Source organism: Mixophyes fleayi, chromosome 3 (genome assembly GCF_038048845.1).
Source record: "Mixophyes fleayi isolate aMixFle1 chromosome 3, aMixFle1.hap1, whole genome shotgun sequence".
Classification (NCBI taxonomy): Eukaryota; Metazoa; Chordata; class Amphibia; order Anura; family Limnodynastidae; genus Mixophyes; species Mixophyes fleayi.
In genome coordinates this window covers 347,942,643-348,045,598 of record NC_134404.1, presented here as the reverse complement: position 1 = coordinate 348,045,598, position 102,956 = coordinate 347,942,643, and the positions used below count along the sequence as shown (strand labels likewise).

General features: G+C 45.0%; 3 protein-coding genes across 7 annotated transcripts; 2 read left to right on the top strand and 1 right to left on the bottom strand.

The window, feature by feature from the left end:
* The first annotated feature begins 845 nt into the window (after positions 1-845).
* On the top strand, positions 846-43,833 carry LOC142145047 (solute carrier family 22 member 7-like). The gene is made up of 10 exons (XM_075204511.1): positions 846-1,308; positions 2,746-2,849; positions 4,225-4,379; positions 5,620-5,788; positions 9,076-9,199; positions 11,290-11,393; positions 23,619-23,833; positions 25,349-25,451; positions 41,752-41,958; positions 43,475-43,833. The coding sequence occupies exons 1-10, from the start codon at positions 931-933 to the stop codon at positions 43,638-43,640; spliced, it is 1,725 nt and encodes a 574-aa protein (XP_075060612.1). The 5' UTR covers positions 846-930; the 3' UTR covers positions 43,641-43,833.
* An 8,135-nt stretch (positions 43,834-51,968) lies between these two features.
* Positions 51,969-67,201, top strand: SLC22A7 (solute carrier family 22 member 7). Of its 2 annotated transcripts, none has more exons than XM_075204513.1 (10): positions 51,969-53,093; positions 59,833-59,936; positions 60,833-60,987; positions 61,835-62,003; positions 62,331-62,454; positions 63,398-63,507; positions 64,345-64,559; positions 64,771-64,879; positions 66,024-66,230; positions 67,045-67,201. In XM_075204513.1, the coding sequence occupies exons 1-10, from the start codon at positions 52,668-52,670 to the stop codon at positions 67,112-67,114; spliced, it is 1,689 nt and encodes a 562-aa protein (XP_075060614.1). In that variant the 5' UTR covers positions 51,969-52,667; the 3' UTR covers positions 67,115-67,201. The 2 variants fall into 2 exon arrangements, with proteins under 2 accessions (XP_075060614.1, XP_075060613.1); XM_075204512.1 differs by having other exon boundaries at positions 67,042-67,201.
* A 7,275-nt stretch (positions 67,202-74,476) lies between these two features.
* On the bottom strand, positions 74,477-95,625 carry CRIP3 (cysteine rich protein 3). Of its 4 annotated transcripts, XM_075204507.1 has the most exons (9): positions 95,506-95,618; positions 90,162-90,256; positions 84,924-84,981; positions 81,742-81,876; positions 81,589-81,660; positions 81,426-81,520; positions 80,368-80,425; positions 75,279-75,373; positions 74,477-74,887 (listed from the first exon to the last, which is right to left on the bottom strand). In XM_075204507.1, exons 1-8 carry the CDS (start codon positions 95,546-95,548, stop codon positions 75,297-75,299), a joined length of 633 nt encoding a protein of 210 aa, XP_075060608.1. In that variant the 5' UTR covers positions 95,549-95,618; the 3' UTR covers positions 74,477-74,887; positions 75,279-75,296. The 4 variants fall into 4 exon arrangements, with proteins under 4 accessions (XP_075060608.1, XP_075060607.1, XP_075060610.1 ...); XM_075204506.1 differs by having other exon boundaries at positions 81,589-81,876; positions 95,506-95,625; XM_075204509.1 differs by lacking the exons at positions 90,162-90,256; positions 95,506-95,618 and adding an exon at positions 86,789-86,996.
* Positions 95,626-102,956: the final 7,331 nt, after the last annotated feature.

The following is a 102,956-nucleotide window of genomic DNA, read 5'->3' as shown; positions in this document are numbered from 1 at the left end:
TGATCTACTGTGTTATTATCCACAGACATCCTTCTTATATCTCCTGATTTCCCCTCTAATTCTTTGTTTCTATATCGTATCCCTGGCCAGACCTCTGAAGCCTGGTGCCTCTCTCCTGTGCTCATCATGTCTTATATCCCTTTGTTCTAAAAGAGGGACAGTGAGTCCTGGTTATACGACACAGATACCTTCAATCAGTGGTCTACCGATAGGTATGGGGAACTGGTGGGCTCAGGGACGTAGGGCCCTGTGGCCACATCAAAATGGGGACACCAGCTGCCGAGCTCAGCCTACATTCATAAATTTGAGCAGAGGGTCTCCGGTCTATACTTCACCCATAGGCTACAAACTCAGCAATAATGTTCTAACCTGTAGACTGAGGGGCCAGTCATTATATTACTGTTTATTTAGTGAAAGGGGTGGAACAAAAGCGTCTGGAGGGTGGATTTTCCCACCTTTTCTAGTTTGCAGATGCAGCTATTGAGAAAATAAATTAAATTGGAGCATGAAATCACCTCGGCTCATTTGTTCAGAACTGAGGCATTTTGTTGTGCAAATCCAGTGAGGGCATCTATCTTCTTATTCCTGATCTATGGACACTTATTGGAGACTGAGTGACCTTCAAGTGTCAGTAAATGTGGGACAGCGATGGCTAATAAGGTCCCACTGAGTGGAAGCAGTTGATCAGATTGGTCATGTTGTGGTCTCTCTCTGTGTAGCTTCTCAATGAACAATGTGCTACGTGATTAGATTAAAGTCTCATGATATGTGAACAGGATCCTGATTTCCTGCAGGAAATTAATTGCGACCAATGTGCAGAAATTAGTGACTTTATTTGGAAAGAGGATTCTGGACGCACTCAGACACACAACATCCTGACATTTATATAGACTGCGGGTCGTGGTCACACACACACAAGTCTTCTGCAGAATGAAGTTTGAGGATGTCCTCTCAGAAGTTGGTGTTTTTGGCACATTCCAGGTGTTGTCGTTAGTGATCCTCTGCTTCCCGAGAGTCATCCTCCCTCTCCACTTCCTATTACATATCTTCATCTCAGCTGTTCCACCCCATCACTGTGCAATTCCCACCCTGGAGAACCCAGGAAACATGAGTCAAGAAGACCTTCTTCTCATCAACATTCCCCGAGAACCAGATGGGACCTTCAGTTCCTGTACGATGTATTCTCAGCCACAGCCTCACCTGCTCCTGAACAGGTCCCAGGAGATGGTCAATGTGTCCTGGGTGCAGAGATGTGATCATGGCTGGACGTACGATGTCTCCACGTTCTCCTCCACCACCGTCACACAGGTAGGACCTCCACTAGCTATACTTAGTGGTTAGTAAATTGTAGATAATGTGTTAATGCAGAAACAAATATCAACTCCTCTTCCAGTGCTGAGGGATTTCTATAATACACCCCCCATTGGTTAGTAGTAGTACTCCACTGTGAGTCACATGTTGGGGCAGTAGTTGGATATCATACTCCATGCGATCTGCAGGTGTCTGGGGCAGTAATCCAGCAGGTAAGAGGCACAAATCATCAGGCAACTTAGTATCTTGTAGAAGCCTCGGAGAGGAGCCGGGAACTGATATGTTTCAAATGTTTCTTCATTTAAGACATTTTCACCTTCAGATAACTTGAATCTATTGGTTTGTACATCATGTCATCCTGCAACTTTTACTGAATGCAGTAAATGGAATCACACGATTCACTTCCTAAAAATCTTCTTATTAACGTACTTGAAGTCTTGGTCTTGTAAATGATTCATTATTCCCAATGAAATGTTAATATTTCTGGTATTTTACCAATGTTAACAAATGTTAGAGAATTAATTATTCATTTACAGAACATCATTATTTTTTAATTAATATTCGCACTCAGCACATGCATAAATCGATATAGAACATCCATGATATTCTCTATATGGCTGAACACACTTTAAATGTATACATTTCTAAACCGACTTTCATGATGGAAACAAACACCTTGTGTAATAACTTAATGATTTTAAAATTCACCCTAGTCTGTGTGTGTCTTTCTGTGAGTATGTGGGTGTGATTAGAGTGTAAGCTCCAATGGGGCAGGGACTGATGTGAAGGATAATATATTCTCTGTACAGTGCTACGGATTTGGTGGAGCTATATAAATAAATGATGAGGACAATTTAATTTAGGGTAATTTATTGAGTTTTATTTCTAAAGCAGTTGGGGTGAGAGTGGTGTAGGTGCCTGCACTCTGCCATATTTTCTGACCTGTCTGAAACTGATCAGACCTGCGAAAAATTCAGCCGATCATCAAGGAGCAAAGGTCAACTGTGGAAAGTCAGACATTGTGGTGTAAGATGATTAATAGACATTGTTAAGATTCATAGGGGAGCTCTGGGAAGAGATAAAAGGATTATGGGGTAGAAAAGTCAAACAATGGTACTTATGGTGAGATCTGCAAATAGCCTTCCTACCGCATAGAAACTGGGTAAAGTTTTACAGGCGATACTGTCTGGGTGGACCTTGGAGCACTACAATTCCCATCATGTCCTGATTACTGAATGTATTACAGCCCGGAGGATAAGACTGGATGATACTGACAGAAGGAATCTTATTGTGCATTTCATCTTTACTGAAAAACAGGAAGAATCCTGGGGATAAATCATCACCACCAATACGTGCTCAGTACTCCTTCCACCAGCCAGTTATACTGTGTATATGTTATTGGGCTGTCAGCTCTCACGCCTCTGTCTGTTGCAGTGGGATCTGGTGTGTGACAGGAAGTGGTTAAACCAGGCCGCTGCCACCTTCTTCTACATGGGTCTCACAACTGGATCCCTGATCTGTGGATTCCTGGCAGACAGGTGAGATCAAACACACATGTTGTATGACGCACGTGTTGTATGACGCACGTGTTGTATGACGCACGTGTTGTATGACGCACGTGTTGTATGACGCACGTGTTGTATGACGCACGTGTTGTATGACGCGCATGTTGTATAACGCACGTGTTGTATGACGCACATGTTGTATGACGCACGTGTTGTATGACATCATACTGTAGTTCCCTACTCTCCCCGAATGTCCCAGAGACGCCCAAACTCCCAGCGGACGGGGTCATAATTATGCAAATTTTGGCATCAAGCTCCTTCCTCCTCACCTGTAAATCCTCCACACAGCAATATGAATAGTAGTCACCTATGCTTAATAACCCATACTTAGAGATTGGCCCGTGACATCACAACATCTACACACCTGTCCTGTGACATCACAACATCTATCATCATCATCATCATCATCACCATTTATTTATATAGCGCCACTGATTCTGCAGCGCTGTACAGAGAACTCATTCACATCAGTCCCTGCCCTATTGGAGCTTACAGTCTAAATTCCCTAACATACACACACACACAGAGACAGAGAGACAGAAAGACAGAAAGACAGACACAGACTAGGGTCAATCTGTTAGCAGCCAATTAACTTACTAGTATGTTTGTGGAGTGTGGGAGGAAACCAGAGCACCTGGAGGAAACCCACGCAAACAAGGGGAGAACATACAAACTCCACACAGATAAGGCCATGGTCGGGAATTGAACTCATGACCCCAGCGCTGTGAGGCAGAAGTGCTAACCACTAAGACACCGTGCTGCCCTGTATCTACACACCCGTCCTGTGATATCACGCCATCTACACACCTGCCCCGTGATATCACGTGATTATGACTGTTCTGAGCATTACTGTAAATAAAACAATTCCGTACACAGATGTGGCGGTAGAGGAGCGCTATATAAATAACGGTTAATAAGATGGCCGCAGACCTTGTCATCAAACTGCATTAACCCCTTGTTTCCTCCTACACAGTTATTTGCTGGAAATGGTTTTATGTGAAGAAACTTTAGATTTTAGGATAATGTCAACATTAATATATTATTGTCCTAATTATCCTGATTAGTGTCTAATGAAGACATCAGATTATAATCGCAGTATATAATGCGCAGAGGTCTGCGGGCAGTTACATAATGACATTAAACAGCTGGGACGGTACCAGTGACACTATGCGCACTACCATATACGCCTGTGGCCGTGGGCACCATTGTCTTATGCACGTATAGGTTATATGATGGACGATTGTACATTCCTATATGTAATCTATAGGTTATATGAGTGATGTAAGTACATGTCTATATGTAACTCTGTGACATTATATGATGGACGATTGCGTCTCTCACCCCCCAGGTTTGGGCGCAGGAGGATTTTGCTGATTTCGTTCATAGTGAGCACAGTGTTCGGTGTGATGTCAGCGTTCGCCGTTTCCTACACTATGTTCTGTATTTCCAGATTGCTCTGTGGTATCGGACTAATGGGGATGACGCTCATTTCTATCACCTTAGGTGCAGCCAGTTTTTTAAAATCAGGTTATGTGTGTAGTATGTGCTCTCATATGTGGTATGTACTTGGGATGAGTATTGTGGATGAGTACTTGGGATGAGTACTGGGTGGTGAGTATTTGGGGTTGAATATTTGGAGGGTGAGTAGCTGGGTGGTGAGTATCTGGTTGGAGAGTATTTGGGGGTGAAAATTTGGATGTGAGTACTGGGTATTGAGTATTTAGTGGTGAGAATTTGTGGATGAGTATTTGGGGAAGAGTATTTGCAGGAGAGTTTTTTCAGGTGAGTATTTAGGGGTGTGTATTTGGGGATGAGTACTTTGGGATTAGTACTGGGGGTGAGCATTTGTAGATGAGTACTTGGGATGAGTATTGTGGATGAGTATTTGGGGGTGAGTACTTGGGATGAGTACTTGGGATGAGTATTTGAGGATGAGTACTTTGGGATGAGTACCGGGGGGGGGGGGGGGGTGTGAACATTTGGGGATGAGTATTTGTGGGTTAGTAGTCATGGAGTAGTACTTGGGTCCAGTATTGGGGACGAGTACTTGGCATGAGTGAGATATTATAATCCTTCCTGAGTTCATGGTATTGTGATTCATGTCATAGACTCCATTCTCATCAGATTCCAGTTATATATTCCATTTAGATACATATTGATATATTCTACAGACCATCTCAGACACCAGGAACAATCCCAATATCGGATCACTAGAGAACACAGCATAGACTGTTGTTACGGAATGTTACCTGCAATGTACAATTATATTTCTGTACCAGTTTTGGTTGAATTCTACAACTTCAACCAGATTTCTTGGCTTTTACAGCAGAATTTTTGTACTAACAATTTCAACCAATGTAATAATAATATTCAAACCCAATAGTCCCACATGTCATAAGCACCGTACCGGTGCCCCTCACATGACTCAGGACATAAACTAAATGGGAGAACAATGGGAAATGTTTATTTAATGAAGGTTGATTCTTTATGGGACGTTTTTCCTCTAATTCATATTTCCAGTCTGACCAAGTGGACACAGATTGGATTTCCGGATGGCAGGTCCCCGGAACGTTTGGGTAAGGGAATTAGACATAGATTATTAGTGTTCATAAAGGACCTTTGGAGTCTGGACCTGGGCAGAGATAGGTTGAGAAGCTTTAACGTTGTGTTGGTTGTTGGTGTGCGAGGTTTCTGGTTGTCCTACGTTGGTGAAGTAACTTTGATTTTATCTATTTCTCTGCAGTATTAGAGTGGACGGACGTGGCCCATCGCACATTCTGTGGTACAATCAGTAGTCTCTCGTGGACTGCTGGTTACATGATTCTGGCCTTGCTGGCCTACCTGCTAAGGGACTGGCATTGGCTTCTATTGGCCACCACCTCACCCTGTCTGCTCGCTATTGCCACCTGGTGGTGAGTATATGTAACTACTAGGTAGATAAGGTAAATGAATGCAGATTCCAGAGATAGAAACAAACTCTTACTGATACACATTCTGCATTTTATACAGTCTCGTCATTCAGACAACGCTCCGACATTTAGACACGATTCTCTTACTGTTCATTTGTTTGACTCAAGTCCGATAAATGCCTATATACATCATCTAATTAGTAATTTAAGAAAACTGTAACTGAATAAGATTAGTTCATAAATATAGTTCTGAGGGACCAAAGAAATCATCATCATCATCATTTATTTATATAGCGCCACTGATTCTGCAGCGCTGTACAGAGAACTCATTCACATCAGTCCCTGCCCCATTGGAGGTTACAGTCTTAAAAACCCTAACATAGACACACACTCACAGACAGAGACTAGGGTCAATTTTTTTGATAGCAGCCAATTAACCTACCAGTATGTTTTTGGAGTGTGGGAGGAAACTGGAGCAACCGGAGGAAACCCACGCAAACACAGGGAGAACATACAAACTCCACACAGATAAGGCCATGGTTGGGAATTGAACTCATGACCCCTGTGCTGTAAGCAGAAGTGCTAACCACTAGGCCACTGTGCTGCCCTATAATGAGGGGTACTTGTAGGACATGTGCCACAGTAGTTGTTGTATTGCCCTCAGTCAGTAGATGTCAGATCCCCTCTGTCGGTAGATGTTGGATCCCCTCCGTCAGTAGATGTTGTATTACCCTCTGTCAGTAGATGTCGGATCCCCTCTGTCAGTAGATGTCGGATCCCCTCTGTCAGTAGATGTAGGATCCCCTCCGTCAGTAGATGTCGCATCCCCTCTGTCAGTTGATGTCGGATCCCCTCTGTCGGTAGATGTGGGATCCTCTCTGTCGGTAGATGTGGGATCCCCTCTGTCAGTAGATGTCGGATCCCCTCTGTCAGTAGATGTCAGATCCCCTCTGTCAGTAGATGTTGGATCCCATCCATCAGTAGATGTCGTATTACCCTCTGTCAGTAGATGTCGTATTACCCTCTGTCAGTAGATGTCGTATTACCATCTGTCAGTAGATGTCGGATCCCCTCTGTCAGTAGATGTCAGATCCCCTCTGTCAGTAGATGTTGGATCCCATCCATCAGTAGATGTCGTATTACCCTCTGTCAGTAGATGTCGTATTACCATCTGTCAGTAGATGTAGGATCCCCTCTGTCAGTAGATGTTGGATCCCATCCGTCAGTAGATGTCGTATTACCCTCTGTCAGTAGATGTCGTATTACCCTCTGTCAGTAGATGTAGGATCCCCTCTGTCAGTAGATGTTGGATCCCATCCGTCAGTAGATTTCATATTACCCTCTGTCAGTAGATGTCGTATTACCCTCTGTCAGTAGATGTTGCATTATCCTCTGTCAGTAGATGCCGGATCCCCTCTGTCAGTAGATGTTGGATCCCCTCTGTCAGTAGATGTCAGATCCCCTCTGTCAGTAGATGTTGGATCCCATCCATCAGTAGATGTCGTATTACCCTCTGTCAGTAGATGTCGTATTACCATCTGTCAGTAGATGTAGGATCCCCTCTGTCAGTAGATGTTGGATCCCATCCGTCAGTAGATGTCGTATTACCCTCTGTCAGTAGATGTCGTATTACCCTCTGTCAGTAGATGTAGGATCCCCTCTGTCAGTAGATGTTGGATCCCATCCGTCAGTAGATTTCATATTACCCTCTGTCAGTAGATGTCGTATTACCCTCTGTCAGTAGATGTTGCATTATCCTCTGTCAGTAGATGCCGGATCCCCTCTGTCAGTAGATGTTGGATCCCCTCCGTCAGTAGATGTCGGATCCCCTCCGTCAGTAGATGTCGTATTACCCTCTGTCAGTAGATACCAGATCCCCTCTGTCAGTAGATGTTGGATCCTCTCCGTCAGTAGATGTCGGATCCCCTCCGTCAGTATTTGTCGGATCCCCTCTGTCGGTAGATATTGTATTACCCTCTGTCAGTAGATGTTGTATTACCCTCTGTCAGTAGATGTTGTATTACCCTCTGTCAGTAGATGTCGGATCCCCTCCGTCAGTAGATGTCGGATCCCCTCCGTCAGTAGATGTTGCATTACCCTCTGTCAGTAGATGTTGTATTACCCTCTGTCAGTAGATGTTGTATTACCCTCTGTCAGTAGATGTCGGATCCCCTCTGTCAGTTGATGTTGGATCCCCTCTGTCAGTAGATGTCGTATTACCCTCTGTCAGTAGATGTTGTATTACCCTCTGTCAGTAGATGTTGGATCCCCTCTGTCAGTAGATGTCGTATTACCCTCTGTCAGTAGATGTTGGATCCCCTCTGTCAGTAGATGTCGTATCCCCTCTGTCAGTAGATGTTGGATCCCCTCTGTCAGTAGATGTCGTATTACCCTCTGTCAGTAGATGTTATAATACCCTCTGTCAGTAGATGCCGGATCTCTTCTGTCACTCGGGGGAGTGAGGTGTGGGTGATTCGGGAGAGTGAGGTGTGGGTGATTCGGGAGAGTGAGGTGTGGGTGATTTGGGAGAGTGAGGTGTGGGTGATTTGGGGGAGTGAGGTGTGGGTGATTCGGGAGAGTGAGGTGTGGGTGATTCGGGAGAGTGAGGTGTGGGTGATTCGGGAGAGTGAGGTGTGGGTGATTCGGGAGAGTGAGGTGTGGGTGATTCGGGAGAGTGAGGTGTGGGTGATTCGGGAGAGTGAGGTGTGGGTGATTCGGGAGAGTGAGGAGTGGGTGATTTGGGGGAGTGAGGTGTGGGTGATTCGGGAGAGTGAGGAGTGGGTGATTTGGGAGAGTGAGGTGTGGGTGATTCGGGAGAGTGAGGTGTGGGTGATTCGGGAGAGTGAGGTGTGGGTGATTTGGGGGAGTGAGGTGTGGGTGATTCGGGAGAGTAAGGAGTGGGTGATTCGGGAGAGTGAGGAGTGGGTGATTCGGGAGAGTGAGGTGTGGGTGATTCGGGAGAGTGAGGAGTGGGTGATTTGGGAGAGTGACGTCTGGTGGATTCGGGAGAGTGAAGTGTGAGTGATTCTGGAGAGTGAGGTGTGGGTGAATTGGGAGAGTGACGTGTGGGTGACTCGGAAGAGTGATGTCTGGTGGATTTGGGAGAGGAAAGTGTGGGTGATTCGGGAGAGTGACATCTGATGGATTCGGGAGAGTGACATGTGGATCCAGAAAACATCTGCCATGAATTGTGCAGTTCACATCTGTTTCTACTCATCCATACAGACAGACATCCAGGAGAAACACAGATATCAAAAATAAAAACAGAATTAATAATGGAATGTTCACAGGTGGGTTCCCGAGTCTGCTCGCTGGCTCCTCACCAAGCAAGATTCCACTGAAGCTCACAAGTACCTGTCGAGGTGTGCAGAAATGAACGGGATGCCAGGTTTCAGCCATAAGATATCCCCAGAGGTAATACAGCCATGTAGAAATGTAAATGTCCGAGGGGGCTATGGTCAAAAGTAGGGATGTACTGAGATAGAGGGTGCGGGTGGGAGAAGGAAGTAACTGTGAGGATGAGCAGAAGAGTCCTTAAGTGCAATCTATGGTAATAAAAGTGACAAACCTCCATTATTATACTATAAGATAGAAGTGAGATTCCTGTCGGAAATACAACTTGAGAATAGTTTCGGGAATAATCAAATACAAGCGGATCTCAAGATCCGTCTCCATTTACATCTGGGTGTAAGTACGCTCTGCCCAAACGTTACTCGCCATACGTAGACCGCAGGATAGATACATACCGTATGTATGTGCAATATTACGTCACATCACAACACACATAAAACTTTTATTTGATGAAAATATAAAATAACAACTGTTATCAGTATAATCATTTATATATTTATTTTCAAATACAGCATAATTTTCTTTTTATTTATATTTTTTTAGATTAATTACATAAAGCAGGTTTCAATGAATACTGTACAGATACAGTATATCTTAGCTGCATACACATGTTCTGTGATCACATACATGTAGATTTAATACAAGGACTATGCTGTGTCAGTCATCACTATCAGCCGGCACTTACACTGCCCGGTGACTGGTGCCAGCAGGGCCGTAACTAGGACTGTGCGTTAGGGGCGACTGCCCAGGGCGCAATGCTGAAGGGGGGGGGCGTAGTTTAAGAATATTTTAGGTTAATTTGGTTACAATTGAGGGCTAGTGGGCGGCAGTTTTGCTTCTTGCCTCAGGCACTACAATTTTAAAGTTACGGTTCTGGGTGTCAGTAATACGTCTGGGGTAAAGGAAGAAGTGTACTTATGAGAAAGCCAATACTTGAATTGGCCACATCAGCGTCAGCACACCCTAACCCTAACCCTAACCCTAACCCTAACCCTCACCACTTCGGCCAGGGTTCCCTAACCCTAACCGCAACCCTGGATCCCCCGGGCCCGGGGGCTTCCGACGTGGAAGTACAAACCGGCAGCTTGGCAGCGGGTGGAAAACGACAGCTTTTCCCTAACCCTAACCCTAACCCTAACCCTAACCCTAACCCCAAACCCTAACCCTAACCCTAACCCCAAACCCTAACCCTAACCCTAACCCTAACCCTAACCCTAACCCTAACCCCAAACCCTAACCCTAACCCTAACCCTAACCCTAACCCTAACCCCAAACCCTAACCCTAACCCTCACCACTTCGGCCAGGGTTCCCTAACCCTAACCCTAACCCTAACCCTAACCCTAACCCTAACCCTAACCCTAACCCCAAACCCTAACCCTAACCCTAACCCTAACCCTAACCCTAACCCTAACCCTAACCCTAACCCTAACCCCAAACCCTAACCCTAACCCTAACCCCAAACCCTAACCCTAACCCTAACCCTAACCCTAACCCTAACCCTAACCCCAAACCCTAACCCTAACCCTCACCACTTCGGCCAGGGTTCCCTAACCCTAACCCTAACCCTAACCTAACCCTAACCCTAACCCTAACCCTAATCCATAAGCCCAGGTGGACCTTCATGGACCCCTGGCTGGGGGCACCTCCGCAGACCCCGGACCCTAACTAACTGACTAACCCTCACTCTGCACGGCCCATGTTAGTCGGCCCCTTCTCTCCCCTGTTCCGTCCTTCAGGTCGTTGGCAGTCGTGTTATTTGCAATCATTGGCGTAAGGTCAGTTTCTGGGCATTAGCAAAGCTATTTCACGCCGCCAGATACGTCACACAAGCAGACGTACAATTAAACATGAATAATGCCCGTTGTCTCTGAGTATTGGAACTTACAAACCTGATGAAAGAACAAACCCAGAACCCGATGCAAACTGCTCCTGAAATTCCCCCTTAAGTAACTTTTTGCATTAACTGGACTAAATTAATGCATTGAAGTGTTTGATCTTCAAAACACGAATTAATTAATTCAGCCCAAGTAAGTGCTGAATGGACAGAGTCATAGTGAAAGGTCTGAAGTGAGATTGGACATGTTACAGTAAATGACTGTATAGAAACGTTGATGGTCGATAATGAGACATTGACTCTGTGACTCTCTCTCAGGTTCTGCAGAAGACGGTCTACGTGGAATGCAGGAAATACAATTTCTGGGATCTAGTCAGGACCCCAAAGCTCAGAACAAACACCCTGTATCTTGGCGTCATGTGGTAAGAAACATTTCCCCTGGTCCATCAGAGAACCTCATGGGCCCCATGGGCCCCTGGTCCATTGTACAACCAGGTATTACTCACTTTTCATTTTGTGATTTGTCATCTTACTTGGAAGATTGATTGTTTGTGTCCCAAACAGGACGTTCGTAGGTGGAATAAATCCGGGTAATGTAAGGTAATGAGACCCCAAGTTCAATAATTAATAAAACGGTGTATATATAATATGTATCAATGACAGGTGGTACGAATGGTCATCACAGAGCCGGCACACCGTACACAGGTCCAGGCTGGTTGGACAGTCTTACATTTAGTCTTTGATACTGCAGGTCAGTCCAATGATGAGGTGTGAGGTGTGAGGTGTGAGGCTCCTATTCATACCGCAACATTATATAAACATTACATGATACACAAATGCAGCAAGGTTCTAAATTATTTATACAACAAACACATAAACATTGCACAATAGCTGCATAAAGCTAGATTCCTGGTTATTTATATAACAAAACCAATAATCATTACATACTAGAACTATGTGCATAAAGCTAGATTCCTGGTTATTTAACCTGACCCTGAATATTAAGGGAAGAGTATGTTTCCCGGCTATGTGTACATCATACTTGGCAACCTTTCCTCGTTGGCTTCAGGGAGATCCCGGGGGAAGGTGGGCGTGCGGGGATGGGGCTCATTAAGCCCCACCCCCCATCACTTATCTATTGCGGAGGCAAGAATCGGGGGTCTCTCAGAAATGCGGGAGTCTCCAGGACATTCCGGGAGAGTAGGAAACTATGCGTTAAAGAAAAGCAGTTAATGAATCTCTAGAGACTGAAGTGTCTTTTACGTTTCTGTCTCCATTACTGAAGTCATGTTGTCTTACCTGTCAGTCTTTGATTAAATCTTGGTCTTCATGAAAATGGCCACCTCCATAGGCATCAATACATGGAGATAGGACACAATTTCTGAACTGTGTCATCATGCCACAGATGGCGAAGCCAACCACGTCTTGTACTAGCTCAGCATCAGGGAGAATGCCGGACTCTGCAGGGAGTGAGGGAGATCACCCCTAGTTCAGGGCTTCTTGGCAAGTATGAAGTACGACCTTGGCATGGGGTGAGCAGTGGTTGGAGTGAAGGATGGAAGAGTATTTCAATGGGCTCAGGGGGTATTTCTTGCTGTCTATTGTAATTACTCGGGGTATGACGATCGTTATGTTAATAAGGGTTCCAGAGTAGATATTAAATAATAGTCATTATCACTGCCAAGTTCTCCTCTTTCTCAAAGTCACTGAGGACTCTGGCTTAAGCCATGGTAGAAATATTGGCCGGATTGGCTCAGTTTTATCATACATAGACTTAAGCTTAATTAGGAACCACAGCTGTTTATATCTTTCATTTACTCAGGAGTTTTCAGTATTTCAGTAGTTACTTGTAGTAACACTTTCCTAAACAATTCCGTCCTCTTCAGTTAGACCGTGTGCCTCAGATTATAATATCCCCTTCTTAGTCTAGCGTTTAACATCAGTTAAATATATCATAGTTCTTGTCAGTCTTCATTTTCTATAAGCAACTCCCTGACATTCAGGGATAGTTGGCATGTATGACGTACATGAGCATTACACAATAGAACAACGGATGGTTCCTTTATCCGGTATATAACGTCTATTTAATTAATTACTAACACTCAGTGGTATTGCAGAAACAAATGATGTTTTCTTATTAAACTGAGGGCCTGATTCATCAAAGTGCGTATCTGACGTACGGCTAGAGCCGGGGGATACGTCCGTGGACGTGAAGGACACTCACTACAGCTCACAATGTTGGGGAGTGAATGGGCGGGGAAGGCGCGTTTTACACAGTAGGGATTTGTCAATCTCAAGTGCAAATCCAGCTCTGAGCATCTCAAAGTGACTTATTTCTCTTGCTCCAGCTACAGGTCTGGTCTAAGTCCTGATCAGTGATGACGGCTGTGTATACAGCTAGGACCTGTGTGTACAGCTAGGACATGTGTGTACAGCTAGGACATGTGTGTACAGCTAGGACATGTGTATACAGCTAGGACATGTGTGTACAGCTAGGACATGTGTATACAGCTAGGACATGTGTGTACAGCTAGGACATGTGTGTACAGCTAGGACATGTGTGTACAGCTAGGACATGTGTATACAGCTAGGACATGTGTATACAGCTACCACATGTGTGTACAGCTAGGACATGTGTGTACAGCTAGGACATGTGTATACAGCTAGGACATGTGTATACAGCTAGGACATGTGTATACAGCTAGGACATGTGTGTACAGCTAGGACATGTGTATACAGCTAGGACATGTGTGTACAGCTAGGACATGTGTATACAGCTAGGACATGTGTGTACAGCTAGGACATGTGTATACAGCTAGGACATGTGTATACAGCTAGGACATGTGTGGACAGCTAGGACATGTGTATACAGCTAGGACATGTGTGTACAGCTAGGACATGTGTGGACAGCTAGGACATGTGTGTACAGCTAGGACATGTGTATACAGCTAGGACATGTGTGTACAGCTAGGACATGTGTGGACAGCTAGGACATGTGTGTACAGCTAGGACATGTGTGGACAGCTAGGACATGTGTGGACAGCTAGGACATGTGTATACAGCTAGGACATGTGTGTACAGCTAGGACATGTGTATACAGCTAGGACATGTGTGTACAGCTAGGACATGTGTATACAGCTAGGACATGTGTATACAGCTAGGACATGTGGGTACAGCTAGGACATGTGGGTACAGCTAGGACATGTGTATACAGCTAGGACATGTGTGTACAGCTAGGACATGTGTATACAGCTAGGACATGTGTGTACAGCTAGGACATGTGGGTACAGCTAGGACATGTGTATACAGCTAGGACATGTGTGTACAGCTAGGACATGTGTATACAGCTAGGACATGTGTGTACAGCTAGGACATGTGTGTACAGCTAGGACATGTGTATACAGCTAGGACATGTGTGTACAGCTAGGACATGTGTATACAGCTAGGACATGTGTGTACAGCTAGGACATGTGTGTACAGCTAGGACATGTGGGTACAGCTAGGACATGTGTATACAGCTAGGACATGTGTGTACAGCTAGGACATGTGTGTACAGCTAGGACATGTGGGTACAGCTAGGACATGTGGGTACAGCTAGGACATGTGTGTACAGCTAGGACATGTGTGGACAGCTAGGACATGTGTGTACAGCTAGGACATGTGTGTACAGCTAGGACATGTGTATACAGCTAGGACATGTGGGTACAGCTAGGACATGTGTGTACAGCTAGGACATGTGTGTACAGCTAGGACATGTGTATACAGCTAGGACATGTGTGTACAGCTAGGACATGTGTGGACAGCTAGGACATGTGTATACAGCTAGGACATGTGTGGACAGCTAGGACATGTGTGGACAGCTAGGACATGTGTGTACAGCTAGGACATGTGTGTACAGCTAGGACATGTGTGTACAGCTAGGACATGTGTATACAGCTAGGACATGTGTGTACAGCTAGGACATGTGGGTACAGCTAGGACATGTGTGTACAGCTAGGACATGTGTATATAGCTAGGACATGTGTGGACAGCTAGGACATGTGTATACAGCTAGGACATGTGTGGACAGCTAGGACATGTGTGGACAGCTAGGACATGTGTATACAGCTAGGACATGTGTGGACAGCTAGGACATGTGTATACAGCTAGGACATGTGTGTACAGCTAGGACATGTGTGTACAGCTAGGACATGTGTATACAGCTAGGACATGTGTCTGTAATCAGGAGCAGCTGTAACAATGTATCTTATGCTCAGTAGACATTAATAACATCCTAATAAATGTATTTCATGAGTAAAATAAAATTTCAGAAAAAAACACTTTTTTATTATATTTTACTGTCTGATCATTAATGCCTTTATTATTGACAGGCGGTATTAATTAAATAAACATATATATATATATAAAACACTTTATTTTTTTCTGTGCGTTTTTAGTTGAATTCATATTCCAGATCGGTGTTAGACGTGTCCTGCAGTATCTTGTGCAGCACATCAGACCTAGACCCACCCTCAGTACCACACGTGTCCTCAGATCCGTGCCTTGATGGAGTCAGGAGTGCGCAGTTTAATACCACACGCAGGTTGCACTCAGTTTGCTGCCTTAATGAATCGGGCCCATTATCTGGACCCAATATTCACTACAGTTGGTTCCGTTTATCACTGGTTGAGTCAAGAACAATAATCAGGGCCGCAAGCTAAATATCATAAAGTCTTACCTCATGTTGTAAGAGAAGAGATACCCACAATGCACCCTGCTATTCACTATTAATAATAGTTTCAATGACTGAATTATTATCTTTATGAGTTTGTTGATATATTTAGGGACTCACAATCTCAGCATTTGAACGATGTGTTTTGTGCATTGTGATTTGTGATATCACAAAAATATAACATTGATCAATGGAGATTGCCAGAGTGCATTGTGGGTATGTGTTTTCTTACTTTCGCTGGATGCCAGATTAGACTGATTATCTCATTATCTCATTCAGAATAACTAATCACTATATTAAATCAGTGGTAAGTGGAGTAACTCACAGATATCTATAATTAGTCCAAATAACTCATGACTCACAGTCACCAATTAGCGCAATAACACAGGGGCCACCGGAATAATCACTAATTATACTATGAGTTCTCTGACTACAGAACATGTATCAGCTTAATGCAACACATACTAAACTAACTCAGATAATCTAGTTATCTATCACTGATTATCACCTTATTGATTTTACTACATATCTGATTCACAACTTAATAGACTAAAGAATGATCAGATCAGGACCAGAACTAAACTGTAAATTACATCATTAAAGGACACCGGTCACTTCCCAAATATCTCTGCTGTCTAATCACATCTCTGAACAATATCATGGGTCAAAAATAATTGTATTTAATCACTGAATGAAGATTATTTGACTGAGCATTTGATTACCAAACTCATTACAGTGTGAAAAATGGAAACGTTCAGTTAATGAGCCACAATAAAGCTGAGTACCCCTAAATCTTGGGGACCCCACAAATATGAATCATATAATTATGAGGTTCTGTTATATCGCTCTTTTCATCATTATCTGGAATATAATCTCCAACTAACAGACAAGGGGGAAGGCGGAGCATAAAATGTAACCTGAGAAAGGAAATGTCACTCGTAAGTGTCTGTGTTCAGAGATGTGTCCACATGACAACAGTCACACCCCTCAGACACACCCCTCAGTCACGCCCCTCAGACACGCCCCCTCAGACACGCCCCCTCAGTCACACCCCCTCAGTCACGCCCCTCAGTCACACCCCTCAGTCACGCCCCTCAGACACGCCCCTCAGCCACACCCCCTCAGCCACGCCCCTCAGACACGCCCCTCAGACACGCCCCTCAGTCACACCCCTCAGTCACACCCCTCAGACACACCCATCAGTCACACCCCTCAGACACACCCCTCAGTCACGCCCCTCAGTCACGCCCCTCAGACACGCCCCTCAGTCACACCCCTCAGACATGCCCCTCAGTCACACCCCTCAGACACGCCCCTCAGTCACACCCCCTCAGTCACGCCCATCAGTTACACCACTCAGGTACACCCCTTAGACACACCACATCAGACACCCCCCCTTAAACACACCCCCTCAGACACACCCCTCAGTCACGCCCCTCAGTCACACCCCTCAGACACGCCCCCTCAGTCACACCCCCTCAGTCACGCCCCTCAGTTACACCCCTCAGTCACGCCCCTCAGACACGCCCCTCAGTCACACCCCCTCAGTCACGCCCCTCAGACACGCCCCTCAGTCACACCCCTCAGTCACACCCCCTCAGACACGCCCCTCAGTCACACCCATCAGTCACACCCCTCAGACACACCCCTCAGTCACGCCCCTCAGACACGCCCCTCAGACACGCCCCTCAGTCACACCCCTCAGACATGCCCCTCAGTCACACCCCTCAGACACGCCCCTCAGTCACACCCCCTCAGTCACGCCCATCAGTTACACCACTCAGGTACACCCCTTAGACACACCACATCAGACACCCCCCCTTAAACACACCCCCTCAGACACACCCCTCAGACACGCCCCTCAGTCACACCCCTCAGACACACCACATCAGACACCCCCCCTTAAACACACCCACTCAGAAACACCCCTCAGTCACACCCCCTCAGAAACACCCCTCAGTCACACCCCTCAGACACACCCCCTCAGACACACCACATCAGACACACCCCCTCAGTCACACCCCCTCAGTCACACCACTCAGACACACCCCCTCAGACACACCACATCAGACACACCACATCAGACACACCCCCTCAGTCACACCCCTCAGTCACACCACTCAGACACACATCATGAGACAAACCCTCAGACACGCCCCTCAGACACCCTTCATTCACACCCCTCAGCCATACCCCTAAGCCACCCCATTAGGCACACACCCCTCAGACACGCCCCTCAGTCACACCCCTCAGACACACCCCCTCATACACACCCCTCAGACACACCACATCAGACACCCCCCCTTAAACACACCCCCTCAGAAACACCCCTCAGTCACACCCCCTCAGACACACCCCTCAGTCACACCCCTCAGACACACCACATCAGACACACCCCTCAGTCACACCCTTCAGACACCCCCCTCAGACACACCCTTCAGACACACCCCTCAGACACCCCCTCAGACACACCCTTCAGACACACCCCTCAGTCACACCCCTCAGACACACATCATGAGACACACCCCTCAGACACGCCCCTCAGACACCCTTCATTCACACCCCTCAGCCATACCCCTAAGCCACCCCATTAGGCACACACCCCTCAGACACGCCCCTCAGTCACACCCCTCAGACACACCCCCTCATACACACCCCTCAGACACACCACATCAGACACCCCCCCTTAAACACACCCCCTCAGAAACACCCCTCAGTCACACCCCCTCAGACACACCCCTCAGACACACCACATCAGACACACCCCTCAGTCACGCCCCTCAGACACGCCCCTCAGTCACACCCCTCAGACATGCCCCTCAGTCACACCCCTCAGACACGCCCCTCAGTCACACCCCCTCAGTCACGCCCATCAGTTACACCACTCAGGTACACCCCTTAGACACACCACATCAGACACCCCCCCTTAAACACACCCCCTCAGACACACCCCTCAGTCACGCCCCTCAGTCACACCCCTCAGACACGCCCCCTCAGTCACACCCCCTCAGTCACGCCCCTCAGTTACACCCCTCAGTCACGCCCCTCAGACACGCCCCTCAGTCACACCCCCTCAGTCACGCCCCTCAGACACGCCCCTCAGTCACACCCCTCAGTCACACCCCCTCAGACACGCCCCTCAGTCACACCCATCAGTCACACCCCTCAGACACACCCCTCAGTCACGCCCCTCAGACACGCCCCTCAGACACGCCCCTCAGTCACACCCCTCAGACATGCCCCTCAGTCACACCCCTCAGACACGCCCCTCAGTCACACCCCCTCAGTCACGCCCATCAGTTACACCACTCAGGTACACCCCTTAGACACACCACATCAGACACCCCCCCTTAAACACACCCCCTCAGACACACCCCTCAGACACGCCCCTCAGTCACACCCCTCAGACACACCACATCAGACACCCCCCCTTAAACACACCCACTCAGAAACACCCCTCAGTCACACCCCCTCAGAAACACCCCTCAGTCACACCCCTCAGACACACCCCCTCAGACACACCACATCAGACACACCCCCTCAGTCACACCCCCTCAGTCACACCACTCAGACACACCCCCTCAGACACACCACATCAGACACACCACATCAGACACACCCCCTCAGTCACACCCCTCAGTCACACCACTCAGACACACATCATGAGACAAACCCTCAGACACGCCCCTCAGACACCCTTCATTCACACCCCTCAGCCATACCCCTAAGCCACCCCATTAGGCACACACCCCTCAGACACGCCCCTCAGTCACACCCCTCAGACACACCCCCTCATACACACCCCTCAGACACACCACATCAGACACCCCCCCTTAAACACACCCCCTCAGAAACACCCCTCAGTCACACCCCCTCAGACACACCCCTCAGTCACACCCCTCAGACACACCACATCAGACACACCCCTCAGTCACACCCTTCAGACACCCCCCTCAGACACACCCTTCAGACACACCCCTCAGACACCCCCTCAGACACACCCTTCAGACACACCCCTCAGTCACACCCCTCAGACACACATCATGAGACACACCCCTCAGACACGCCCCTCAGACACCCTTCATTCACACCCCTCAGCCATACCCCTAAGCCACCCCATTAGGCACACACCCCTCAGACACGCCCCTCAGTCACACCCCTCAGACACACCCCCTCATACACACCCCTCAGACACACCACATCAGACACCCCCCCTTAAACACACCCCCTCAGAAACACCCCTCAGTCACACCCCCTCAGACACACCCCTCAGACACACCACATCAGACACACCCCTCAGACACACCCCTCAGACACACCCTTCAGACACCCCCCTCAGACACACCCTTCAGACACACCCCTCAGTCACACCCCTCAGACACACATCATGAGACACACCCCTCAGACACGCCCCTCAGACACCCTTCATTCACACCCCTCAGCCATACCCCTAAGCCACCCCATTAGGCACACACCCCTCAGACACGCCCCTCAGTCACACCCCTCAGACACACCCCCTCATACACACCCCTCAGACACACCACATCAGACACCCCCCCTTAAACACACCCCCTCAGAAACACCCCTCAGTCACACCCCCTCAGACACACCACATCAGACACACCACTCAGACACACCCCTCAGACACACCCTTCAGACACACCCCTCAGACACACCCTTCAGACACACCCCTCAGTCACACCCCTCAGACACACATCATGAGACACACCCCTCAGACACGCCCCTCAGACACCCTTCATTCACACCCCTCAGCCATACCCCCTCAGAAACACCCCATTAGGCACACACCCCTCAGACACACCCCTCAGTCACACCCTTCAGACACACCCCTCAGTCACACCCCTCAGTCACACATCATGAGACACACCCCTCAGACACCCTTCATTCACACCCCTCAGCCATACCCCTAAGCCACCCCATTAGGCACACACCCCTCAGACACGCCCCTCAGTCACACCCCTCAGACACACCCCCTCAGACACACCCCTCAGACACACCACATCAGACACACCCCTCAGACACACCCCTCAGTCATGTCCCTCAGACACGCCCCATCAGTTACACCCCTCAGTCACACCCCTCAGACACCCCCCTCAGTCACACCCCTCAGACACACATCATGAGACACACCCCTCAGTCACACCCCTCAGTCACACCCCTCAGACACCCCCCTCAGACACACCCTTCAGACACACCCCTCAGTCACACCCCTCAGACACACATCATGAGACACACCCCTCAGACACCCCCCTCAGACACACCCTTCAGACACACCCCTCAGTCACACCCCTCAGACACACATCATGAGACACACCCCTCAGACACGCCCCTCAGACACCCTTCATTCACACCCCTCAGCCATACCCCTAAGCCACCCCATTAGGCACACACCCCCTCAGACAAGCCCCTCAGTCACGTCCCTCAGACACAACCCATCAGTCACCCCCCCTTAAACACACCCCCTCAGACACACCCCTCAGACACACCCCTCAGACACACCCCTCAGTCACACCCTTCAGACACACCCCTCAGTCACACCCCTCAGGCACGCCCCTCAGTCACGTCCCTCAGGCACGCCCCTCAGACACACCCCCTCATACACACCCCTCAGACACACCACATCAGACACCCCCCCTTAAACACACCCCCCCTTAAACACACCCCCTCAGAAACACCCCTCAGACACACCCCTCAGACACACCCCTCAGACACCCCCCCTTAGACACACCCTTCAGACACACCCCTCAGTCACACCCCCTCAGACACACACCCCTCAGACACACCCCTCAGACACACACCCTCAGACACACCCTCAGTCACACCCCTCAGACACACCCCCTGAGACATGCCCCCTCAGACACGCCCCTCAGACACCCCCCCTCAGACACGCTTCTCAGACACACCACATCAGACACACACTCCTCAGACACGCCCCTCAGTCACACCCCTCAGTCACACCCCTCAGTCACACCCCTCAGACACACATCATGAGACACACCCCTCAGACACGCCCCTCAGACACCCTTCATTCACACCCCTCAGCCATACCCCTAAGCCACCCCATTAGGCACACACCCCCTCAGACAAGCCCCTCAGTCACGTCCCTCAGACACAACCCATCAGTCACACCCCTCAGACACACCACATCAGACACCCCCCCTTAAACACACCCCCTCAGACACACCCCTCAGACACACCCCTCAGACACACCCCTCAGTCACACCCTTCAGACACACCCCTCAGTCACACCCCTCAGGCACGCCCCTCAGTCACGTCCCTCAGGCACGCCCCTCAGACACACCCCCTCATACACACCCCTCAGACACACCACATCAGACACCCCCCCTTAAACACACCCCCCCTTAAACACACCCCCTCAGAAACACCCCTCAGACACACCCCTCAGACACACCCCTCAGACACCCCCCCTTAGACACACCCTTCAGACACACCCCTCAGTCACACCCCCTCAGACACACACCCCTCAGACACACCCCTCAGACACACACCCTCAGACACACCCTCAGTCACACCCCTCAGACACACCCCCTCAGACACACCCCTCAGACACGCCCCTCAGACACCCCCCCTCAGACACGCTTCTCAGACACACCACATCAGACACACACTCCTCAGACACGCCCCTCAGTCACACCCCTCAGTCACACCCCTCAGACACACACCCTCAGACACACACCCTCAGACGCACACCCTCAGACACACACCCTCAGACGCAATCCTCAGTCACACCCCTCAGTCACTTAAAACGTTTTTGTACTTGTTCACAAGTCAGAATTTAATTTTTATTGAAGCAGGAATTAAACATGAATGACCTAGGTAACAGAGCAGGAACAACTTCCCGACATGTGTACAAAAAAACTGCATCTATGGCCCAGCAAGTACTAACGTCTCAATTACCGCTTGCAAATAATTCACAAACCTAGAATTACAGGCAAAATCAGAGAAGAAAGAAGCCAGCGCTCGATTAATCCCATATTACACATGGTACCAGCTGCAGGGCAATAGAAATGCCCTATATGTATACAAAACAAAAAGACAGTTGTTGTCAGTGCATGTCCTTAACATTGCTTATGTGAGTGCATGTAGCAAAATGATAACGTGAGGTATTGGTTCATATTCTGATCAAAACTTTTAAGCCTGTATCCCAGTGTCATGGGCATCTCATTGTATGCAGGTCCTGCACTAACCTATATTCTTCAAATACCATTATAATGCAGGTAAAATCAGATGCACTCATCTTCCAGGTATAGGGGTTTACATCTAGCAAGGGCTGGCTTGTGACCCACACCCAAAAAGGCCTTCTATACACCTGATAGACAACATGAGGCATAAGGAGAACAAATAAGCACACGCGCACTAGTTCGGGTGTCACGGAGCAATGTCAAGAAATGTCTTTTGTTCTGTATATTTCCCAGCCCCTCCCCCAGCTTTTATTATGGTAGAAAGTTAGCAGCTAGATAACTACCTCCCTGGGGCCTCCACCTTCATCTCACGGCCACCCCTTCACCTGCACCAGGGGGCACTTGTGTAATGTGACTGCAGAGTCCACAGCTACCTCCAACAACCGGCTTCCTGCCAGACAATGAGACTGCGGTAGCACCAGACACACTTCCTAAAGGGTGGGCCTTCCAACTGACACACCCAACCAACATCCTGGTTACCAGATGGACCATATACATCCAACTCATAAACTACACCTTGTATAATGGACATAGCTCACTTCCACGTAGCAGCCTCACTCCAGGCTCTGTCCATCTGCTGTGTGTTATTGTCCATCCTCACATGTATGTCTAGTATAGCGGAATGTCCCATGGACTGGACTTCATGTGACTCTCGGGACAACTATGTGTGTTCCCTCTTCTGAGGTGTGTTTGATATGTTGCTTTTTCTGTAGGTTCGGTGTCGCCTTCAGTTATTATGGAATCAGCTTCCACGTCACTGGCTTCAGCCTCAGTCCATTCCTCACCCATTTTATATTTGGAGTCATAGAGATCCCAGCCAAAGTTGGGGTATATCTCCTGCTGGATCGCATTGGACGTAAACAGTGCCAAGGAGGGTCCCTGATTATCACTGCTGCCTGCATAGGCCTCACCTGCCTCATCCCTCCAGGTAATATCACTATTATCACCTGCCTCATCCCTCCAGGTAATATCACTATTATCACCTGCCTCGTCCCTCCAGGTAACCTCACTATTATCACCTGCCTCATCCCTCCAGGCAACCTCACTATTATCACCTGCCTCATCCCTCCAGGTAACCTCACTATTATCACCTGCCTCATCCCTCCAGGTAATATCACTATTATCACCTGCCTCGTCCCTCCAGGTAACCTCACTATTATCACCTGCCTCATCCCTCCAGGTAATATCACTATTATCACCTGCCTCATCCCTCCAGGTAACCTCACTATTATCACCTGCCTCATCCCTCCAGGTAACCTCACTATTATCACCTGCCTCATCCCTCCAGGTAACCTCACTATTATCACCTGCCTCATCCCTCCAGGTAATATCACTATTATCACCTGCCTCGTCCCTCCAGGTAATATCACTATTATCACCTGCCTCATCCCTCCAGGTAATATCACTATTATCACCTGCCTCATCCCTCCAGGTAATATCATTATTATCACCTGCCTCATCCCTCCAGGTAATATCACTATTATCACCTGCCTCATCCCTCCAGGTAACCTCACTATTATCACCTGCCTCATCCCTCCAGGTAACCTCACTATTATCACCTGCCTCATCCCTCCAGGTAACCTCACTATTATCACCTGCCTCATCCCTCCAGGTAATATCACTATTATCACCTGCCTCATCCCTCCAGGTAATATCACTATTATCACCTGCCTCATCCCTACATGTAATATAACTCTCATTCTATACATTGTAGCCCCATGTCCAGCCCCTCCTACACCCTGCCCCCTATAGAGCTTGATGTTCAGCCTCTCCTACATCCTATGCACATTGGGGTAGGGCATGTCCTAGATCAACTTTAAATGTCAGTGTAAACATACAGCAAGGATTTGTATTCAAGTATTTGTGCTCCAAATGAAAAACAGCCATTATCTTTCTTCTTTGCAAAATAATAAACTAATTTGCACCCGTCACATAGTTTTGTCCAGGGGAAAATTTACTCATTTTTTTGTCTTACTTTCCTGAATCAGGCCCAATGTGTATAAAGGAAATAAATGAATCACCTAGTAATTAAAACTATTGTTGTTTTATGCTGTAGGATACACATAGGAAACTGTGATGTGTAGCTGGATGCCCCATTACTTCTGTCTCCCTAGCCCTGGGCTACGCAGCCTTTCCATCTATGTATGGACATAGCAGGCCTCAGATCTGGTAGTTTTGTTACCTTGGGGTAATTATATAAGATGGGAGGTAAATGGTGGTAATTTAACCCCATAAGGTATAAAAAATACCACCACTCCAGTTTATAACTGAAACATGACGATATTGTTAGAGAAAATTGAGGATTTTAAGACAGTTTAACTCCACGTTCTGCTTCATCCACTGTTAGAGTGCCCCTTTAACGTATATGAGTAAAATTATTTAATTTGTGAATATTTATGGAATAATTGACTATTTACCTGACTTCTGCTGTAATCTGGATTAGGACATTGGCGCTCTCTAGTGGCCATCCTAGGGAAAGGTTTCTCAGAAGCTGCGTTTACCACTGCGTTCCTCTTCACGGCCGAGCTGTACCCCACCGTACTCAGGTAAACGACACAGGGGTCACTTACTTTGGAGATTTGTTATACTAGGTTACTTAGATGTAAATATATGCAGTGTTTGAATTCTTACCCCACACCAGATTGCCACTCAGGTTTTATTTACTAGTCATTTTAAACAGGATTTAATACTCTCAGCTACACCGGTAGGACTGCAGGAATCAGAGAGCGGAATGTTTCATACAATATCTTAGGTTCAGCCCTTGGGGCCCCTTTATCTAGATGTAATCGTTTATTTGTGTTTAGCTATGTGGCTGCCGTTTCATGGGTGAAGGCTTATGAGAGTAGCCCTGGAAGGGTGCCGGGTAATATTTGGGTTGGCCTGCCATGTAATACTTAGGTCGGGTGAATCGGTCCTGGAATTTATCAGTTGCTGAAGTGCTGCTTTAACCCTTGTGAATGTCATTCTAAACATAGTGCAGTTTGTACAGTGCCAAGATTAAACCTCACTAAAAACATCTGTGACTGGATCACTTATAAATAACTTATGTTATAAATATATTTAAAGGAAATAGTGCAGGGTGCTTATTTATATAATTACAAACGTACTTATTTTTTATATAGTGTGCATGTTGGTTATTTAGATATCTTTATTTCTGAGACCAGGGGAAGAAATTTGTTTGTTTTAATTTTGCTAGCGGAAATGTCAGGCGCCGTCCCGCTGTCTCCTCGGGACGGCCGGCTGCGTCATTTCCCCGCGCCTCTGGTTGCCAGGCAACCAGACACGGAAGTTCCGGCCAACTCACGCGGCCTTCTGCGCATGTAGTCTCGGCGGCAGCTGAGACCAGCGCTGCCGCCCACAGTCTCCCATTGGTCCCTCTAATTATAAAAGGCACTTCCTGAGCACTCACCTGTGCCAGAGTATCAGGTCTTCCTGCCTCCAGAGTTCCTGTGTTTCTGATCCAAGCATTTGTTCCTGACCTTTCCTTGTGTGCCTGTGACCTTCTGACCCGGACCGTTTGACCACCCCTTTTGGATTTCCCTTTTGTACCGCGCTACCAGATTGTTATCGACCCGGCTTGTCTCACTATTCCTCCGGATACCCCTGTGTACTTCTACTACCAGAACGTTACCGACCCGGCCTGTCCGACACCCCCACTGTATCTCGCTGTTGACTCGTGGAAGGACCGCGACCTGCGTGTCCCTGCAGCGGAGTCCATACCGCCTTGTGGCGGTCCCTGGTGAATACCAGGGGCACGTTAGACTGCGCACCTTCTTCCGAGTTGCGCCAACAATAGCAGGTACGCAATATAGTGTGACAGGAAATGCATTATATATCTGATACAATAAGCCTTTGTTGAGGAAGTCTTTTGTGTATCTTGGAGTAGGGAAATAACTTGTTTGGGGTTTTGTGACTTTCTTTGGGAATGTGTATTCTGTAGCTGAAAAAAGGACACATGTTAATCTCATGTTAATTAAACCTTTTGATGTGTGAGGGTCCAGCACCTGAAGGTACAGGAAGGTTTAATTAAGACTTGCTACTAGATTTCTTGCGTATAAAAACAAGATGCAGGAAATCACAGCAAGTTTTAGGATATCACAGATAAGTGTAAATATTGTTAGCTTGTATTCAATGTAAAACCATGTTTGGGTAAACAAATTGCATCCTGATTCTAAAATTAGCTCAGACCTCAGGGGGCTGGCTTACCCTGTGAGGCTGTGTCCAAATCTGTATAAAAAACACTGTCTTGTATTGAAAATTGTTCTTCTTGCTTCATCTGACCTGCTCCCCGGTACCTTCAAACAGGATGAGCAAATAAACATCATTTGCTTCAAAGACCTGCTTGGAAACTTCTCTCTGTGACCTACAGATTAGACCCAAAATCTAGACCATCCCGGCTGTTTCTGAGGTTTGGACTCAGCATCCAGTACCACTGCTCTGCCCCATAGCCAGCAGATCTGGCCGGTGTGATAGGCCAGGGGGGGATCCATCCACAGCAACCCTGATCCATAGGAAGGGGTCAGGGGTACCAGTCCAGGTACACCAGCAATGGGGTGCACTTGCAGCATCAGTAACCCAGAAGAAACCCGGTACTGGATGCCAGTAAGGAGTCCAGTGGTGGCAGCATTTGTATGTCCCTCTTACTGCGGTTAGAGGGTGCATTCAGGATAATGAAAGGGAACGGTGGCAAAGTAAGCCCAACAGCAACAACAGACAGGGTGGCATAGGCGGTCCATCCTGTCACAGATTTCTGGTGGCAAGCGGTGGGATAACCGCAGGCAGCTTTTTGTGCACCGTTCAGGAGCCGAGTTATTCAGGAGAGGAATAACTGCAGCCAGGAGAAAGCACAAAATTTCTGATTACACCAATGTGTCCAGGGTGAACCCCGAGACTCTGTGCAGTGCCAATGACATTGATATCAGCCATTTGCCAAACAGGGCGGAGATGAGGTAGGTGCTGAGAGAATAGTACCGACAGCATGATACCCAGCTGGAGGAAACTGATGGCTCCAGTGGCCAAGGCGGCGGCCCAGTTGACAACCGGTAACAAGGTGAACCAGACCCCCAGACAGCAGCAATCTCTACACAACAGGCTATAACCGCACAACCAGCCCCTATGTCCTATGATGAGCACAGGGCAGCCAGACTAAAGATCCAGCTGATGGCCTTAGGAAACAATGCGCCTGCAGCTGAGTGGGCAAAGGTCATCGAGGCATGGCGCCAAAAGGGAAGGGCACCAGCCATGGAGCGTAGTGGGGAGGTACCCCCTAGGGGTTCAGGACTGTTATCTCTACCTTGCCCTAAATTTTTTTTTAGAACTCAAAGTTAATTGAATTTACATGGGTGACAGCAAACAATCCAGAAGATAGCAGGAAGGAGAAACAAGCACTGTCACAAAGCATATCAGTAATTGCTATACATAACAAAACAAAATACATGAATGAAAAATTATATTGGCACATCCATATTATCCATATTATTAGAAAGGTAGCGGGAAGGTGGGAGGGAGGGGCTGGAGGAGGTGGGGGTCATCTGCCATAGTAAGACAAGGTCAAAAGGAATCTCAGATATCAGGGAGCATAGCTTAGCCTACAGGGATATTATAAACAGAAGTATTCGGTATGGACTAGGCCATTTATGGGAGGGCGAGTGTTGGGGGTATTATTGGTGCAACCAAGGGGCCCAGATTTGGTAGAACTTGTCATCTTTATCTTGCAGGTGAAGGGTGATTTTTTTCCATGCTAGCAATAAACCAGACATATGTTTTTAGAGAGGAGACGCGGGGGGGAGGCGGGGGGGGGGGGGGGGGGGGGGGCGCTGCGCTTTTCCAGGATTTGGCTATCAGGCACCTGGCGGCCGCCAGAATGTGCGCAGTTTTGCAGATTGGACATCAGCATTTTGTATAGGGCAACAGAGGAGAAAGGACCAAGGGTCTTTCCGAAAGGGGTATTGGAGAAGAGAGGAAAGGAGGGTAGTCACCCTATCGCAGAAGGAGGAAATAACAGGGCGGGCAAGTCCACCAGATATGGAAGAGGGTGCCTCTATGACCACATTCCCGCCAGCAAGCAGGGGAGGCAGTTGGGTACATTTTAGCCAGTCTATCAGGCGTAAGATACCACCTGTAAAGTATCTTATATGCGTTATCCTTAATTAATGTAGAGATGGAACTAGAGGCTACATTCGCTCTGATGGTCTCCCAGCAGTCCTCCTCCGGGGGGAAACCCAGGTCCCTCCCCCACTCTCGTTCATGGACACTTCGAGGGACCACTATTCTATCGAGAATTAGACTATATATTGAAGAGATCATGCCTCTTCGAAGAGGTGAGGAAAGGCAGAGGGTCTCAAATGGTGAGATCAGTGAAGGTGAAGCGCGCGACAGGAGAGAGAAGACAAAGTGCCTAATCTGTAGGTATTGATAAAATGGCGGATTTAGACTGGGGTATTTGGAGCGGTTAGCGTCATAAGTCATAGGTCTTCCTTGGTCCAAAAGGTCACCAACAAATCGGATGCCCGAGGCGATCCATGTTAGAGAGAAGGACCGAAGCCCAGCGGGTGAGAAGGCAGGGTTGTGCCATAGGGGCATAATGTTCAGAGAATTTGGAGGGACGGAGAAATGGCTTTTGCAGGTCTCCCAGTTCCGAGCTGCAAATAGTAGAGTAGGAAATCGCTTAATCAGAGCAAGTCTAGTTTGTTTAGGAAGACCCCAAACACCTGAGAGGGCTGGCAGAGAGAGGTAGGCCGCTTCTATATCCACCCACGCGGAGGCCGGTGGAGCAAAGGAGGTAACCACAGAACTGAGATGGGCCGCCCAGTAATAGGCCTTCAGGTCAGGGAATCCCCTACCTCCAGAATTTGTGGGTTTCTTGAGCTGAGCTAAACGGACTCTGGGAGACCTGCCTATCAGGGATAAAACCCACCTGATCGTAGTGAATTAGGGAGGGGAGTACCGAATTGAGTCTGTTGGCGAGAATCTTAGTGTAGATCTTTACATCATTATTGAGAAGAGATATCGGGCGATAGCTAGCACAGAGGCTCCTTTAAGGATGGAATTAAAAAGGGTGCACAGGCGGGGGACCAACTGGACCGCAAACCTCTTATAGTATGCCGCCGAGAACCCGTCCGGCCCAGGTGCCTTACCAGCCTTCTGCGCCTTTACTACCTGTTCAACCTCGTCTGAAGTAATACATTCACTAAGATGAGTGGCAGCCTGACAGGACTGTTTAGGGAGGTGTGCGTTAGATAAAAACTCCTCTATGCATTCTTTTCGCTTCTGGTGGGCAGCCGCGTTAGAAGGTTGTGGGAGGTTGTATAATTTTAGATAATACTCTTGATAGCGGAGCGAATCTTTTTTTGATCATATACTAGCACTCTAACAGCCAAGAGATTACGAGCTGAAATTTTGGTACGAAGCCGGGTGGCCAAGAGTTTGTCGGCCTTGTCTACCTTTTCGTAGTACCGTTGATTTAACCACTTTAGTTTATTGGCCACTCTGTGTGAGAGTAAAAGGTTAAGCTCGCCCCGTACTTTAATTATCTGTTGGAGAACGATAGGGTCAGGGTTGGCCTTATGCTGTCCTTCTAGCTGTTGTAGGGAAGTGGTAAGTTGGACCGTTTTAGCAAGTCTCTCCTTCCTAGCACTGGATGCCAGGGCCAGAAGATGGCCCCCAATGACCGCCTTGTGGGCATTCCAAAGGGTCGTGAGTGAGATGTCTGGGGAGTCATTAGTTTCAAAATATTCAGATAAGATGGAGTTAAGATGGGTCACCATGTTGCTATCATGAAGTAGAGATTCATGATCCACCACGTAAAGGAGGAAGGGCGCAGAGCTATCGAGGAACGATCGGAGGTAATCGGGGCAAATTACTTAGGCGTCTAAAGAATTTATGCTGGTCCTGGTTAGGGGCATAAATATTGACCAGCGTGCAGGGTAGATTATTCAAGCTGCCTATCAGGATGAGAAATCTGCCCTCCTTGTCGCTATGTGTGTCCTGTAGTTCAAAATTGAGGTGGCGTGCAAAAAGAATAGCCACCCGCGTCTCTTCTGAGTATAGTCACATGCATGGAAAGTGAGAGGAAATCGTTTGGACCTTAGTTCTGGGTGCAGATGTTTAACAAAATGGGTTTCCTGTAGGAATACTAGATCCCCTTTAAGAGCCTGTAGGGATGTATAGAGTTTGCCTCGTTTTTGGGGAGAGTTAAGTCCTTTCACATTAAAGGATACAAGACGGAGGGTCATGAGAAAGTTAGGGGCGGTAGGATAAGTGAGAGAGACAGGAGCTGAGTGGCGAGAAGGTTACAGTCTGAGGTGATAGGATAACGTGACGACCCGGGGAAAATAGGTATGGCCGAAATGGAGGGGATGGAAAAGGGTGGAGGAGGAAGGGTCGGGTGTGGTGCAATACACCCGCCCATGAAGCTGGTGGGGAAAAAGGAGCGATACCTTCGGTATCTGGGGACCAGCTGAGAGCAGGAAGCTCTATGGGGGACGCAACTGGCTAACATAAACCAGGCGACGCGAAAAGGGACGCTGACAGGGGGAGGGGGGGAGACGTGACAAGTCTCTAGTGAGCTCAGGGGGGAGAAGGGAGCAAGTCAAAAGCAAGTCAGTTCAAAACGAAAAGGAAAAAAAACCACAATAGCAAACAGGCAAAATGAGAAACACAGCCACAAGATCTCAAACAGAGGGAGAGCGCAATGGCAAGATAATAACATAAAAAGTAATACTGAGAAACAAAAATTATAATAAAAGTATAAATATATAAAAGTATAAATCAAACAGGCCTGCATGTAGGTATATAAAGGAGAACAGGGAGGCCCGTACAAACGACACACAAGGGAGGCTTCATTTTTGTTAAACAACCTGTAGTGGATAAAAAGAGAGAAACAGCCTAACCAAAGCGTCTAAACAATGAAACAGGAAGACTGATTGGTGGCGAGACCAAGAGCGGGTCTGTTGCATGTCCTCTGTGTCCACCTGTGGGAGTGACCAGTGGATTGTAGAAGTCTGCATGCACTCGCTCCTAGATAGATAGATCTACCCTCGCAGTTGAAGACATGAACAGTTCCGAGTTTAAGAGGAAGGCCTGTGGGAAGTGGAAGAGCGTGCAACCGTGGACCATTCACTTCTAGGAGCCCAGTGAGGCCGCGGAGTAGCCGAGGAAGTCTCTGTGGCCGATGTTTGCGAGGCACCAGGGGTGGACTCCGGTGCAATGCCCAGATGCTGGAGGAGGGCTTGAGCTTTGGGAAGAGATCTTGCAGAGACCTGATGCTCCTGATGCCAAACAAAAAGGCGGAAGGGAAAGCCCCATCTGTATCGTATGTTGCGAGCCCTTAGAATCTGCGTCACAGGGGCTAACTCCCGTCGCCTGGCTAGAGTGAGCGGTGAAAGATCCTGGAAAATCTGCGAGGTGTGGCCTTCATACGTGAGTGTAGACAGTTTTCTGGCACCCCTCAGGACCATCTCCTTAGTAGTGAAGAAATGGAGGCGCAGAATAACATCCCTGGGTTGGTTTTGGTCGGGCGATCTGGGCTTTAGTGCCCTATGAGCTCTGTCCAAAAGCAGCTGATCCTCCAGGACTTCAGGGGCAAGCTGAGAGAAAAGCCTCTTAAGGTATTGGTCAAGCTGCGGAGGCTCGACTGACTCAGGTATGCCCTTGATACGTATATTGTTCCGTCTTCCCCGGTTATCCATACCTTCCTGTTGCTCTTGAATTGAGGACAGGTCGTTGCGGATATGCCGGATGTCTTCCTCCATTCCATTCTGGGAGGTCATGACCGTCTCTAGTTTCCTCTCTACCTCGTCAGTACGCTCCCCAATAGAGGTTACTTCTGCTCTCAGTGAGTGGAGGGCGGCTTGTACCTCCGCGTGGACAGAAGACTTGAGTTCCTTCATTTCTTTAATTAGAGTCATGAAATCCAGTCTAGTGATAGGAGCAGTGTCATCCTCATCAAAGTCAGAGTCCGTGGAGGTATGTGGAGAGTCGCCTCTTTCAGATCGGGAGGTAGGTGTCTTCTGCTTTGTGAAGTACTGAGGAAGGCCTTTGGAGTGGGTCTTTTTGCCCTTAGGCATGGTGCAGGAGGATATGGTTAGGAGAGAAAAGGTTTGCTGGACAGCCGCCCCGGATTAGAGTATGAGAGTAAAATGCAAACGAGCCCACTTAGTTGAGGAGACTCACAGACAAATTGAGCAGAACATCAAAGTAAAAGAGATTCCTCCCCCTGTCAGCATGTAGTCGGTGGTTAGATCATTTAGAGCCTGCAGGGGCGGTGGGCCCGCTGCTCCTTATAAAAGGTAAAAAGTGCAGCCCCAGTGAAATCGATGCAGTAATATAGTGAGGAGAGTTGACACTGAGGGGAGATGAAATTTTGCACAAAAACCAAGATTTAAGTCTAGGTTGCAGTACCTAATTTCGGCCACAGGAGGGCAGTGTCCCGTTAGTTGTATAGGGATGCTGGAACTGAATGCCGTGTAATGTATTAGGCAGCTGTTAGACGCCGACTAAGGCAGGAGGAAGGACCCAGCCTCTTACCAGAGTTCCAGACGCTGCTGACCAGAGAAGATGACTGCAGAGATCGGGAGCAGCGAACGGGGATCTGCCAGGTAAGATCCACTGTATGTGCCAGCCGGAGCTCAGCGGGTAGTTGGTAGGGGAATTGTCCCGGCGGGTCTCATTGCGGTGGGCGTTGGAGGATATGCAGGTCACTGGTCAGGGCTCTGATGGAGCCAGAGGAGGCAACTCTCCGCACGTTGACTCCGTGTGCAGCTGAGCCATGGCAGATGACGGGCAGGAGACAGTCCGGACCACAGCCTGCAGTATGGTGGGCAATCACCGCGGGATTCTCTGTCGGTGGACCCTGGTGCCATTGCTGCCGCCGTCAGTCCACAGATCTGGTGAGGAGGATGCCGGCTTGGATCCGGGGGGGAGGGGGGCACTTTGTGTACAGGGCCTGTGGGTGGCTGAGCCGGGGCAGACAGTGGGAGTGCCTGGGTAGGCCTCGGGCTCCGTGGGGACTTGGATGATCTCTGAGTGGCTCAGATGGAGTCAACAGGTGCCTCAAACGTTGCCCAATCCAATAGTGGCAGGGCTACCACTTATTAGCGGGGAGAGCCCCAGTAATTGGTAAACTACCCCCCGAAAAACTCGGAGCTGTGCCAGATCACATCTGCCTAGTATGGTCACCAGGTCACGCCCCCCATGCCCTAAATTTGAGGACTGTGTTGGGTATATTGATGGGCACCTGCAGGTATTTGAAAGGACTTACAGTGTCACTCACCGGACGGTTAGTGCCTCTGGTCTGGTACGTGGCTCTCTCTCATTCCTGCCGGCGCCTGTCCTAAGCCGCGGGCGTCCACCATCTTGACTGGATTGCGCATGTGCAGGACTCTTGAACTTAAAACCTTGCTTTTAATCCTATTGGTGAATCAATCACCACTCACTATTTAAGGCATCTGTGTCCTTAGTATCGTTGCCTGTTCTTGGTTCTCATTCCCTTGAGACTCCTAGGTGTTTCCTGTGTTCTGCTCGTGTGATCGGTTTTGCTGTGGACAAGTCCTCTCTGCTCATCCGTGGTAAACTTGCCCGCTACAGACTACCCGCTATTCCGCCATCTACCTGCACCTGAACAAGTCTTCCCATCACTGCAGTGGTACAACTTGCTATGCGCAGACCACTGACGCTCCCGCTACCTACCTGCACCTGGACAAGTCTTCCCATCACCGCAGTGGTACAACTTGCTATCTGCAGACCACTGACGCTCCCGCTCCTACCTGCACCTAGACAAGTCTTCCCATCACAGAGTGGTACAACTTGCTATCCGCAGACCACTGACTCTCCCCGCTACCCACCTGCACTGGCACGAGTCTTCACTGCACATCAGTTGTTATACCTATCTCCGCATTATAGTTGCAAGTCACTGACTCTCCTGCTGCATAGCTGCAAGTCGCTGACTCTCCATTGACATTCCTTATCCTAAGTTGTTGTACTGTTTCAACCATTCACCATACTGCCTATAGGATTGTTGTGATAAACTCCACCCCTCTGGTAAGCATAATCACACCTGGTGAATCCTGGGTAGAAACTCCTAGTGCCCGTGACATACAGTCTACACGCTGTATCCAGAGAGGAATGGGTTCAGCATTTGGTGCCCACACTGTAAGGATGTGCAGTGGAGGCCTACCGTGGGGTGCTCACAGAGGACTGTGTGGAATATGATATAGTGAAAAGGGCACTCCTTAAACGGTATACTCTTACCCCAGAGACCTATCGTCTAAAGTCCCGGAACCTACAGACCACCCATGAGGAGTTTGCCAACCTGCTGTGGGAGTCTGCCAGGAAGTGGGTGCGCGGAGCAGGTGCCCAGACCGTGGATGAGGTAATATACTTGATGTGCCAAGAACAGTTTCACCAACGGTGTGCACCGGAGGTGACAGAATGGGTGCTAGACAGGAAGCCAGGCACCCTGGAAGCAGCCACCCAGCTGCAGGATCAATATGTGGCAGTGAGGCCAGACTGGCAGAAGCGCCAGGTTAACAGCCAACCCCTAAGGACTGTACAATCAGGGGGACACCCCTCTTCTACTCACCTTCAAAAGCAAGTACCTAACCCTTCGGGTACCATTTGCCAGACACCGCTCCGTCCTCTCCCTGGGAGTAATCAGAGACCACAGGAGCCCAGGCTGGAGAAAAAGTGCTACAGCTGCGGGAAAATCGGTCATTTAAGGATGGACTGTACCACAGCCCCAGCACCCCAGACTCGTGCCCCTAATCCGAGTCCTGGGGCCCGGCTAACTTGCTTAACTGACGAAGGTGAGCCAGTAGAGACTGTTTCTACCCCTGCCAGCCCAATGGATTGTGGCGTGTCTGAAGTTGACTCAGCAGAGAGAGTCATTTGTTTGTCAAAAAGACCCCCAAAAACATGTGGAGGAACCTGCAGCCAGTCCAAGTGGGACCCCTGCAGAGTAAAGGACTTAGAGACTCAGGGGCGTGAATTACTGTTGTGAGACCCCATCTTATTGAACCTGCAGCAGTATCACAGGGTCGCACTGCCAAAGTTACTGTGGCAGATGGACTGGAGAAGAAAGTGCCAGTTGCAGAGGTGTATCTGGACTGGGGACATGGCCAGGAGTTGCGAGATGTTGCCGTTATGGATGACCTCCCAACTGATGTGATCTTGGGCAACGATGTTGGGGGTGGAATTGTGACCACATATCTCAACTCTAATACCTGCAGCCCAGCTGCTAAACTACAGTCTTCAGGATCTACACCTGCACAACCCAGCCCAGAGGAAAAGACCACAGCTGCTATTTCTTCAGGAAACAGCAAGCTCTTTGCCTCTGGAAAGAATACGTCCCCTAGCAATGCAGAGGCTGCTGTCTCCTCCTAACCTGATATTGTGGGGTTCCCGGTTATGTTCCTCTCCCTAGCAGTATGCCAGCTCTGGCAGTGAGTATAGCAGACCACAGTGACCTCCTGTTGACTGACTCCACTTTGACTGACCCTAGTCACCCCAACATAGACCCCCCTGCAGCGTATCCTGACTGACGATATGGAGACAACCCGGTTTTGTGTAGACTACCGCTGGTTGCACGAGGTGACCGTGTCTGATGCCTATCCCCTGCCCCGAATTGCCGCTGTGTTAGATGTGTTAGCTGGATCAAAGTATATTTCCACCTTTGACTTGAGCAATGGATATTGGCAGATATCGCTGACCCCTGAGTCGGCATTTATCACCCCATTTGGCCTGTTCTAGTTTAAGTCCATGTCATTTGGGATGCAGAATGCACCAGCTACCTTCCAGCGTGTGGTTGATTACCTGCTGGAAGGGTGTAAAGGATTTGCTTAGACGTACTTGGATGACATTGCAGTTTTTAGTAAATCCTAGGAGGATCATCTGAACATGTAGGGCAAGTGTTGGAGAAAATTCAGTAGGTGGGTCTGACCATCAGAGCAGACAAATGGGGATGTCAGTGGGTGCCTGGGGGTGCCTGGGTCATCATGTGGGGGAGGTAGGGTTAAGCTAGAGCTAAAGTAGAGGCAATCCGATACTGGCCCCGGCCCACAACCCAAAGACTTCAACCTTATTTGTATGGGCGACATTTTACTGTGGTGACTGATCATAGTCCTTTAAAGTGGCTACAACACACCTCAGGGGAAAATGGCAGATATGACTTTCACATAATTCACAAGCAAGGAAAGGCTCACAGCAATGCGGATGGACTGTCTCGGCAGGAAGAGCCGGATCCTCTGGGTCACCCCTGGTAACCCAAAGAACTGTGGGACCAGGAACCAAATCGTTGGGACATGGCACGCTGGTTGCAGCATGGACAAGGGGGTAGGGGGGGGGAGTGTGACTGGATCACTTATAAATAATTTATGGTATAAATTTATTTAAAGGAAATAGCGCAGGACGCTTATTTATATAATTGCAAATGTACTTATTTTTGATATTGTGTGTATGTTGGTAAAGGAGATATCTTTATTTCTGAGACCAGGGGAAGAAATTTGTTTGTTTTAACTTTGCTAGAGGAAATGCATTATATATCTGGTACAATAAGCCATTGTTGAGGAAGTCTTTTGTGTGTCTTGGAGTAGGGAAATGACTTCAAGTTTTTGGATATCACAGATAAGTGTAAATATTGTTAGCTTTGCATTGCATGTAAATCCATGTTTTGGTAAACAAATTGCATCCTGATTCTAAAAATAGCTCAGACCTCAGGGGGCTGGCTTACCCTGTGAGGCTGTGTACAAATCTGTATAAAAAGCCCTGTCTTGTATTGAAAATTGTTCTTCTTGCTTCCTCTGATCTGCTGCCCGGTACCTTCAACCAGGGTGAGCAAATAAACATCATTTGCTTCAAAGACCTGCTTGGAAACTTCTCTATCCCTGTGACCTACATATTAGACCCAAAATATAATACGTTCCCGGCTGTTTCTGAGGTTTGGACCCAGCATCCAGTATCACCTCTCTGCCCGCTACCCAGCAACTCTGGTCAGTGTGATAGGCCAGGGTGGGGATCCATCCACAGCAACACTGATCCATAGGAAGAGGTCAGGGGTACCAGCCCAGGTACACCAGTAATGGGGTACACTACCAGCTTCAGTTACCCAGAAGAAACCCGGTAATGGATGCCAGTAAGGATTCCAGTGGTGGCAGCATTTGTAAGCCCCTCCCACTGTGGTGAGAGTCAGGGCCGTATTTACCGCTAGGCAACCTAGGCACCTGCCTAGGGCCTAGCGGCTCTCAGGGGGCACAGATGGGGGGGACAAGGGAGAAGAAAAAAAAAAATTTCGTCCCCTCCCCCGATTCACTGCAACCCCGCGAGGGGGGGTTTTCCGCGAATCGGAGGAGGGGCTGGTGTTAGAACTAGGGGTAGAGGCAGTGGTGGCTATATACCTGTAGTGTATGGCATCAGGGTCATGTGATCGCAGCGGTCACATGGTACACAGTGAAAGCGGGCTGCTGGAAATCTACAGTGGTCGGTGCAGGAGCTCCCTCATTTCTTCTGTTCCTGTCATCATGTGCAAAAAGGTAAGAAGGGTACTTGGAAGCTGCAGGGGGGGGGGCATATGTGATGAAACCTGCAGGGGGGGCATATGTAATGAAACCTGCAAGGGGGGCATATGTGATGGAAACTGCAGGGCAAAGGTTGGCATGTGTGATGGAAGGTACAGGAGGGGCATGTGTGATGGAAGCTGCAGGGCACAGGGGGCATGTGTGATGGAAGCTGCAGGGGGGGCATGTGTGATGGAAGCTGCAGGGCATAGGGGGGGAATGTGTGGCTAAAGGTGCTGGGCAGAGGGGACATGTGAGGTAGAAGTCTGTTTCCCACACGGCCCCTCCTCAGCCAACAATACCCTTACAACACTCACTATCTTTTCTTTGATATTCCCCATGACACGTGCTCATTATCTATTCCCTCACATGACCCGCTGCCTCAATCCTGACACCTCTTACCTCAAAATGAAAAGAGGCACCCTTTATATTAATATAATATGTGTGTGTGAGGGGCCATTGTATGAATATTATGTGTGTGTGGGGGGCCATTGTATGTATATTATGTGTATGTGAAGCCAGTGTATGTATATTATGTGTGTGTATGAGGGGCTGTTTGTGGGAGGGAAATAGGTTTATTTTTTAAATATTAACACTATTAATTTAATGTTGGAGCTGGTTGGAGGGAAATAGGTCTATTTATTAAATGTGTATGCTATTAATTTAATGTTTTGGTTGGAGGGAGGTCTACTTATAAAATGTGGGTGCTATACTTTAACACTGGGGCTGGTTGTAGTTTACTAAATTTCGTGTACCCATTTTTTTTCCAAATAGGGCCTCCAACATTCCAGGATCCAGACAAGCAGAAGCTGATCTAAAGACACCAGCAGCCACAAACCGTGAAAGTGACGAGAACAGGTAGGAGAGAGCAGGACAGTCTGCCAACTATCCTGAATCTGGTGGGATTTATATTATGAGGAGGTCTGACTTGTTTAAATGTTGCACTATGGGATTCATGCAGAAGACTGACATATTAACATAATTATTGCATTCCAGCACTTTTTCATGTTTCTGTAGGTAGAGGGCTGCAGTCAGTAACTGTAGTGGCGGACGGTCTGTGACGTGGTAGTGATAGGAGACTGCTGTTTTTTTATTACTGGGCTTGCTAACCATGAACTGCAGTTTTTTAACATGTTAATTATGATTAATACCTAAGTTTAGTTAAAGAAAAAGTACAATTTGTGTGAATTGAAAGGTAAGCGGTGGTGGAAGTCGGGTGTATATTGTAGTCGGCCATACCGCTACTTCTCATACTGCCTTCATTGTAAAATAATAAAATTCCATTCACTTGTTTACATTCCCATTACATTATTCATACCGCCACTTCTAAACTTCCACTTCAACCACTGAGCTTAATATTCATCGCATGGAGTGTATGACCAGTATAATTCTAAATTCTGGTAGATCCTTTGACAAAATATGGGGTCCATGGACATTATTCTTTAACTGCTGGGACCACAGTGTGATGCAGTGTAATGATAAAGGAGAGCACAGTGTGATGAGAGGGACAGTAATGAGGGACCAAAGTGTGATGCAGTGTAACGATAAAGGGACCACAGTAATGAGGGGCACAGTGTGATGAGAGGGACAGTAATGAGGGACCACAGTGTGATGCAGTGTAATGATAAAGGAGGGCACAGTGTGATGAGAGGGACAGTAATGAGGGGCCACAGTGTGATGCAGTGTAATGATAAAGGAGGGCACAGTGTGATGAGAGGGACAGTAATGAGGGGCCACAGTGTGATGCAGTGTAATGATAAAGGAGGGCACAGTGTGATGAGAGGGACAGTAATGAGGGACCACAGTGTGATGTGGTCCCACCCGCTCCTTGCGCTCGGCCAATGATCGCCGCCTCTCCTCCACTCTGATCACCTCTTCCCATTCCAGAATCCAGGACTTTTCCCGTGCAGCCCCCCTTCTCTGGAACGACCTCCCTCGCTCCATCCGCCTCTCTCCTACTCTGTGCTCCTTCAAACGTGCACTGAAAACTCACCTCTTTCTCAAAGCCTACCACCCGTCCACTTAACCCCCATCTCCTCCACTCATTCTCCCCTCTCTCCCATTCCCTCAACCGGCTCCTCTTGTGCCTGGTCTGTTTACCCTCCCTTAGGATGTAAGCTCGCTTGAGCAGGGCCCTCTCCCCTCCTGTCTCCTTACCCGTTCTTCTGCTCCGTGTCTATTGCATCTGCCTGGAGTTTCTGAAGTATTGGTACTTTTGTTTATTGTTCTGTACTGTTATACCCTGTATAGTCTACTGTTTGTACTATGTGCGGCGCTGCGGAAACCTTGTGGCGCCTAACAAATAAATGATAATAATAATAGTAATGTAGTGTAATGATAAAGGAGGGCACAGTGTGATGAGAGGGACAGTATTGAGGGACCACAGTGTGATGCAGTGTAATGATAAAGGAGAGCACAGTGTGATGAGAGGGACAGTATTGAGGGACCACAGTGTGATGCAGTGTAATGATAAAGGAGGACACAGTATGATGAGAGGGACAGTAATGAGGGACCACAGTGTGATGCAGTGTAATGATAAAGGAGGGCACAGTGTGATGAGAGGACAGTATTGAGGGACCACAGTGTGATGCAGTGTAATGATAAAGGAGGGCACAGTGTGATGAGAGGGACAGTATTGAGGGACCACAGTGTGATGCAGTGTAATGATAAAGGGACCACAGTAATGAGGGGCACAGTGTGATGAGAGGGACAGTAATGAGGGGCCACAGTGTGATGCAGTGTAATGATAAAGGAGGGCACTGTGTGATGAGAGGGACAGTAATGAGGGGCCGCATGGTGATGCAGGAGGAGCAGCGTGATGTGCGGCGGTACAAAGTTTACCCTTCTACTTAACTATAGGGGTATATGCTATGCTACAAAAAATATAAGGCTATGGATTGTTTCATGTGTTTTTGTGTGGGGGGCTGGGGGGGGGGTGTGTGGGAGGCTGGGGGGGGTGTCTGGGGGGGGGGGGTGTGAGGGGCCCAAACCAATATCTTGCTTAGGGCACCATGAGGTCTAAATCTGGCTCTGGTGAGAGGGTGCATTTGGGATAACGAAAGGGAACGGTGGCACAGTAAGCCCAGCCGTTTCCCAGCAACAACAAACAGGGTGGCACAGGAGGTCCATCCTGTCATAACACCCTTATTACACAGTACAGAATATATTATAGATATAATTAGATATTAGTTGCAAACACAATTGGTAATGAACGGTGACATGAAACTCATAGTAATATAACAGCTGAGTGTGGAAATACATTGCTCTGTCTGGATATATCACTATCTTCTCTCTGCAGACAGACCGGGATGGGGTTCTGCTCCTTCATGACACGTCTGGGCAGTTCGGTGTCACCTCTGGTGATTCTGCTGGACGATTTCTGGGTGTTTCTGCCCCCTGTGGTGTTTAGCTGCATGTCCCTGGTATCCGGAACTGCTGCCTTCTTCCTAACGGAGACGTGTTGTATCCAGTTACCTGAGACCATCCAGGAAGTAGAACTGTGCAGGTAAAATTTTACCAGACCAACGTCTTATAGATAATTAATAATAAACCTGGATTAATAGGTGAATCTGTCCAGTCTTTTGCCATCTGTATATCGCTGCTTAGGTGGGCAGAGCTTCTCTGGTTTATATCACTAATGTTCAGAAGACCGTATTGTCCTGCAGTCTCCTAGGTAACAGTGATGCTCTGCAAAGATTGTTGGATTCACAGTTGAGGTCTTGGCCAGTGATGGATATTTCATTGGATATAAATTAGATTATGTGCTTTGCTATATTATAGTTAGGATAAAAATGAACTACACATAGATTCCCACTACATACAGTGGCCGGATTTGGAGTTGGAGGCAAGTCCAGTTGTGCCACGTAAAAATACGTAGGTTGCCTCCACTTGTACTTGGAGAGGTGGGTCAGGGTCATTCACTGGTAAGTAGAGACACAAGTCAATCACACCCCTCAGTCATGTGTTTGATTTTGACTTACAGATAACTTTGCGGTTCCCTTAGGCCTGTTGCAAGTTTCCTAGCTGATGATGATGATGATGGTTACAACTTTGTGCCAGAGCGTATATCTATAGTCTAGGGGTCTGATTCATCAAGACACCTATTCTTAGTGCAACGTGTACTTAGTATAATATAAATGTATATAGGCTTTGCCTTCTCCTGAATTCATCAAGATACGAGCGCTCTTGATGGGGTCTAGGTCCGCTCTGCTCTACTGCACAAGATGCTACAAGATACGTCCAATACATATGTGGATTATAAATTCGACAAAGAGCACACAGAAAAAATAATATTGAATTAATGTCACATGGTAATAAAATAGTCATTAATGATGAAACAGTTGCACAAAAGAATAAGGGGGGTGTTTCCTTTTTTCTTCTTCATGAAATACATTTATTAGGATTTTCTTAATATCTACTGAGCATAAAATACATTGTTACAGTTGCTCCTGATTACAGACACATGTTATAGCTGCAGACGAGCCTGTCATCACTGCTGATCAGGACTTAGACTGGCCCTGTAGCCAGAGCAAGAGATACGGCAGGAAAACAAGTAACTCTGAGATGGCCGGAACTGATTTGGACACTGCTCCGCGCGCCTGAGTTTGGCACGCCCCTACTGTAAATTTACTACGAAAAACCTGACCCGTTCTCCCCAGAAATCATAGGCTGTAGTCAGTGTCCTTTGCCTTCGAAGATGGAGCAAACAGGGCTGCGATCACGGCCATGTCCCACGGTTCTGGGAACGTGCAGGATGAGTTTGCATACAGTACTCTCAAAATTGGTTGATACGTACATAGTACAGGTACAGCAACAAGTGTATAGATGCATTTTGCATGCACTATGTGCACTTTTAATTATTAGGTTAATTAATAGACAGTGCGATGAACCAACTCCCTGGGATAGGATCAGGCTGATAGCATCTTGTAGAAGAAAGGACCTCGTATCATTCTATCTCGGCACTGTATGCCTGCTATATATTACACTGTTTCTGTCATTTGTTTCCTTCCCTTTGTCTGCAGAAACCAGAATTTCACAACTGCCACAGACGGAGACATCTCTAGGTATGTAAATGGTCACCAGAGAATCTCTGTCTCTGAGAACATAGTCCAACAATCCAGGGACACCAACTCCGGTCCTGGCCAAACTGGGGAATCTACTTCTCCAGACAGCTTAAATGTATCGTAAGGAGGACGAGCAGCTCTCACCAGATCTTCAACCACCGACCAAAGTCCAACCAACCTGATTAGAGTCGATTCTCCAGACATGACCAGCCATAGGCTACTCCTGTCCTGTTCATACTCTCCCTATGATGGAGGTCAAAGATTTAGATTGTGTTTGAGTCAATGAAGAATGTTTAATAATAAAGGTCTGTAATGTGTCCAGCTCACACTGTTATTACTATCTGACAGATTACTACTGACATTGACCATCATGGTTCGTTATGAATAAAGAGACGGTTCTCAATTTGAATTCTCATTAGTCCTTTGTGAGCATCTTATCCTCAGTATATTATTAAGTACAGATAATCTGAATATACAAATATTTTGCTGAATCCTCTAAGAAGCCAATTCTACACCAGAAAAATGACTCGTTAGGCCACCCGTCCTCGGCTATCAAGCTGTCTTGTCCACCCATTGTACGTTTACAGCTAGTAGCTAATCCGAGAGAGGGGGAAGAGTGAGTAAACCCAACTGGAATACATAATACATGATGTAACTTCCTGGGACAACGTTCTCCACATGGGGCCTCATTTACCATTAGAGTAAGTCCAGCTAGAGGGGCTTATTTGGAGGTGGATGTATATGCGCCTTTGGGGTCTGTAGGAAAAAATGCAACCAAGAAAGAAGCTGTAGGAAATGTCATTTGCATTCTTGTGTTCACTGGTGTAAGGTCCATTTCTGAGCATGTGCAGAGCGATTTCACGCAGAATACAGCACACAATGAGACTCCACCCCCTTATGTACAGAAATATAATAATATAAGTGATAGCAAGGTATATAGATCATATCCCCACTGGAGTGTTTATACCAGCGGACCTGGTGGCATTACTTTGTATGTCCCGAGACTAACACCTTTCCTCTCTCATCTTATACAGAGGACATGGTCCTCCATGTGCTGCCCAATCAGCTGACGCATTTCGCCCAATCAAGATATAAAGGCTTAAGGGAGGGAACTTTATCTCCCAATTAATTAGTCAATTGTTAAATTGAATGAAAGATTTCTAAACTTAATTCTGTATAATCATGGAACTATAACACCCAGATTTGTGACTTAGTACAAACTAATTCCCACATTGTCTTTTACAGCCAATACAAACAATTAAAACTAAGGTTTCCTATCATCATATATATATATATATTTTCCATCCGGTTAATTGACTCCCCTTTTCTGAGCGGAGTTGTACAATTTTATTGCTGTGCTTATACTGTCATTGTGGTGTATATTTGTCAGTGCTATGCATCACAGTTTAGTTTGGTATCTGCTCCGGAGTCTATAGCGGAGGTGATTTCACCTTCCGTGAACAGGAAGTGATGCGGATGGTTGCTACGGGCGGAAGTATGGATACGGAGCTCGTGCCCATACCTGTTGTCACGTGATTTCCGGTGAGACGGCTACTGATGGTTTATGAATGCCAATGTGGACTATAAAAGGATGAAGTGTCCACCTATGAACTTATATCCTTTTGATAAAGTCTCGGCTGAGACGAAACGCGTTAAGGAGGTTCGGAAGGAGGTCCTGTATTTTGGTGGAAGCGGAGGCAAGGAGGTTCCTGTGTGCCAGCTCCAGAGAGTCATTCTGAGGGGACCCCTGCAAGCGCTTTTCTATACAGATAAGCCTGTTTTATTGTACCCGATGTACGGGCATTTTATTGCTTTTTATGGATTTAGGCTGTAATTAAAACGGATTTTATCCTTTAATAAGCCTGTTTCTCTTTGAGTTCAGCTTTGCAGCTTATGTATAAACAGCTATTTTAATCGTGTGGAAATCCACCCTTGAGAGGCTAATCACTGCTTCACTTTATAAATTGGCTGTATCCATTACACATGTATTATTATTATTTATGTATTCAATTGCCACTCATTATTGGAAAGGTGGAGTCTATTGAAATTAGGTGTTGATACATTTGAGGGAATTAACCTCTGGCAAACGATTCACCATATTTCATCAACCCAAGAGTGTCTGGATGGGACTCATGCCTTGATGTTATTACACTATGTTTGGCGCTTCTTTTTTTGTGTTTTTTACTTAGGTGTTAAATCTGCAATCTGATGTTGTAGCGGAGCTGCCTGCTGTATGTGATATACTAATTGTTAATCACGCTGTTACGTGATACTTTTGATTGTTCACCAAGCGACTGTTTGTCTTTTCACTTTTCTATATATATATATATATATAGAGAGAGAGAGAGAGAGAGAGAGAGAGAGCGAGCGAGAAGTAACAACATAAACCAGATATATTCATCCTTATTAGGATTATTGCTTCAGTCAATGCAACAAACACTCAGAAACAGTGTAAAATACATAAACAGAAAATAATTAACAAAGTAAAGAAAAAATAAATATATCAATAATTCAAAATACCACTCAGAGACCTCGTATATAATTTCATATGTAATTTTATGTAACAATATCAGAAAATAATGCAGATAGCCGGTGGTGCAGTAATCCACAGAGGGATTTATAGTAATCCACAGAGGGATTTATAGTAATCCACAGAGGGATTTATAGTAATCCACTTCGGCTCTCTCCTGGTCCTCAGAGGCTGCAGCTGCTGATAGTCCCAGCGACTCCACCTCTTCAACCTCTAAGCTTTATACAGGAAGGAGGAAACAGATTATTCTGATATGTTTGTCTTCCCCCCATTCACTAAACACCCACTGCAGGCAATCAGCCTCCATGATATAGTAATACATGCACTGAACCTCTATTATGAAGCAGAGTAGGTGCTGAGCCTCCATTGCATTATTCTGTAGATGCTGAGCTTCTCCACTGTATCTGCTCCTTGGCTCATCTTGGTAAGGCTGCAGTTTCAGCAATGGCCACGCGGAGAATCTCCCCCCAAATGGCGGTTCATCCTCCCCTGTCTCTACACTCCCAGAACAGGTGAACGCTGGGTTACATTATTGATGGTCATCTCTAGCTTAACGACAAGGAGCATGACACAATAGTGGTAACCCAGGACTCTCACCAGACATTCATGGGACTTGTAGCTGAGAGGAGAGCTGGATACCAGCTAGTAGGAGCAGTGCGGAACTAAGCTTTGCCCAGCAGAAGATTCCAGTGTATAAATTGCTGGGGAGCGACAGCGGATATCGGGAATCAGCTGGGAAACTAAAGGCAAGGTCAAGTGTCAGTACAAGATGTCAGGAAGAGAGAACCACCGAATCAGGAGCAAGAACTCAACCATCTGAACCTGATAGTGTGCCGAAGTCATCTTAAATCGGAGGGGTACTCAATGGGATCAAACCCACCGCAAGAAGGGGAGAACAGAGGGGTAACACTGACCATACCCAGGTACAGAAACATTATCAGTGATGGGTTGTCAGTAAGGTCAGACTTGGACAGATGAGTCGGTACCAGCACCAGTAACCGGGCCTCAGCCTCTACTTTCAAAGGGACGCGCTCAACCGTGTCATGGAAAACGCATTTCTACCAATATAACCTGTATTCAAGGCATTATCTAATATTCCGCAGTTCTCTTCTTCATCTTTCATTTTTATTATCTGTTTATTATTATTACAATATGCGTTATAAATATTTATAACTGCAAAAGTGACATGAAGATTGTCCCATGTTCCCTCTTTCTGATGGCTAATTAAAGATATAAAGGACATAATGGATCAAAATGGAACAAAAACAGGCTCTTATTCCTATTTTTTGTCCAAATGCTGGAAATAATATAATGCAGAGTGTTGCCAAAATAGGAAATAGTGCATCTACAGATGTGCAGCTGGACGTGGCAACAGTTGTACCAAACGAATGTGCTGCATGTGCATGGTTGTCACTGCTGGTAATGTGTCTGAATGCAGAGTACGCTCGCTATACGCAGTGAGCCCTAACCTGACCCTCAACTCTATTCCATGCCACCATCTGCGCTTCATTCCCCCCACTGTATGCCCACCTCTACCTCCCACCATAACCTGACCCTCAACTCTATTCCATGCCACCATCTGCGCTTCATTCCCCCCACTGTATGCCCACCTCTACCTCCCACCATAACCTGACCCTCAACTCTATTCCATGCCACCATCTGCGCTTCATTCCCCCCACTGTGTGCCCACCTCTACCTCCCACCATAACCTGACCCTCAACTCTATTCCATGCCACCATCTGCGCTTCATTCCCCCCACTGTATGCCCACCTCTACCTCCCACCATAACCTGATCCCTCAACACTATTCCCCCCACTGTGTGCCCACCTCTACCTCCCACCATAACCTGACCCTCAACTCTATTCCATGCCACCATCTGCGCTTCATTCCCCCCACTGTATGCCCACCTCTACCTCCCACCATAACCTGACCCTCAACTCTATTCCATGCCACCATCTGCGCTTCATTCCCCCCACTGTGTGCCCACCTCTACCTCCCACCATAACCTGATCCCTCAACACTATTCCCCCCACACCATCTCCGCTCCTAGTACATACCCACATCTCTAGCTCATGCTGTAATCTCACCTCTAAACCCTATTTCCTCCTAACTTCTCCTACTGCATGCCCATCTCTATCTCAACCCACAACATACCCATGGCCCTATTCCCTCCCACCTTCTCCATTCGTACTGCGTGTCCCCTTCTACTTCACCACATAACCTGCCCCCTCAACTCAGTTTCCATTTCACCCCCTTTAATCTGTCTGTTTCCACTTGCACATTTCCATCCTCCTTTAAACACACTCTTACCTTGCCAACCCTAAGGAAGCCGCCATCATTTCCTGCGGCCTCCTCTCCATCTACCGCCTATTGCTCTCCTCCCCTTTCCAGCCAAACTACGTGAAAACCGCCGGTCTCACTTTTCCTCCTCTCAGGACCTTCCCTACCCTTAGTTTTCATGTCCACAATAATTTTGTTTACCTTTTCTTTCCTTGTTTTATGTATGTCCCGGTTTTACCCACTTTCTGGCACTGCTAAGTATTTTGGCACCTTAGAACTCAACAAGAATAATAATAAAACTCTATACAGTATTTGTAGGTTACATAACACAATTCCGTGTAGACACTGGATGTGTTTGTCCTAGAGATTCTAATAAAAACTTAATCCGCAGATGTACTTAATAGGACAAGATGTTCCTCAGTTAGTTAATGTAACTGGTTACCTAACCCTTGTATCCGTGTATGATTGTGTGTGAGTGTTTGTATGTTTATATGTATGTATGTATGTATGTATGTATGTATGTATGTGTAAGTCTGTGTGTGTGAGTCTGTATGTGAATGTGTGTATATATGGCAGTCTTTGTATATATGTGTGAGTCTGTGTGTGTGTCTGTGTGTGTGTATATGTGGCAATCTGTATATATGTGTGAGTCTGTGTGTGTGTTTGTATGTGTATGTGTGTATATATGGCAGTCTTTGTATATATGTGTGAGTCTGTGTGTGTGTGTGTGTGTCTGTGTGTGATTGTGTATATGTGGCAATCTGTATATATGTGCGAGTCTGTATGTGTGTTTGTATGTGTATGTGTGTTTATGTGGCAGTCTTTGTATATCTGTGTGTGTGAGTCCATGCAACCTATTAGGTTTGATTTAAATAAAAACCTCTATAATATAGCAAATTTCTTGTGCATAAAATGGAATAAAATATCCCCATAAAATTGGGCACCTATCAACTTCAGAGGTAAATCCACAGTCAGCCAATGAGAAGCAGCTCGCTGGTGTCAGAGTGTCTCTGTATCTCAGCCCTCAGTGTGCGCGGACTCGAGGCTGTGCGATAGGGGCGACCAAGTTATAGCTCTGTGCGGACTGCGTTGTCTCTCCCCCGTGAGTCTTCGTTTACCTGTGTGAGTGTGAGTCTGTGTATCTGTGTGTATATATGTCAGTCTTTGTATATCTGTGTCAGCCTGCATGTGCGGGTCTGTGTGTATCTGTTACTGTATGCGGACTACGTTGGTGCCCCCAGTCTCTCCAGGTATAAGGAGAGAAGTGTCAGCTCAGCATACCACTGTAAGCATTACACATTCACCTATTTTATACTAAGTAAAGGAGTATACGGCCAACCCAACAAGAGGCCCTGTGTGGGAGCAAGCATACTTGTGTGTGATAGGGAAATTAGATTGTAAGCTCCACGGGTCAGGGACTAATATGAATAAACATTCTGTGATTGTACAGCACTGTGTAATATGTTGGCGCTATATAAAGTGTAGTGCAGAGTTTATGTACTGATGCACTGACATGAGAACGTGTCTAAGAAGCTGCATCAGTCACACATGATAATACAACGATACAGAAATAAAACTGCGTAACGTGTGTTTCCTGTCATCTATCCAGCAGCTGACAGGCAGCCAGAGAGACGCTTTATATGGAACCATTCAATGTTTCCAGAGCCTTGTGTCCTGTACAGAATTATAACCCAAACAGCAGGAGCCCCCATAGGTGTGGGGTGTGTAAAGTCACAAGACATTCTGGATACCCCTCGTCACCCAGGTGCTTCAGGGGACAGTTTCTTATCAATGCTCTGGCAGTAGGTGTGGGAGGGGGTAATTCATGTTTTATCATTCCCAATGCCCCAGCTACATATAACTTTATAATAGTTACTTCTATCCTATCACATTGTTCTTTCTCATTACTGTGTAAACATCTGCATTGTAATCTTTATTCTGATTACACCTAGTTCACAGTGCAGCCTGTGGATAATCCTGTACTGAGACAGTTTGTCAGACTACGCACAGAGCTGGGTACACTGACCCACACCCACATGTAATATTGCCAGTCGGCAGAACACACCATTGCTGGTTCCTCGAGCAGAATTTGGGGCAGAACCAGGGAGTGGTGATGGTTATAAAAGAACAGTTATTGTGCAACTACAGATACTGCTGCGATACGTGGTGAGATTTGGTAGCATCTGCTCAAGGGAAGGGTTAAATCGTCCAGTAACCTTTTACTGTATAGGGTGAAGTGAAGAAGAGCCCTGCTGAGGGGAGGGTTGGAAACTTTAGCCCAGGGAACGAGATTCGGCTCAGCAGTTTATTAGGATTTTAAAGAAAGAAAATGCAGGTGGCCCAGTGACCCAGCCCAAGGAAGGCCACTATGGGACCGGCCCGGGGAGCAGATGCCCCCTTGCCCCCAGCCAGCGCCTGCCCTATTGTGGGGTAAAGCAGCGCATTTCACCTTCTGATAGGTCTGAAGGGACTGAAAAACTGAGAGAGAAAACGAAAGAAATAATGAGGTGCACTGAAGCTCGCTAAGATGTCACCAATTCAGAGAGTGGGTTCAGAAATAACTTAAAATATAACTTTTATTTAGTCCACTAAAACAGCGAGATATATAAAATATCAAAAGTTAAAACCAATGTATAATTAAAACTAACTGGATGCATGCCTAGCTATATATAATAAAGGAGAACCGTGGATGGATAACCACTATAATAAGCCTCCTTCAATTGTATATAGAGTAGTGGAGAAAAATCCTGATACAGAACCAGATAGCCTTTCTATCTGGATAATCATAAACCACCAAACTAAATGATGTGTGGCTATTGTTGTTAATCAAGTGGAGGAACAGCACCCGGCTCAATCAAATTATGGGGGGTGTATTGCTGACTACCTCAACACTGCTCCACTAACTCTGGGCTTAATTGAGCAAATTCACAAGTCCATGGAAGAGACCTCCATTCAAAATTAAAGCAATAGGCAAAAAGCATCCAGTGAAACACAGACGCGCGTTTCGCTGGATATGCTTAGTCGTGGTCTGAAGGGACTGCAATAAATTATATATTTAGGGGCACTATTATTAATTCAGATAATCACGGGGGCACAATTATTAATTTAGATCAGCCCCCCCCCCCCCCCCTCCTAAAATCAGGCTTAGGAAATCTGTGTTGCTCCATCAAACTGTTACACTTACAATGTGACCACAAGCCTATAATTAGAGCTCCGTTACTTCCATAACACCCAGATGCTGAGCTCTCCTCTGTTTATCTGTTTCTTTTACTGCCTGTGTTCTTATTCTGCAGACGGAAAGTGCTTTAAGTCCTATTGGCAGAGAAGCGCTATATATATAAAATTATATAAATACTGGGTGCAATGTGGACAGGACAGATACAGGGACTCTCAGTCTCCACCCCTGATAATTGATTAAGCAGCTGGAGACCTGGAAATTATATTAAAGTTATGAAATTATTTAACTGTCCTGTATCAGTGAACTGTTTGACCTTGTAACCTAGACTAGGGTATACATGTTCCTTGTATTAGGCTGAATACAATGCCCAGAGCTCTCCGAGTGTGACTCCTGTCAAATGACTGTGTACACAGAGAGAGCACTGGCTCTAATTGATTTTCCCACTGATTATGGAGGATCTATAAAGGATAAATGGGAGCTAGATCTGCAGGGCTCCCTCACTGGGTGAGACACAAGTCTTCTAGACTGGACGGACCCCGGAAGTTATTTGCAATAAGCAGCTTATACAACATCCCAGTACAAAGCTGTGAAAGAAAGTATTAATTGCAGTTTCAGACACTGAACCTTGAGGACCGCTGCTGGTTCTGGAGGGTCTCAGGGACAACATCGTGTGGACCACTGCTGGTTCTGAGGGGTCTCAGGGACAACATCGTGTGGACCACTGCTGGTTCTGAGGGGTCTCAGGGACAACATCGTGTGGACCATTGCTGGTTCTGGAGGGTCTCAGGGACAGCACCGTGTGGACCATCGCTGGTTCTGGAGGTTCTCAGGGTCAGCACCTTGTGAACCATTGCTGGTTCTGGGGGGTCTCATGGACAGCACCGTGTGGACCATTGCTGGTTCTGGAGGGTCTTAGGGACAGCACATTGTGGACCATTGCCAGTTCTGAAGGTTCTCAGGGACAGCACCTTGTGGACCATTGCTGGTTCTGAAGGTTCTCAGGGACAGCACCGTGTGGACCATTGCTGGTTCTGGAGGTTCTCAGGGACAGCACCTTGTGGATCATTGCTGGTTCAGGAAGAGTGGAAGGAGAAAATCTGGACTGCTCATTGCTGCAATAACACTAGGCTTCCATTGATGTAAATTTAATCCTACATCAAACAATGGATTTACTACCTCTTCCCCTCAATTCTGTCTCTGCTCCAAAAAAAATTAATTTTGATGATTTGCTCCTTGAGGCCGGTGGGTTTGGAAAATTTCAAGTCCTCATATTATTGATTCTGTGCATCCCCCGACTCATCGTCCCTCTCCACTTCCTACAGCATATCTTCATCTCAGCTGTTCCACCCCATCACTGTGCAATTCCCACCCTGGAGAACCCAGGGAACCTGAGCCAAGAAGACATTCTTCTCATTCACATTCCCCGAGAACCAGATGGGACCTTCAGTTCCTGTACGATGTATTCTCAGCCACAGCCTCACCTGCTCCTGAACAGGTCCCAGGAGATGGTCAATGTGTCCTTGGTACAGAGATGTGATCATGGTTGGGAGTACGATGTCTCCACGTTCTCCTCCACCACCGTCACACAGGTAGGACCTCACTGTCTGTCTGTATTACAACATACATACATCTTACAATCAGAGCACATATATAATGCCTATATAAGTCTAATGTTTAAATTAGGGTGTAAATAACTTGAAGAACATTAATCTGTGAATGTGAGAGAACTATTTATATTAATCTTTACGTTTAAATTATTAATTGACCTACAGTATAAAAGATGAGCCATCTATATTCTATGTGTAATTACTACCTTCTTATATGTTTATGAGACCTGTGACAGATGTGTATTGTTACAATTAAAAACTTAAATAAAGTTATTTAAAAGATTTGCTATCTGAGAATTGTGCTGCAGTAGGTTGGGACTGACGGAGTGTCCAGGGACTCCGATATTTTGGGATTGGACTATCCAGTGACTAATCTAAAAAGGGATTGGGTTCTTCATGGATTAAGATATGTGAGAATACAGGGACCAGTGAAGGGAACATTTCATATAGACGGCACAATTAGCCTCCATAAGGGAGCTGGATTGAACACTTTTAGTCCCAGAAGACAGGAAGCCACGTTTCTATTATGAAACTAGCAGAATACCCGGCGTTGCCCGGGATTTAAAGAATTTTAAGACACAACTGTGTTACAAAGTGTTTCTCTGAGTTTGAAGAGACGAGTTACTGGATGAAGCGGCATTAAACCATTGCCAATATTTAAGAAATGATCAGCAAACTGACCGTCCATTGTGTTGCCATGCAGAGAAACTCTCATATTTGTGGTTAGTCGCAAAGTGCGAACATGCCTGCAAAGATGTGATGATTTAAGGCATGCATTAATTTCATCCGCCATTGTTTCTTTTGGAATGACCGGCAATGTTTGTCGAAAATCTCCAGCCAATACAACAGTGACTCCACCCATTAGTAAATCCTTGCCTCTTAAAAATTGAAGTGTTTGATTGAGGGCCTGTAAAGCATTTTTGTGTGACATGGTGCATTCATCCCATACAATGACCTGACATTGCTGCAGAATCTGAGCTTTTTCTGTTCGTTTAGTGATATTGCAGACGTGAGTTTCACTTCGGGCCAGATTAAGCGGTAACTTGAAAGCTGAATGTGCTGTTCTTCCACCAGGGAGCAAAGTTGCAGCAATTGCAGAAGAGGCCACAGCAATAGCTATCTTGGAATGTACTCGAATTTTAGCAAGTAACAACTTGATGAGAAACGTCTTACCTGTTCCTCCGGGTGCATCCAGAAAAAATATATTTCCCCTTTTTTTTGGAACTTCTTCCAAGACATTGTTCCAGACATTCCAGAGTTATGGTCGTTTTCGATGATTTTTAGGTGTTACCCCCCTCGCCACCCCCACCCTTAGGAGTGCTAGGGGTGTCTTGCCCCCACAATATTTGTTGTCAGACTGTAAGTCATATGTGTACCATGTTTGGTGTAAATTGCTCCAGACATTCCAGAGTTATGGTCGTTTTTGATGATTTTTAGGTGTTACCCCCCTCGCCACCCCCACCCTTAGGAGTGCTAGGGGTGTGTTGCCCCCACAATATTTGTTGTCAGACTGTAAGTCATATGTGTACCAGGTTTGGTGTAAATTGTTCCAGACATTCCAGAGTTATGGTCGTTTTCGATGATTTTTAGGTGTTACCCCCCTCGCCACCCCCACCCTTAGGAGTGCTAGGGGTGTGTTGCCCCCACAATATTTGTTGTCAGACTGTAAGTCATATGTGTACCAGGTTTGTTGTAAATTGTTCCAGACATTCCAGAGTTATGGTCGTTTTCGATGATTTTTAGGTGTTACCCCCCTCGCCACCCCCACCCTTAGGAGTGCTAGGGGTGTCTTGCCCCCACAATATTTGTTGTCAGACTGTAAGTCATATGTGTACCAGGTTTGGTGTAAATTGTTCCAGACATTCCAGAGTTATGGTCATTTTCGATGATTTTTAGGTGTTACCCCCCTCGCCACCCCCACCCTTAGGAGTGCTAGGGGTGTGTTGCCCCCACAATATTTGTTGTCAGACTGTAAGTCATATGTGTACCAGGTTTGGTGTAAATTGTTCCAGACATTCCAGAGTTATGGTCGTTTTCGATGATTTTTAGGTGTTACCCCCCTCGCCACCTCCACCCCGTAATGAATTTCAATTTTACATTTTTTTAGCTGCCTCCGTCATGTTTTAATACACTCGTATGCAAAATGTCATGATCTTCGCTTGAAAAATGTGGATTTGTATAGAAAGACAGACAGAAGGACAGAAGGACAAATTTTCTCTTTTACATATTAGATTAACCTCTTAATGTAAAATTCTTCACTGAGGTGAATTCCACAGTTAAATAAAGGTAAAAAAAACAAATAATATAAATACTAATCTCAAATGTACAAAAATCTAAGCTATTAGTCTTAAACCAAACAGATACCTCTGACATTATCCACAGTCACATTAACAGCTCTCCCTGTCACTTCACCTCCTTTACTGTTGGCAGCTGTCTAATTTCTGGGAAGGGATTTTTAAGATGTTTCCCTGACATTGTCCTTAGTTTTCATGCAGTATAGTATAACGTCTCTTGTTCTCATGCAGATTGTTGTTGTGGGGTATACAAATTCTACTGAGAATAATTCCTGGTATAATGTTTCTTCTATGGACAGTATGTAAAACTCTAAAAGTGAACTCACTGGAGATAATTTACAAAGTCCACAAGAGCAGTCCTGCCGCAGAAATGCACCGTGTACCTCAAGTAATGCCGAAGCAGAGGAGATGGGGAAGAGATGGATGAAGGGTAGGAGATGGGGCAGAGGAGTGTTGAGGAGATGGAGAGAGGGAAGAAGGGGAGATGCGAGGAGAGGGGTAGAAATGAGTGTTGGAGATGGATGGAGGGAAGGTGATGGGGCAGAGGAGAGGAGTTGTGAATAGAGGGAAGGAGATGTAGAACAGGAGTGAAGATGGGGCACAAGGAATTAGGGAGGAGGAGATGGGGGAAGAAGAGGGATAGAGATGGGAGGAGAGAGGAACACATAGGGGAGAGTGGAGGAGATAGGGGGTGATAAGGGCATAGGTGTCAGGCCGTAGGTCGTTTGAGGAATGTAACAGAGCAAAACACTAACCGGTATTAGCACTACTGAACTAGTGGGTGCGGAGTCTAACGTACCCCAGGTGTTCGCCAGGGACCCCCGCAAGGAGGTTTGGACTTCGCTGCACAGGGTACGCAGGTCGCGGTCCTATTAGCCAGTTGCCGGTATAGTGTAGAAGGGTCAGACGGTCCGGGTCACACCAATCGGGAATATACGGTACCAAGGGAAATCCAGATGACAGATGATAGAAGAAAATCCTTTAATGAACTGATGGTAATAGTTGGCAAACCCGATGAAACACTGTGTAGCTTTGAGGCCAGTGGGGAGTGGCCAGTTGATAATGGCTTCTACTTTTTTGGGGTCCATTTGAAGACCGGTGCCGGAAACTAAATAACCCAGAAAAGGAACTTGGGAACATTCAAAAAGACATTTCTCCAGTTTACAATATAAAGAATATCTTCTGAGACGAGAGAGGACTGTCTTAACATGAAGACGGTAAGAGAATATATCAGATGAGAATATTAAAATATCGTCCAGGTAGACAATCACGAATTGATACAGAAGATCCCTGAAGATCTCGTTGACAAAATCTTGAAAGATGGCCGGGGCATTACACAACCCAAAAGGCATCACTAGATACTCGTAGTGCCCGTCACGGGTGTTGAATGCCGTTTTCCACTCGTCGCCTTTCCGAATGCGTATCAAGTTGTAAGCCCCTCTGAGATCCAATTTGGAGAAGATCTTAGCACCCCGGATACGATCGAACAACTCAGTAAGGGGCAGAGGGTAGCGGTTCTTGATGGTAATAGCATTTAGGCGGCGGTAGTCTATGCAGGGTCTTAATAAACCATCTTTTTTCTTTACAAAAAAGAATCCGGCTCCTGCGGGAGAGGTAGACTTCCTGATGAATCCTCTTTGAAGGTTATCAGAGATGTACACATACATAGCATTCGTTTCTGGAAGAGACAGTGGATAGACTCTACCCTTAGGAATAGTTTTGCCGGGCACCAGCTCGATGGGACAATCCCACGCACGATGTGGAGGAAGACTCTCCGCGGCAGTTTTGCTGAAGACGTCAAGGAAATCTAAGTTTGGCTCCGGAAGCTTGACCTGGGAGTCAAGAGAGAGACAAGGTAGGCGGATGGGTGGAAGTACCTTTGAGAGACACTGGTTGAAACACGAAGCACCCCAGGAAGATACCTGGGCATGAAGCCAATCAAATTGCGGTGAATGCATCCTGAGCCAGGGTAACCCTAAGATGATAGAGTTGACAGACTGCGGAATGACCAGGAACCTAATCCACTCATGGTGAAAAACCACTACCTGCAACCGAACTAGAGAGGTGATATAGGTGATGGAACCGTTGCTGACATGGTTACCATTAACTGCAGTAAGAACCAATGGTTGCGGCAATGGAGAACAGGGTATGCGAAGCTTGGACACCAGATTGGCGGAGATGAAGTTCCCTGCGGATCCAGAATCCACGAAGGCGGAACATTCCAGAGAGGCATCCAAAGACCTGAGGGTGACTGGCATCAGGAAGTTGGTATCTTTAGGAGGACAGGGAGAATGGAGACTGGATCCTAGGACAACCTCCCTTTTATTGCCTAGGAGGTGGAGTTTCCCGGCCTCCTTGGACAAGAAGACAAAAGGTGACCGGATTCTCCACAATACAGACACAAACGGTTCCTAATGCGACGTTCCCTTTCATCCCGGGACAAGCGAGAGCGTCCAATTTGCATCGGCTCTTCAGCTGGAGGAAATGGAGATTGAAAGCGGGGAGCCAGACGAACAGAACGGCGATCCTGGTTCCTTTCAGCGGAACGCTCTTGATGGCGGATGTCCACTTTGATACTAAGAGAAACCAGGTCGTCGAGCTTGGTAGGAAGATCTCGGGAGGCAATAGCGTCCTTAATAGGATCGGACAAACCTTGCCAATAGGTAGCCGTTAGAGCCTCATCATTCCATCCTAATTCTGAGGCAAAGGTACGGAACTGAACAGTGTATTGACCCGCTCTAAGGGAACCTTGACGAAGAGCTAGCAGACTTGATGCGGCAGAGGACACATGGCCGGGCTCGTCAAATACCTTTCGGAAGTTCTCGATAAAGGTGTCCGAATTGTAGAGACCCATCGTTTTGCTCCCAAAGCGGGGAGGCCCAGGCCAGGGCTTGTCCAGTAAGGAGGGAAATAATGTAGGCTACTTTAGCTCTCTCGGATGAGAAATTTTCCGGTGCTAGTTCAAACTGGATGGAGCACTGGTTAAGAAATCCGCGGCATCCCTTGGGATTACCGTCATACTTCTCAGGTGTGGGGATCCGTAGAGTCCTGGAAGTAGCGACAATTCCGCTGGGAGAAGCAGAAGCGGGAGCAGGAGCCGGAGCAGGAGCAGCCGCCTGAGGGATGTTCAGGGAGTCCAGACGGGAAATCACCCCTTGTATACACTGTAGGAGTTGCGCCTGGTTGGATTCTTGCTGTTCCACCCGCAGTCCTAAATGGAGGAGGTCTCGAGCCGAGGGTTCTCCGGTACCGTCAGTCATGGCCAGAGTAAACTGTCAGGCCGTAGGCCGTTTGAGGAATGTAACAGAGCAAAACACTAACCGGTATTGGCACTACTGAACTAGTAGGTGCGGAGTCTAACGTACCCCTGGTGTTCGCCAGGGACCCCCGCAAGGAGGTTTGGACTTCGCTGCACAGGGTACGCAGGTCGCGGTCATATTAGCCAGTTGCCGGTATAGTGTAGAAGGGTCAGACGGTCCGGGTCACACCAATCGGGAATATACAGTACCAATGGAAATCCAAAGGAATAGTCGCCAAGCCGGGGTCGCAGTACAATATGGGTCACTCAGATAATGGAATAGTCGCCAAGCCGAAGTCACAACAGGAAAGCAGGAACTGTAGAACACACAGGGAAACAGGAGCAAGGGAACCAGGAACACAGGCTAGTGGACCTGTTACTCTGGCACCCTAATGGCGCCAGAGTCAGGTTTAAATAATGGTCAGAAGGACCTGATTGGCGGCCACAGGAAAGTGGCAATTGGAGGAGGCAGCGGAGTCCCGCTGCCTAGCAACGGGACGGAGGAGAGGGCGCATGCGTTCGGCAGCACAGGGAAAACCCGGAAGGACTCCGGAGCAGCCAGCGGGAGGTCAGACATCCGTTCCCCGTCTGACAGGAGATCAGCGGGAACGGCGTCTGACAATAGGTAAGGAGAGGAGATGGTCCTGAATGTGAAAAGGAATTGTGGCCCTGAGTGTGGAAAGCAGGTGTGGCCATGAATGTGGAGGGTAGGCGTGGCCATGAATGTGGAGAGCAGGCGTGGCCATGAATGTGGAGAGCAGGCATGACCATGAATGTGGAGGGTAGGCGTGGCCCTGAGTGTGGAGGGTAGGTGTGGCCCTGAGTGTGGAGGGTAGGCGTGGCCCTGAGTGTGGAGAGCAGGCGTGGCCCTGAGTGTGGAGCAGACGTGACCCTGATTGTGGAGGGTAGGCGTGGCCCTGAGTGTGGAGCAGACGTGACCCTGATTGTGGAGGGTAGGCGTGGCCCTGAGTGTGGAGAGCAGGCGTGGCCCTGAGTGTGGAGAGTAGGCGTGGCCCTGAGTGTGGAGAGCAGGCGTGGCCCTGAGTGTGGTTTGATGCTTTGTAAATAACCCTGATTGATTTCTTACATGAGAAACACTACTGCGCTCTCCCTATACTCTGTGTTACAGTGGGATCTGGTGTGCGACAAGAAATGGCTGAATCAAGCACTGGTCAGTTTCTTCTATGGTGGAGTCACAGTGGGCGCTGTCGTCATTGGATATCTGTCTGACAGGTGAGTCTGAGTGCACTAAACAAGTGGATGGACAGCTGAGTATGAGTGCATGTTGGATAGATGAGTGTGAGTGCAGGTTAGTATGGATGGACAGGTGAGTGTGAGTGCAGGTTGGATAGATGAGTGTGAGTGCAGGTTGGTATGGATGGACAGGTGAGTGTGAGTGCAGGTTGGATAGATGAGTGTGAGTGCAGGTTGGTATGGATGGACAGGTGAGTGTGAGTGCAGGTTGGATAGATGAGTGTGAGTGCAGGTTGGTATGGATGGACAGGTGAGTGTGAGTGCATGCTGGTGTATATGGACTGTATGCATTGTGTCACATTTTCCAGCTTCCTGGTGGAGGCTCTAGCACTGTCTCAGATAAACTCACAGGAGCTGGTTTCTCACTTCTGTAGCTGATGAATAAACATATGTAACACTTATAGGGCCTGGGTCATTAAGGAAAGTAAAGCATAAAAAAGGAGTAACTTTGCACCTTGGCAAAACCATGTTGCATTGGAGGGGGAGGTAAATGTAAAATGTGGGGACAGATTTATAGTTGGGGTAGGACATGTCCTAGATCAACTTTATATTTCAGTATAAAAATAAAACTATCAGGTATTTGTGTGCTACATGGAAAACAGCCAGTATTTATCTTATGTACAAAATAATAAACTGATTTGCACCCCTTGTATTGTAGCATGGTTTGTGCCAGAGAACACTTAATGACACCAGAGTAGCGTGCCCATAGTGCCATGTGCCCATAGTGTGCAGGGAATTGACAACTGTGCCTAATAATAAATTTGCTCTGATAATAATTCTGATTATTTTAATCTATTGTAACGAGATGCAATGTTTCTGTGTGCTGTGTATATAGGATATAGAAATAATACAAAGTTTATTTTTATGTCCTTCAGATTCGGCCGCAGATTGATGTTGCTTCTCTCTTTAATCATGTGCCTGGTGTTTGGGACACTGTCAGCGGGTTCAGTAACATACCCAATGTTAGCAGCGTGCCTGACACTCTCTGGATTCTCTCTCTCTGGGCTCACTGTCACCGTCGTGGCCCTATGTAAGTGGTACTGAGCATGGCCACACTTAGCATGAGGGTGATTAAGGGAAACAAAACTGGGGGGTAAGGGGTTGAGGAACAAGACTGGGGGGTAAGGGGTTGAGGAACAAGACTGAAGGTCGTAAGGGGTTAAGGATCAAGACTGAAGGGGGTAAGGGGTTGAGGAACAAAACTGAGGGGGGTAAGGGTTTGAGGAACAAGACTGAAGGCAGTAAGGGGTTAAGGAACAAGACTGAAGGGGTAAGGGGTTGAGGAACAAAACTGAGGGGCATAAGGGTTTGAGGAACAAGACTGAAGGCGGTAAGGGGTTGAGGAACAAGACTGAAGGGGGTAAGGGGTTAAGGAACAAGACTGAAGGGGGTAAGGTGTTGAGCAACAAGACTGAAGGCGGTAAGGGGTTGAGGAACAAGACTGAAGGTGGTAAGGGGTTGAGGAACAAGAATGAAGGGCTAAGGGGTTAAGGAACAAGACTAAGGGGGTAAGGGCTTAAGGAACAAGACTGGGGGGGTAAGGGGTTGAGGAACAAGACTGAAGGAGTATGGTGTTAAAGAACAATACTGAGGGGGCAAGGGGTTGAGGAACAAGACTGTGGGGGGTAAGGGGTTGAGGAACAAGACTGTGGGGGGTAAGGGGTTGAGGAACAAGACTGTGGGGGGTAAGGGGTTGAAGAACAAGACTGGGGGGTAAGGGGTTAAGGAACAAGACTGAGGGGGTAAGGGTTTGAGGAACAATACTGGGGGGGTAAGGGGTTAAGGAACAAGACTGAGGGGGGTAAGGGGTTGAGGAACATGACTTGTGGCGTATATAGCGAGCGATATAAATAACAGGTCCTCTTTCTTCTCCTCAGGTGTAGAGTGGGTGGATACACAACACCGCACTGATGCTGGGATCATTACCAGTGTCACCTGGAGCATAGGGTGTGCTGTCCTGGCCCTTCTGGCTTATCTGCTAAGAGACTGGCGCTGGTTAGTGGTGATTATCACCACTCCGTGTGTCCTGGGGATAATCAGCATCTGGTAAGAGATGGTAAAGGGACTTTATCAGCAGATTACACATATCATTCCCCTGGCCGGTGGCTCTCTGCAGCTGATCTCTATGAATCGTTCTATAACCTCAGATCACACAGAGCATCAGCAACCACTGAGCAGGTTACAGTCAGTATCCGATCTCTGCATGGTGCAATGGTCTGCAGGTCTCTCTACTTAGTGTGATACACTGTGGTTTTATTCTGTGGCTCTTCAGTCTCTATACTTAGTCCGATGCTTTGCAGGTCTTTATACTTAGTCTGATGCTCTGCAGATCTCTATAATAACTGCAATTGATGCCTTTTGTCTCCTCACCAGGTGGCTTCCAGAATCGGCCAGGTGGCTGTTGACAAAGGGTATGGCTGAGAAAGCAGAAGCTGAGATGATGCGATGTGCTGCAATGAATGGACAGAGACTGGATATATTCAGCAAAAACAGTGAGGTGAGATAGTCTGCTGTAACCGTGATGCGATGGCTTCCGCCAGGAGATCTCCATAGAGCGGGCTGGGGGCTCATTATACTGAGGTCAGAGTGGGTGCTACAATACCACATTACTTGGTGGTATGAGTGTATATATATATATATATATATATATATATATGTGCGTGTGTGTGTGTATATATATATATATATATGTGTGTGTGTGTGTGTGTGAATGTGACCCTGCGGAAGGATGGATACCGATGACAGTGCAGGTGGTGACACATGGATGTTAGAGGGATAGAAGGAGGTATTATAGACTGACCTCAGTGGGATGATGAACACAGATGAACAAACAGTATCTTCAATAATCCCACTGACTGCACTACCATCCAATGTGCTTCCGGGATACTCCGCTCCACTATGCTTTATGGAATTTCACTGGTTGTCGCCAGCAAGTTGTCACTGACTTCTACTGGCTCTGCTTGGCCAAACCAGTCACTCTGCTGACTGTGAGTGGTGTCTGCACTCCAACATGGTGCCCTCAGGTGTAGGATAGTATCACTGCTACCACCAGGATCCTTCACCAGCACCTGGAAGAGGTTTCACATCTGGGGTAATGTGCAGATGATGCAGCACCTCTTTGCTGGTTACTCCTGCATTCATTTAGCACTGGCACCTTTAAGTCTGCACTGGAAGATCTTGTCCCTGGAGATGCTTATAGCAGGGCAAGAACCCAAAAGACTCCTGTGGCACCGCCTGATAAGAAAACAGGTGGTGTAGCAGATATCATTCCCAGTCCCCATTACCACCGCCCTCTCCAAACTGCGCATTTCATTCACATACAACACCATTGCTTCAACTGCTTTTATTGAGACCACACATATCTGTAGAACAGGAGTGCTTTTTATGGACATATTACCTGTTTATTGAGCCTGATGTTCCTTGTACTGTCTCCATCACAGCACATCCGGAGACTGGCAGAAGTCGGATCATCGTCAGCAAAGTACTCCTACATTGACCTGTTCCGTACTCCACGTCTGCGGAGGATTTCCCTGTGTGTGGGGCTAGTGTGGTGAGGAGCACTGTGTCTGGGATACTCTTATTGTACCCCCATTGTGTCACCATGAGGATATTGTACCCCAATATGTCACCCTGAGGATACTGTGCCCCGATTGTGTCATCCTGAGGATATTGTACCCCCAATGTGTCACCCTAAGGATATTGTACCCCATTGTGTCACCCTGAGGATATTGTACCCCCATTGTCTCACCCTCAGAATATTGTACCTCCATTCTCTCACCCTCAGGCTATTGTACCACCATTGTGTCACCCTGAGGATATTGTAACCCCATTGCGTCACCCTCGGGATATTGTATCCCCATTGTCTCACCTTTGGGATATTGTACCCCCATTGTCACCCTCAGGATATTGTACCACCATCATGTCACCCTGAGGATATTGTAACCTCATTGTGTCACCCTGAGGATATTGTATCCTGATTGCCTCACCCTCGGGATACTGTACCACCATTGTCTCACCTTGAGGATATTGTACCACCATTGTGTCACCCTTAGGATATTGTACCCCTATTTTGTCACCCTGAGGATATTGTAACCTCATTGTCTCACCCTCTGGATATTGTACCCATTGTCTCACCTTGAGGATATTGTACCCCCATTGCATCACCCTCGGGATATTGTACCTCCATTGTGTCACCCTCAGGATATTGTACAACCATCATGTCACCCTGAGGATATTGTAACCTCATTGTCTCACCCTCGGGATATTGTACCACCATTGTCTCACCCTGAGGATATTGTACCCCCATTGTGGCACCCTCGGGATATTGTACCACCATTGTGTCACCATGATTATAAATACCATCTTTGTGTCAATGTGTGGAATACAGGTTTGGTGTGGCGTTTTCCTATTACGGAATTATCCTGAATGTTACAGGATTTGGTCTCAACATTTTCCTCACACATTTCCTGTACGCACTGGTTGAATTTCCTGCTAAAATGAGCACCTACTTCCTAGTGAGCCACTTGGGACGTCGCCGATCCCAGGTCCTCACTCTGCTGATGACTGGAGTGTGTATCGGACTTAATTTAGTCATCCCAGCATGTGAGTATTAGACACTGCTATAACTTCGTATAGAATCAGAGACAGTTCAGTCCTCATTTGTATTATTACACAAGAAACACATTTTCATACTATGCATTGGTACAAAATAAGCATTTGCATGTCTGATTTTATGAACTCACTATTATGCGAGAGCACTGGGTTGTTATTCGGCTTTTGGGGCCCTGTAGTTACAATTATGTTTGTTCCACAGCGCTGGGTGCCCTTCGTACAGCTGTCGCAGTCACTGGAAAAGGTTTTGCAGAGGCTTCTTTTACAGTACTCATTCTGTACACAGCAGAGCTGTATCCAACTGTGATCAGGTATAGTTCATATCGTAGATACAGAAGCTTGTGTGGAACGTTGGAAGGCAGGAGGAGAATGTTGGGTTCCCCAGGAATAAGGACACTAGGTGAAGGTTGTGTGTGTATTAGGAGCAGGAAATAAGGGAGCTAGGCACGTCATTAAGGGAGTGGGGTTCTACATGGTTGATGAGGTTGAAAAAAGACACCAATCCATCAAGTTCAACCTATTTTGGATCTTCTGCAATCCTGCACTTATATTTGATGTGATGTGGGTATAAGAAGGGAGGGTGGAAGGTCAGTTGTCCTGAGGGGTGCTAGTACCATGGGGAACAATGATGGGGAATACCAAGAGCATCGGATAGGTGCATGGTACTAGGTGATGTGAATTGGAGAGGAAGGGTGGAGGTTGTCATCCAGAAGGGTGGCTAGCAGTATGATGAACAAGGATGGACAGTACAAGGAAGAGAGATGCTAGGAGCATCTGGTATGTACAGGTAGGGTGTTAGGCGATGTGGGTATGAAAGGGAAGAGTCACTTGTGAATCAGGCAGGAGGGTAGCTAGGCCAATCTGGGGCAATGATAAAGGGAAAAATGAGAAAGCTGGGTATGTAGAGTAGGGTGTTAGATGATGTGGGTAAAGCGCTACGGAATATGTTGGCGCTATATAAATAAATGATGATGATGTGGGTACAAGAGGGAAGAGTCGCAGCTGAGTCAGCTGGGTACAAGAAAGCAGAATGAATGGATTATAAGACATGTAGGGTATAGGGTACAAGGTGCTGTGGCTATGACAGGGAAAGATGGCTAGTACCATGAAAAACAAGGATGAAAGGGAAAAGGAAGGAGAATGTTTGGAGCATTGAGTATGTAGCGGTAGGGTGCTAGGTGATGTGGGTACGACGGGAGGGTGGCAGGTGATTCAAGAGGGTTGTTAATTCCATCAGAAACGATCATGGACGGTACAAGGAAGGAGAATGCTTGGAGCATCAGGTATGTAGGGGTAGGGTGCTAGGTGATGTGGGTATAAGGGACGGTAGCTGATTCCATGACTAGCTCTGTGTATAAATGTGCACTAGAGTGAACTGCTCGTTTATAAATGATCCTTGTTTATCCTGTGACCTCTCCCTGAATAATACGTGTCAATGTTCTCTCTCCTTCTCAGACAGAGCAGTAGTGGCTACACATCCTTTGTGGGACGAATTGGGGTCACTGTGGTCCCCTTGATCATGTTCCTGGATAATGTCTGGAATCTGCTGCCGGAAGTGATATTCTGCTGCACGGCTGTGGTCTGTAGTCTGATAGCCTACCTTCTCCCAGAGACTAAGAACGTCCATTTACCAGAGACCATCAATGACATAGAACATGGCAGGTGAGCAATAGAATAGGCATGTGGAGATCATGGGGATACCATCTGTCTGTTTTAGGGGCTCCAGCTGGGAATGATCCATTCAAATTGAACATTATAGGGGTACAGTGTGTCCCAGAGACATATCTATATAACCTCTATGGTGGACTGTCATGGTTCAACAAATAAGCAGAAAAAATCCATGTCGAGTAACAATAGTACACTGTACAGACAAATGAGGAGATCTGAGACCAGGGGCTAGATTTACTAAGCTGCGGGTTTGAAAAAGTGGGGATGTTGCCTATAGCAACCAATCAGATTCTAGCTGTCATTTTGTAGAAGGTACTAAATAAATGAAAGCTAGAATCTGATTGGTTGCTATAGGCAACATCCCCACTTTTTCAAACCCGCAGCTTAGTAAATCTAGCCCCAGGTGAGGTTGGGGAAGGAGGAATTAAGAGATCTGAGACCAGGTGACGCTGGGAGGGACGGAGGAGTTTCGAGACCAGGTGATGCTGGGTGGAAGGAGTCAGAGAGATCTGAGACCAGGTGATGCAGGGGGGGGAGGAGTTAGAGAGATCTGAGACCAGGTGATTCAGGGGGGGGGGGGGGAGGAGTTGGAGAGATCTGAGACCAGGTGATGCAGGGGGTAAGAGGAGTTAGAAATTCGAGACCAGATGATACTAGGAGAAAAATGAGTTAGAGATCAACTGATGCTGGGGTCTGAATAGGCATACCTGAGGGAGTTCTAAAGATCTGAAAGCTGGTAATAAATCCTGCATTCTGATTGGTGTAATATAAACTAGAGATTTATGGTTTGTTCTCTGTCCTCCAGCAGTTGGGGTCCTCTCCATGTTAAGAAAGAAGGGACTCCACTTCCTGATCTGACAGCAAAGACTAAAGAGTGACCAGGGTCCTGCTCCCATGTCCTCTCCTGCAACTGGTTATTGCTCAAAGCGGACATCCATCAAATACATGAACTTTCTCTCAAATAAATGACAGTTAATTAATATTTCATTTTGTAATTTGAATTTTTACAATTATTTCACAGTATAGCAAAAACATATTTTGTCTTATGGAGCAATATGCCTGATATAAAACAATGGGACACATCATGCAAACCTTTATACCATAAATAATGGCAGCCAACCTTTTACAACCACCTGCCTGTTACCAGGAGTAGGATCTGTAGGAACAAATACGTGCAAGGTATATAAATAAATGATGATGATGAAGGTACCACTACTAGTGGAGTAAATGGATATAAACATGAAGTCCTGGGACAAGGCGAAGAATTCTGTGTTACATAAGGTGATGTGGAGTAGGATTGATCTTACTAGTAGCGATGTCGGGGTGCTGCAGCTTCTTAGAGGATAAATAACATGGGGTCAGAGGTGGAAGCAGATAGTACAGTAGTTACATCATCAACCTTAATATAACAAACACAGCAGAATACACTTATCTGGAAGGTATCCCCCGGTTAGTCCATGAACTCTGCCCTAGGCCCACAGACAGTACTGTGCAATATGAAGGTGGCAATTGAAACTGTCTCCCAAGTATATTTGTTATCAAAGGGACCGGTCACTTACACATATTGGAGGCCACCATCTTGTGGACTTAGCTTGTAGCCTCCACCAGGCGCTCATGAATATTAAGCAGTGTCTCAATGAGGTCACTGAATCCTTATAATCTGATAGGCTGTCAAGTGCAGGTGACAGTGCCACACACATCTCTGCATTAAAGCAAAACTGGATGGGTTCCTAGCAAAAATATGTCATAAGGTAATATGGAGTCTTTTCCAAACCTCTTCTTACTGTGCAAATATAACTTCCAGCATAATATTTCTCCACAGCTATTAATGCTTTGCCGGCTCTGTGTACGGACAGGAGACCTGTGGATACGGCTTGTTTAGGAGGCCATGTCAGCTCTATGTAGGTTAAAGCATCATTAGGCAAGGTATGTTTAGGGGGCCAAGCAGGTTTTAAGTAGGGTGAGGCACCTCTGAATAAGGCTTTACAAGGCCACATAAGCTCTATATATGGTGAGGTAACTTTGGACAAGGTTTGTTTACGAGGCCACGTAGAGTCTAGGAATGATGAGGCACCTTTGGGCAAGGCACATTAGGAGGCAAAGAAGATTCTAAAGTAAGCAATATGGGAATACCGTTACCATGAAGGGATGTACTTAGTCTGTAACAATGTTTAGGTAGGTGGTACGTGTCAAAGTAACATCCACATATATGCCAATATCCAAAGTTTCCCAACAATGCCCACTGCCTTCTTCCCATAGTGCATCATGGCACCATCTCTTCCCCAACTAACCAAAACACATGAACCAGGCTGTCTACATGATGTAAAAGAAAACGCGATTCATCAGACCAGGTCACCTTCTTCCATTACTCCATGGTCCAGTTCGTGCTCTTTGTAGACTTTCGGAGGTGGTCAGCATGGGCACTCTGACCAGTCTGCGGCTATGCAGCAAGGGGCAATGCACTGTGTGTTCCGACACCTTTCAATCTTAGCCAGCATTAACCTTTTCAGCAATTTGTGCTACAGTAGCTCTTCTGTGGGATTGGACCAAATGGGCTATAGCGCCTTCACTCCCCACTCATCAATGAGCCTTGGGTGCCCATGACCCTATCCCTGGTTCTCCTTCCTTGAACCATAGCTGGTAGGTACTAACCACTGCATACCAGGAACACCCCACAAGACCTGCCATTTTGGAGATAATCTGACCTAGCCATCACAATTTGGCCCTTGCCAAATTCGCTCAGATCCTTATACTTGCCCATTTTTCCTACTTCCAACACATCAAATTCAAGAACTGACTGTTCACTTGCTGCCTAATATATGCCACCCCTTGACAGGTGCCATTGTAACAAGATAATCAATGTTATTCACTTGTCAGTGGTTTTAATGAGAGAGAGAATCATTGATGGGCTGTTAGTCCCAGGCTTCTAACCTGTGTTTCAAACTCTATGGAAAATTGTTGCTATTGGAAAGAGAATTTTAAAAAAAACTTTTGGTTCATGTAAGGGACGGATCAAGGGTTCCCTGGAGTCAATAGAGAGAGGGAGGGCCTCCATTAATTAGGTCCATTTCAGGTTTCCTGACTTGTCCAGACATCAGGCTAATCATTGTTACACTAAAAAAATGCAACATGGTGTGCTCTCCTCTTCAAAAACCAAACACACAGAGGTCAATTAAATCACATGTATATACTCAATTGTCCATAACCAGCGTCAGATGCTATATGAAATGATCTTCTCAACAAAACTGAAAGCAGAATGTTTTCTTGCAGCAGGACTGAGTATGCAGCCCCATTAGAGATATTCTTTAGGAGTTAAAATAATTCTGTAAAATTAACATAAAGTGAGCACTGCATAGTGCATTAAAAACAATATTCTATTGGGATCTCTGATAAAGTCCTAGTGATGAAACATGTAGGGTCAATGGCCTAATACAATTCAACCCATCCTGCAAGCTCTGCAGTATTGTATGCCTGTCTGCTGGATTTATATGGCGATATGCATGGATATCATCTTTTTCTGGTACGTACACAACCTTTTAAGATGCCCAAAATAGAATATTGTTTTTAATGCACTTTGGAGCACCCACTTCACATAATTCATAGCGGCACCTGCAATGGGTACTGTAAAATGCTGTCCATTTGCTCAGTCTCTCTCATTACCGGGGAAAGAGGCTGAAATCGTCCAGAGAGAAAAAACTGCAATCTGTTCTAAGTGAACTGGACATTAGGTCCTTCCACACTTACATTAGATAATCCCTCTATATTAGAGATGAACATGTTAGGATTTATTTTGTATTTCCTCTACTAAAACTTGTAGAGGCTAGTTCTGAAACAGTACAGAACAAAAAACAAATAATATCAGGGGGTAAATGTATCAAGCTGAGAGTTTTCAGTGGGTTTGAAAGTGGAAATGTTGCCTATAGCAACCAATCAGATTCTAGCTATCATTTTGTAGAATGTACTAAATAAATGATAGCTAGAATCTGATTGGTTTTTGAAACCCGCCGGAAAACTCTCAGCTTGATACATTTACCCCAGGACTCAAACTCCAAGCATAGCTAGTAGAATGAAGTTGGAGTAGAAGAATAGGTATAGAGACAGGAGGGAAGAGGGCCCTGCTCAAACATCCTAAAAGGAAGGGAAAACAGATAGCATGCACAATAGGGAGTCAGTGAAGGGAATCTAATGCAAGAGAAGCGAGTAACGAGCAAGGGAAGAGAGAGGCGAGAAGATGAAGCATGGAGAGATGGATGGATAGGTGGCTGGCTGGTAGACTTTGAGGAACAGATGAGTTTTAAATGCCCGTTTGAAGGTGCACAGATTAGGGGACAGTTGGATAGAGCGTGGGAGATTGTTCCAGTGGAGGGGGGCTGCCCAGGAGAAATCTTGGATTCTGGAATGTCATGAGATGATCAGAAATGAGACTGTCAAAGGGCGACGGCAGGGAATTGAATGGAGAGGAGGTTGGAGATGTATGGGCAGTGGCCTGGGAGAAAGCCATGTGTAAGTGAGGAGTTTGAAAAGGATTCTGTAGGGGAAGGGTAGCTAGTGTAAGGCAAGCCAGAGAGGGGAGGCAGAACGGCCGCATGAAAGAGAGAAGTTTTGCAGCCGTGTTGAGTATAGAATGTAGGGGAGCCAGGTGGAAGCAGGAGAAGGCCGGTGAGAAGGTTACACTAATCAAGACAGGAAATGGAGAGCATGGATAATGGTTTTGGTGGCATCCCGAGATAGGAAGGGCTGGATGTTGGGGCGATGGTGGAAGTGACAGGATTGGGCAAAAGATTTAATGGTTGGGGCAAAAGAGAGGGAGCAGGTGAGGGTGATGCCCAGGCAGCGGAGTTGGGGAACAGATGAAATGGTGGTGTTGTTGACAGTGATAGAGAGATCAAGATGGGATGAAGATTTAGCAGCAGGGAAACCAATGAGCTCGGTCTTGGCCCATCACTACAAGGTTTAATGTGCTATGTGCTCAGAGATGCTCTTCTGTATACCACTGCTGTAATACATGGTTATCTGAGTGATTGTCACCTTCAGCCAGTCTGGCCATTCTCCCCCATTATCAAGGAGTCTTTGCCCACTGAACTGCTGCTCACTGGTTGTATTTTGTTTTGTGCACCTTCCTCTAAACTTAGAGACTCTAGTTGTGTTTGAAAACTCCAGATCAGCAGCAGTTTCTGAGGTACTCAAACCACCCCGTCTGGCACCAACATTCATTCCACGGTCAGTCACTTAGATCTCATTTCTTCTCCATGCTGGTGTTTGGTCTGGGCAACAACTGAGCCACTTGACCGCGTCTGCATGCGTTTATGCATTGGCTTGCTGTCACATGATTGGCTGTTTGGTTCCACCTCTGTAATTTAGCTGCCATCTCCCTCTCTCCACCATCTGGCACCAGCAAACCTCTCACAGTCAGGCTCCTCACCCCCACCGCTCACACGGAACTTGAGCATATTTCTGACCATATTTAAATTCAAGATCTTAAGATACATTTCAATATGGATCTGGGTGCAAATACGCTCTGTCCACACAGTACTGGTCGTACGTAGACAGAAAGTGTATGAGCAAATAAAGTCACAGCAGTGCAATATCCCCCCCCCCCCATACATATGGTACATTACAGTGTAATACACCCCCCCCCCCATACATATGGTACATTAGTGTAATACCCCCCCCATACATATGGTACGTTCCAGTGTAATACCCCCCCCCCCATACATATGGTACGTTCCAGTGTAATACCCCCCCCCCATACATATGGTACGTTACAGTGTAATATCCCCCCCATACATATGGTACGTTACAGTGTAATATCCCCCCCATACATATGGTACATTACAGTGTAATATCCCCCCCATACATATGGTACATTACAGTGTAATATCCCCCCCCCATACATATGGTACATTCCAGTGTAATATCCCCCCATACATATGGTACATTCCAGTGTAATATCCCCCCATACATATGGTACATTCCAGTGTAATATCCCCCCCCCCCATATGGTACATTCCAGTGTAATATCCACCCCCATACATATGGTACATTCCAGTGTAATATCCACCCCCATACATATGGTACATTCCAGTGTAATATCCCCTCCCCCCCCATATGGTACATTCCAGTGTAATATCCCCCCCCATACATATGGTACATTACAGTGTAATATCCCCCCCCTACATATGGTACATTACAGTGTAATATCCCCCCCCTACATATGGTACATTACAGTGTAATATCCCCCCCCCATACATATGGTACATTCCAGTGTAATCCCCCCCCCCATACATATGGTACATTCCAGTGTAATATCCCCTCCCCCCACCCATATGGTACATTACAGTGTAATATCCCCCCCCCCATACATATGGTACATTACAGTGTAATATCCCCCCCCCCCATACATATGGTACATTACAGTGTAATATCCCCCCCCCCCATACATATGGTACATTACAGTGTAATATCCCCCCCCCCATACATATGGTACATTACAGTGTAATATCCCCCCCCCCCATACATATGGTACATTCCAGTGTAATATCCCCCATACACATGGTACATTCCAGTGTAATATCCCCTCCCCCCCATATGGTACATTCCAGTGTAATATCCACCCCCATACATATGGTACATTACAGTGTAATATCCCCCCCCCCCATACATATGGTACATTACAGTGTAATATCCCCCCCCCATACATATGGTACATTCCAGTGTAATATCCCCCCCATATGGTACATTCCAGTGTAATATCCCCCCCATACATATGGTACATTCCAGTGTAATATCCCCCCCCCATACATATGGTGCATTCCAGTGTAATATCCCCCCCCCATACATATGGTACATTCCAGTGTAATATCCCCCCCATACATATGGTACGTTCCAGTGTAATATCCCCCCCATACACATGGTACATTACAGTGTAATATACCCCCCATACACATGGTACATTCCAGTGTAATATCCCCTCCCTCCCCCCATATGGTACATTCCAGTGCAATATCCCCCCCCTATACATATGGTACATTCCAGTGTAATATCCACCCCCATACATATGGTACATTACAGTGTAATATCCCCCCCCCCATACATATGGTACATTCCAGTGTAATATCCCCTCCCCCCACCCATATGGTACATTCCAGTGTAATATCCCCCCCCCCATACATATGGTACATTACAGTGTAATACCCCCCCCCCCATACATATGGTACATTACAGTGTAATATCCCCCCCCCATACATATGGTACATTACAGTGTAATATCCCCCCCCCATACATATGGTACATTACAGTGTAATATCCCCCCCCCATACATATGGTACATTACAGTGTAATATCCCCCCCCCATACATATGGTACATTACAGTGTAATATCCCCCCCCATACACATGGTACATTACAGTGTAATATCCCCCATACATATGGTACATTCCAGTGTAATATCCCCTCCCCCCCATATGGTACATTCCAGTGTAATATCCACCCCCATACATATGGTACATTACAGTGTAATATCCCCCCCCCATACATATGGTACATTCCAGTGTAATATCCCCTCCCCCCCCCCATATGGTACATTCCAGTGTAATATCCCCCCCATACATATGGTACATTCCAGTGTAATACCCCCCCCCCATACATATGGTGCATTCCAGTGTAATATCCCCCCCCCATACATATGGTACATTCCAGTGTAATATCCCCCCCATACATATGGTACGTTCCAGTGTAATATCCCCCCCATACACATGGTACATTACAGTGTAATATACCCCCCATACACATGGTACATTCCAGTGTAATATCCCCTCCCTCCCCCCATATGGTACATTCCAGTGCAATATCCCCCCCCCCTATACATATGGTACATTCCAGTGTAATATCCCCCCCATACATATGGTACGTTCCAGTGTAATATCCCCCCCATACACATGGTACATTACAGTGTAATATACCCCCCATACACATGGTACATTCCAGTGTAATATACCCCCCATACACATGGTACATTCCAGTGTAATATCCCCCACATACACATGGTACATTACAGTGTAATATCCCCCCCCCCATATGGTACATTACAGTGTAATATCCCCCCCCCCCCATACATTATGGTACATTACAGTGTAATATCCCCCCCCCATACACATGGTACATTACGCTGTGTAACTCTCAGATATATCTCGCTACATATTAGGACATGGAGGAGACCAAAGAAAAGGATCAGATAAAAATTATTAGATACAGGATTAATTTTATTGTAAATCCAGCACTGATTACCCTTCCAGGTAACCTGAGCCAGAGAACGGATGTCATAGGCAGGAGATTCGCCAACAGACTGAGCCCAAGTTCAGAGGAACCCCCCCCGCCCCCCCCCCCCAGTGATAGGGCTGTATACCGGGCAGTGGGTGCCGATACGATGCAGGTAACAGCACACAGCGAGCGATATTGCGATCCAGCCCAGCGGTAAGAGGCCGCTTCAGGGGCCACATCTGCTGCTCCCCAATATTCCAACATCGATTTATGGGGCATTCTATGGAAAACACGCAAGCATAGAACAGCTCCCAGAGTGCATTGCAGTCCAACAGGAAAGGGTTAAACTAAGCAGAATGAAAGGAACTTGTGGAGAGCGACATCCGGACAATCTGCAAAGACACAAGAACAGCAATCTGCTATGTGTTATATTAATATAAATCTACAAGAGAGTATTGCTGGTCTGTAGAGTCTGTATAATAGGAGGTTACAAGCATCTGTATATGACACAGCTGAGCGATTGTCGGCCCGTTTGCTGCTGTCGTCATAAGATTTTCGCATTTTTTTCAATTTCTGCGGCACCTGGATTCTAGGACGGACGTCGTAACGTTCTATCATCTATCAGAGGTTATGAGGGGTGAGCGATGGGTGGTGTATGATGGGAACTGCCACATTTTTTGGATAACACGCCCAGAATTTGTTGAGGAGTAAAGTGCATTATAAATAGACATCCTGTTTCTTTTGACCTTTGAAACATGAGAGTCAGAGATAATTGGTACCTACCTCTAAATGCGATAATATTCACATCTCACCCAGTGTCTCGCTTTTGTCGGTACAAGGATCATACAAGTAGCATCCCACGTCTCCAATATTCACCCCTATGACAAGAGGTGCAATTCTGTTATTGGCTGATGCATTAGATTGTACCCTGTATTGAAGTCTGTAATCCCTGTATCTTTTAGATTTAAGTCAGCCCCTCACTCACTTACAGCCACATGTGCTCCCTCTCCTATAAGAGCCAATTTTTGCATGTGAAAGACAAAATATTTAATTTAATAAAAAAATAAGACTAACAGAAATGAACATCTGATAAACTACCTCCCGATCACCACATTATACACCGATCACCACATTATACACCGATCAGACAACATTAAAACCACCTCTATATTTGGTACCACCATCCATTCTGTTTCCCAACTCCGCTGCCTGGGTGTCACCATCGACTCCTCCCTCTCTTTTGCCCACCACATTCAATCACTTCCAACTACGCAACATCGGCCTCATCACATGACCACTGTAGGCGCTTTCGGCGGTGGACAGGGGTCAGCATGGGCTCTCTGACCGGTCTGCGGCTATGCAGCAAAGCTGCGATGCTCTGTGTGTTCTGACAACGTTATGCTATTAACCTTTTTAGCAATTTGTGCAACAGTAGCTCCTCTGTGGGATTGTACGAGACGGTCTAGCCTTCATTCTCCACGCACATCAGTGAACCTTGCGCGCCCATGACCCGGGCACCAGATCAGCGGTTGTCCTTCCTTGGACCACTTTTAGTAGGTACTAATCACTGCATACTGGGAACACCCCACAAAACCTGCAGTTTTGCAGATGCTCTGACCCAGTCGTGTAGCCATGACAATTTGGCCCTTATCAAAGTCACTCAAATTCGTACCTTCCAACACATCAACTTCAAGAGCCGACTATTCACTTGATGCCTTGACAGGTGCCACTGTATGAGATAATCAATGTTATTCACTTCACTTGTCAGTGGTTTTGAATGTTGTAACTGATCAATGTATATAAAAGATATCTCACATAGTCTAATAAGTGTGATGTAATAGTTCCTTTCAGACTGCCGAGGGCGCTCTTACTACACTACAAAGTTGTGGAACTAACTTGGATTATTTATTACAAAGATGCAACACAGAGAAAGAATGCACACTGTGAACTTAGATTAGAGTGTTCGCTCTGTAGGACACAGGAACACAGCATGTATAGGGGTCTCACAGGAACAGAACAGGATTTTTAATAACCGTGATGTTTATTAGCTCAGTTATAAGCCGATAAAAAAAATACATACAACGCGTAAATGTGGTAAATGTTATACACCACAAGGCGGTTTTCACTCTCTACACACAGTGTTACATACACATGCTGCCAGGGGTAACCCAGCTTCAACAAAGTGGCACCAAGAGTCCTCTAGTCATGTGAGAGACGCCCAGGATCGTCCGGTAGCCTGAATTTCACATTCAGGCGGACATGGCAATTTTTTCCCCAAAAGTAGAAAATTGGAAATCTGGTTCTCTCAGGAGGCAGACTCTGCATCCCAACAAATGGTCCCTTCATCTGGAGGTGTTTCGCCAGTTGGTAGACAAGTGGAGTCAACAGGAACAAAATGTTCGTCAACATCATGGCTTCTCAATCGCAAAGTCCAGCTCTTCTGCTCCCGGGGCAGAGATCCTCAGGCTGTCCTTGGCGGTTCTGCTTAATTTACCTATTCCCATCCTTAGCCATGCTTCTGAGAGCATGAAAAAAAAAAAGTAAAAAGAGAGGGCGTTCCGATGGCTACTGGTTGGACTCGGTGGGTTTGATACACCAATGTTCTCTCCTTGGCAGGGGGAGGGGGGGGGGGGGTTGGGGAGTGTACTGCTGCGAATAGAACAATCAAATCAAGGGCTGCTTTATCATTTCGGCTTAGATCAACTGACTTTAACGGCGTGGCTGTTGAAGCCATGATGCTGTTGAAGCCACGATCCTTCGAGCTAAGGGTTTGTCTGAGCACATGGTGCAAACCAGGTCCAGCTAGGTTTTATCATCGTGTTTAGAAGACATATTGCCTGGTGTGAAAGGTAGGGGTATCATACCTCTTCTTTTCGGTTGTCCAGGTTGCTTATGTTCTTGCAGGACGGGCTTGATGCCGATTTGCTCCTTAGTCCACTTAAGGGTCAGGTGGTGGCACTGTCAGACTTTCATTCAGGGGCACTTCATGTACAGCCTCCGTATGTTCCACCGGTAGCGCCTTGGGAATTAAAACTTGGTATTGAATGCTTATAGCATTCCCTGTTTGAACCCTTGGACACAGAGGATTTGAAATTTGACTTGGATAATTGTTTTCCTTTTAGCCATCTCGTTGGCTAGAAGAGTTTACGAACTTTCAGCATTATCTTGCAAGTCTCCTCTTCTTATTTTTCATGAGGCTAGGGCAGTTCTTCGAACTAAGCCTTCCTTCCTCCCTAAGGGAGTGTCAAAATGCCATATAAAATAAAGAAATTGTCATCCCAGCTCTTACCAAACATCGGTCTGCAGAGGATGAAGTATCTTCATTCTCTAGATGTAGTCTATGCTTTCCATACATATGTTCGTAGGACTCAAATTGCGCGCAAGACAAAGGATCTTTTGTTCCTCTGTGACGCCCACAAGAGGCTGGTCAGCCTCTAAGGTGTCTATTGCTCTGGGGATTACAGTTGTAGTCAATCACGCTTATAATGGGGCTGGTTATCCTGTTCCTGAAAATCTTCGGGCTCACTCCATGAAGTCGTTGCGTGCTTCCTGGGCGACACAGCGCATTGACTGAGCAGCTGTATCAGGTGGCCACCTGGTCCTTCGCTCACACGTTTACTCTGTTACAGGTTTAATATGTTTGCATCTAGGGATGCAAGTTTTGGGAGAAAGGTGCTTCGTGCCGTTTCTGATGAGCGTTCCCCATTCGTAACGGAGGATTTGGGATGTCCCCAATGTAGAATTTTCATATTTATGTAACATCAGTTTCTCCTAGTCCATTGGGGGACACCGGGCGCACACCCTTAATGCTCTGGTTTCTCTTTTTTGTTCAAGAGAATTTAGTTGTTTTTCTCTCTCTCTGTGTTCATTTTCTCTCTAATGTCTCCTTTACTGTGGGGCTTGGTTAAATAAAGTGAGGCCTAAACAGGAAGGGGGGTATAGAGGGGGGAGGAGTGAGGGCTAACTAACAACTTTCTTAAAGTGCCACTTTCGCTACACTATACCACTAATGTCCCCAGTATCCCCCAATGGACTAGAAGCAATGGATTTTATGCAAGTATAAAGATCCTGTTATTCAGGTATGATAGGACTTTTAAAATGCTATTTTCTAAAGTTCAATGATCCTATAAAGCTCAAAGAAGAATTTCTGCTTAGCTACAGTAAGCAGTAGGATTGGGGGATAAAGGTATATTAACCCCTGATTTCAACTCAATATCACCGTGCAAGAGCCAGTGCAAGGAATGTTTTTGACATGAGGTTTACGACACCTTACATAAATCATGGTGATGGCAGCATCAAGCAGTGGGTGTTCTGTGGTGTCATTCCTGTATTTTAGATAAAAGGTGGCTGAGAACGAGTGGAGTCACCAGTGTTGCAGGAGCGTTATGCTGCTAATTAATCCATTAACATACATAGGAATAGAGCGTATACAAAGTATTTCAATATATTTACCTAAAACTTCAAAAGAAAAGATGTTGTACAGAAAGGACTGAACACAAACGCACATAAGTGGAAGTAGCACATTACTCAGAACACAACATATGAGACATCATTAAGAAGAATTTATTATAAGTAAACAGCGCTTTAGCTGGTGTCTATACGTGTGTTATACATGTGTTATACATGTAGAGTAAAAGAACAAGGATGGAAATACGACTTAGATCATTGTGACTGGATCACGTATAAATAACTATGGTATAAATTTATTTAAAGGAAATAGTGCAGGGCGCTTATTAATATAATTGCAAATGTAATTATTTTTGATATTGTGTGTGAAGGAGACATCTTCATTTCTGAGACCAGGGGAAGAAATTTGCTTGTTTTAACTTTGCTAGAGGAAATGCATTATATATCTGATACAATAAGCCTTTGTTGAGGAAGTCTTTTGTGTATCTTGGAGTAGGGAAATGACTTGTTTGGGGTTTTGTAACTTTCTTTGGGAATGTGTATTCTGCAGCTGTCTGAAGAAAGGAACCATGTTAACCTCATGTTAATTAGACCTTTTGATGTGTCAGTGTCTAGGCACCTGAAGGCACAGGAAGGTTTAATTAGACTTGCTACTAGATTTCTTCCGTATAAAAACAAGATGCAGTAAATCACAGCAAGTTTTAGGATATCACAGGTAAGTGTAAATATTGTTAGCTTTGCATCGCATGTAATTCCATGTTTTGGTAAACAAATTGCATCCCGATTCTAAAAATAGCTCAGACCTCAGGGGGCTGGCTTACCCTGTGAGGCGGTGTCCAAATCTGTATAAAAAGCACTGTCTTGTATTGAAAATTGTTCTTCTTGTTTCATCTAACCTGCTCCCCTTGGTACCTTCAACTAGTGTGAGCAAATAAACATCACTTGCTTCAAAGACCTGCTTGGAAACTTCTCTATCCCTGTGACCTACAGATTAGATCCAAAATCTAATCCATTCCCGGCTGTTTCTGAGGTTTGGACCCAGCATCCAGTACCACCGCTCTGCCCGCTACCCAGCAGATCTGGCCAGTGTGATAGCCCAGGGGGGGGGATCCATCCATAGCAACCCTGATCTATAGGACGAGGTCAGGAGTACCTGCCCAGGTACACCAGTAATGGGGTACACTCGCAGCATCAGTTACCCAGAAGAAACCCAGTACTGGATGCCGGTAAGAAGTCCAGTGGTGGCAGAATTTGTAAGCCCCTCCTACTGTGATTAGAGGGCGCCTTTGGGATAACGAAAGGAAATGGTGGCAAAGTAAGCCCAGCCGGTTCACAGCAGCAACAGACAGGGTGGCACAGGCGGTCCATCCTGTCACAATCATTATTTCCTGACCTCCAGACATGACCGGGGGCTGATCCCTGTATGGGTAAGGGGCACCAGACACACGAACACAACACAACTAACCTTTTGGTCCAAAGAGATGTCCGTAGCAGGGAACATGACAGTACGGAAGTCCGTCGTGCTGAAAAGAGACATGATAGATGTACGGGACATTCACCCCATATAGGAACTTAATATGCAACACACATCAAATACACAGACTACACTATACAACAAACAGTACTACTACATAACATTACTAATCCTGCAAATACTACTACATACAATACTACAAATATTACTGCAAATTATCACTTCTGCTACAAATCAGTGTGCAACGTATCTGACTTCTGTCCCTTCCGCTGGTTAGAGCGACTACAGCTATGTGCATAAGATGTAGTACTAATACAAAATATTACTACATGTTTCTACGAAGACTTCTACAAATACTATTACAAGCACTACTACAAAATTTCAATACTAAACATTCTACAAGTAAATATTACTAATACTATGATTACTTACACTAAATATCATTAAAGGTCCCTAAACCTAACTACAAGTGGTGAAGCTATTAAGAAGCGGCTAATGACATTGACATTATATACCAGTGTTGGCTAACCTGTGACACTCCAGGTGTTGTGAAACTACAAGTCCCAGCATACCCTTCCAGCAATAAGCTGCTATATATTGGCAAAGCATGTTGGGACTTGTAGTTTCACACCTGGAGTGTAACAGGTTAGCCAACACTGGTATATACCCAGATACACAGCAGATCGGGTTCTGAATGCATGGTTAGATTGGCCAGAATGGGAAGACTCAGTTTCACACGTATGGCAGCATGTAGGACTAACATTCCCTGGTGAGTACAACAATAATGGTGTAATTGGCGAGTACAGAGCACATGGTTCTGGTTAATATTACCCTACACACAGCAGACAGAGGTCATAGACTGTAATACACTAACTGCCCGGCAGATGTAAGCTGGATGCCCAACACATCAGTTCCATAGATTTCAGAATATTTTATACAACGCAGTTTGTTCTCTAGCTCCTGCTCCGCACAGAGATCATTAACCAATCAGATTCTATGTTGTAAATGTATGCCCCACCCACCATTCACACAGTGCGGTGTCTTCTTACCTCTGCATGACCACCTGCGTTTAGTGTCTTGTTACAGCGCTGGCATCGGAGGCACGGGCGGTGCCAGCTCCTCCCCAGGGACATCACCTTCTCAGCTGCAAGACCAAGCAAGTATTAGACATCTGCAGCGGCCCCTCTGTCTACCACAATATAACCCACTTACCAAAGAAAACCGCCTTGTCGCAGCCAGGGCACAGGGCCGTCTCACCAGCAAACGTTCTCGAGGGGGCCACAGCTACAAGAAAGACAACAGGAATGAGACAACCCCCAGTAATCAGCTCTGTTATCAGAAAGTTATCCCAGTCGTCATACAAACCTCTAGAGACCGGCTGTGTGGAAGTGGTACTGGGCCTGGCTGTAGCAGAGCCGGGGGAGAACGCAGGCATCTCTCTCTCTGGGATGCGAGGTGTCGTATCATAAATATAGGACCCAACTCCACCAATGTTCACCCCTAGAGAGGACAATAGAGGATGGGTGAAAGACAGGTAATATAGAACCAACTCCATCAATGTTCACCCCCTTTCTCTTCAGAAATAACAGCGTAACCCAGTGTCATTGTTAATCTCCTGCTGATCAATTACGTCCCATTTTTAAGTGGGTGGGTAAAGAATAATCTGTAGCCAATCTGATCAGGACCTTTACAAACGGCACAGGGTATGATCAAGTGATGTGTTAGTGAGGACAGGGCTGCATGTGACAGGGGCAGTGACATGATGTGAGGAGGGGAATGGAGGCAGCAGGAAGCTACAGACTGAGAGATATATAGTGGAAGGAGCAGGGTCCCCCAGCAGCACAGAGTATAACAGGAGATGAGTGATGTGTTAGTGAGGACAGGGCTGCATGTGACAGGGACAGTGACATGGTGTGAGGAGGGGAATGGAGGCACCAGGAAGCTACAGACTGAGAGTTATATAGTGGAAGGAGCAGGGTCCCCAGCAGCACAGAGTATATCAGGAGATGAGTGATGTGTTAGTGAGGACAGGGCTGCATGTGACAGTGGTGTGATGTGAGGAGAGGGATTAGGTCCTGAAAGTGAGGGGTCACCGGGACTGTGTGTCACTATGGTACACCGACAGAAATAAACACACTGGATGGTATAAAAGGTGATAGTATACTCTGCGATCTGGCCCACCACATGCAAGGACCATGCTTTACGCCCTCCTCTGTTAACTCTTGAAATGCTTTCGGGAACGTACTCCTATTTACCCCTAAACAATAAAACCGCTTGATGCATGTGCTGGTGCTACACCAGGACAAAAAGTGCCCAATTTTACAACTATACCCATAAGATGTCATTGCTGCACCCAATCCTCCAGGTTCTGCCATTCTGGGCTAAGTGTATCCAGCCAAACAGCCAGTTCAGTCCAGCCATTCCGTAATCAAGGTAACAGAGAGGGTATGTCTAACAGTTAAAGTGTCCACTGATAGACCCCTGCTGAAAGGGGGAGGATTGGGGCATCTAGACCCTACTCCCTGTGTATACAGCCAGGAATATAAGGAGAACAGAATGCCATTAGAGCTAGTCTAGCTTGGAGGATCCTGGTGTACAAGACATCAGTGAAAAGGACTCTGGGCCAGGCATCGTGGTGCCGCTGGAGGAAACCCTACCAGGACAGGGTTTGTGTGAGCCAGTATGCGAGGCTGGGCGACACCGTAACTGTCTAGCTAATTGGTAGTAGTAATATTGCGGGAGGATAAGACTGAGGGCTAGATTTACTAAACGGTAGGTTTGAAAAAGTGGAGATGTTGCCTATAGCAACCAATCAGATTCTAGTTATTTATTTAGTACATTCTACAAAATGACAGCTAGAATCTGATTGGTTGCTATAGGCAACATCTTCACTTCTTCAAACTCGCAGTTTAGTAAATATACCCATAAGAGAGACTGAGATTATTACTTTAGAGTGCTGATTGCAAGAGACTGCTGGAGGATACATGCTACCATTACCCTGTGTATTGTGAACGTCTGATGGTGTTGTAATAAATCTGGCTCTATATATATTCCCCCAACTCTGTGAAGACATCCACTCTGCTCATAGCTGGGGTCTTCTGACAACGGGCATCAGTAAAGATCTGTCTCTATAACCCTCTATCCTCTGAACCAACGAGGATGAAGGCCCAAAATACACAAAACTCCTGGTCCAGATGGGGACGTACTAGGGTTCTCTCACTTAAATACCTTGATAATAAGTCCAGCGACTTATTTATCTATGAGGGTCAATCACCAGGAGCAAAGTCTTCCTTCCTCGGGATAAAGGGGTTATATATAGAAGCATGGACGTGTCACAATGTGGCCAGCATCGGACATAACGAGATAAGCGATGCATTCCTTCCATCTGACACCAGTGTCACCCAGCATTTCAGAAATATTATACACAAGGATCTGACCTGAATGTCAAGACGACTCTTCCTAAATCAGCTGTATCCAGCAACATCAGAGATCCAGGTCAGCCTCCTTCATGTGAGGACATAATGAGAACCTGCCACATTACTATGGACTATAGCAGCATGGGATACTTGGTAACTCCGGGAGGGGCCCTGTCAACCAGAAAACAGACGGCTCGTTCCAAAACAATGTGTCCCTGACCCTGTACAGTCACCCTGCCCTCTGCTCATCACTATTACAAAGGACAGAAAAGTATATCCGTCCTCGTAGAGGCTTTACTATCCTCTATGGCAAGAAACCCCCGGGACTCCATCTCTACCCCCCTCCACGAGAGAGCAGCTATTCTCCCACTAGGGGAAAGGACGCTCAGACACAACCCCACCCAGCAATACAGACACCTATTGCATAGAGAACATCGGCTTTCACACGTCAATGTTTTATTTCACAGACAGATTTAAATGTAATTATAGAGCTTTTGGTGGGGCCGTTGTCTACGCCCTGGGTGTGTGTGTGTCAGTCTCCTGATGTAAGGTGGTGAATCCTGCAGCTCGTCAGACTGTGGGGATGTGACACCAGTATCATACAACCATCACCATACTAATCACGTCACCCCAAGAACTGGATTCAGTATTATTCTGCCTTCTTAGGCGTTATCTTCATAGTAAACACCACAAGTCAGGTGCATGATACAAACCTCAATTCAAGCTCCAGCAGTTTTAGTGACAAATTCTGCCCCTAACTTTCCTCCCCTTACTGCGAACATCTAACTAATCCTCAACAGCCCCCTCCCATTCTATACCATCCACATATTCCAGCCTCCCCGGCCCTCAACCCAAAAACCAGAGAAATTCTTTTTACCCCTCCTTAACCTTCAAGCTGCCCATCATCCCAACCAAACCTCCACATACATCCCTACATGAGACACGGATAAACAGAATATCAGATCCATCTCTTAATGAAAGTTCTTACACCCACCCCCCCATCTTCCAGTACATACCGTACACACCCCGATTCCAGCAGCCTCCATCTCCTAGCTATACTCTGCACCCCACTTACACCACCACACGCATACAACCATCCCTTACAAGCTAACAGTACAGAAGAGCTCCTACCTTTAGGACCAAAGAGGACGGCATAGCAGGGTTTGTGGCAGTAGGGCCGCCCGTCGTGCTGCAGAAAACAGAAAGAGGCTATTACAGCACATACTGCTACTGACATCTGTACAGGGACATCAGCAGACACAGGAGATTAGCAGGCGCTGGGCGGTACAGCACAGAGACACAGGAGCTTAGCAGGCGCTGGGCGGTACAGCACAGAGACACAGGAGATTAGCAGGCGCTGGGCGGTACAGCACAGAGACAGACACAGGAGATTAGCAGGCGCTGGGCGGTACAGCACAGAGACAGACACAGGAGATTAGCAGGCGCTGGGCGGTACAGCACAGAGACAGACACAGGAGATTAGCAGGCGCTGGGCGGTACAGCACAGAGACAGAGACAGGAGATTAGCAGGCGCTGGGCGGCAGAGCACAGAGAGACAGATTAGCAGGCGCTGGGCGGTACAGCAGAGAGACAGGAGATTAGCAGGCGCTGGGCGGTACAGCACAGAGACAGACACAGGAGATTAGCAGGCGCTGGGCGGCACAGCACAGAGACAGACACAGGAGATTAGCAGGCGCTGGGCGGCAGAGCACAGAGACAGACACAGGAGATTAGCAGGCGCTGGGCGGCAGAGCACAGAGACAGACACAGGAGATTAGCAGGCGCTGGGCGGCAGAGCACAGAGACAGACACAGGAGATTAGCAGGCGCTGGGCGGTACAGCACAGAGACAGACACAGGAGATTAGCAGGCGCTGGGCGGTACAGCACAGACACAGGAGATTAGCAGGCGCTGGGCGGTACAGCACAGACACAGGAGATTAGCAGGCGCTGGGCGGTACAGCACAGAGACAGACTCAGGAGATTAGCAGGCGCTGGGCAGTACAGCACAGACAGGAGATTATCAGGCGCTGGGCGGTACAGCACAGACAGGAGATTATCAGGCGCTGGGCGGTACAGCACAGACACGGGAGATTATCAGGCGCTGGGCGGTACAGCACAGACACGGGAGATTAGCAGGCGCTGGGCGGTACAGCACAGACACGGGAGATTAGCAGGCGCTGGGCGGTACAGCACAGACACGGGAGATTAGCAGGCGCTGGGCGGTACAGCACAGACACGGGAGATTAGCAGGCGCTGGGCGGTACAGCACAGACACGGGAGATTAGCAGGCGCTGGGCGGTACAGCACAGAGACAAACACAGGAGATTAGCAGGCGCTGGGCGGTACAGCACAGAGACACAGGAGATTAGCAGGCGCTGGGCGGTACAGCACAGAGACAAACACAGGAGATTAGCAGGCGCTGGGCGGTACAGCACAGAGACAAACACAGGAGATTAGCAGGCGCTGGGCGGTACAGCACAGAGACACAGGAGATTAGCAAGTGCTGGGCGGTACAGCACAGAGACACAGGAGATTAGCAAGCGCTGGGCGGTACAGCACAGAGAGACACAGATTAGCAGGCGCTGGGCGGTACAGCACAGAGACACGAGAAGTAGTTCTCCTGGAGCAGTAAATGACTGGAGCTTGCTTCTAGGTCACATACAGAGAATATAACTGTTTATACACAAAGTTCACATAGCAGCAGAGTGTGGGATGGACAAAGTACATTAATGAGCCACCACATTCCACACATTACTGGTGCAGAGCCCCTCAGACGCCGACGCTCCAACAAACACAAACAATAAATGACATTACTGACTCCCAACGATCCCACGTTTCCTGTGCTCATTTCAGGCTGGAGAGCAAAATTGGCTAAAATTAGGTCACAGTCAGGCAAGAGAACATATCCTGCCCCCCTGCTAGATGCCTATATCCCCCCACAACAGGAGACCTGCACCATCACATGGCACCTCCCTGCATTATACATACAACCTACATGAACAACCACGATGCACAGTAGTCAGCATTGCTGCCTTACAACACTGCTGTATGTTGTCTCTGGGGGTGGTCCTCCCACAGTCCAAAAACATGGGATTATATATCTTCTGGCAAAATTACCCGAGCAGGAGTGTGAGTATGTCTGAGAATTTAGACTGCGCAGCACTGGGAGCGACGAGGATGATTCTCTGTAAAGTGCTATATGATGGATAATAATAATAATAATAATACAAATCCCCACATGTAACCCCAGCCCTCCCCCAGCCGGGGGAACAGGAACGCTCTGCATTCCAGCTGCTGGAGGAGATCTGGGTTATTTTTAAGTTTTCTTCCTGAGATGTTAGATTAACCGAATGCCAACCTCAGGAATGTTCTCCTCATCCCGCAACACACAGGCCGGCTGCTTGCAGTAGCATACACTGTATACATTGATATACAGGGGCATCCACATTCATATACACCGTACACAGTCATATAAATGAGATATACAACATATAGATTTATGTAAGACACGCATGTCTGCAATGATCATGTAATTAGCAGTATTACAGACATCGGTGTCACGGAACCTTTATATCTCATGTTTTATGCTGAAATGTACTTTGATAATTTTATTCATTGTAAAAGAAATAACTTTACTACAAGCCCAGCATTGGTTTACTTAGGAGATCATTGTGTATTTACCGCCTATTTGTACGAGTAATAAAACGCAAGATATATAAGATTTTGGGACGACGCTTCATCTGATACAACCAGAGATGAATGCATCAATGTCTCCAGATCCAGTTGGGACAAGACTATGAGGTCTGGCTCTGTAGCATCTAAGGGCTGAACACTGGAGGCCAAGATAATCATAAAGAGGAACCATGAAAAGAGGAGGAGGGTCCAATTAGTCTCAGGTATTACTGTAGGTGTCCACAATGGGCTCTGATCCTGTCACTTAGGGAAAGAAGATAATAAACTGACTGATAACACTTTACTGACAGACATCACCGTACCTGGAGAGATGTCTCTGTATAAAGGTGATCTGTGGGGGTGGAGGACAGATTGACGGACATCACCGTACCTGGAGAGATGTCTATGTATAAAGGTGATCTGTGGGGGTGGAGGACAGACTGACAGACATCACCGTACCTGGAGAGATGTCTATGTATAAAGGTGATCTGTGGGGGTGGAGGACAGACTGACAGACATCACCGTACCTGGAGAGATGTCTCTGTATAAAGGTGATCTGTGGGGGTGGAGGACAGACATCACAGTAATTGAGAAGTGGGTGGTGAAAAACCTTTTATGGGGTTTTACCTTGGACGTCTGCGCTTGGTTTTTGTGTTTTGAGGGATGTTGCAGCCGTTACGGATGATCCGGGTGTTCCAGTTCCCGTACTTGTTGTTGGTTGTTTCTTTGGGTCTGCCGTGGCGCAACCTGTGGTGGGGATAAATGGGGGTGGGGGATGGGGAGAAATAGCAGTGCAGAAATGCAGACAATATACTATGGTGCCAAGTTGTGTAGCAGCTGATTATAGCTTTTTTGCAGTGTTTACGTCTATAGCTCTTCTGCCTTATGTCTATAGCTCTGATGCAATGTATATTGTATGCGGGGTGAGTATGTTTATAGCTACTGCTATTTGGACGAGCCCTGGGGGGTATGCGGAGTGGGGTATGTTTATAGCTTTATGTTTATAGCCCCAAATATTTATATATAGCTCGTGGTGGTTGGGTGGAGGTACTTACTCTGTATTTTATGGTAAGATATTTATAGCTCGTGGTATGGTGTAGTTGGGTACTGTAGGAGTTGTGTGTAAATTTGTGGTATATAAGGTGAAGGTGTGGTAGAGATTAATGGTATATGTGTGTGGTGGGCTGTGGACGGAGTGTTCTTCCTGTTGGGGAGATAGTTAATGTAGTGTGTGTGTAATGTATATGGTGGGCAGAAATGTTGCTCTTAATGCTCTTCTAAGAGCAGTTGTTGAATAATTACCCTCCTTTTGGGGTGATCTAGGCGGCTGCTTCGGTGGTGGGTGGTGAGATGACAATCGCCGGAACTTTTCTGTAGCTGCGGCCGAGCGGCTTCTCACACCGGCATTTGGAGCGCATATGCGTTCCAAATGGCGGACTTCCGGTTTAGGGCTGGAACGCACAGACGACTGTGCGTTCCACTGCTCAGTGGATTAATCGCTGAGTGCTTCTTACCCGCTGGGCTCAGTCTTCTAGCGGTATTTGATGTGAAGTTAGTGGTGATGCTGTGGGGGATTGTTCAGTAGTTTCTGGGTTCTTCTGTGTTGCTGTTGTGCAGCGATCCGCAACAGGAAGAACACTCCGTCCACAGCCCACCACACACATACCATTAATCACTACCACACCTTCACCTTATATACCACAAATTTACACACAACTCCTACAGTACCCAACTACACCATACCACGAGCTATAAATATCTTACCATAAAATACAGAGTAAGTACCTCCACCCAACCACCACGAGCTATATATAAATATTTGGGGCTATAAACATTAAGCTATAAACATACCCCACTCCGCATACCCCCCAGGGCTCGTCCAAATAGCAGTAGCTATAAACATACTCACCCCGCATACAATATACATTGCAGAAGAGCTATAGACGTAAACACTGCAAAAAAGCTATAATCAGCTGCTACACAACTTGGCACCATAGTATATTGTCTGAATTTCTGCACTGCTATTTCTCCCCCCCCCCATCCCCCACCCCCATTTATCCCCACCACAGGTTGCGCCACGGCAGACCCAAAGAAACAATCACAGTAATTGAGGTTCTAGGTTATTTTCTGCAGATATAAATAGGTCTGTACCATCATAAACTGGAACAACTTTCTGTGATCAAGAGACGCTGCTTCCTCTCCCTCTTATAGTGACGTTTTTCCAGCCTGTGTTTATACAATGTCTCTTCTCATCCACGTCTTTACATATCCCAGCTTTATGGGACAATATCATCATCCCGTCTCCCTAGTATGTTCACAGGTTTAAACACGTCTAATGCTTTCCGGAGACATTCACTCAGAAGCGTCTAACATTAAAACAAACTCAGCCGGCACTTACGGGGAGGGGGGAGGGGGCCGAGTCTCCTATTCCAGACAGTTACAGTACCCAGAAACTGAGCAGATAGATCACCCTTTCATTACAGCCAGTATATCAGTAGCATAATGCAGATCTGGAAACAGTAATAAGAGGGCTGCACCCAGGAGATGCACAGTGCAGGGATGGAGGAGGAAGATGTAGGACCAGGTAGGAATGATACAATGTGTCCCAGGGACAGACACAATGTTACGGGACCCCGGCTCCTCTGATCTGATAACAGAATATAGGCCGTGTGCCTCTCACCTAATGCGGCTCTTACCTCAGCATGGCCACCGGCAGATAGGATCTTGTTGCAGAGCTCACATTTCAGACAGAAACGGTGCCAGTTTTTCCCCAGTGAGCTCACTTTCTCCGCTGTGTGAAAATAAAGACACAGAAAATACTGAATTATTTGTCCGTCAGTCCTCCCTGGGCTCTTATGTCTTCAATATAATATATTTATGTGTGCTGGATAGTCAGACAACAAAATCTGTGGGCCCGCAAGAATGCTTCTTTATGTGCGCAAATTTGCCAACAGATCTGCAAAGCGTATTTCAAGGTCACGTCCACTCACGTTCCATGGGAAAACAAAACAAATCAGGAGGGTTATGCAGGTTGTTGTTTGCTTTGGAAAATGCGCAGGGTACAAGTAAAAATATCACATCAATATCTAACATGCTAACACTTTATGATCATCCATTTCAATGTTTCACATAAAATATTGCTCTGTGTAGCTTCATTAATACCCAAGGATGAGGGGACACCGGGACTGTCTGTATTACACGTGTCCTGAGAGCGAGAGGACACCGGGACTGTCTGTATTACACGCGCCCCGAGAGCGAGGGGACACGGGGACTGTCTGTATTACACGCGCCCCGAGAGCGAGGGGACACCGGGACTGTCTGTATTACATGTGTCCTGAGAGTGAGGGGACACCGGTACTGTCTGTATTACATGTGTCCTGAGAGTGAGGGGACACCCGGACTGTCTGTATTACATGTGTCCTGAGAGTGAGGGGACACCCGGACTGTCTGTATTACATGTGTCCTGAGAGTGAGGGGACATCGGGACTGTCTGTATTACATGTGTCCTGAGAGCGAGGGGACACCGGGACTGTCTGTATTACATGTGTCCTGAGAGTGAGAGGACACCGGGACTGTCTGTATTACAGGTGTCCTGAGAGCGAGGGGACACCGGGACTGTCTGTATTACATGTGTCCTGAGAGCGAGGGGACACCGGGACTGTCTGTATTACATGTGTCCTGAGAGTGAGAGGACACCGGGACTGTCTGTATTACATGTGTCCTGAGAGCGAGGGGACACCGGGACTGTCTGTATTACATGTGTCCTGAGAGTGAGAGGACACCGGGACTGTCTGTATTACACGCGCCCCGAGAGCGAGGGGACACCGGGACTGTCTGTATTACATGTGTCCTGAGAGTGAGGGGACACCGGACTGTCTGTATTACATGTGTCCTGAGAGCGAGGGGACACCGGGACTGTCTGTATTACATGTGTCCTGAGAGCGAGGGGACACCGGGACTGTCTGTATTACATGTGTCCTGAGAGTGAGAGGACACCGGGACTGTCTGTATTACACGCGCCCCGAGAGCGAGGGGACACCGGGACTGTCTGTATTACATGTGTCCTGAGAGTGAGGGGACACCGGGACTGTCTGTATTACATGTGTCCTGAGAGTGAGGGGACACCGGGACTGTCTGTATTACATGTGTCCTGAGAGTGAGGGGACACCGGGACTGTCTGTATTACATGTGTCCTGAGAGTGAGGGGACACCGGGACTGTCTGTATTACATGTGTCCTGAGAGTAAGGGGACACCGGGACTGTCTGTATTACATGTGTCCTGAGAGTGAGGGGACACCGGGACTGTCTGTATTACATGTGTCCTGAGAGTGAGGGGACACCGGGACTGTCTGTATTACACGCGCCCCGAGAGCGAGGGGACACGGGGACTGTCTGTATTACATGTGTCCTGAGAGTGAGGGGACACCGGGACTGTCTGTATTACACGCGCCCCGAGAGCGAGGGGACACGGGGACTGTCTGTATTACACGCGCCCCGAGAGCGAGGGGACACCGGGACTGTCTGTATTACACGCGCCCCGAGAGCGAGGGGACACCGGGACTGTCTGTATTACACGCGCCCCGAGAGCGAGGGGACACGGGGACTGTCTGTATTACATGTGTCCTGAGAGTGAGGGGACACCGGGACTGTCTGTATTACATGTGTCCTGAGAGTGAGGGGACATCGGGACTGTCTGTATTACATGTGTCCTGAGAGCGAGGGGACACCGGGACTGTCTGTATTACACGCGCCCCGAGAGCGAGGGGACACCGGGACTGTCTGTATTACATGTGTCCTGAGAGTGAGAGGACACCGGGACTGTCTGTATTACATGTGTCCTGAGAGTGAGAGGACACCGGGACTGTCTGTATTACATGTGTCCTGAGAGTGAGGAGACACCGGGACTGTCTGTATTACATGTGTCCTGAGAGTGAGAGGACACCGGGACTGTCTGTATTACACGCGCCCCGAGAGCGAGGGGACACCGGGACTGTCTGTATTACACGCGCCCCGAGAGCGAGGGGACACGGGGACTGTCTGTATTACATGTGTCCTGAGAGTGAGGGGACACCGGGACTGTATGTATTACATGTGTCCTGAGAGTGAGGGGACATCAGGACTGTCTGTATTACATGTGTCCTGAGAGTGAGGGGACATCAGGACTGTCTGTATTACAGGTGTCCTGAGAGTGAGGGGACACCGGGACTGTCTGTATTACAGGTGTCCTGAGAGTGAGGGGACACCGGGACTGTCTGTATTACATGTGTCCTGAGAGTGAGAGGACACCGGGACTGTCTGTATTACATGTGTCCTGAGAGTGAGGGGACACCGGGACTGTCTGTATTACACGCGTCCCGAGAGAGAGGGGACACCGGGACTGTCTGTATTACACGCGTCCCGAGAGAGAGGGGACACCGGGACTGTCTGTATTTCATAAATATAGGGGGTTCTGGGGTTAGTGTAGCGAGTGATTGGTTGACCTGATGCTCGGATAACATGCAGCATATACACTAACATACGCTGTGGATGTAATGGAGACATGAAAGAAATAGCTGTTCCACCTGTAATATAGACAGTCACTGAGAGATAACTGCTTGAGAGCACATTTTATACACTGTCCAAAATACAGTGACAGCGCTCCAGACAATCTCCCATTATCACAATTGTACATATTTCCATTTACACACAGATTATTGTGGCGTATCCTTATTATCCATTTTTTACAAATAACTCTTGTGGGATGTATGTTGCAGAGTTGCTGTCGTCGGCACTGTAGATAATAGTGCAAGCAGAGCGATAGAGAAGGCTCTTGTAGAGACACTGTCGACTTCCACGGACATCAATTACCAATAAATAAAACACACTGACATGAAATATTGGAGAATATGAACATGCAGGTAACAGTAGTAATAAGATATAGAGAGTCATTACACACAACTATAACTATACAACATGCAATATTAAGTATAATATCAGCTTCTGTGGCTACATAAGGAATTGATATTTCTCCCTCAAAACGAGAGGATACATCCAATTAATGGAGGTAGAACTCCATAACATGTGCAGTTCTATGAGGATAAGGGTGAGATAAAAATGATTCAGTTATAATCTATTCTTCCGAGAACCTCTCACATCAGGGTTCGGACACTACATCATACAGAGCCCAGGGGAGCTTCTAATGCAGCTTTTGCCCCCAGAAACTTTGCTTCTGTCCCATCCTGAGATCCCCAATACAGCAGTACTGTGGAGGTCTGATCAGGAGATGAGGGGTTCAGGAACACCTTAGGGTGTAAGAAGGGTCCAGCAACATATTAGGGTGTACAGATCAGGGGTGTCAGGTATGATAAATGGATACAGGCAGAGATCAGTAATAATGTAAGAAGGGTGTACAGGTACTTATCAGGGTGTAAATGTTAAGGGGGGTGTGTAATAAGAGATGGGGATACAGTCGCATATCACAGTAATAAGAGCGTGTAATAAGGAGGAGCAGCTACTTCTCAGGGTGTAATAAGGAGGAGCAGCTACTTCTCAGGGTATAATAAGGGGGAGCAGCTACTTCTCAGGGTGTAATAAGAGGGAGCAGCTACTTCTCAGGGTGTAATAAGGGGGAGCATCTACTTCTCAGGGTGTAATAAGGGGGAGCAGCTACTTCTCAGGGTGTAATAAGGGGGAGCAGCTACTTCTCAGGGTGTAATAAGAGGGAGCAGCTACTTCTCAGGGTGTAATAAGAGGGAGCAGCTACTTCTCAGGGTGTAATAAGGGGGAGCAGCTACTTCTCAGGGTGCAATAAGGGGGAGCAGCTACTTCTCAGGGTGCAATAAGGGGGAGCAGCTACTTCTCAGGGTGTAATAAGGGGGAGCAGCTACTTCTCAGGGTGTAATAAGGGGGAGCAGCTACTTCTCAGGGTGTAATAAGGGGGAGCAGCTACTTATCATTGTGTAATAAGGGAGAGCAGCTACTTATCAGGGTGTAATAAGAGGGAGCAGCTATTTCTCAGGGTGTAATAAGGGGGAGCAGCTACTTCTCAGGGTGTAATAAGGGGGAGCAGCTACTTCTCAGGGTGTAATAAGGGGGAGCAGCTACTTATCAGGGTGTAATAAGGGGAGCAGCTACTTCTCAGGGTGTAATAAGGGGGAGCAGCTACTTCTCAGGGTGTAATAAGGGGGAGCAGCTACTTCTCAGGGTGTAATAAGGGGGAGCAGCTACTTCTCAGGGTGTAATAAGGGGGAGCAGCTACTTCTCAGGGTGTAATAAGGGGGAGCAGCTACTTCTCAGGGTGTAATAAGGGGGAGCAGCTACTTATCAGGGTGTAATAAGGGGGAGCAGCTACTTATCAGGGTGTAATAAGGGGGAGCAGCTACTTCTCAGGGTGTAATATGAGGGAGCAGCTACTTATCAGGGTGTAATAAGAGGGAGCAGATACTTGTCAGGGTGTAATAAGGGGGAGCAGCTACTTCTCAGGGTGTAATAAGAGGGAGCAGCTATTTCTCAGGGTGTAATAAGAGGGAGCAGCTACTTCTCAGGGTGTAATAAGGGGGAGCAGCTACTTCTCAGGGTGTAATAAGGGGGAGCAGCTACTTATCAGGGTGTAATAAGGGGGAGCAGCTACTTATCAGGGTGTAATAAGGGGGAGCAGCTACTTCTCAGGGTGTAATATGAGGGAGCAGCTACTTATCAGGGTGTAATAAGAGGGAGCAGCTACTTATCAGGGTGTAATAAGAGGGAGCAGATACTTGTCAGGGTGTAATAAGGGGGAGCAGCTACTTATCAGGGTGTAATAAGGGGGAGCAGCTACTTATCAGGGTGTAATAAGAGGGAGCAGCTATTTCTCAGGGTGTAATAAGAGGGAGCAGCTACTTCTCAGGGTGTAATAAGAGGGAGCAGCTACTTCTCAGGGTGTAATAAGAGGGAGCAGCTACTTGTCAGGGTGTAATAAGAGGGAGCAGCTACTTGTCAGGGTGTAATAAGGGGGAGCAGCTATTTCTCAGGGTGTAATAAGACAGGGGGGATATAACACGGGGGTCGGTACATCGCACTCACCGAAGTAGACCGCAGTGTGACACCGCGGACACACAGAGCTCATAGCGGCGGCTGCGGATCTCCGCTCTCACTGCACGGACCGAGACATGCGGCTCCGCCCACCTCCTGTCAGCACGCCCCCAAACACTGAGACCACGCCCCGCAATACTAAGACCACTCCCCGCAACATTGAGACCACGCCCCGCAATACTGAGACCACGCCTCCGTTAATCTCCCGCCTGTTCAGCTCCCTCAGACGCTGCAAACTAACTACACATAATATATATTACACACTATATATATCCTCTATATACACATAATATATATTACACACTATATATAATATATATTACATACTATATATATCATCTATATACACATAATATATATTACACACTATATATAATATATATTACACACTATATATAATATATATTACATACTATATATATCTCTATATCACATAATATATATTACACACTATATATATCCTCTATATACACATAATATATATTACACACTATATGTAATATATATTACATACTATATATCATCTATATACACATAATATATATTACACACTATATGTAATATATATTACATACTATATCATCTATATACACATAATATATATTACACACTATATATATCCTCTATATACACATAATATATATTACACACTATATATATCCTCTATATACACATAATATATATTACACACTATATATAATATATATTACATACTATATATATCATCTATATACACATAATATATATTACACACTATATATATCCTCTATATACACATAATATATATTACACACTATATATATCCTCTATATAGACATAATATATATTACACACTATATATATCCTCTATATAGACATAATATATATTACACACTATATATATCCTCTATATACACATAATATATATTACACACTATAATATATATTACACACTATATATATCCTCTATATACACATAATATATATTACACACTATATATATCCTCTATATACACATAATATATATTACACACTATATATATCCTCTATATACACATAATATATATTACACACTATATATATCCTCTATATAGACATAATATATATTACACACTATATATATCCTCTATATACACATAATATATATTACACACTATATATAATATATATTACACACTATATATATCCTCTATATACACATAATATATATTACACACTATATATATCCTCTATATACACATAATATATATTACACACTATATATATCCTCTATATAGACATAATATATATTACACACTATATATATCCTCTATATACACATAATATATATTACACACTATAATATATATTACACACTATATATATCCTCTATATACACATAATATATATTACACACTATATATATCCTCTATATACACATAATATATATTACACACTATATATATCCTCTATATACACATAATATATATTACACACTATATATATCCTCTATATAGACATAATATATATTACACACTATATATATCCTCTATATACACATAATATATATTACACACTATATATAATATATATTACACACTATATATATCCTCTATATACACATAATATATATTACACACTATATATATCCTCTATATACACATAATATATATTACACACTATATATATCCTCTATATAGACATAATATATATTACACACTATATATATCCTCTATATACACATAATATATATTACACACTATATATATCCTCTATATACACATAATATATATTACACACTATATATATCCTCTATATACACATAATATATATTACACACTATATATATCCTCTATATACACATAATATATATTACACACTATATATATCCTCTATATAGACATAATATATATTACACACTATATATATCCTCTATATACACATAATATATATTACACACTATATATATCCTCTATATACACATAATATATATTACACACTATATATATCCTCTATATACACATAATATATATTACACACTATATATATATTACACACTATATATATCCTCTATATACACATAATATATATTACACACTATATATATCCTCTATACACATAATATATATTACACACTATATATATCCTCTATATACGACATAATATATATTACACACTATATATATCCTCTATATACACATAATATATATTACACACTATATATAATATAAATTACACACTATATATATCCTCTATATACACATAATATATATTACACACTATATATAATATATATTACATACTATATATATCATCTATATACACATAATATATATTACACACTATATATATCCTCTATATACACATAATATATATTACACACTATATATATCCTCTATATACACATAATATATATTACACACTATATATAATATATATTACATACTATATATATCCTCTATATACACATAATATATATTACACACTATATATATCCTCTATATACACATAATATATTACACACTATATATATCCTCTATATACACATAATATATATTACACACTATATCTACTATAATATATATTACACACTATATATATCCTCTATATACACATAATATATATTACACACTACACATAATATATTACACACTATATATATCCTCTATATACACATAATATATATTACACACTATATATATCCTCTATATAGACATAATATATATTACACACTATATATATCCTCTATATAGACATAATATATATTACACACTATATATATCCTTATATACACATAATATATTACACACTATATATAATATATATTACACACTATATATATCCTCTATATACACATAATATATATTACACACTATATATATCCTCTATATACACATAATATATATTACACACTATATATATCCTCTATATACACATAATATATATTACACACTATATATATCCTCTATATACACATAATATATATTACACACTATATATATCCTCTATATACACATAATATATATTACACACTATATATAATATATATTACACACTATATATATCCTCTATATACACATAATATATATTACACACTATATATATCCTCTATATACACATAATATATATTACACACTATATATATCCTCTATATAGACATAATATATATTACACACTATATATATCCTCTATATACACATAATATATATTACACACTATATATATCCTCTATATACACATAATATATATTACACACTATATATAATATATATTACACACTATATATATCCTCTATATACACATAATATATATTACACACTATATATATCCTCTATATACACATAATATATATTACACACTATATATATCCTCTATATAGACATAATATATATTACACACTATATATATCCTCTATATACACATAATATATATTACACACTATATATATCCTCTATATACACATAATATATATTACACACTATATATATCCTCTATATACACATAATATATATTACACACTATATATATATTACACACTATATATATCCTCTATATACACATAATATATATTACACACTATATATATCCTCTATATACACATAATATATATTACACACTATATATATCCTCTATATAGACATAATATATATTACACACTATATATATCCTCTATATACACATAATATATATTACACACTATATATATCCTCTATATACACATAATATATATTACACACTATATATAATATATATTACACACTATATATATCCTCTATATACACATAATATATATTACACACTATATATATCCTCTATATACACATAATATATATTACACACTATATATATCCTCTATATAGACATAATATATATTACACACTATATATATCCTCTATATACACATAATATATATTACACACTATATATATCCTCTATATACACATAATATATATTACACACTATATATATCCTCTATATACACATAATATATTATTACACACTATATATATATTACACACTATATATATCCTCTATATAGACATAATATATATTACACACTATATATATCCTCTATATACACATAATATATATTACACACTATATATATCCTCTATATAGACATAATATATATTACACACTATATATATCCTCTATATACACATAATATATATTACACACTATATATATCCTCTATATACACATAATATATATTACACACTATATATATCCTCTATATACACATAATATATATTACACACTATATATATCCTCTATATACACATAATATATATTACACACTATATATATCCTCTATATAGACATAATATATATTACACACTATATATATCCTCTATATACACATAATATATATTACACACTATATATATCCTCTATATACACATAATATATATTACACACTATATATATCCTCTATATACACATAATATATATTACACACTATATAATATATATTACACACTATATATATCCTCTATATACACATAATATATATTACACACTATATATATCCTCTATATACACATAATATATATTACACACTATATATATCCTCTATATACACATAATATATATTACACACTACACATAATATATTACACACTATATATCCTCTATATACACATAATATATATTACACACTATATATATCCTCTATATACACATAATATATATTACACACTATATATATCCTCTATATACACATAATATATATTACACACTATATATAATATATATTACACACTATATATATCCTCTATATACACATAATATATATTACACACTATATATATCCTCTATATACACATAATATATATTACACACTATATATATCCTCTATATAGACATAATATATATTACACACTATATATATCCTCTATATACACATAATATATATTACACACTATATATATCCTCTATATACACATAATATATATTACACACTATATATAATATATATTAACACACTATATATATCCTCTATATACACATAATATATATTACACACTATATATATCCTCTATATACACATAATATATATTACACACTATATATATCCTCTATATAGACATAATATATATTACACACTATATATATCCTCTATATACACATAATATATATTACACACTATATATATCCTCTATATACACATAATATATATTACACACTATATATAATATATATTACACACTATATATATCCTCTATATACACATAATATATATTACACACTATATATATCCTCTATATACACATAATATATATTACACACTATATATATCCTCTATATAGACATAATATATATTACACACTATATATATCCTCTATATACACATAATATATATTACACACTATATATATCCTCTATATACACATAATATATATTACACACTATATATATATATTACACACTATATATATCCTCTATATACACATAATATATATTACACACTATATATATCCTCTATATACACATAATATATATTACACACTATATATATCCTCTATATACACATAATATATATTACACACTATATATATCCTCTATATACACATAATATATATTACACACTATATATATCCTCTATATACACATAATATATATTACACACTATATATATCCTCTATATACACATAATATATATTACACACTATATATATATTACACACTATATATATCCTCTATATACACATAATATATATTACACACTATATATATCCTCTATATACACATAATATATATTACACACTATATATATCCTCTATATAGACATAATATATATTACACACTATATATATCCTCTATATACACATAATATATATTACACACTATATATATCCTCTATATACACATAATATATATTACACACTATATATAATATATATACACACTATATATATCCTCTATATACACATAATATATATTACACACTATATATATCCTCTATATACACATAATATATATTACACACTATATATATCCTCTATATAACATAATATATATTACACACTATATATATCCTCTATATACACATAATATATATTACACACTATATATCCTCTATATACACATAATATATATTACACACTATATATATCCTCTATACACATATATATACACATAATATATATTACACACTATATATATCCTCTATATACACATAATATATATTACACACTATATATATCCTCTATATACACATAATATATATTACACACTATATATATCCTCTATATACACATAATATATATTACACACTATATATAATATATATTACACACTATATATATCATCTAAATACACATAATATATATTACACACTATATATATCCTCTATATAAACATAATATATATTACACACTATATATATCCTCTATATACACATAATATATATTACACACTATATATATCCTCTATATACACATAATATATATTACACACTATATATATCCTCTATATACACATAATATATATTACACACTATATATAAATATATATTACACACTATATATATCCTCTATATACACATAATATATATTACACACTATATATATCCTCTATATACACATAATATATATTACACACTATATATAATATATATTACACACTATATATATCCTCTATATACACATAATATATATTACACACTATAATAATATATATTACACACTATATATAACCTCTATATACACATAATATATATTACACACTATATATAATATATATTACACACTATATATATCATCTATATACCTATATATATTACAACTATAATATTACACACTATATATATCATCTATATACACATAATATATATTACACACTATATATATCCTCTATATACACATAATATATATTACACACTATATATATCCTCTATATACACATAATATATATTACACACTATATATAATATATATTCACACACTATATATATCCTCTATATACACATAATATATATTACACACTATATATCCTCTATATACACATAATATATATTACACACTATATATAATATATATTACACACTATATATATCCTCTTATACATAATATATATATCCTCTAATACACACTATATATAATATATATACACACTATATATATATCTCTATATACACATAATATATATTACACACTATATATATCCTCTATATACCATAATATATATTACACACTATATATAATATATATTACACACTATATATATCATCTATATACACATAATATATATTACACACTATATATATCCTCTATATACACATAATATATATTACACACTATATATATATATATTACACACTATATATATCCTCTATATACACATAATATATATTACACACTATATATAATATATATTACATACTATATATATCTCTATAACACATAATATATATTACACACTATATATATCCTCTATATACACATAATATATATTACACACTATATATATATTACACACTATAT

What these genes read in the sequence shown, in the direction of transcription:
- LOC142145047 (XM_075204511.1), top strand. Translation starts at nt 931, where the DNA reads ATGAAGTTTGAGGATGTCCTCTCAGAAGTTGGTGTTTTTGGCACATTC. An exon ending in GCCATAAGATATCCCCAGAG is followed by an intron (nt 9,200 to 11,289) that starts GTAATACAGCCA and finishes ACTCTCTCTCAG; the next exon opens with GTTCTGCAGAAGACGGTCTA. An exon ending in CTGTACCCCACCGTACTCAG is followed by an intron (nt 25,452 to 41,751) that starts GTAAACGACACA and finishes TTCTCTCTGCAG; the next exon opens with ACAGACCGGGATGGGGTTCT.
- SLC22A7 (XM_075204512.1), top strand. Translation starts at nt 52,668, where the DNA reads ATGGATTTACTACCTCTTCCCCTCAATTCTGTCTCTGCTCCAAAAAAA. An exon ending in CCTCCACCACCGTCACACAG is followed by an intron (nt 53,094 to 59,832) that starts GTAGGACCTCAC and finishes TCTGTGTTACAG; the next exon opens with TGGGATCTGGTGTGCGACAA. An exon ending in CTGGGGATAATCAGCATCTG is followed by an intron (nt 62,004 to 62,330) that starts GTAAGAGATGGT and finishes TCTCCTCACCAG; the next exon opens with GTGGCTTCCAGAATCGGCCA.
- CRIP3 (XM_075204506.1), bottom strand. Translation starts at nt 95,548, where the DNA reads ATGAGCTCTGTGTGTCCGCGGTGTCACACTGCGGTCTACTTCG. An exon ending in CGACAAGGCGGTTTTCTTTG is followed by an intron (nt 81,521 to 81,588) that starts GTAAGTGGGTTA and finishes TTGGTCTTGCAG; the next exon opens with CTGAGAAGGTGATGTCCCTG. An exon ending in ACATCTCTTTGGACCAAAAG is followed by an intron (nt 75,374 to 80,367) that starts GTTAGTTGTGTT and finishes CTCTTGTCATAG; the next exon opens with GGGTGAATATTGGAGACGTG.